The sequence below is a fragment of the Triticum aestivum genome, chromosome 2A (genome assembly GCF_018294505.1).
Source record: "Triticum aestivum cultivar Chinese Spring chromosome 2A, IWGSC CS RefSeq v2.1, whole genome shotgun sequence".
In the NCBI taxonomy this organism is placed as follows: Eukaryota; Viridiplantae; Streptophyta; class Magnoliopsida; order Poales; family Poaceae; genus Triticum; species Triticum aestivum.
Genome location: NC_057797.1, coordinates 756594874 through 756739052, shown reverse-complemented (window position 1 = coordinate 756739052; position 144179 = coordinate 756594874). Strand labels below are relative to the sequence as shown.

Genomic DNA, 144179 nt, shown 5'->3' with positions numbered 1-144179 from the left:
CGGCTAGGTGCGTTGGAAAGCTAGCTCGATGGCGCGTCAGGCGGTGGCCGTGGCTGGGCCTGGGGTGGCCGGAGTCGACGGCGGCGAGCTCGGCTGCGGCCGCCGGGGTTCGGTCATGCACGGAAACGTGGCTGGAGCTCGAAGGCGAGCGAGGCAAGGCGCTAGGAATGCTCTACGGGGCCTTACGAACTTGTTGGACTCGCCGGGGTGACCAAATGGTCACCGGAGCTGCGTCGACGGCGAGCTCGGCGATGGCGGAGGTTCGGCCGTGGTGGGAACGGAGTTACGGCGCGGGAACGAGGGGGAGAAGAGAGGGAAACGGTGGCGGAGCTCACCGCGGTTGCAGCGGGCGTCGAAGAGGGCTCGGGGACGCACTGGAGACGGCGAATCAACGGCGATGGTGGTCGGAGCCCGAGGAGGAAGACGATGGCGACGGCAGCTCCACGGGGCGTCCGGCGTCTTGTGGCTTGACGGAGAGCTTCACGGCGAGGGGGCGGAGCTCCTGCGCGAGTCGGGAAGGCGAGGGGAGGCCGGTGGCGGCGGCTATGGCGAACGGCGGCGATGGGTGCGTTCGGACACGGGAGAGAGAGAGCGAGGGAGAGGAGAGGAAGAACCGAGGGAGAGTGAGAGAGTACGGGGGGGGCGTGGCGTCGTTCCAGGGCATCCAGACGAGGAGGGGAGAGGCAGGCAGGCAAGCGAGCTGGTGGCGTGGCGCGGTGGCGCGCGCGCGCGCCGGGCACACTCCCCTCCCTCTGTCGAGGACGAAGACGACAGAGGAGGAGGCGGGCTGGGCCGCCTGCTGGCTGGGCCGGCCAGCTACTGCTGGGCTGCACAGGGAGGAGCCCCAGGTAAGCTTCTCCCTCTTTATTTATTTTTGTTTTCTAATTTCTGTCATTTGTTTTGATTTAAATAAAATATTAAATCATTTTATTACCTTATGCCAATTTTTGCAGGAGCTAGATATATTATTCCAGAGCTCCCCAACAGGTGGCATAATTTTTGGACATATATTAATATATATAACTAATATATTTCCAATGCAAATATTTATGCATTAATTCCAAATGCCCAAAATAAATACCTATGAGCTCTTAAAAATATTGGTTTGATTTTTATCTCTCTCCAATATATTCAGAGAGCAACATGAGCATTTTCTTGGACCCTTTTGGAGGAATTTTTATTTGGGTCATTTTCAAAATGATTCTGAGGGTTTCACAAATCCCCATTTCAAGTTTCTGATGAAAGAGTAAACATGATGCAACACTCTAATGCATGACTAGCTAGGGTGTGACAATAATGCTTCTGGTAACATGAAGCATCGCTGACGTTTTAAAATTTCTATTGTCCTTGCGTGATTGCCATGAACATAATTAAGATGCTTCTTTTCATTTTGTATATGTTTCATATATTCTTATTGACCAGCAATTGTTTACTTTCTATCTTTTTGTGCAGATAGGGATATCCATTTCACCTTGTTGCTATTGTGACCTTTTGGTGAACTGCAGAAAACACTTTTTTGGAATGAGTGTATTGTGAAGTTCAACTAAAATGTCACGTGGGCAACATCTCTCAATTTTGGTGGAACTACACAAAATGGTGATTGAAGTTTCCAAAATCTCCGTCAAGTTCTGCTGGTAATCTCGTGCAACATTTTATTAGCCTTTGCAAGATGGAGCCGTCACTGTCACCACAATGGCACTTTATTTTAGTAGAACTGCACAAAAGGATAAGAAAATTATAGTTGCACCTTACATAAGCCGGACAACCAACCTTAATGTTCCTCAATTTTAGTGCAACTACTAAAGAAGAACCTGCCAGCTGACAAGAGCAAGTACTTCTTGCTAGCTGAATGATGCAATCTTTACTTCATTTCAGGTGAACTGTAGAAAAAGGTGCATGAATTGAATCACGAAACTCCAGGCAGACCTCATCCAAGTAGAGCTGGAGGTTGAGTTCAAGGAGGCCGCTATTAGAGCAAAATCATGCTCTCCTGTCTCCTTGTTTGTGCTGTGCAAACATGTTGTGCAAACAGGAATACTCAACTACAGATGTTGTGACGGTCAAGAGCATTCACCAAGTTCTTCGATTGTATGACATGGCTAGCCAAGATGGATGTAATCCCGATATTCACTTTATAAAAAGGCTCTAATGGGTTGGTTCTGAATCTTGCAATCTGGGAATCAGTGAGATGTGTAGGCATCTTTGTTGTACTTATTATTTAGATCTTATTTGTTGGTTCCAAATCTTGCAAGCTGGGAATCAATGAGATGTGTAGGCATCTTTGTTATACTTATTATTTGGACCTTATTTGTTGGTTCTGAATCTTGCAAGCTGGGAAACACGGCATGATGATGCAGAGGACAACAACCATAACAAACAGTTCAAACTCGGTAGTATTATCTTTTGTGAAAGTGCGACAAATGTGATGATCGTGTGCGTCCTGAGAATAATATTTCTAATTGTTGTGCATGTTGATCCTGTGGCACTGATAGAACGAGTAAATGCATTGCTTATTTTAAGTACAAATTTCTATTAAATCTAATTAAATTTAAGTAAAGTGACCACTAACTCCTGTTATTACAGTACCAATACAGACCCGCTCGTGAACCGACGTGTGGCCGAGGGTGCATCTTCTGCCGGGCGTGCAGCGGACGAGGGAGGGGTAGTAACTATTGTCGCCTGTACACACTCAGCTTACTGTTGAATCCAGTTTGCCAAGAGCTGAAAAACGAACTGCTGTCGCCGCCTACACACTCGTTCACTCGAAGAGACTCCAACGGCGATCCGAGGGATGAACCTGCTGGATATGGACTTCAGCAAGGAGTTCCCCTTTGAGTTCGCCGTTCAGTCCTATGGCTGCACCAAGTTGAATGTGATGTACACCAATGATACGGACTCGGTGAAGCTCTGCCTCGCCTCAGTCCTATGGCTGCACCAGGTTCTGGAGCATTCGCCCGTTTCATCGGCAGCGCCGACTGCACCTTCGCTACGGTGGAGAGAAGGAAGAATGCGACGATTGGGCCATTTGGTGCAACAAGCTTGTCGACATCCAGAAGCAATACAAGATCATCAACAACGGGCAGGAGAAGGACTCCGTGGTTGACCTCGCTGAGACCATCATCGACCCCTGATACGCCAACATGAAAGAAGACGACCTGAACACGTGGGAGGTACCTCTGAATCTAGCCTACATAACCTACACAGCCAAGGGCGCATACGCATGCTACGACATGTACATGCAAATCTTGGACATGAGGGCATGTCTGCTTCCCGTAATCGACGAGTACACGGACAGCCGCAGCATCATGATCAAGCGTGCCAGGAAGGTCTAGATGTTGTACTTTATCTGTTTATAAGCACCTTTATCATGTGAGTGTTTCATGCATTAGCCTATGTGTCGTAATTATCTGTTTTGTCCGAAATATTTCTTTTAAGAACCCATTAACCTGATTGCTTTTTTAGTGGCAATTTGCTTATGTATGTAAACTAGTTCACTTGTCCGTAAAAAAAACTAGTTCACTCGGCTGTCGTGCTTTGAATCTCCTTCCTCCCAACATATTCCCCTCCTCAAGTGGACCCAACGGGTCTCTGAATTTTCTCCCACTTTCTTTTTCAATGTAAACTAAGTTTTCTCCCAGTACTTTCCCCTAGAACCAACTCAAATGTCCCACGTCTAGCCTAAAAAATAATAATACCCCACGTACTATTAACTCATCAAATTAAAATGATATTTTATTTCATAAGTTGAAAGTTCTTGCAAAATAATAATAATAATTGTTTATATATAACTTGGCAAGTTAACTCCTAGTGATTGCGTACATAAACTTGCAAAGATTTTACTGACGTGCAATCATGTGTTTATGTTTTTATAACATTTCTCCGTCTAGCCCAACATGATATTTTCACCTAGCCCAGCAAGTCCGCGGCTTTCGAGAAAAATGCAAATGGGATTTAAATGGGCTGCATATATCCTACATCATTGTTTCACCCAGCCCACCAAATGGACTAAAAAAACAAATGGACTGACAGCTGGGTCCACGGCCACAGCCCAGTTTTTTTGTGATTTGCCAAGTAAGTCACTTTGTCAGGCCTGTTGGGCTGCAAATCTTTCAAGACGAGGAGAGCTTTCATTCGGCTGGCCGAGAAAATGGCCCATCAGTAAGGAGAAATCGGGTGTACATTTTTAAAACAAATCAAACCGGCAATTAGTTTCAAATATCTTTCTTTTTTCATTTCGAGATTTTAAATTACATTAATTTTTATGCGTGGAGAATTTGTTGGATTTTATATTGATATACATTTATTTTTAAACTCAGTTTGAATGTGAGTTGAAATTTCGGGATTAAAAATAGTTCAGACCGCACCGAAATATGCAAAATTTCGTATAATTTTTTAACCGTGGCCACAATATGAGCTGTAATGCTAACAAAAAGAATACGGGCTCCAAAAAAACCTTAAGAATTAGCAAATGGGTTGTATGCTGTTTTCCACAGATTTGAGGCTTTCCTAAAAAAAGGTTGACGCACAAGCAGTGATTGTTGGATGGCCATCCAACGGCCGTCGTGCTTCTTCAATCTCTGCTCTTCCTGCTCCAGCCGCTCAAACACGCGCCGGCGGGACTGCCTGCTCCCTCCTCCCCGCGGCTGGCTCTGCTGCCGCGCAGGCCTCACCGCCCCACCGTACTCCCATCGCTGGCGTAGCCATCCATCTACTCACCCACACCTGCTGTTATTCTCCGGCGACGGCAGACGAACCAGTAAACCCTCGTACAGTCGTACTCCCCTCCGCGTGGGAAACAACTGTCGAGTCTTCCCTGCCTCCGTGTTGTTCCCTTCCTAGGCCTCGCCGTCGTCCACCGCCCTGGTGCTCTCGGCGCGGCCTGGTCAACGTGGTCAACGACCGACATGCATCTGAAGTGGACTTTACGTGGAGAGGCCGACAGCTGGGTCCACGGCCGCACACAAGGAAATGCCTCCTTATTACGCACAAAATAATGATTCCTCCACCTGACATCAGGGACCCACCGAAAGGGCCTCTGTATTTCACGAAAAAAATGTTACCGCCGCTGACAGCTCGGACCCACCAGCGATATCTTCGCACGCAAGGAAGTGCCTCCTTATGACGCACAAAAAAAATGAATACTCCCCCTGTTACCTGGGACCCAGTATAGTGGCAGGCTGACTTGTGGGCCTACTAAGTTGACGGGGACGGAGGGCTTTGTCAACTTAGTCAATATGCACGATTCTAGCTCCAGTGACCGTACGATGTCCATCCAACGGCCGTAGTGCTTCTTCAACCTCTGGTCTTCTTGCTCCAGCCGCACAAACCGGCGCCGGTCGTGCCTCGTGCTCCTACCTCCCGTGGCTGGCTGCGATGCGGCGGAGGCCTCACCGCCCCTACTACTCCCACCGCTGGCCAGGCCATCCCTCTACTCACCCACACCCCCCTGTTATTCTGCGGCGACGGCAGCCTCACACCGCAGCGAACCAGTGAACCCTCGTACTCCTCTACGCGTGGGCATCCACTACCGTGTCTTCCTCGGCTCCGCGTCTTCCCCTTCCTAGGCCTCGCCGTTGTCCACCGCCCTGGTGCTCTCGGCGCGGCGTGGTCAACATGGTCAAGGAACGGCTTCCATCGGACGTGGACTGTACGTGGAGAGGCTGACAGCTGGGTCCACGGCCGCAGCAAGGAAGTGCCTCCTTATTACGTGTAAAATAATTATTCCTCCACCTGACAGCGGGACCCACCGGACGGGCCACCGTATTTCATGAAAAAAACGTCCCCCCCTGACTGCTGGGACCCACCAGCTACATCTTCGCACGCAAGGAAGTGCGTCCGGGCAAAAAAACGATTCGCCCCCTGACTGCTGGGACCCACCAGCTACATCTTCGCAGGCAAGGAAGTGCCTGACAGTCGGGACCCACCTGGTCGAAGCGTACGTAGCGTTGTCATTCTGGTCGCGAACGTGTACGTACATACTGGTCGATGTAGAGGCGCACACGTGTCGTAGTAGAGGCGCGCACGTGTCGTAGTAGAGGGGCGCACGTAGCATTTATACGTACGTACAGCGGCCAGGGTGCAAGAAAGAAAATACGGCCACGTATGTGTACATACGGGCGGGGTCTCGAACGCCTAATTGAGCATACGTACGGCGAGGGCTCGTGTACATGGCTGGGTCAGAACGGAGAAACAGCATCGTCGTTGTGTTCATGGGGAGGCAACGGAATGCGTCGTGTTCATGGGGAGGCAACGGAATGCGTCGTGTTCATCGGGAGGGCTAGGACGATACAGGCGATGGAAACGAGGCCTAGCGTACCGCAGAACGGAGGAAATGGCCTTGTGTTCGACCGGCCACATTCGAAACGGGGTCCTGTTCATCGGGAGGGGTCTGGCATACCGCAAAACGGAGGAAACGGACCTCCGCTACAACAAGACAGAGCTTTGTAACACTGAGTTGTGTTACTACAGGCCCAAAAGAGTGTTACTAGGCCATATAGTAACACAGTTTCATATGTATTCCAGTAGATCGTGTTACTAAGTGGTGTCAATTGTCACACATAGTAAATGTTACCATATGTTAAAAAATCTGTTACTATTATATTATAGTAACATGCATATTATGTGTTACCAAGCATGCCGGTAACACATTTTTGTAATTATAGTAACACTCTTAGTAACATATATTTGTAGACATAGAACATTGCTTGTAACATGTTTTTGTAACAATAGTAACACAACTGGTAACATATATTTTTATCGTTGGAACACAACTGGTAACATAATATCCAAAATTCGTAACACTATAATTTATAGTTGTCAACTTCCACAGTAACAAATTTTGTAACTATTGTAACACTACTATATCAATATGGCAACATAATTAATGTTTTATTTTTTAGTTATTAACCAAAAAATTCAACAACCATTTTATGTAATATACATTTATTTAATAAAAAACACTGTAATTGCGAAATAGTTAATTATTTTTATATTTTTCTTGCCATGATTAGATTGGTAGAGAAATTGAAGCATGACACATACACAAATTCAAAATATCAAGATATGTACTATGAACATACAAGAGTGTATTATACATAATGCATTACAATAAATAAATACAAATATTCTTAGGTGCAACAGCATATCATTCATATCAACTTAACTATAGAAAACACAAGTATGGAGAATATTACACCATAGCATTTGCATAAATTCGACCAAAGAAAAAGATCTTTTGAATAATATTACATTTTTCAATCTATCAATGTAAACTACAACTATGAGAAGTAAAATCTTCAAATTTTATTTGCTTCCTGTTCCAACCGAAGTATTTAGCTGCAACTCAATTATCCTTCTTTCGAATCTGTAAAAGAAAATTGGATCCTATAGTTATGTAATTAAACATACAGAAATATGATCTCGGAATATGGAAGAAAAGACTTCAACTTACAAAAGTTGAAGGCCAAGCAATTAAGTATCCTGAAGAGAAAGCTTCACCAATTGTCCTGCAACCTGAAACTTCCCTTACTAACTCCTCATTATCAAGAATAGCTTCATCTATGCGCACATGGAAAAATTTAGCGCCTAACTCAATACCACCAGCCTTAGTAGCTGGATCAATAGTCAGAAAAGTACCATACAACGTTTTGCTTGTTGGGATATGATGAAGTCTTTAAAACTACTTTAAAAGCTATGATCATTATTAGCATTCAACAGCAATAATAATATAATTTGCATGAACAATATGATCTCTATTTTAATGGCATCCTAAAATACATGACCCCATAAAAACTAAATAAACTGGACTAGCCATCAAAGTCTAATGCCCAAGGACAACTCACTTGCTCACGCTTGGTTGAAGTTATCCTTTACTTGTAGATTTGTAACAGAAGTCAGTTTTCAAGGAGGCATGTTAGATTGGTTTGGGTCGGGAATTTGAGTACAGTAAACCCATGCCCCTTGCCGGATCTTTACCTTGATTGAAGAAGTACGCCTTTTTTTAGCGAACTGGATGTGGGCGTTCAGTTCTAGTCCCCTGCTTGTCTAGTCTTGAAAAATATTGAACTGCGCGATCCCTCATTTCCCTTGCCTACAAAGAGACAAATAGTAGATGCAATGATATTCATATCCTAGAGCTACAAAAAGCTGCAACTTCAAAACTCAAAAACACACAAACCTTACCTTTTGCACATAATCAATAACAAGGTCTTGTGGTGACGATGATTTTTTGTTGAATTTGTAACTGACCGACATCATCATGCTCGCCATCCTGGTTCCATGACACAACAATGGTAAGCAATTAATATTTTTATATTCTATCTTTGTGACATGAGTGAGAGTAAGTCTAGACATAATTTTTTTTGCGTCAACGCGACAGAATATTAGCCTCAGAAATGTCATGTTTCATAGACAAGCGTGCCTCAACAGGCCCATTGCATTGGATTCTCTACAAACTAAAATATTAATACGAAGGTTTCAAGTGAAAAGCAATGATATAGCCATGTATTGACATTACCTTTGTTTTACCATGTAGTGTTTGTAACTGAGAAATGCCAGTATGATTTGATTGGAGATTTTCCTACAGAACTAACAAGTATGAGTAAAATATTGATATAAATGCATACAAAAGGAAGGGACAAAGAAGTCATTTACCTCTTCTATTCCATTATTCCCTTTGGCATGTTCCAAACAATTGGCAAGCTTGTTCCAAAAGGCTAGCTTTCTTCATTCCATTTTACAACTATTCTTTGCCCCTTTGGCATGTTCCAAAAAAATTGACAAGCTTGTTCTCCTGTGCTTGCGTACTTCCTTATGTAATACAAGATTAAGAAAAGTACTAATTAAGTGTCAATAAAACCATTACAAGTAAAGGCAGATTAAATAATGACATCACAAGCACAATTTAAATTGCGAATAGACATGAATTCGTAGAAGATAAATGAGGGAAGGCGAAAGGAGAATCCAGCTAGGAGAAGATTTGAGTCTTGGACAGGAAAACCAAGCAGTACAAGTTGTGGACGTCTCCTCTGCAATTTGGATCGCAGAACCAAGCAATCCGACCAAAAGAAACATGTGAATGGAGAGGGCAAAGAGGTACACAGTAGCATGCCAATGCACTATCAGCTTATCATAAATCGAAATAGAGAGAGGAGATTCAAGACCATGATCCAGCCACCCACACTCAATGCCATTGGATATAAGATGCGCCTATGAACAAAATCTTATCTAGTTTGAAAACACAACGCTCAATCGACCGATATTCATTAAAAAATCTTCTGCTGGAACTTCGAGATAACAAGTTAAAAATCGGACTAAGAATCCGGGACATTTGCGCATGCTACTTATTTTAATTTCTACCAGTTTTTGCTGGATTCATGTGTGGCACTAGGATGAGAAGGTGGTGAATTTTGTGAAGTGCACACAATGTCGTGCTCCTCGAGTTGTTGACTGACTGTGTGCCGATGAACATGCAGCAATTCCAACAGGACATATTGTCCTGCTCTCATGGGTGAGTACTCATGCGTGTAACATTCCTCATCTGATTTGTTTTACCCTGGTATCTTTGCTTTATTTATTAGACCAAAATTGTCCATGGTCTGCTACTGATCCTAAACTGGTGACCCATCTGTTTAGTGTTGTGGCCGTTTTGTTTAATACCCTCTCATGGTTTGCTACATGCTAATGCCTTTTTTTATGAAATCTCCAAACGCAGCAGCATGTTGCCTCATGTGCCATTCCAATAACTCAGTGAAGCAGCAGCAGCAAGGTGGCTACGGGGTGAGAAATCAGAGAAACGTACGAGTGAAAGGTTCAGAGGTTAAAGAATCAGATGGATGAAAGTACTAGTACAGAGGTGAAACACTTAGATGGATGAACAAGTACAAGTACTGAGATTACAGCTTGCTCCCGACCCAAATAAGGAATTCATAGCAGGCAGATCCGAGAAGGGGTGGGCGTTCAGATCCATACCAAACACGAGATTGTACTCCTTCAGGATGTAGGTGCCGAAGCTGAGGATCGACGAGGCCGTCGCCGCAGCAATCCAATTGGCACCGAGGTAGGTCGAGGAAGCGGTAGATCGATCTGGGGGTTGAGGTGGGTGGGGGCGGGGGTGCTGGGATGGGCTACAGGTGGCGGCGTGCTGGGCGTTGGAGGGCGGCGACGTAGCCGCCGAACAGGGGGCGTGCTGGGCGTTGGAGGGCGGAGAGATGGCGGCTGGGCTGGATGTAGATGAGATTTGGGACCCAGTTTATTTAGCCTTTTGTTGGTTTGAAGGGAAAAGTAAGCGGGAATATTAGAGATTTAGCGCCAGGAGAAAAAACAAGGCAAATTTGGATCTAGGAGTACTTTTTTTGTCCATGCAGAATTGGAGGATAATTGGTTTGGCATGGAAATTATCTTAAATGTTTTTCTTTTCATAAAAAATGGAGCATATTTTAGTATTTATTTATTATTGAGAGGGAAATTAAATATAGTTAAATAGTAATGACTTTTTTTAAGGAAACCACGTGTCTATGATATAATGTTGGAAGTTACAACACACGTAGTTCACGCTAGACAATTCCAGAGAGGACAACCGTCAGGGCGCATAAGCAAAAAAACACCCCCACATAAAAGAAATTTACAAATAAATCATTGAGGGGGTGATTGCATAACCAAATCTTTGCCTGTCACCATCCACCAGTAACACCGTCGCCGGAGGAGTAGGAGACAAACACCACGCGCCGAACAGCCCTCGGAGCACCATCGCATCACTGCTTTGTGAGCCGAAGAAAGCACCACCGCAAAACAACATATTACATATCGCTGTGGAGCCTCGGCCGGGGTTCTACCCCGTGCACCTTGGGCCTCAAATTCGATGTCTTCAGCCAACAAAATTGATGAAGAACACCGAATTTGCCTGCCTGCATCCCCCAAACCAGTGCCGAAACAAGCAATTTTTGGAAATTGTCACCACCACGCTAATCAGCAGTAGACGGCACAAAACTATACAAGACGCTCCCCACTTGCTTCTCAACGCTTGCTGGAGAAGAAGCATTGGCGACGATAGACCAGCATAAAGTTATGATTTGCATTCTCATGTGTATTTACATAACATGTGCAAGATAACATATAACAGAGTCTCATGGGAGTGCAGGGGAGGGTCTGCCATGGGCACTAGCGCTGTTGTGACCGGGATATCCTGATGTGGAACGATGGGCACGCCGGTGTTGTCATGACAATCGTCGGTCAGTTGCCGGAGCGGCGATGATGGGCGATGTTGTTGTCGTGACCAACGCGCGGCGTTGCCGCGTCCTTGGGAGCGATGTCGCTGTTGCAATGGGAGCGACACTGTTCCCGGAGGGCGGCTGTGATTCAGAATCAACATTTGCTTTTATATTCACTGAGTCGTGTTGTGATAAAATTGGCGAGGCGGAATTAAGACATTTAGTTTAATTTGGGCGAAAAGAGGACGTGCATTGTGTACCCTTGCTTACAAGAGATCAAACTATAAGTTTAATTGTGATGTTGTCTGGTCAAGGTACTTTAAGCATGAGGTTACGATCCAGTTCATATTAAAAACATTGAGGTTGACGACAACTCATGATATTCATTTGTGTCCTTGATCTGTTATCCCACCGGCCAAATGGAGCATATGCTTCTCTACCTCGCGAGAGCTAGCGGCACCCAGAACCTCGGCCATGATGGTTGTACTAACCACAGATGATGGTGAACATTGGTAGCAGTGATCGGAATAGACCTCGACGAAACTATCATAGATGGACTCCTTGTTGTGGTGTCATCATAGCTCTCGCTAGAGTTGGACAATATGGAACCACACCTACTCCCAACAAAAGAAACTAATCTATTGCTCATGAAGAATGACGTAGCAACGCACATGGTTGAACAATGGACATCCGAAGCAACCTTCAAAAACCTTGGAACGATGGATCTGAGAGGCTGGCACATTGATCCAGTCTCCTCCTTCCTTCCCCTCCATGGCAACAGGCCGACAGAGAATATGGGGAGATCTTGCTCCTGATCGATTGCCACGACCAAGATCATGTCACTCCCATGTGAGTGCCCATGAGAGCTACGATCGGCATGGGATAAAGTTGTGACCATCGTGGTGGGCGACTTTGGATGGGTGCTGAGAACACATGTGGTGGTGCTACAAAGTGGTGTCGACGGGATGCTTGAGATGTGACCGACCGCCGACGATGTTGCAATGACAGTGATGCGAGAGGGTGACAGCCGGTTGCCACAACAATGACGATGGGCACGATGATGTTGCAATGACCAGTGAGTAGTGTCGCTACGTGATCCTATGACCCAGGAGGTAACAGATTGATTTTACACCGGCCAGTCGAGTCAACTAACAAAAGAAGACAGACAACCGTCGGGAGTATGGGACATCGCAGCCGCCCCACTATTACCTTGGATTATAGTTTGAAAAAAGGACAGGACCGAGAAAAACCGGAACCGGTGACATTGGCAATTGGCTAATCTTCATGGACCGGTCCGTGCATGATTTTTTTTGGTAAAAAAGCGAGCGAACCGGTCCAAAAGCACAAAAACGAGTGAACCGGTCCAAAAGCCCATCGTCTGATTTACTTTCGTGTGGATAATCTAGGGGTTTTCCCCCGAATCGGTGGACACTTTCGCCCCCTTCCGCCGCCGCCCCTTCCACTATAGGGCGCCACCGCCCCTTCCGCCGCCGCCCTTGCACGGCACGGCGATGCCGCCCCGCGCCGCCAGGAGCCCAGGACGGACACTCCGATGCCTCCTCGTGCGGTCGCGCCACCGCTGTGCTGCCTGCTGGTCAAGCGGACCCCAGCCGTCCAGGGGAGGCCATCTTGTGTTTCTGTCTAGTTTGTGCAATTAAGCGTATGTGTGCTGGATCATACATGTTATATGTACTTGACAAATATGAACTTACCACCAACTAAGAAATCTCATGTTCTATCATAAAGCACTAAGTTGACAATATATTATAATTACAGTCCATATATGTATTGAAAATAACCTGACTCTTCGGATTTGTAATAAACTTTTGCTCATGCGCTTCAGTGAATCTTATTTTGCAGGAAATTTTGCAAGTGGAGGTGAAGGATTGTTCTAAACTGGCAGATGAAGCTATGCGTTCTTTTAGTGGACTTTTATATGTTTGCATAGTTTTTGCTCTTCAAACATGAAGCTTAGAAAATTTCAGAAAATTGTTATTAAGTTAAGCTTCATGTATGACAGACTGTCATTGGAGATAGATACACTTTATGTTAGATTTACCGTCTTGTAAACTAAGCTTATGTTGTTCGAAATTGACGTTTTGATTAATTTGGGATTTTTGTTTCGTGTCAAAACCTGGACGTCTGATTCAATGGTTTCTTCTTTGTTGTTGTAAACCAGCCTTTGTGTGTGTGACTTCTGTGGCTTGCACTTGCAGCTAGGGGCTAGGCGTTGCGCGTGTGTGATTTTTGTGCTTGCACTTACAGCTGGCCCCTAGCCATCTTGCCACCCGGTCAACTAGGCGATGTACACTGCCTAACTACTGCTTGTTTGCTTACTGCTACGGACAATTCTTGTGTTGTGTTGGTTCTAGTGTGTGGGTGTTCTTCTGAAAAAAGGCTGTACTGGCTGGAGTGTGTCCATGTTCTTCTGAAATAAAATATTACTAGCACTGGAACAATGTTTTTCGTTCATGCTAGTGCAATACTGGTCTACTAGACTGTTGTTTAGTGGTTGATTGATGCTATAGTTGTACGGCTCTACAATTCTTAAGCCTACTTTAAAAAATCGGACTGACAGTTGAACCGTTGAGGCTACCGGTTTAGGTTTTTATCGGTCGGACTGCCGGTTCAACGCGTTCAATAGCGACAAAAAACTGGAATATTTAAGTTATTTAAAAATAATTGACCTCTAATCAAATGAATCATTTATTGGTTATAATCCACTATGGAATCACAAACCGTGGCTAGCCTAGTTGGTAGGGCTGTTGGACGTGCGGTGCTTGAAGGTCAATTGTTCAATTCCTAGTTTATACATGATTTTCTTGTTATTTTATTACTAGCTTTTTGCTAAAGACTGGCGCACCTAAAAAAATCATATGAGGCCTCGATTCCGGGTTTTAGTCGGACCAGCGATCCAGTATGGTTTTTAAAACCATGTTCAAAAGTGCAATCATTTGTTGTTGGTCTTCCACTCCTTCGTGAGTACCGATGTTAAATTGTTAATTTGACATGATCATTTTAAAGTGTACATTTGCATTTATGGTCATCAAGTCATCAAAAAAACTGCGTAAAAGTATGGTTAATATGATATTCACTTCAACCATATCGAAATAGTTCTGTACGAGTATTTAGTACCAAACTGTATTGTTTTTGTACCATATTGCCCAAAGAATGAAAACTTTATTTACCAATATAAAAATGTATTTATACAAAAAAAACACATTGGCACGTGGGCTCTATGTGTGAAGGTATTGATGATCTCTGTATATAGTTGATTTCAGTATTTCTATTTCCCCATATAATATAACTTGTAACACTATGATCAACTCATGATTATGTGTTACTAATCATAAAGTTCGTAACATATACCACCAACACATACATATATGTTACTATTTTAGAACATATGTAACACAATGATACTAACTCATATTTATATGTTATTGTTAAATATCTCTGTAACCCATTTTGGGACCTTATATAGTATGTGTTACTATCTGCCATCCAACACAAAATGAGATGTTACTGGAAATTACCTTGTCACACATTTTTGTATGCGTTACATGATTGTGTTACTTAAAGTCTGTTTTGTTGTAGCCTACAGTCGAAACGGGGTCCTGTTGATCGGGAGGGGTGTGGCGTGCCGCAAAATGGAGGAAACGGACTAGTGTTGGAGCGCTACGGTCAAAAAGGGGGTCCTGTTCATCGGGAGGGGTGTGGCATACCGCAAAACGGGACTCCACGGGATACTGTTCATCTCCACCGTCGACCTCCTCCAGCCTCCACGGGCTCCTGTTCATCCAGCCTCCACGGGCTCCTGTTCATCCAGCCCCCATCGCGCGCTACTCCACCGGCTACTGTTCAACCACCCCTCCACCGTCTACTGTTCATCCAGCCCTCCACACCACGGGGTCCTGTTCAACAACCCCTCCACCATCTACTATTCATCCAGCCCTCGACACCACAGGGTCCTGTTCATCCACCCCTCCACGGGCACCCCTCCATCATCTACTATTCATCCAGCCCTCCACCACACCACGGGGTCCTATTCATCCAGAGGCAACGCCACCGCTCACTATTCATCCAACCCCCCCCCTCCTGCAACGCTCACTATTCATCCCATCGATCGGCTTCAGTTAGCAGCAGTAGCGAAGGAATTGCTCGATTGGGTTCAGTTAACAGCCATCGATCGATCGCTCGGGTTCAGTAACGCGTAGCCTGCAGTGCAATCGCTCGGGTTCAGTTAGAGCCCAACGCCTCGCTTAGGTTCAGTTAGAGCCAACGCCTCACACACACGCGCGTACGTGTACGAGAGAAAAGCGCATCGCTCGGCCCCCGACCTCCCACCGTAACCGGGAACTCCCCGAAATTCCCCCCCCCCCTTGCTTCTACCATGGTTTTTTCTGTCATGGACGGCCCAAAGAATGTCATGCAGCTGCGTCTCCGGCCCGCCCAGGACGAAAAGCCCATTTTCTGTCATGATTTTTTGTCATAGAAGTAGGAGCCCACCACATCTATGATGATACCGGGTTTTGTCACAATTATCGTCATAGAAGTGTCATATGTATGACAGAAGAAAATTTCCTTCGGCCCAAAATGTCACGGATGTGTCTTTTTGTAGTGATATAAGTGTTATGATCAGCGCTACTAGTTGGAATAGCTTCTACCCACTTAGTAACATAATCAACAGCAACTAAAATATGTGTATATCCATTAGAGGCAGGAAAGGGTCCCATATAATCAAAGCCCCAAACATCAAATGGTTCAATAACACATGAATAATTCATAGGCATTTCTTGACGTCTACTAATATTACCAATTCTTTAACATTCATAACAAGATAGGACAAACTTACAGGCATCCTTGAAGAGAGTAGGCCAATAAAAACTGGATTGCAATACCTTATGTGCAGTTCTATCTCCCACGTGGTGTCCTCCATAAGTTTCGGAGTGGCACTTGATTAGGATTTGTTCCTGTTCATGCTCAGGTACACAACGTCTAATAACACCATCTACTCCTTCTTTATAAAGATGTGGGTCATCCCAAAAGTAATGTCTCAAATCATAGAATAACTTTTTCTTTTGTTGGTATGTGAAGCTAGGTGATATGAATTTAGCAACAATGTAATTAGCATAATCAACATACCAAGGAGTACTACGAGAAGTACTTATGACATTTAATTGTTCATCAGGAAAGCTATCATCAATAGGTAGTGGGTCATCAAGAACGTTCCCTAACCTAGATAAGTTGTCTGCAATGGGGTTCTCAGCTCCTTTTCTATCAACAATATGCAAGTCAAATTCTTATAACAAGAGAACCCATCTAATAAGTCTAGGTTTAGCATCATTCTTCTCCATAAGATATTTAATAGCAGCATGATCAGTGTGGATAGTTACTTTAGAATCAACAATATAAGATCTGAACTTATCACAAGCAAATACAACTGCTAAAAGTTCTTTTTCAGTAGTAGCATAATTTCGTTGAGCATTGTCTAGAGTCTTACTAGCATAATGGATAACGTTTAATTTCTTATCAACTCTTTTCCCTAGAACAGCACCTACAACATAATCGCTAGCATCACACATAATTTCAAAGGGTAAATTCCAATCAGGTGGCTGAACAACAGGTGCAGAGATTAATGCTTTCTTAAGTATTTCAAATTCTTCTACACAATCATCATCAAAGACAAATGGTATATCTTTTTGTAATAAATTAGTCAGAGGCCGAGAAATTTTTGAGAAGTCCTTAATGAACCTCCTATAAAATCTGGTTGACCAAGGAAACTTCTTATACCTTTGATGTCCTTGGGACATGGCATCTTTTCAATAGCATCAACCTTGGCTTTATCAACTTCAATACCTCTTTCAGAAACTTTATGCCCCAAGACAATCCCTTCATTAACCATAAAGTGGCACTTTTCCCAATTCAAGACAAGATTAGTTTCTTCACATCTCTGCAAAACTCGATCAAGATTGCTCAAGCAATCATCAAAAGAAGATCCATAGATGGAAAAGTCGTCCATGAAAACCTCACAAATCTTTTCACAAAAGTCAGAGAATATAGCCATCATGCATCTTTGAAAGGTAGCAGGTGCATTACATAAAACAAAAGGAATACGTCTATAAGCAAAAGTACCAAAAGGGCATGTAAAAGTAGTCTTTGATTGATTTTTAGCCGACACGGGTATTTGAGAGAAACCATAATAACCATCTAGAAAGCAATAATGTGTATGTTTGCATAATCTTTCTAGCATTTGATCGATAAAAGGTAAAGGGTAATGATCTTTCTTAGTAGCTTTATTTAATTTGCGAAAATCAATTACCATCCTATAACCTATAATGATTCTTTGTGGAATCAATTCATCTTTATCATTAGGAACAACAGCAATACCTCCCTTCTTAGGGACACAATGAACAGGACTTACCCACTGACTATCAGCAACGGGATAAATTATACCTGCCTCTAGAAGCTTTAGTATTTCTTTTCTTACCACTTCTTTCATTTTAGGATTCAGACATTGTTGAGGATCACGAACTGGTTTGGCATCTGCTTCCAAATTTATTTTATGTTGACATAGAGTGGGACTAATGCCCTTAAGATCATCAAGAGTATATCCAATAGCAGCACCGTGCTTCTTCAGAGTTTTCAATAATCTTTCTTCTTCATGCTCTGAAAGGTTAGCACTAATAATAACAGGATATATCTTCTTTTCATCAAGATAAGCATATTTAAGATTATCAGGCAACGGTTTAAGCTCAAACACGGGATCACCCTTAGGTGGAGGGGGATCCCCTAGGATTTCAATAGGCAAATTGTGTTTCAGAATAGGTTCCTGTTTAAAGAATACTTCATCTATTTCCCTTCTTTCATTCATAAACATATCATTCTCATGGTCTAGAAAATATTGTTCTAAAGGATCACTAGGAGGTACGACAATAGAAGCAAGACCAATAATTTCATCCTTACTAGGCAATTCTTCTTCACGGTGTTGTTTACTAAATTTAGAGAAATTAAATTCATGAGTCATATCATCTAAGCCAACAGTAACAACATCCCTTGTGCAATCTATGGTAGCATTAACAGTGTTCAAGAAGGGTCTACCAAATATAATGGGACAAAAGCTATCTTGTGGAGAAGTAAGAACAAGAAAATCAGCAGGATATTTAGTTTTCCCACACAAGACTTCAATATCTCTAACAATTCCCATTGGTGATATAGTATCTCTATTAGCAAGTTTAATAGTGACATCAATTTCTTCTAACTAAACAGGTGCAATGTCATGCATAATTTCTTTGTATAAGTCAATAGGTATTGCACTAGCACTAGCACCCATATCACATAAGCCATGATAACAATGATCTCCTATTTTAACAGAAATAGCAGGCATGCCTACCACGGGTCTAGGTTTATCTGTATCACGGGGTTTAGCAATTCTAGCAGTTTCATTACAGAAGTAAATAGCATGCCCATCTATATTATCAGACAAGAGGTCTTTAACAATAGCAATATTAGGTTCAACTTTAACTTGCTCAGGAGGTGTATATGTTTTAATATTGCTTTTACGAACCATAGTTGAAGCTTTGGCATGATCCTTTATTCTAACAGGAAAAGGTGGTTTCTCAACATAAGAAGTAGGAACAATAGGATCATTATAAGTGATAGTATTTTCTTCAACTTTAATAGGTGCAGCTACTTTTACTTCTATGGGAGGATGATATTTAAACCACTTCTCCTTGGGGAGATCAACATAAGTAGCAAAAGATTCACAGAAAAAAGCTACTATCTCAGAATCAAGTCCATATTTAGTGCTAAACTTACGGAAAATATCGGTATCCATAAAAGATTTAACACAATCAAAACTAGGTGTCATACCTGACTCCTTACCATTGTCGAGGTCCCAATCTTCAGAGTTGCGTTTAATTCTTTCCAATAAATCCCATTTGAATTCAACAGTCTTCATCATAAAGGAGCCAGTACAAGAAGTATCAAGCATGGTGCGATTGTTACCAGAAAGCCGAGCATACAAATTTTGAATAATCATTTCTCTTGAGAGCTCATGATTGGGGCATGAATATAACATTGACTTAAGCCTCCCCCAAGCTTGAGCGATGCTTTCTCCTTCGCGAGGCCAAAAATTATATATATAATTGCGATCACGATGAACAGGATGCATAGGATAAAACTTCTGATGAAATTCCAATTTCAATCGTTTGTAATTCCAAGACCTCATATCATCACATAACCTATACCATGTCGATGCATCTCCCCTCAAAGATAAGGGGAAGACCTTCTTCTTAACAACATCTCCAGGTACACCTACAAGCTTAAATAATCCACAAACTTCATCCACATATATTAGATGTTCATCAGGATGTTTTGTTCCATCTCCTAAAAAGGATTATCTAGCAGTTTTTCCATTATACCTGAAGGAACTTCAAAGCAAGCATTTTAATTTTCAGTAGGTTCAGTAGGTTGAGGAGCAACTCTTTGCTCTACTGGTCGGGGTGAAGATACCCCGAACAAGCCCCTCAGAGTATTACTTTCCATAGTAACAAGTGACAGTAAATTTCAGCACACTATATAAATTTTTCCTTACCAAATTCCACCTACCAAAGGCGCTTCACTCCCCGGCAACGGCGCCAGAAAAGAGTCTTGATGACCCACAAGTATAGGAGATCTATCGTAGTCCTTTCGATAAGTAAGAGTGTCCAACCCAACGAGGAGCAGAAGGAAATGACAAGCAGTTTTCAGCAAGGTATTCTCTGCAAGTACTGAAATAAGTGGTAACAAATAGTTTTTTGATAAGATAATTTGTAACGAGCAACAAGTAACAAAAGTAAATAAAGTGCAGCAAGGTGGACCAATCTTTTTTGTAGCAAAGGACAAGCCTGGACAAACTCTTATATAGGGAAAAGCGCTCCCGGGGACACATGGGAATATCATCAAGCTAGTTTTCATCACGTTCATATGATTCGCGTTTGGTACTTTTGATAATTTGATATGTGGGTGGACCGGTGCTTGGGTGCTGTTCTTACTTGAACAAGCATCCCACTTATGATTAACCTCTATTGCAAGCATCCGCAACTATAACAAAAGTATTAAGGTAAACCTAACCATAGCATGAAACATATGGATCCAAATCAGCCCCTTACGAAGCAACGCATAAACTAGGGTTTAAGCTTCTGTCACTCTAGCAACCCATCATCTACTTATTACTTCTCAATGCCTTCCTCTAGGCCCAAATAATGGTGAAGTGTTATGTAGTCGACGTTCACATAACACCACTAGAGGCTAGACAACATACATCTCATCAAAATATCGAACGAATACGAAATTCACATGACTACTAATAGCAAGACTTCTCCCTTGTCCTCAGGAACAAACGTAACTACTCACAAAGCATAAACATATTTCATAATCAGAGGGGTATTAATATGCATATAGGATCTGAACATATGATCTTCCACCAATTAAACCAACTAGCATCAACTACAAGGAGTAATTAACACTACTAGAAACCTACTAGCACCAATCCCGGACTTGGAGACAAGAATTGGATATAAGAGATGAACTAGGGTTTTGAGATGAGATGGTGCTAATGAAGATGTTGATGGAGATTGCCCTCTCCCGATGAGAGGAGCGTTCATGATGACGATGGCGATGATTTCCCCCTCCGGGAGGGAAGTTTCCCCGGCAGAACAGCTCTGCCGGAGCTCTAGATTGGATCCGCCAAGGTTCCGCCTCGTGGCGGTGGAGTTTCATCCCAAAAGGTTGCTTCTTATTTTTTTTCTCGACGAAAGACTTCATATAGCAGAAGATGGTCATTGGAGAGCCACCCGGGGGCCCACGAGGTAGGGGGCGCGCCCTAGGGGGGCGCCCCCACCCTCGTGAGAAGGGTGTGGGCCCCCTGGTCTTCATCTTTGGCAAGGATTTTTCGTTATTTATTATAAGGTGTTCCATGGAGTTTCAGGACTTTTGGAGTTGTGCAGAATAGGTCTCTAATATTTGCTCCTTTTCCAGCCTAGAATTCCAGCTGCCGGCATTCTCCCTCCTTATGTAAACCTTGTAAAATAAGAGAGAATAGCCATAAGTATTGTGACATAATGTGAAATAACAGCCCATAATGCAATAAGTATCGATATAAAAGCATGATGCAAAATGGACGTACCAACTATCAAAAACATACACTACTTCACGTACCTCAAAGCCTTTCAGCAGACTCATAAAGGCTTCATGCAATCTGTTTTCAGCGGATGAAATCTTTTCAATTACCGTGCCCATCAGCGCACGATGCGCTTCTAAGACGGCCGCTTGCCCCAAAAGACCCCTCAGTGCGTCCGAACGCACTCTGTACAGTTCCGGACTCTTGCCGTCGCTCTCCTTAGGAGCCGGATAGTGAGGATTTCGGGTAGCCAAAGAGTTATCCTCTAGCCTGGGCGGATCAGGAGATACCCGTCGCGACGACACTTCAGGGTCGCCTGCCTCCGGAGGCGGGGTGTCAGGAGGAGGCGTTTCGCTCTCCATCATCTCCGGAAGAAGCCCCCGAAGACAAACTCTGTCGAGAAGGGCTACGATCCGGACTACAATTTATAAGCATCGTTTATTGTCTTCGGAAGTAAGGTAGGATATTTTCATTATTAAGTACTTTTTGATTACTTACAGCTCAGTAGAGGGCTGATCCTCGCCCGGACAATGTGCGGCAAGAATACCTTCCGAGGCAGGACTCTTTGGCAAAGATTTCTTCTCTCGCTTGGAAACCTTAGTTTCCGGATCTTCAGAGGTAGTCCTCTTCCTTCCCCAGGGAGAGAGAATGTCAGATTCTTCCCCCCTGGTTATCCTCCCTCGCGAAGGCGCTAATCCTCTTTGTTCGGACGAGTAGCGAGTGAGGCCCGCTTTTGGCCTCTTTATTCCCCCCTTCATCTTTGACGGTGTCCTGGACTAGAGGGTACTCACCATGTCATCTCCCGATCTATTAGATTGGGCCGAGGACCCCCATGGCCATATACTCATGGGCCAGTTCGGACAGCTGCCGCATACAAGGAATATTCCACAAGACTTGGCGATCAAGACAAGGACTCCTCCCCACCGGCGTATTCGGCTAGGACTCTTGTTATCCTAGGTCTCTGGTGCATTATATAAACCGAGGCCAGGCTAGTCGATAGATCATATACAACAATCATACCATAAGCTAGCTTCTAGGGTTTAGCCTCCTTGATCTCGTGGTAGATCTACTCTTGTACTACCCATATCATCAATATTAATCAAGCAGGACGTAGGGTTTTACCTCCATCAAGAGGGCCCGAACCTGGGTAAAACATCATGTCCCCTGCCTCCTGTTACCATCCACCTTAGACGCACAGTTCGGGACCCCCTACCCGAGATCCGCCGGTTTTGACACCGACATTGGTGCTTTCATTGAGAGTTCCGCTGTGTGATCGACAAAAGGATCGATGGCTCGCCTGCAGATCAACTGCGACTTCGGCATCTTCGTCACCAGCTCGACTGGTCACCTTGGTTCGACCAAGAATTGCGCCCCGTGTTCGGATAACCATGTTCGGACGAGGGCATTCATCAAACATCAACTCCGATCTCTATCAAGATCACGGAGGAATCATCTATGGAGCTCAGGGGCTCAACGTCAACATTGCCCTCAAGCGACCGTGCTGTTTTTCCAAACAGCGAACGCGTATCCGCCGCCACCGCCTGCTAGAGCATCGCTTTAACGATTGCTTCGGTGGAATTGTGCGGAATCGAGTCTACAACAACCCTGGAAAATTTCGTCGAGTGACGATGGAGGAATCTCTGGCAATCTATGATATACCGGAGCCCTGTCAAATCTAGACGGGAATCTGGATGAGTTTAGGGCATGGTGTCCAGCTTCTAGATCGGACATCCTTTGAAAGATCCAACCGTTGATCGGATGCGGAATTCCTATATCTACCACCTCTCAAAATTTCAGCTCGATCCAACCGTCCAAACTCCGGGAACCTTCCGATTAGTGCATCACTTTTCAGATCTGTTTTCTGCGCAAAAACGAATCCGACCCGAGTTCGTCTTTTTTTATGAACAGGATTTCGGACATCCCTTTTGAAGGAAGTTTTGTATGGGGTATTGTGTTTCGTTCCCGAACACATCCCACTAACTTTAAGATCTTTTGAACATGATCTTCAACATCATGCTGGTCTCAAATCAGTCCGGCAATATTACTCCACGGCTGCCGACCTGCGCTAGACACGTCGTCACTTTAGCCGAGCTCAACTTCTTCGGATCATCATCTCAGCAAGTCGAACAAGAGTCCGGCATCGCGAAGGACAAATCATCATCAACATCGCCGCCCCATGGATTACACGGAGCGGTCATACCGGCATCGCCGCACGGTCGCTTCATCAAGCCGGCATCAACCACGTCACGACCTGCATCGACAGGGCCGCACTATTGCTTCTTCAAGCTGGTGTTCGTCACGCCGACCTGCTTCGACTCATCGGTTGACGTCGAGGCTTCGACATCTCGGCTGGACCGGGGGCTTCGCCATCCCTTCATCAACCTACTCCGGACACTTCGGCGTCACTAGCCGACCAGCTCCGTCACGTTAGCTGGGCCGAGGGCTTTGCCTCGGCGAGTCAACCTTTACCAACATTGCCATGTCGTCGTTTTATCGCCCATCAGGCAATGGGTGTGTGTGGAGCGAGTCCCAATTTTGGGAATCACCTTCCTTCGGATTGCTACAACAAATAAACCAGGTGCTATTAATTCCAGTATTTTTTGCTTGTTTGGGTTCATTTTTCTCAAGGAATTATTACTCTGGTTTGTCCATGATATGTACACAGGTCTATCAAATGGTGACCGCATTAATGACGGTCGTGTGGTGGTTCGATTAGTTTCCGTACATAGTCCGGGGAACGCCGCATCCGAAGCTCGGACCGACCTGCGAATTCAGGCTTTGCCACGCCTTTACTACATCACGCCGACGCCCTGCATCGACATTGACTTCGGCGCCAGGCCATATTTCTTCTATTCCTCACTTTGCATAAATTATTTATTACGCAACACATTTTTTTAATTATCATTATTAGTATTATCTCCGGTTTGCACTATTTTTTATGCACAGGAAAATGATCCGGGGACTTCGGCGTCACTCTACCGGTCTGCATTGACCGTGCTATGTCACCACTTCGGCGTGTCGAGCTGTCCGCTCCGCCACCTCAGGACCAGCTTGGGGGGTGAAACCTTGCACCGCATCAAGCTCGGACCGCGTCATCAATACCGAACACATTAACCAGCTAAGTCGCTTTCATGCTCAAAGCTATAATTTCTAACTTGTGTTCGGTTCGACCAAGCATTATACTTTTTTGGAAAAAAGTTGCTTGTAAAAAATTTCCTTGTCCAAACTTTGTTTGTGACACACAAATTCAAGGACCCAATTCACTTGGGGGCTTCATTTATGAAGCTTTTCCTCTTGCATATGATTATACTTGTACGGCTTCGTTCCTTGTTCGTGTATTATGCCACAATATGCACCATATTGACTTAAGCGATTTGCAAGCTGGGTTGCCTCGCTCCTGTGTTTACCCCTACGTTCCCGATTGTTCGGCTAGGGAGTAAAGGGAGCACCTCTGTGATTGTCACGATCGGGTCAACCGAGCCGGACCTCAGACTGGGTGAAGCCGAAAGCTAGCGCTCTTATAGTTTTCAATGATGGTCGGCACACAACGGAACTCATGAGTACAAAAAATCTATTGCACAAGTCTCATAATAAAAATGAGCACCGAAAAAAGGTATCGGTGGGGGTACTATTTTCTTCGAAGATGCTTCTTACACTTCACGGTAATATAGCATAAGTTCCCTGAGCGCGCTTTGTCTATTACAGCCTGATTGCCTGGTTATTGGAAACACCGTCGATATTCTCGACCGATGGAGTACATAACACTTTTCGGTCCTTGACCGAAGAGGGAGAAGCTGACGGTCGGTTAAGATGCGTTTAAAGTTCGGTTGAACATAGATATGATATCAGTACTTCGGTACATGCAATCATTCTTCTACCCAAGTCACTTGGGGGCTCTTAAGTTTATTTGAGCCATTTTATAATAAGTGTTCTTCTTCTTAGTCGTTACAAAGTTTTATTATTATTTATCACTCCTTTTTCGACACGAGTGTGCGGTCACTAACCGGGGAGACTAATTTCTCTCTCAAAGCCGCTAGAGTTTAGTTTGCTAAACTGACCTGATGAGAAGTACTCCGCCCTCGGGATAGGAGGTTGAAGCCGTAGACTGACCCGCTCGAAGTCTTGAGATAGGATGTATCATGTTAAAGCACGACATAAGCACTTCTTTTTTCTCAGACCAACTTTCGGATTGGCACCGAACACTTGATATTGTTCGGACGTCATGTTTTTACGTACGTTTCTTGGTTTTCCAAGCTTTTTGGCACTTTTAAAACTATTTGTGCTTCTCCAGCATTAGTCGCAGTGCAACGCCGGACACCTTTAGGGATTCGGCAAAAACATTCTCAGATATTGCTATATATGCATCGGTTTCGAATTGTGTCTTCGGTCAATAGTTGGGTTGCCCGGCTCCTGCACTTGCTTCCTACGTTCCATTTTGTTCGGCTAGGCATGCAAAGGGAGAACCACTGCGATTGTGCTTCTGGCTTACATGGTTAAGCACCTCAGTGGAGAAAGCCGAAAACTGACTTTCACAATAAGCGTAAACTGGTCAGCGATCCGATGACTATGTTAAATGATGGGCCATTCATAACATTGGCCGAAGTGTTTACGCCTTGACCCCGACTGTCGCCGAACACTACCGGGGGCTATTAACTGGCCTCCCAAACTAAATCCTCAATATTTTGCTCTTACATTAGAGCTAAGGTTTAATGATCATGCTTAGCATGACAACCCAAAGAAAGGAACCGATAGCGGGACTATTTTCTTTGGAAGACATTTCTTCTGTTAAACAGTGATATAACTCTCTGCGTACCTTTGTTTATAAAACCGTATGGCCAGATTGCCATGTTTGTTGTAAATCTTTGCCCTCATAAAGGCTTTATAAAGTAGGACAAAAACACTCCTCGGCTACTGGCCGAGGAGGTGGAAGCCGATGGTCGGTCAAACAAAGTTTTGTACAATGCGGATCCGAGCATTAATGACGTAAAGTACTTGGATACATAGAGTCATTACACATAATTTGTGATTTTACTATAGATATTGATCCTTAATTCGGCCACCCGTGCCCGCATTAAGGCTCGGGGGCTACTGGGCTTTGGGCTTATTATTTACAAATATTAAAGGGGCACATCGATCCCCTGATCTGGTGTTGCCACCCGACCAGTGTCTCGGGGGCTACTGCATTGCTTGTCCAGTGCAGAAAATTTTATGTGCAATATAGTTTCCGAGGAGATTTTGATCCTCAGGTTGGTCGGCCGCACCCAACCTGAGCCTCGAGGACTGAGCACACCGCTTTTAGTGTCCCGAAGTATTCTGCCGAGTTTGGACTTGATCCTCAGGCCGATTTTGCAAATCAACCTGAGTCTCAGCGGCTATTAGGATCAACAGTCTTACGTCATCCTTCAGGTGCATCTCGGGTTTTAGACCGATACACACCTTGAGGGCTACTGGCTATATATCTCGGCAGAGAATAAATTGCACCAATAAAAAATATTCACAAAAATCGGCCCACATTCGGGGTGGTGCACCACCTCGGAAGCAGTCCGGCATAAAGCTCGGGCGCTAGTGGCTGGCTCCATAGAGGGCATTTCCGGCATTAAGCTCGGCTAAACTCCTTCAAACTTTTTTGAACCAAGGTGATATGACACCTCGGATATAGTCCAGCGTTGGAGCTCGGATACATAGTCCGGCGTTGGAGCTCGGATACATTCCAGCGTTAGAGCTAGGAAGCGGTCCGGCGTTGGTGCTCGGCTGCAAAAGATACCTCGAATGCAGTCCGGCGTTGGAGCTCGGACGCAAGAGGACGCTGCCGCCCGGGAACAACTTCAAAACCGAGGTGTGGCATAAAAATGACAAGGCATTGATAAAGGCCAGAAACTTAAAGGGGCTCCTCGGATACCCGACGTGTAAACTCGCCGAATGCATTTCGGCGATCCTCAAGATCGAAGATGAGAAGATTTGTTGAACCTGTTTTCAAGACCGTCAACCGAAGATGAAGAACCGTTTAGAAGAATAGAGGAGCATCCCTAACTTGAAGACCGGTTCAGGGGGCTACTGACGGTGTCCTGGGCTAGGGGGTACTCACCACGTCATCTCCCGATCTATTAGATTGGGCCGAGGACCCCCATGGCCGTATACTCATGGGCCAGTTTGGACAGCTGCCGCATACAAGGAATATTCCACAAGACTTGGCGATCAAGACAAGGACTCCTCCCCACCGGCGTATTCGGCTAGGACTCTTGTTATCCTAGGCCTCTGGTGCATTATATAAACCGAGGCCAGGCTAGTCAATAGATCATATACAATAATCATACCATAGGCTAGCTTCTAGGGTTTAGCCTCCTTGATCTCGTGGTAGATCTACTCTTGTACTACCCATATCATCAATATTAATCAAGCAGGACGTAGGGTTTTACCTCCATCAAGAGGGCCCGAACCTGGGTAAAACATCGTGTCCCCTCCCTCCTGTTACCATCCACCTTAGACGCACAGTTCGGGACCCCCTACCCGAGATCCGCCGGTTTTGACACCGATAATCTTCCTTTGAGGGCACTTGATAAGACGTCGGCTCGAGCATTTTGTCAAGTACCGGATTGTCCAAGCCTTCAGGAAGGGGGGCCGGACACCTCATCATCTGCGCATTTGTTATCCAGTCCTGGTCAAAGAGTGATTTTTTAGAATGATGTCATGATGAATAATGTTGGAAAGATGCCCTAGAGGCAATAATAAATTGATTATTATTATATTTCCTTGTTCATGATAATCGTTTATTATCCATGCTAGAATTGTATTGATAGGAAACTCAGATACATGTGTGGATACATAGACAACATCATGTCCCTAGTAAGCCTCTAGTTGACTAGCTCGTTGATCAACAGATGGTTACAGTTTCCTGACCATGGACATTGGATGTCGTTGATAACGGGATCACATCATTAGGAGAATGATGTGATGGACAAGACCCAATCCTAAGCATAGCACTAGATCGTGTAGTTCGTATGCTAAAGCTTTTCTAATGTCAAGTATCATTTCCTTAGACCATGAGATTGTGCAACTCCCGGATACCGTAGGAGTGCTTTGGGTGTACCAAACGTCACAACGTAACTGGGTGACTATAAAGGTGCACTACGGGTATCTCTGAAAGTGTCTGTTGGGTTGGCACGAATCGAGACTGGGATTTGTCACTCCGTGTAAACGGAGAGGTATCTCTGGGCCCACTCGGTAGGACATCATCATAATGTGCACAATGGATCAAGGAGTTGATCACGGGATGATGTGTTACGAAACGAGTAAAAGAGACTTGCCGGTAACGAGATTGAACAAGGTATCGGGATACCGACGATCGAATCTCGGGCAAGTATCGTACCGCTAGACAAAGGGAATTGTATATGGGATTGATTAAGTCCTTGACATCATGGTTCATCCGATGCGATCATCATGGAACATGTGGGAACCAACATGGGTATCCAGATCCCGCTGTTGGTTATTGACCGGAGAACGTCTCGGTCATGTCTGCATGTCTCCCGAACCCGTAGGGTCTACACACTTAAGGTTCGGTGACCCTAGGGTTATAGAGATATTAGTATGCGGTAACCCGAAATTTGTTCAGAGTCCCGGATGAGATCCCGGACGTCACAAGGAGTTCCGGAATGGTCCGGAGGTAAAGAATTATATATAGGAAGTGCTATTTCAGCCATCGGGACAAGTTTCGGGGTCACCGTATTGTACCGGGACCACCGAAAGGGTCCCGGGGGTCCACCGGGTGGGGCCACCTGCCCCGGGGGGCCACATGGGCTGTAGGGGGTGCGCCTTGGCCTATATGGGCCAAGGGCACCAGCCCCAAGAGGCCCATGCGCCAAGAGAAGAGGAAAAGGGAGAGTCCTAAAGGGGGAAGGCACCTCCGAGGTGCCTTGGGGAGGATGGACTCCTCCCCCCCCCTTGGCCGCACCCTTCCTTGGAGGAAGGGGCAAGGCTGCGCCCTCCCCCTCTCCCTTGGCCCTATATATAGTGGGGGGAAGGGAGGGCAACCATACCCAAGCCCTGGCGCCTCCCTCTCCCTCCCATGACATACCTCCCTCCTCCCGCAGCGCTTGGCGAAGCCCTGTTGGAATCCCGCTACTTCCACCACCACGCCGTCGTGCTGCTGGATCTCCATTAACCTCTCCTTCCCCCTTGCTGGATCAAGAAGGAGGAGACGTCGCTGCTCCGTACGTATGTTGAACGCGTAGGTGCCGTCCGTTCGGCGCTAGGATCATCGGTGATTTGGATCACGACGAGTACGACTCCATCAACCCCGTTCTCTTGAACGCTTCCGCGCGTGATCTACAAGGGTATGTAGATCCACTCCTCCCTCATTGCTAGATGACTCCATAGATTGATCTTGGTGACACGTAGGAAAATTTTGAATTATTGCTACGTTCCCCAACAGTGGCTTCATGAGCTAGGTCTATTGCGTAGATTTTATGCACGAGTAGAACACAAAGTAGTTGTGGGCGTTGATATTGTTCAATATGCTTACCGTTACTAGTCCAATCTTGTTTTCGACGGCATCGTGGGATGAAGCGTCCCGGACCGACCTTACACGTACTCTTACGTGAGACTGGTTCCACCGACTGACATGCACTAGTTGCATAAGGTGGCTGGCGGGTGTCTGTCTCTCCCACTTTAGTCGGAATGGATTCGATGAAAAGGGTTCTTATGAAGGGTAAATAGCAATGGGCATATCACGTTGTGGTTTTGCGTAGGTAAGAAACGTTCTTGCTAGAAACCCATAGCAGCCACGTAAAACATGCAAACAACAATTAGAGGACGTCTAACTTGTTTTTGCAGGGTATGCTATGTGATGTGATATGGCCAAAAGGATGTGATGAATGATATATGTGATGTATGAGATTGATCATGTTCTTGTAATAGGAATCACGACTTGCATGTCGATGAGTATGACAACCGGCAGGAGCCATAGGAGTTGTCTTTATTTATTTATGACCTGCGTGTCAATATAAACGTCATGTAATTACTTTACTTTATTGATAAAGCGTTAGCCATAGTAGTAGAAGTAATAGATGACGTGACAACTTCATGAAGACACAATGATGGAGATCATGATGATGGAGATCATGGTGTCATGCCGGTGACGATGATGATCATGGAGCCCCGAAGATGGAGATCAAAAGGAGCAATATGATATTGGCCATATCATGTCACTATTTGATTGCATGTGATGTTTATCATGTTTATACATCTTATTTGCTTAGAACGACGGTAGTAAATAAGATGATCCCTCGTTAAAATTTCAAGAAAGTGTTCCCCCTAACTGTGCACCGTTGCGACAGTTCGTGTTTCGAAGCACCACGTGATGATCGGGTGTGATAGATTCTTACGTTCAATTCAACGGGTGTTGACGAGCCTAGCATGTACAGACATGGCCTCGGAACACACGCGAAACACTTAGGTTGACTTGACGAGCCTAGCATGTACAGACATGGCCTCGGAACACAAGAGACCGAAAGGTCGAGCATGAGTCGTATGGTAGATACGATCAACATGAAGATGTTCACCGATGATGACTAGTCCGTCTCACGTGATGATCGGACACGGCCTAGTTGACTTGGATCATGTAATCACTTAGATGACTAGAGGGATGTCTATCTGAGTGGGAGTTCACAAGATGAACTTAATTATCCTGAACATAGTCAAAAGGTCTTCGCAAATTATGTCGTAGCTCGAGCTTCAGTTCTACTGTTTAGATATGTTCCTAGAGAAAATTTAGTTGAAAGTTGATAGTAGTAATTATGCGGACTAGGTCCGTAAACTGAGGTTTGTCCTCATTGCTTCATAGAAGGCTTATGTCCTTAATGCACTGCTCAGTGTGCTGAACCTCGAACGTTGTCTATGGATGTTGCGAACATCTGACATACACATTTTGATAACTACGTGATAGTTCAGTTAAACGGCTTAGAGTTGAGGCACCGAAGACGTTTTGAAACGTCGCGAAACATATGAGATGTTTCGAGGGCTGAAATTGGGATTTCAGGCTCGTGCCCACGTCAAGAGGTATAAGACCTCCGACGATTTTCTTAGCCTGCAAACTAAGGGAGAAAAGCTCAATTGTTGAACTTGTGCTCAGATTGTCTGAGTACAACAATCATTTGAATCGAGTGGAAGTTGATCTTCCAGATGAGATAATGATGTTTCTCCGAAGTCATTACCACCAAGCTGCTAGAGCTTCGTGATGAACTATAATGTATCTGGGACATATATGATGATCCTTGAAATATTTGCGATGTTTGACACCGCGAAAGTAGAAATCCAGAAGGAGCATCAATTGTTGATGGTTGGTGAAACCACTAGTTTCAAGAAGGGCAAGGGCAAGAAGGGATACTTCATGAAACAGCAATTCAGCTGCTGCTCTAGTGAAGAAACCCAAGGTTGAACCCAAACCCGAGACTAAGTGCTTCTGTAATAAGGGGAACAGCCGCTGGAGCAGAATTACCCTAGATACTTGGTAGATTAGAAGGCTGGCAAGGTCGATAGAAGTATATTGGATATACATTGTGTTGATGTGTACTTTACTAGTACTCCTAGTAGCACCAGGGTATTAGATAACGGTTCGGTTGCTAAGTGTTAGTAACTCGAAATAAAAGCTACGGAATAAACAGAGACTAGCTAAAGGTGAGCTGACGACATGTGTTGGAAGTGTCTCCAATGTTGATATGATCAAGGATCGCACGCTCCCTCTACCATCGAGATTGGTGTTAAACCTGAATAATTGTTATTTGGTGTTTGCGTTGAGCATAGACATGATTGGATTATGACTATCGCAATACGGTTATTCATTTAAAGAGAATAATAGTTACTCTATTTATTTGAATAATACCTTCAATGGTCTTGCACCTAAAATGAATAGTTTATTGAATCTCGATCGTAGTGATACACATGTTCATGTCAAAAGATATAAGATAGTAATGATAGTACCACCTACTTGTGGCTCTGCCACTTAAGTCATATCGGTATAAAACGCATGAAGAAGCTCCATGTTGATGGATCTTTGGGCTCACTCGTTTTTTGAAAAGTTTGAGACATGCGAACCATGTCTATTGGTGTTTATGCATGAAGAAACTCCATGCAAATGGACCGTTTGGACTCACTTGATTTTTTGAATCACTTGAGACATGCAAATCATACCACATGGGTAAGATGACTGAAAGCCTCGGTTTCAGTAAAATGGAACTGGAAAGCAACTTGTTGGAAGTAATACATTTTGATGTGTGCAGTCCAATGAGTGCTGAGGCGTGTAGTGGATATCGTTATGTTCTTACTTCACAGATGATTTGAGTAGATGTTGAGTATATTTACTTGATGAATCACAAGTCTAAATTATTGAAAGGTTCAAGTAATTTTAGGGTGAAGTTAAAAGATCGTCGTGACAAGAGGATGAAGTATCTATGATATGATCATAGAGATGAATATCTGAATTACGAGTTTGGCACAGAATTAAGACATTGTGGAAATTGTTTCACAACTGATACAGCCTGGAACACCATAGTGTGATGGTGTGTCCGAACATCATAACTGCACCCTATTGGATATGATGCATACCATGATGTCTCTTATCGAATTACCATGATAGTTTATGGGTTAGGCATTAGAGACAACCACATTCACTTTAAATAGGGCACCACGTAATTCCGATGAGATGACACCGTATGAACTATGGTTTACAGAAACCTAAGCTGTCATTTCTTAAAAGTTTGGGGCTGCGACGCTTATGTGAAAAGGTTTCAGGATGATAAGATCGAACCCAAAGAGGATAAATGGATCTTCATAGGACACCCAAAACAGTTGGGTATACCTCCTGTCTCAGATTCGAAAGCAATAAGGGATTGTTTCTAGAATCGGGTCCTTTCTCGAGGAAAAGTTTCTCTCGAAAGAATTGAGTGGGAGGATGGTGGAGACTTGATGAGGTTATTGAACCGTCACTTCAACTAGTGTATAGCAGGGCACAAAGAGTTGTTCCTGTGGCACCTACACCAATTGAAGTAGAAGCTTATGATATTGATCATGAGACTTCGGATCAAGTCACTCCCAAACCTCGTGGGATGACCAGGATGCGTACTACTTCAGAGTGGTACGTAATCCTGTCTTGGAAGTCATGTTGCTAGACAACAATGAACCTACGAGCTATGGAGAAGTGATGGTGGGCCCGGATTCCGATAAATGGCTCGAGGCCATAAAATCCGATAGAGGATCCATGTATGGAAACAAAGTGTAGACTTTGACAGAACAGCTCGATGGTCGTGAGGCTGTTGAGTACAAATGGATTTTAAAAGGAAGACAGACAATGATGGTATGTATCACCATTGAGAAAGCTCGACTTGTTGTTAAGATGTTTTCCGACAAGTTCAAGGAGTTGACTATGATGAGACTTTCTCACTCGTAGCGATGCTAAGAGTCTGTTGGAATTATATTAACGATTATTGCTTTATTTATGAAATCTTGCAGATAGGATGTCAAAACATTGTTTCCTCGACGATTTTCTTGAGGAAAGGTTGTATGTGATACAACCGGAAGGTTTTGTCAATCCTGAAAGATGCTAATAAGTATGCAAAGCTCCAGCAATCCTTCTAAGGACTGGAGTAAGCATCTCGGAGTTGGAATGTATGCTTTGATGATGATCAAAGATTTTGGGTGTATACAAAGTTTATGAGAAACTTGTATTTCCAAAGAAGTGAGTGGGAGCACTATAGAATTTCTGATGAGTATATGTTGTTGACATATTGTTGATCAGAAATGACGTAGAATTTCTGGAAAGCATATAGGGTTATTTGGAAAGTGTTTTTCAATGGAAAGCCTGGATTAAGCTACTTGAGCATTGAGCATCAAGATCTATAAGGATAGATCAAAACGCTTAAATGGTACTTTCAAATGAGCACATTCCTTGACATGATCTTGAAGGTGTTCAAGATGAATCAGTCAAAGAAGGAGTTCTTGCCTGAGTTGTAAGGTATGAAGTTAAGACTTAAAGCTCGACCACGGCAGAATAGAGAGAAAGGACGAAGGTCGTCCCCTATGCTTAAGACATAGGCTCTACAGTATGCTATGCTGTGTACCGCACCTGAAGTGTGCCTTTCCATGAGTCAGTCAAGGGGTACAAGAGTGATCCAAGAATGGATCACAGGACAGTGGTCAAAGTTATCCTTAGTAACTAGTGGACTAAGGAATTTTCTCGATTATGGAGGTGGTAAAAGAGTTCATCGTAAAGGGTTACGTCGATGCAAGCTTAACACCTATCCGGATAGCTCTGAGTAGAGATACAGGATACGTATAATGGAGCAACAATTTAGAATAGCTCCAAGTAGAACAGTTATTTGGAATAGCTCCAAATAGAACATGGTAGCTGCATCTAGGAGATGCCATAGAGATTTGTAAAGCACACACGGATCTGAAAGGTTTAGACCCGTTGACTATAACCTCTCTCACAAGCATAACATGATCAAACCCAGAACTCATCGAGTGTTAATCACATGGTAAATGTGAACTAGATTATTGACTCTAGTAAACTCTTTGGGTGTTAGTCACATGGGGATGTGACCTTGAGTGTTAAGCACATATCGATGTGAACTAGATTATTGACTCTAGTGCAAGTGGGAGACTGTTGGAAATATGCCCTAGAGGCAATAATAAATTGATTATTATTATATTTCCTTGTTCATGATAATTGTTTATTATCCATGCTAGAATTGTATTGATAGGAAACTCAGATACATGTGTGGATACATAGACAACATCATGTCCCTAGTAAGCCTCTAGTTGACTAGCTCGTTGATCAACAGATGGTTACGGTTTCCTGACCATGGACATTGGATGTCGTTGATAACGGGATCACATCATTAGGAGAATGATGTGATGGACAAGACCCAATCCTAAGCATAGCACTAGATCGTGTAGTTCGTATACTAAAGCTTTTCTAATGTCAAGTATCATTTCCTTAGACCATGAGATTGTGCAACTCCCGGATACCGTAGGAGTGCTTTGGGTGTACCAAACGTCACAACGTAACTGGGTGACTATAAAGGTGCACTACGGGTATCTCCGAAAGTGTCTGTTGGGTTGGCACGAATCGAGACTGGGATTTGTCACTCCGTGTAAACGGAGAGGTATCTCTGGGCCCACTCGGTAGGACATCATCATAATGTGCACAATGTGATCAAGGAGTTGATCACGGGATGATGTGTTACGAAACGAGTAAAAGAGACTTGCCGGTAACGAGATTGAACAAGGTATCGGGATACAGACGATCGAATCTCGGGCAAGTATCGTACCGCTAGACAAAGGGAATTGTATACGGGATTGATTAAGTCCTTGACATCGTGGTTCATCCGATGAGATCATCGTGGAACATGTGGGAACCAACATGGGTATCCAGATCCCGCTGTTGGTTATTGACCGGAGAACGTCTCGGTCATGTCTGCATGTCTCCCGAACCCGTAGGATCTACACACTTAAGGTTCGGTGACACTAGGGTTATAGAGATATTAGTATGCGGTAACCCGAAAGTTGTTAGGAGTCCCGGATGAGATTCCGGACATCACGAGGAGTTCCGGAATGGTCCGGAGGTAAAGAATTATATATAGGAAGTGCTATTTCGGCCATCGGGACAAGTTTCGGGGTCACCGGTATTGTACCGGGACCACCGGAAGGGTCCCGGGGGTCCACCGGGTGGGGCCACCTGCCCCGGGGGGGCCACATGGGCTGTAGGGGGTGCGCCTTGGCCTATATGGGCCAAGGGCACCAGCCCCAAGAGGCCCATGCGCCAAGAGAAGAGGAAAAGGGAGAGTCCTAAAGGAGAAAGGCACCTCCGAGGTGCCTTGGGGAGGATGGACTCCTCCCCCCCCCATGCCGCACCCTTCCTTGGAGGAAGGGGCAAGGCTGCGCCCTCCCCCTCTCCCTTGGCCCTATATATAGTGGGGGGAAGGGAGGGCAACCATACCCAAGCCCTTGCGCCTCCCTCTCCCTCCCATGACACACCTCCCTCCTCCCGCAGCGCTTGGCGAAGCCCTGTTGGAATCCCGCTACTTCCACCACCACACCGTCATGCTGCTGGATCTCCATTAACCTCTCCTTCCCCCTTGCTGGATCAAGAAGGAGGAGACGTCGCTGCTCCGTATGTGTGTTGAACACGGAGGTGCCGTCCGTTCGGCGCTAGGATAATCGGTGATTTGGATCATGACGAGTACGACTCCATCAACCCCGTTCTCTTGAACGCTTCCGCGCGCGATCTACAAGGGTATGTAGATACACTCCTCCCTCGTTGCTAGATGACTCCATAGATTGATCTTGGTGACACGTAGGAAAATTTTGAATTATTGCTATGTCCCCCAACAAATAAAAGGACAGCGTGTTCGGCCATGGGATTACTTACTTGGGTAGCAGGGCAGTTGCATCTCAAACCCACATCCTCGGTGGTGTCCGGACACTCCACTACTAGGAAAAGGGCTATAGATAGGATTGATACTAATGGCGCACCAGGTAAGCAGTGCGCCACTACTATATACTAATGGCGCACCTGGTGGTGATGTGCCATTAGTGTGGAAGACACTAATGGCGCACCAGAAACAGGGTGCGCCACTAGTATTACATTTTTTTTTCATTTTTCCATACATACTAATGGCGCATCAGGTAGACAATGCGCCATTACTAGTTTTAACTAGTAATGGCGCACCTGGCAGTGAGTGCGCCATTACTATAATTTTTTTCTTATTCTTTTTTTTTGAAAAACTACTAATGGCGCACCGTCTAACAGTGCGCCATTACTAGTTTAAACTAGTAATGGCGCACTGTTAGACGGTGCGCCATTAGTATATATATTTATATTTTTTACTTTTTTGCAAAACTTCTAATGGCGCACCGCGTGCAGGTGCGCCATTAGTAACCAGGGTTACTAATGGCGCATTCCCTTGTGGTGCGCCATTAGTAACCTAGGACCCCAACCAGATATTTTGGACAGCCCCACACCTACCCACTCACTTTCCCCACTTCATTCCCTCCACCTCCTTCTCCAAGCTTTCGGCTGCCTCCTCCTCCTCACCTCATTTGCACCATAGATTCATCAAAATTAAGTGGTGAAATTACCTTTTTTTGATAGGTAAGTAAGGGGAAAGCTATCTTCATGATGTAGATCTACTTTTTTTCTCCCTAGCTCGCTCCAACAACGTGCACATGCACTTTTTGTGGCCTAGCTAGATCTATGTATGTTTGTGGTGTTGCATGTGTTTGTGGTGTTGCATATATGTTTGTGTTTGAAGGTACCGGTATTTGAAATGCGATAGTTGCCAATATTTTGCCGGAATGTTTTGATTCATTTCCGTTTCGGCGAGAATTTTGGCACTATGCATTCTTTTTGGTCCTATTTTTAGGGAAGGTCATGCCAAATTTTTTCTTGGTTCTAAAATATCGTTTTGCTCTACCCCGCAGGCGACCATGGTCCGCACGATGACTGAAGGCATCGTGAATAGGTTTTTGAGCTCCGCGAAGGCCGAGATGCTTCAAAAGAACGAGACGGAGATAAGATGTCCGTGTCGAAGATGCAAGCTGAAGAGCCTTATTGCGGACCCGGATTCCGGGCAGGTGCGGGACCACCTGCTCTTGCGTGGTTTCATGGATGGCTATCGGTGGCAAGGTGATGAAGATGACTATGAAGTCGTCCATGGCCGGGGCCGGGCAAGAAATGAGGAAGGGCAACAAGACAAGTACCACCGCGGCGAGGGCGGGCGAGAAGACGAAGAATCTCCAGGACATGATCACGACGGTGATGCTGTACACAGTCATCATGTAGAAGATGTCGTACATGATGATGAGGAAGATCAAGACGAAGGGCATGATCATGAAGATGAAGATGCCGGAGCAGACGACGATGGAGGCTGGGTGCAGGACCCTCATATTCAAGAGCTGCTTCTCAAGCAGACGGATAACGCAAGAGCTGCCGCCCGAGAGAAAGCCAAGCTGGATCAACTGGAGATAGACGCGGTTACTCCATTGTATGAAGGATGCAGGCCCGAGGATACCCGCCTGAAAGTAACGCTCATGGCTCTGGAGATGAAGGTAAAACACAAAATGACCGACGCATGCTTCGACGAGAACATGTCATTCTGGCACGAACGTCTTCCCAAGGGGAACAAGTGCCCGACCAGTTTCGAGGAGGCGAAGAAAATCGTGTGTCCTCTGGATTTACCGCACGTGAAATACCATGTGTGCATGAACAATTGTATCATTTATTGGGACGAGCACGCGGAGTCTACCATATGTCCGGTGTGCGGCGTCACTCGATACAAGAAGAGGAAGAAAGCTCCTCGAAAATCGGTGTGGTACTTTCCGATCACTCCTCGTCTGCAGCGGTATTTCGCGGACCCTAAGGTAGCAAAGCTCCTGCGTTGGCATGCGGATAGGGAGGAGAAGAAGCGGGAAGATGACGGAAATGATCCGGAGATAAATAAAAAAGACAAGATGCTGAGTCACCCTAAGGATGCGAGCCAGTGGCAAGCGTTGAACTTCGAATACCCAGAATTTGGGAAGGATCCAAGGAACATCGTGCTGGGCGCGAGCACCGATGGAGTCAATCCGTTTGGCAGCCAGAGAAGCACACATAGCACCTGGCCTGTGTTTGTGTGGATGTACAACCTTCCCCCCTGGTTGTGCATGAAGAGGAAGTACATTCACATGAGTATGCTAATTGAAGGGCCGAAACAACCAGGGAACGACATCAATCTGTATCTGGGGCTGCTGAAGGAGGAGCTAGACACGCTGTGGAAAACGCCAGCCAATACGTGGGACGCCGCAGAGAAAGAATATTTCCCTATGAGAGCCGCACTGCTCACGACGGTGCACGACTATCTCGGTTACGGATATCTCGCGGGGCAGGTAGTCCACGGATTTTCTGGATGCGTAAGGTGCATGGATGACACAACGTATCGCCAGCTAGATAGAGATCCCGGGTCTTCGAAAACCGTGTTCATGGGACATCGAAGGTGGCTTCGCGACGATGACCCATGGAGGAAACGCAAGGATCTGTTCGATGGTGAAACCGAACCCCGAAAACGCCCGTGTACGAGGAGCGGCGAGGAAATAGACGAGCTGTTGAAAAATTGGAAAGACTGCCCACTGCCGGGAAAGAAGCAAAAGGCGCCAGAGCCGGGAAAGAAGCGAAAGGCGCCAGAGCCGCTGCTGAAGGTATGGAAAACGAGGTCTGTTTTCTGGGACTTGCCGTACTGGAAGATCCACCGTGTGCCTCACAGCCTTGATGTCATGCATATCACGAAGAACGTGTGCGAGAGTCTGCTTGGTACCCTGCTCAACATGCCAGAGAGGACCAAAGATGGGCCGAAAGCAAGGGCAGACTTGAAATCAATGGGCATCAGGCAGGAGCTTCACGCTAATGATGATGATGATGATGATGATGATGATGATGATGATGAGGCGAAGCAAGACACAGAAAGTCGTCGCAAAGGCAAAAAGGCCAAGAAGACCGGAAATGACTACCCTCCCGCGTGCTTCACTCTAAGTCAGGAGGAGATCGAGCAGTTTTTCACCTGCCTCCTAGGAGTAAAACTTCCTTACGGTTACGCGGGGAAGATAAGCAGATACCTAGACCCAGCGAAGTAGAAGTTCAGCGGAATGAAGTCTCACGACTGTCACGTGCTGATGACGTAGATACTTCCAGTTGCAATCCGTGGGATCATGGACGCGCACGTCCGTGAAACGCTATTTGGCCTATGCAACTTTTTCGACGTCATCTCTCGGAAGTCGATTGGCGTGAGGCAACTCAGAAGGCTACAGGAAGAGATCGTGGTGATACTATGCGAGCTTGAGATGTACTTCCCGCCCGCATTCTTCGACGTTATGGTGCATCTGCTGGTCCATATCGTGGAGGATATCATCCAACTCGGGCCGACGTTCCTGCACAGCATGATGCCGTTCGAAAGGATGAATGGTGTCATTAAAGGATACGTTCGCAACATGTCACGTCCAGAGGGAAGTATAGCCAGGGGCTTTCTGACCGAAGAGTGCATCTCCTACTGCACGAATTATCTAGGCATCGAGAACCCCGTTGGTCTGCCCGTCAACAGGCACCTCGGCAGGCTCGCTGGATGGGGTCACCGTGAGGGTCGCCGCGAAATGCATGTCGACTTCGAGGGTCGACTCGCCGACTTTGAAAGAGCAAACCTAGTCGCGCTACAACACATAGACGTGGTCGATCCTTGGGTGGTAGAGCACAAAACCTTTATTGAGAAGACGTACAATGACCGAGGCCAACAGAGGACGGACGGAGATATACTCAAAGAGCACAACTCATGTTTCACGCGTTGGTTCAAGCAGAAGCTTCTGTCGTACCCTTTACATGAGGATTCTTCCGCGGAAGAACAACTCATATTCGCCTTGTCACAGGGCGCCGAGCACAACCTGATGACCTATGAGGCGTACGATATCAACGGCTACACATTCTACACCGAGGACAAGGACATGAAGAGCGATGGTTATCAGAACTCCGGGGTAACGATGGAATCCTACACCGGTAACGACAAGGACAGATACTACGGAAGGATCGAGAAGATCTGGGAGCTGAGCTACGCTGGAGAGAAGGTCCCGATGTTCCGTGTCAGATGGGCCAAGAGCGTCCTAAAAGAAGACCGGTATTTCACCACCATGGTTATACCCGAAGCCAAATCCAAGACCGCGGGCGCAAACGTCACCGTGAAAAATGAGCCATGGGTACTGGCTTCACAAGTGGACCAATGCTTCTTCATTACCGATCCGTCAAAGCCCAGTCGTGTTGTCGTGAGGAGAGGCAAAAGGAAGATCATCGGAATGGATGGAGTAGCCAATGAGAAAGACTTCGACAAGTACGGCAACCCGAAGATCGAACATGACGATGACGATGAAGTAGCAGCATACACCACAAGAAGAAGCAGGACCACCCTACCTAAAGGACGTCCGTTCCATAGAAGAACTCCATTTGTGAAAAAGAAGGGCAAGAAGATTGTGAACAGATAGCTAGCTAAGATCGATTGTATTTAAATTGTAGCCTTCATTTCTCGGGCACTTTTTGATATCATGAATATTTTTGTATTTTGAAAAAATATTTCTCGGGCCTACAGAAGATCGATTGTATTCAATATGAAAAATATTGAATATTCATGAGGACACTAGATCTCGATCCCCCTCCCTCTCGATAGCTATCCCCCTCGCCAGATCCCCCTCGCCGCCGAGCACCCCCCGCGCCCCCCCACTCCACCGCCGCCGAGCACCCCCCGCACCCCCCCCCCCTGCTCCACCGCGCTGACCCAACAAATTTGATGATATTTTGAAATAAGAAATTTGATGATGTCTTCAAATAACAAATTTGATGATATTTTCAATTAAAAATAAAAAAACAAATTTGATGATATTTTCAAAAAAAATTGATGATATCTTCTGTTCTAGTCCTCATGAAAATAACAAATTTGATAAAAACCAAATTATTAGATGCAACAAGAAATAATGAAAAAAAATGTTACTAATGGCGCACCAGAGGAGGGTGTGCCATTGCTGTCAGAAAAAAAAGTTACTAATGGCGCACCAGAGGAGGATGCGCCATTGCTATCAGAAAAAAAAACTTACTTATGGCACACCGCTAGGTGGTGCGCCATTGCTATACCTCCCCCGACTAAAATCTCGGCCCCAATCCCCGGCCGATCCCATCTCACATCTCACATCGCCAATCCTCGGTCGCTGCCCCGACGACCCACGACGCCGCCGCCCCTACGTGCGCCGCCGCCCCCACGCCCCCGCGCCCCCACCACTGCAGCTCCTCTGCCGCCCACCCTCCTCCGCCCGTAAGCCCCCTCCTCCGCCGCCCACCCTCCTCCGCCCGCAGGACGACGACCGCCGCCGCCCGTAAGCCCCCTCCTCCTCCGCCCGTCCTCCTCCGCCGTAAGCTCCCTCCCCCTAGACTCCCCTCTCTGCTCCTCCCTCCTTGCCCTCTCCCTCTCTGCTCGATCCCCTCTCTTCTTTGTCTCCACCTTCTATTCTTGACTGTGAGGTGTTTGATTGAATGCCAATTTAAACGATTGATGCAGCCGCGTCCACTGGAGCACCACGACCGTGTCTGTGACCTTGTCTCTGCTACGCCGCCGTCTACGACCTCGTCTGCGACCGCGTCCATCGAGGTGAGTTCTAGTCTGAAACTCTCAATGCTCAAGTCTGGAAGCATCATGGATTCAAGTGTTAGCTAGCTAGATGATAAGAGGGATGCATGAGAAGCTAGCTACACTGCCATGAACTTTGTTTTTCCTTTTGACAAACACTCTTGTTAACATCAGGAATTAAAAATGCAACATAGAACAAGATATATACAAAGCTGAAACAAAGAGGTGTGCTTTGAAAGAAAAAAATGTGCACCTACAAGTGTCCATGATGCATAGGCTATATTTGCCATGGGAGATGGCAATTTTGTTAGATCATGATCCAGAGATTAAAAAAATGCATAGACTATAATTTCCTGGCATGATCAATAGAATAAAAATGTAGAATAAAAAATGCCATGATCCATACACTATAATTTTCATGATGCATAGACTATATTTGCCATGGCCCGGTGCAAAAGAAATTTGCCATGGTGCATATAGTAAAAATAATGCCATGATCTGTAAAATACATTTGTCATTCTTTCTGTGTTTGTACAGACTTGCTAAACTATTGATGATTTTTTGTTGGGAGACATATTATATCTAGAATGGAAGCTCACATAAGTTGAGCTGATTTTTGTCCATATGAAAGCAGAGGACCATATGGTCTGTGGCTGGGTTTTGTCTCCGACCATTGTGTCGTGATGAATTTGCAGGTACCCCGAGAGGTCCTTGAGTTTGCTGGAATGTCGATTAACTTCCGTTCCGGCAAATTCGGGTACTCCATATGTCCTATTTTTAACAAAGGTCATGCTGAAATTTTCCGTGAATTTTAGCATGACTTTGCTAAAAATAGGACATATGGGGTACTTGCGACTAATGCATGGGCCGGGGTATCTTAGTACTTAGTTAAGTAGGATCAACTGCCCCGCCATTCTTGCTGCATTAAACCATAGGTGGCAATAGAGCCAAGTGATTAGTGCCAAGTGATTAGGCCCAACCTAGGGTGCCTCGGCATCGATAAACCCTAAATGATGAAAACTTAACTTGGCTGCCCCGGATGCCTCGGTGTCGATGAGAACCTAAATGATGTACGCTTAGTCTTTTAGGGTGCCTCGGCGTCGACAAACCCTAAATGATGAAAGCTTAGGCTTTTAGGGTGCCTCGGTGTCGACAAACCCTAAATGATGAGACCATGATCTTGTTCCTTGACAATAACCAACTTTTTGACCAAACTTTTTTCCTATTTAGAGCGAAACATGGCCCACAACGATGAGGCCGATGGTTCGGGCGGCAAGCAATTCTGGGAGCTGTCCCAGGATATGTCGTCATCATCATCGGACGACGAAAGTCTCCCGGCGGAGTGCGACTGGTGCCACGACAATCGAGGTCTGTGCGACATGCCTCACCTGGACGATGATGGGCACTTCAGCATTAAGCTCGAGGAGACCTTCGAAGTCGAAACGGTACACAACGACGACAAGTGTTATTTTCATAATTAAGCATTACTTCAACTATTTCAACGTGTAATTTTCATCTTTTACAATTCGAGTATAGCTTATGCCATGCCATGCAAGTCGCTATGTCTTGGAGAGGATGGATTTTGAAGACCATGAAATTTCTGAAACAAAGAAAATTCACCTAAGGACTCATCACGATGTGGACTTTGAAGTAAATCTATATAATTCTGAGAGCGTAGCCCATTTTGGTTGCAAAAATTGGGAAGCATTTTGCAAGATGTATGGTTTTGATGAGGGTATGCTTATCACCATGGATCTTGGTAATCCTGACATCAACCAAGACAATATGGACATTTGGGTCCTTGTTGATACGCCTCCAGTTCTACCGCTATGTGAGTTTCTCAAACATAGTTATTAGCTAATTTATATTGTTTATTTCAAAATAGTTGACAGCTTATTTCCATTGACAGCTTATTTTTATTGTTCAAAGAATGTGCGGGAGATGGTAGACAAAACCCACTACACCGATGGCTCCGAATTAACAACTTACAAGGAGAAAAATCATCTGGTCGGATTTTGTACTGACATTGAAAATTACATTATCCACAAACAAACTCCTCAACATTATGGTAAATACGTGCCACTAGTGCATGTGTTCAACTACGGTAACTACCATGGAGATACCCTGGTAAGATTTTTACTATTACGACATCCGTGCATCTTTTGCATACTTCTAAAACTAGTACATCATTGCTAACTATGAAGTCATTACTATGTTTTTCAACAGATAATCCCAGAGAATTGTGTGCCTCATATGATGTATCTGAAAGGTAGTGTTAATGTTTTGAACATACAGCCAGGTCATCCTACGAATCTCAACTGTCCATACGAGATTTCTAAAAGAAGTGGAGACATGAAAATCAAAGGATGGAAAAAATGTATGGACAGTCGTAAGGAGCTTCTTGGAAGCAAAAGGAAGCGAAGCGCAAGAATTGGAGACAGGATGTTCTCCATTCTCCATAATGGAGAGTCAGGGTCTATATTGTTTTATGCTATTTTAGCTTAAATAGGGTATTTAGGTCCTGCCTAATACTGATGATCATGTGCTGATGAACAATTAAGTAGGGTTGGTTCGAAGACTATCAAGATGATGATCGTATGACTTGTTATGAATAACGAGTAGAAGTTGTATGATGATGATTAGTAGGACTTGTTAGGATTAGTATTACTTCCGACAAACTCGATACTCGCGGTCTTGAGACTTGTAATGTTTTATCTTTGTTCGGTCTTTTGAATTCGGAGACTAATATGATGAATTGTATTCGGAGACTAATCTTCTATTGTATTCGATGAATCTGATGTTGCTGTCTATATTCTGTCTAATAATATATTTATATTGTCTAATAATATTTATAACCTGCGCAAAAATCAGAAAAGGAAAAAAAACAAATATTCATACTAATGGCGCATCACCACCAGGTGCGCCATTAGTATGCCAAAGGATACTAATGGCGCATCAACAGAGAATGCGCCATTAGTATGACAAAGCCATGCTTACGTATGCCCCCGGGAGGCACACTAATGGCGCATGCTGTTACATACTAATGGCGCACTAGCTGGTGCGCCATTAGTATACTAGATACTAATGGCGCACCAGTGGTGCGCCATTAGTAAAAATTACTAGTGGCGTGCTACTAATGGCGCACCGGTGATGCGCCATTAGTAGGCAAAACCGGTGCGCCATTAGTAGCCCTTTTCCTAGTAGTGCTCTATTTGGGGTCCGTAGAACGATTTGTACATCTCCTCGAGCGTCATGCCGAGGAAATCCTGAATATCTCGCGGTCCTTCCAGGTTGAATTCCCACATACAGAGGGGCCGACGTTTGCAAGGCTGGACTCGGCGAACTAGCATAACTTGCATTACCATAACCAGACTGAAATCTCTCTCGAAGAGTTCTCGGATACGGCTCCACAATATTGGCACATCCTTTGCTGGACCCCAGCTCAGCCCCCTGCAGATCCATAACATCAGCTGCGGTGGGGGGCCCGGGCGGAAGGTAGGGGCTGCTACCCACTTGGCACTTCGGGGAGCTGTGATGTAAAACCACCCCCGCTGCCACAAACTGGACACCTTTGAGAAGGAACCCTCTGCCCATGGAGCATCAACGATTTTGCTTATTAAGGCACCTCCGCACTCTACGTGCCGCCCCTCGACCATCTTCAGCTTCACATCGAAGGTCTTGAGCCACAGGCCGAAGTGAGGGGCAATGCGAAGGAAGGCCTCACATACGACAATAAATGACGTAATGTGAAGAAAGGAATCCGGGGCCAGATCATGGAAATCCAGCCCATAATAAAACATAAGCCCCCTCAAAAAGGGATCCAGAGCGAGGCCTAGTCCTCGGAGGAAGTGAGAGATGAACATGACACTCTCGGTGGGTTCGGGAGTAGGGATGACCTGCCCTCGGGCAGGCAGCCTATGCGAAATTTCGGCGGTCAGATATCTGGCCTCTCTCTGCTTTTTGATGTCCTCCTCTGTCACCGACCTTGAAGGTTGGATCCGGACATGGTTGAAGGTCCGAAGCACCTGACCTGAGCTTTGGGTGTTGGAACTCGAGGCGAGGGAAGGATTCGATTGAGCACAAGAGGGAAAAAGGAACAGGCCTCGTCCTCTTTATAAAGAGGGTGAATATCAAGCGTCCTCCCCGTGGCCATTTGGACTTGCCTAAGATCTAGGAGTCATGCCGACAGGCACGGTTGGGTTACCCACGTCTGTAATGATGAGAATCCTGTGATAAGGGGACACGATCTCTGCTTTGACAAGACGTGACAAAAAAAAACCGCCTTGTAATATGCGTAGTGCTGGTTGAGAAAAACAGTTCAGATAAAGACCGGGCCGTGACGTCATGTCATGCTATCAGAACGTGCTAGCAGATTAGATTTGTGGAAATACTATTCTCTCTGCGATAGTATATGGAACTTATTTTGCAGAGCCGGACACTATCCTTGTGCTCAAGATCTTCTATGGAGTATTCGGAGGAGGAACCCGCCTTGCAATGCCGAAGACAATACTGCGCGTTGGACTCAACGTCATTGAAGCCTGGTTCAGGGGCTACTGAGGGAGTCCTGGATTAGGGGGTCTCCAGAAAGACGGACTATATCCTTTGGCCGGACTGTTGGACTATGAAGATACAAGATTGAAGACTTCGTCCCGTGTCCGGATGGGACTCTCCTTGGCGTGGAAGGCAAGCTAGGCAATACGGATATGTAGATCTCCTCCCTTGTAACCGACCTTGTGTAAACCCTAGCCTCCTCCGGTGTCTATATAAACCGGAGGGTTTAGTCCGTAGGACAACATACAATCATACCATAGGCTAGCTTCTAGGGTTAGCCTCCACGATTTGTGGTAGATCAACTCTTGTAGTACTCATATCATCAAGAACAATCAAGCAGGAAGTAGGGTATTACCTCCATCAAGAGGGCCCGAACCTGGGTAAACATCTTGTCCCCCGCCTCCTGTTACCATCCGCCTTAGACACACAGTTCGGGACCCCCTACCCGAGATCCACCGGTTTTGACACCGACAAGATCAAAGGCACATGATGATGATGACCATATCATATCACTTATATTGATTGCATGTGATGTTTATCCTTTATGCATCTTATTCTGCTTTTTTTGACGGTAGCATTATAAGATGATCTCTCACTAAATTTCAAGGTAAAAGTGTTCTCCCTGAGTATGCACCGTTGCCAAAGTTCGTCGTGCCGAGACACCACGTGATGATCGGGTGTGATAAGCTCAACGTTCATCTGCAATGGGTGTAAGATAGTTTTGCACATGCAGAATACTCGGGTTAAACTTGACGAGCCTAGCATATGCAGATATGGCCTCGGAACACTGAGACCGAAAGGTCGAGTGTGAATCATGTAGTAGATATGGTCAACATAGTGATGTTCACCATTGAAAACTACTCCATCTCACGTGATGATCAGTTATGGTTTAGTTGATATGGATCACGTGATCACTTAGATGATTAGAGGGATGTCTATCTAAGTGGGAGTTCTTAAGTAATATGATTAATTGAACTTAAATTTATCATGAACTTAGTACCTGATAGTATTTTGCTTGTCTATGTTGTTGTAGATAGATGGCAGTGCTGTTGTTCCGTTGAATTTTAATGCGTTCCTTGAGAAAGCAAAGTTAAAAGATGATGGTACCAATTACACGGACTGGGTCCGTAACTTGAGGATTATCCTCATTGCTACACAGAAGAATTATGTCCTGGAAGCACCGTTGGGTGCCAGGCCTGCTGCAGATGCAACTGACGACGTTAAGAACGTCTGGCAGAGCAAAGCTGATGACTACTCAATAGTTCAGTGTGCCATGCTTTACGGCTTAGAACCGGGACTTCAACGACATTTTTAACGTCACGGAGCATATTAGATGTTCCAGGAGTTGAAGTTAATATTTCAAGCAAATTCCCGGATTGAGAGATATGAAGTCTTCAATAAGTTCTACAGCTGCAAGATGGAGGAGAATAGTTCTGTCAGTGAACATATACTCAAAATGTCTGGGTATAACAATCACTTGATTCAACGGGGAGTTAATCTTCCGGATGATAGTGTCATTGACAGAATTCTTCAATCACTGCCACCAAGCTACAAGAGCTTCATGATGAACTATAATATGCAAGGGATGGATAAGACAATTCCCGGGCTCTTCGCAATGCTAAAGGCTGCGGAGGTAGAAATCAAGAAGGAGCATCAACTGTTGATGGTCAACAAGGCCACTAGTTTCAAGAAAAAGGGTAAAGGGAAGAAAAAGGGGAACTTCAAGAAGAACGGCAAACAAGTTGCTGCTCAAAGGAAGAAACCCAAGTCTGGACCTAAGCCTGAGACTGAGTGCTTCTACTGCAAACAGACCAGTCACTGGAAGCGGAACTGCCCCAAGTATGTGGCGGATATATAAGAAGGATGGCAAGGTGAACAAAGGTATATGCGATATACATGTTATTGATGTGTACCTTACTAGAGCTCGCAGTAGCACATGGGTATTTGATAGTGGTTCTGTTGCTAATATTTGCAACTCGAAACAGGGACTACGGATTAAGTGAAGACTGGCTAAGGACGAGGTGATGATGCGCGTGGGAAATGGTTCCAAAGTCGATGTGATCGCCGACGGCACGCTACCTCTACATCTACCTTCGACATTAGTTTTAGACCTGAATAATTGTTATTTGGTGCCAGTGTTAAGCATGAACATTATATCTTGATCTTGTTTGATGCGAGACGGTTATTCATTTAAATCTGAGAATAATGTTTGTTCTATTTATATGAGTAATATCTTTTATGGTCATGCACCCTTGAAGAGTGGTCTATTTGTGTTGAATCTCGATAGTAGTGATACACATATTCATAATGTTGAAGCCAAAAGATGCAGAGTTGATAATGATAGTGCAACTTATCTGTGGCACTGCCGTTTGGGTCATATTGGTGTAAAGCGCATGAAGAAACTCCATACTGATGGACTTTTGGAATCACTTGATTATGAATCACTTGGTACTTGCGAACCATGCCTCATGGGCAAGATGACTAAAACATCGTTCTCCGGAACAATGGAGCGAGCAACAGATTTGTTGGAAATCATACATACTGATATATGTGGTCCGATGAATATTGAGGCTCGCGGAGGGTATCGTTATTTTCTCACCTTCACAGATGATTTGAGAAGATATGGGTATATCTACTTAATGAAACATAAGTCTGAAACATTTGAAAAGTTCAAAGAATTTCAGAGTGAAGTGGAAAATCATCGTAACAAGAATATAAAGTTTCTACGATCTGATCATCGAGGAGAATATTTGAGTTACGAGTTTGGTCTACATTTGCAACAATGCGGAATAGTTTCACAACTCACACCACCCGGAACACCACAACGTAATGGTGTGTCCGAATGTCGTAATCGTACTTACTAGATATGGTGCGACCTATGATGTCTCTTACTGATTTACCGCTATCGTTTTGGGGTTATGCTTTAGAGACGGTTGCATTCACGTTAAATAGTGCACCATTGAAATCCGTTGAGATGACGCCTTATGAACTGTGGTTTGGCAAGAAACCAAAGTTGTCGTTTCTTAAAGTTTGGGGCTGCGATGCTTATGTGAAAAAGCTTCAACCTGATAAGCTCGAACCCAAATCGGAGAAATGTGTCTTCATAGGATACCCAAAGGAAACTGTTGGGTACACCTTCTATCACAGATCCGAAGGCAAGACATTTGTTGCTAAAAATGGATCCTTCTAGAGAAGGAGTTTCTCTCGAAAGAAGTGAGTGGGAGGAAAGTAGAACTTGATGAGCTAACTGTACCTGCTCCCTTATTGGAAAGTAGTTCATCACAGAAACCGGTTCTTGTGACACCTACACCAATTAGTGAGGAAGCTAATGATGTTGATCATGAAACTTCAGATCAAGTTACTATCGAACCTCATAGGTCAACCAGAGTAAGATCCGCACCAGAGTGGTACGGTAATCCTATTTTGGAGGTCATGTTACTTGACCAAGGCGAACCAATGAACTATGAAGAAGGGATGGTGAGCCCAGATTCCGCAAAATGGCTTGAGGCCATGAAATCTGAGATAGGATCCATGTATGAGAACAAAGTGTGGACTTTGGTTGACTTTCCCGATGATCGGCAAGCCATAGTGAATAAATGGATCTTCAAGAAGAAGATTGACGCTGACGGTAATGTTATTGTCTACAAAGCTCGACTTGTTGCGAAAGGTTTTCGACAAGTTCAAGGAGTTGACTACGATGAGACTTTCTCACCCGTAGCGATGCTTAAGTTTATCTGAATCATGTTAGCAATTGCCGCATTTTATGATTATGAAATTTGGCAAATGGATATCAAAACTGCATTCCTGAATGGATTTCTGGAAGAAGAGTTGTATATGATGCAACCAAAAGGTTTTGTCGATCCAAAGAGAGCTAACAAAGTGTGCAACCTCCAGCGATCCATTTATGGACTGGTGCAAGCCTCTCGGAATTGGAATAAACGTTTTGATAGTGTGATCAAAGCATATGGATTTATACAGACTTTTGGAGAATCCTGTATTTACAAGAAAGTGAGTGGGAGCTCTGTAGCATTTGTAATATTATATGTGGATGACATATTGATGATTGGAAATGATATAGAATTTATGGATAGCATAAAAGGATACTTGAATAAGAGTTTTTCAATGAAAGACCTCAGTGAAGCTGCTTACATATTGGGCATCAAGATCTATAGAGATAGATCAAGACGCTTGATTGGACTTTCACAAAGCACATACCTTGACAAAGTTTTGAAAAAGTTCAAAATGGATCAAGCAATGAAAGGGTTCTTGCCTGTGTTACAAGGTGTGAAGTTGAGTCAAACTCAATGCCCGACCACTGCAGAAGATAGAGAGAAAATGAAAAGTGTTCCCTATGCTTCAGCCATAGGCTCTATCAAGTATGCAATGTTGTGTACCAGACCTGATGTGTGCCTTGCTATTAGCTTAGCAGGGAGGTACCAAAGTAATCCAGGAGTGGATCACTGGACAGCGGTCAAGAACATCCTAAAATACCTGAAAAGGACTAATGATATGTTTCTCGTTTATGGAGGTGACAAAGAGCTCGTCGTAAATGGTTACGTCGATGCAAGCTTTGACACTGATCCGGACGATTCTAAATCGCAAACCGGATATGTGTTTACATTAAATGGTGGAGTTGTCGGTTGATGCGGTTCTAAACAAAGCGTCGTGACGGGATCTATGTGTGAAGCGGAGTACATAGCTGCTTCGGAAGCAGCAAATGAAGGAGTCTGGATGAAGGAGTTCATATCCGATCTAGGTGTCATACCTAGTGCATCAGGTCCAATGAAAATCTTTTGTGACAATACTGGTGCAATTGCCTTGGCAAAGGATCCAAATTTCACAAAAGAACCAAGCACATCAAGAGACGCTTCAATTCCATCCGGGATCAAGTCCAGGTGGGAGACATAGAGATTTGCAAGATACATACGGATCTGAACGTTGCAGACCCGTTGACTAAGCCTCTTCCACGAGCAAAACATGACCAGCACCAAGACTCCATGGGTGTTAGAATCATTACTGTGTAATCTAGATTATTTACTCTAGTGCAAGTGGGAGACTGAAGGAAATATGCCCTAGAGGCAATAATAAAGTTATTATTTATTTCCTCATATCATGATAAATTTTTATTATTCATGCTAGAATTGTATTAACCGGAAACATAATACATGTGTGAATACATAGACAAACATAGTTTCACTAGTATGCATCTACTTCACTAGCTCGTTGATCAAAGATGGTTGAGTTTCCTAGCCATAGACATGAGTTGTCATTTGATTAATGGGATCACATCATTAGGAGAATGATGTGATTGACTTCACCCATTTCGTTAGCTTAGCACTTGATCGTTTAGTTTACTACTATTGCTTTCTCCATAACTTATACATGTTCCTATGACTATGAGATTATGCAACTCCCGAATACCGGAGGAACACTTTGTGTGCTACCAAACGTCACAACGTAACTGTGTGATTATAAAGGTGCTCTACAGGTGTCTCCGATGGTGTTCGTTGAGGCATAGATCAAGAATAGGATTTGTCACACCGATTGTCGGAGAGGTATCTCTGGGCCCTCCCGGTAATGCACATCACTATAAGCCTTGTAGGCAATGTGACTAATGAGTTAGTTACAGGATGATGCACTACAGAACGAGTAAAGAGACTTGCCGGTAACGAGATTGAGCTAGGTATTGAGATACCGACGATTGAATTTCGGGCAAGTAACATACCGATGACAAAGGGAACAATGTATGTTGTTATGCGGTTTGACCGATAAAGATCTTCATAGAATATGTGGGAACCAATATGAGCATCCAGGTTACGCTATTGGTTATTGACCGGAGACGTGTCTCTGTCATGTCTACATAGTTCTCGAACCCGTAGGTCCGCACGCTTAAAGTTCTGTGACGATCGGTATTATGAGTTTTTGTGTTTTGATGTATCGAAGGTAGTTTGGAGTCGCGCATGTGATCACGGACATGACGAGGAATCTCGAAATGGTCGAGACGTGAAGATTGATATATTGGACGACTATGTTTGGACACCAGAAGTGTTTCAGGTAGTTTCAGACATTTACCGGAGTACCGGGGGGGTTACCGGAACCCCCCGGGGAGTATATTGGGCCTAATGGGCCTTAGTGGAGAAGAGGAGGGGCGGCCAGGCCAGGCCGCGCGCCCCCTCCCCCTCTAGTCCGAATTGGACAAGGTGGGGGGGGGGGGGCGGCGCCCCCCTTTCCTTCCTCCTCTCTCCTTCCCTTCCCCCTTCTCCTACTCCTACTAGGAAAGGAGGAGTCCTACTCCCGGTGGGAGTAGGACTCCCCCCTTGGCGCGCCCTCCTCCTGGCCGGCCGCCTCCCCCCAAGCTCCTTTATATACGGGGGCACGGGGCACCCCATAGACACAACAATTGATCTGTTGACCTCTTAGCCGTGTGCGGTGCCCCCCTCCACCATAATCCACCTCGGTTATATCATAGCGGTGCTTAGGCGAAGCCCTGCGTCGGTAGCATCATCATCATAGTCACCATGCCGTCGTGCTGACGAAGCTCTTCCCGGAAGCTTTACTAAATCGTGAGTTCGTGGGACGTCACCGAGCTGAACGTGTGCTGAACGCGAAGGTGCCGTACGTTCGGTGCTGAGGATCAGTCGATCGTGAAGACGTACGACTACATCAACCGTGTTGTTATAATGCTTCCTCTTACGGTCTACGAGGGTACATAGAAGACACTCTCCCCTCTTGTTGCTATGCATCACCATGATCTTGCGTATGCGTATGAATATTTTTGAAATTACTATGTTTCCCAACAGGAAGGAACTTGAAGACGTCGCCATGGATGAGCTCGAGGATTGCTCTGATTACCATGAAAAAAAAAGAGGCTAGAAGCGTGTGTTGTTCGGCAGGGATGCATACATGTTATATAGTCACTAGACCATCGAAGGCGCGCGTTGTTGCGCCCGTCCCATGATCCCCATAAATGATAGGAATCTTTGCAAATGTATATATCATCAAGAAACATGCAAGTCAGATACGATAATTTAGAGGGCATACAGAGTGGATATATGTATAAATTTTTAAGAAATACAATTACATAAATAGTATGTTTCATAATAAATTGAGAACATGCAACTGATAACTTACATACAGATGTATAGTCATATTTTAGACTGTAGATTCACTCATTTTGCTTCGTATGTAGTTCATTTTGAAATCTCTAAAAAGACTTATATTTAGGAACGGAGGGAGTAGACGAGCAAAGAAAAACATTATACACCAACGCAAGTGCTTTCATTCTTCGTGGAGAGCATAGCATTTCTAGAAATCAAGGCATGGCAAGGAAGTTTGTGAAGTCTAAAGCTGCATGGTGTGGCAAGACACCTAGAATCCAAATGGTTTAGTGTTTTTATATGGTAGGAAAACATTGAAATCAATCAAGAGTATTATATCGTGTCTAGAGATCATAAACTCAATATTTCATTGGATCGCGTTTTCATTAGCGTCGACACATTTCCAACAGAGGTAACATTGAATAATTATGAAGTTACTAACTTGCAATCAAATGTAACAACTAAATAAACTCAAGGTACATCATTTGTGATCTATATATCCACCGCCTTATCTCCCTATATGTGATTCATCATTCTTGGAGGAACCCAATAAGACTGCCTATAGGGGACATAGGCGATTTTTTAAGGCAAAGGTAGCAATAACATCGCTCAATGCAGAGAATGATTTGTTCATGCATTATTGTCTGCTGCGTGGCTCGTACTTTAGCTTTACCTAGATGATAACTTCTAGCGGGGTAGATCAACATGTGGCTCTTACTCTTTTAGCTAATGGATAAATGCTCACTCCTAACACTAACAATGACCCTAACCAATCCCTCGAGTGCAACAGAAGTCCAGATACCTTCTACTGAAATAATCCCAATAACATGTCCAGTGCACTAACTCTAAATGATCAATCTTAGTAGATATTGAATTGTGGAAACCTATTCCAATAAATAAGTTAAATTAATTAGAAATGCATATAAGTATATTCAATCAAACAACAGTACCTATGGGATTCTTGCAAAAAAAGTACCTATGGGAGTGACTACTCTGTTCATCACTTGTTGAACCAACAGATCTATTTCCATCTCTAGCTTTCACACACACACAGACACAGACACACACACACACACCATCTTGTTGTATAAATTGGAACTTCAACCATTAAAGGCACCTCTTGCTCATCAGAACTTCCTTTGATGTTCAACCTTTAGTACAAATACCAGCAGTTATGCAATCAATTAAGGGAACCATCATCCTTAAGTAAGATATGCATTCTTTTCTGGATACTTAGGAACCAGAGGGCAGCTCAATGGTGTGATACTATACAGCAGAGGGGGTCGCAAGAGGCAACATGACTTCTAGAAAACATTATCAGAAAACACAAATACAAGAATTAGAGATAAATGGAAATAATGGATCAAATACAAGACAGAAACGTGGAAGATCCAAATAAGAAGATATACAAAATCTGTGGTATGTATGAGAGAGAACCCAAAGTTTCTCACCTCAAGAATTTGTGGAGACCAATGGCCAAAGCACCTGCGCGCATAAGCAGAGGAAGGAAGATGGGATGCCTCCACTGCTACATACCCATTGTCCCTGACTTGCAGCCCGTCGACATCTCCGCATGAGAGCCCCTTCACTCAAATCACCAGCTAACTGTCGCGCGTTGTCCTTGCCGCAGAGTTGCAGCAGACCGTCATCTCGGTGTTGCCTCAAGGGAGCCCCCTCAATCCAATCATCGGCGATCGCCTCAAGGTCAGCTCCGAATCAACATAGGGATGAAGCTGCAATATTGGCAGTGGTGTGAGCTGACACCAGTCATCTTTGTATTTTCTTCACTAAATTTATTTATACTAATAACTGCTTAATTGCATAGATGACATTATTAGTACATGGCTGACACCATAGAAAAGAATTTCTAGCTTCGTCCCTGATCAACATGGTGTGCCATGCCCCTGCAGCTTGGGCTATGGATGTGGACGATGTACTTGTTCAGCCCAAATCTTAACCAGGGGAAAGCAATCAACTTGGCCAAATCAAGCTACGGAGAATTAATGGACGGGGATCTCAGTGTAACCCATACTGGATCCGCGGCGGCAGGGCCGATCTGGCAAGCTCGACGCGCCTTTCAGCGAGATACCGGCGACGCAGCGGCGGAGGGGCACACAGAGAGAACCGGTGGCGCCGCCACTCGAGGTCGTGGTCAGGGATAGTGAAGGTGGAGGGACCCCACATCAGTCGACCATGGCGAGGCGCCGCAACGCGAGGGTGCGAGCGAAAGAGACCAGCGTCGCCAGCATCCAGTTTTAGGGTTTTTAACTTTTACATTGGACCGGATCCTAATACAGGCCCAGTAGGCCCAATTGAATCTCGGATGGCCGAAAAAACCACCGGAGCAGCGGCCCGGGGGGGGGGGATATCTGGTACTCCCACCCGTAGGGTACTTCCGGTGCTCCAAAACTCGGTAGCGCAGTTTAAAATGTTTGAAAAATTCTTTAAAAAATCCAGCACATTGGCACAACATCAATGTATGTTGTCAAAAAATATGAAATCAAAATTCAAAACATTGCTTGACATAAAAAATGACAAATTCGACACTAAATAGTACACAACATAAGTTGGGCTTTAGATTAGGCCCATTATCACATTGATGTACATTTTGTCATTTTTGTATCTCGAGCAATGTTTTGGATTTTGATTTGAATTTTTTTAACAACATACATTGATGTTCTGCCAATGTGCTGGATTTTTTTCCGAATTTTTCGAATATTTTAAAATGTGCTACCGAGTTTGGAGCACCGGGAGCACCCCAGTGATGGGAGTACCAGATATTTTCCCCAGCGGCCCGACAGGGTTAGCGCTCGTCATGAAGTCTGTAGGCGCGATTTGGGTGCCATTAGGAGCAAATCTGACGGCCAACGAAGCCTAAAAGTGATGATCCAACGGTTAAAAATACTAATGGCCTGGGAGGGCAGGAAAAATGCTCAGTTATAATGTATTTAATGACAGATTACAAGAAGGCGCAGGTTGTTGCTAAACTTGACCTCTACTCCAAGCTATACCAAGATAAGATCTATCTAGCTAACAACCTGCCGCACCAAATACATTGTATGCGTTACAACACATACGTGATATGTTGTCACGTATTTCTATCTATACATTCTCTACAAGCCTATCGTTTAACAGGCACTCCTTCAACAACTGAATTGACAACGTAATCCCTTATCTTGTGACCCTGTCTTTCTTACAAAAAAGTGATCAGCGTTGTGACTTTGCCGGTTGCCATTTGCTGTTCGTCGCCCAACCGAATCTATGAGATGCACCATTGGACTTCAACAGAGGTCTGAAAGCATCTGCGGCTTTTTAATTACTCATTTCTTTTCCTTCATGTTTTATTTTAGTGATGCTTGATCAGAAGCTCTGTGATGTTCGGGGTCTGCGCAAAGCTGATAACTACTTCCTCCGTTCCAAAGTACTCGTCGCTGAAATGAATGTATCTAAAACTAAAATACATCTAGATACATCCATCCGTGCGACAAGTAATTCGGAACGGAGGGAATACTATTACTGGTATTAGTGCATGCTGCTATCATAACCAACACTATATGTGGCACTTGATTTGTGCTCTGTTTTGCTATGGGCGTGCCAAACTTGTCCGCTAGTTCACGTGTTTCGCATTTAAATTCATTTGCATTAGCTATACACTTGTCGTGAGTTGATTAGCAGGCAGAATGAGATAGTTTTTTTTTTTTTTTTTGCCTGGAGAATGAGATAGTGTTTGACATAGAATCAGATATCAAATCACAAGATACCCACAGATTGTGGCCAGTTGATAGTATATGACGCTTCAGGTAGTACGAAATTCAGAATACAGCTTCACTTTACAAACAAAAAATACAACTACAATATAAAACATGAACTCTCTAAAACATGTTAGGTGGCTCTGTTTTATGCCTCAAGCTGTTTTTATCCTTCAAATAGCTCTCCCAGCATCTCCTTCAATTGGTTGGTACTGCTGCATCTATGGCTGACATGTTTCTCTAGCTCCGGATGATTCTTCAGGTAGGCGAGGTAGTCGCGGTAACGTGAAATGATTCTTTTGGTTATAGTCTCGCGAAGCACAGATCGAAGCCAAGGGTCTGGAACCTTCAAGAACTTCTGAGCCTGGTACGCTTTCCGAAATGCTGAATCAAATTTAGCCAGTGGAGAGGTGGTCTTCATCAGACGTTGGAACGGTGTATGTGAAAACGTTTTTGGAATGCAGAACATCACATGTCCCCGTGGAACGTCCTGATAGCCCTCCATGAAAGCCATCTGCGGTATATGAGACAAGACGGGTCTCCAAGAGACATCAAGATAGCCATCCATGTACTTCTCACATTGAGGTGTGAGTCCCCAGTGGTCTCCAGGGCGTAGCTCAAACAGTTGTGCCACTAAATAGGAATTATTGAGCAGGAAGAGGTACCTCAGTGTTGGATCAGAGCATAGCACTGACTTCCTCAATAGGAATTCCTTAAGATAATGGACGTTTTCATCTATTAGGCGACGAAGGTTTGTAGTGTCCTGGAACCATGCGTAGTTCCCTGCCCAGCCCAGTGCTTCAACTATGGACAGGATGCAATCCACCATCAACTGAGTGTTTGGGTGAACCTTACCTCCTCCTCGTCGAATCTCAAAAGCCCACGAGTCGTCGTTCTCCATGAGTGCCCACACCTCCTCCATCCTGCTATACATGGCTCTGTTTAACTTGTCTCCTTCTCTGGATAACGAGCAGGCTATCCCGCTGTAAATGTGCTGGACTCCCGGGGACAACGAGAGCGTTCCCGTAAGATTGTACGCTGCACTGGAGACACAGATATACATATCTAGCAGGTCCCGTAGTGACAGTGTTTTCTCCTCTTGAGGAGAGACGACGGCGTCGACGAAGACGAGCATCTTGTTGATGCTCGCTTTGCCAAATCTTGCGGACGGTGACGATGGCTGCTCCTCTACAATACAGGTGAGAATTACGATGAAAGCTCGAACCCACCGTTCGGCTAAGTCGTTGAGCTGGAGCTTCCGCCGTGAGCCACGGCCCTCGGGGATTTGGAGAACCCAGTCCACGTCGAGCTCAGAGAACAGGGTCTCCAGCGCACCATCAGAGCCACCGGAGTACTCCAAGGCCATACGCCGGGTGTAACCATCGCTGATCATTCGGCGACCGATCTTGGTGAGCTCGTGGGCACCAAGTTCTGCTGCGGCGGCGCACGACGAACCGGCCGAGGAAGCCGTGACTTTGGATGCGTAAGAATCCGAGGGGGCGGAACTGGAATCAACGGAGCAGCTGAGTCCGGAGTGGACGGCAATCGATACGATCCGCCCTCCTGACACAGCGACACACCGGATGGAGTCGAGGTAGAGGTTGCGCTGCGGGGAGGGAGCCATGGCGCCGGTGGTGCCCGCCTCCGGCAAGGCAGCAAGCCGCCCCGCCATGCTGCTGCTACTTTGTGAGTGGAGACACAGGAGAAATTAAAAGTGCGACAAGTGCAGGGCCGGGGCACAGAGAAGTTCGGGGCAGGAGTTGTTCAATGGCGCGCGATGTGATAAATCCTCAGTGGCTCCTTTCAGCCGAGTGGAAAATTCAACACGGTGCACTTCCTTTCAGCCGCACTAGCATTAAAGTGGAAAGTGAAAGAAGAACGTGAGTGGAAAGCTCAAGGGAGAAAGAACAGGTTGGTGGTAAGGACATCTCCAGCCGTTGGCCTCCCCAGGTGTAAGACAATAAGTTTTGGGAACCAGCACAACCCTCTAGGGGTGGCTTATCTCATTATATATAATGGTTGTGTTACAATACGTACATAGGTACAGAAGTTATACATAGTCTAACACCCTCCCTCAATCTTAGCCACTTTCTAAAGAACTGAGAAGGGTAAGATTGCGCCTACAAGCCTCAAACTGTGGCAGTGGTAAAGGCTTAGTGAAGATATCTGCAAGTTGATCCTTAGACGAGATAAACTTGATCTGAAGTTGCTTCTGTGATACACGTTCCCGTACAAAGTGATAGTCAACTTCAATGTGTTTCGTTCGGGCATGAAATACTGGATTTGCAGAAAGGTATGTAGCACCGATGTTATCACACCAAAGAATAGGAGGCTGTGGTTGAGACAAACCCAACTCCTGAAGCAAAGACTGCACCCAAATAATCTCTGCAGTAGCATTAGCCACAGCCTTGTACTCAGCTTCAGTACTGCTACGTGACACAGTAGCCTGTTTGCGAGCACTCCAGGCGATCAAATTAGAGCCAAAGAATACTGCATAACCCCCCGTGGATCGCTTGTCATCTGGGCTACCAGCCCAATCTGCATCAGAGAAGGCCGAAAGGACCCGAGAGGAAGTCGGCCGAATATGCATACCAAAAGTCAGGGTGAACTGAACATAACGAAGAATGCGTTTAACAGCAGCCCAATGAGTATCTCTGGGAGCCTGAAGATACTGACAAACCCTGTTAACAGCATAAGAGATATCTGGTCTCGTGATCGTCAAGTACTGAAGTCCACCAACAATGCTTCTGTACTCTGTGGCATCCGCAGGAGACAAAAGCTCACCATCAACAGCTGTTATCTTGTCGGTAGACGACATGGGTGTGGTGGTCGGTTTGCACTTCAGCATGCCGGCTTTTTGTAACAACTCCAAGGAGTACTTCTTCTACGTAAGGACAAGACCAGTAGCACGAGAAGTGACCTCAACTCCAAGAAAGTAGTGAAGCTTCCCAAGATCTTTGATCGCAAAATCAGCACCAAGAGAGCAGACAAGAGCATCAGCAGCATACTGAGAAGAGCTGACAAGGATAATATCATCGACATATACCAAAAGATACATAGTGACTTCTGGCTTCTGTAGAAGAAATAATGAAGTGTCAGCAGTGGACGGCATAAACCCATGAGCACGAAGGGCAGAGGCAAGGCGGGCATGCCAGGCACGAGGAGCTTGCTTCAAACCATATAGTGCTTTGGAAAGACGACAGATATAGTCAGGACGATCAGGATCAGAGAAACCAGGCGGCTGTTTCATATAAACCTCTTCCTCCAAAAATCCATGTAGAAAAGCATTCTGCACATCAAGTTGACGAAGGGACCAACCACGAGAAACAGCAATGGAGAGAAGAAGCCGAATAGTGGTAGGCTTGATGACAGGACTGAAGGTGTCCTCATAGTCAAGACCATGACGCTGCCAAAAACCGCGAGCAACAAGTCGCGCTTTGTAACGCTCAATAGATCCATCCGAATGCTTCTTCACTTTGAATACCCATTTTGAGTCAATAACATTTACCCGTGGTGGTGGAGGAACGAGAGTCCATGTCTTGTTACGAAGAAGAGCATGAAACTCCTGCTCCATAGCCTCTCGCCAATGTGGAATGCGCAGGGCAGCCTGATATGAGCGAGGCTCAGAAGATGGATCCGCAACAGCAGCAGCCAAACAAGCAGCCAACCAAGCAACCGTACCATCCGTACGTTCCTTAGGTTTGAAAATGCCACTGCGACTGCGTGTATGTGGTCGAGACACAGGAACCACCGAGGTCGACGGAGCAGCCTGCAACGGGCTGGAGGACGGCGACGTTGACGAGTCAGCCGGTGACGAGGAGCCAGGCACGGTAGCCTCGGACTCAGTCGGCGAAGAAGGCCGGCCCACCGGCGAAACCGGCAGAGCAGACGAAGCAGCTGGCGACTCCGGCATCCTAGACCGGGCCGATGGCGAGCTCGGCATAGTGGGCCGTGGCGCGGCAGGTGTCGCGGGCCGATCCGCTGATGAAGGCGACGTGAGGACCCGAGCCGCGGGCGAAGATGGCGTGACGGGCCGAGCCACGGGCGACTCAGCGACCGCTGGCGAAAAAGGCCGAGCCGCTGGAGACTCGGCGATCACTGGCGTAGCAGACCGAGCAGTGGAGATGCTCGGCGTGACGGGCTCGTCGGGTGACCATGCATGGGCACGCGAATCGATGCCATGCAACAGAGGGCGATCGACATGCCCACCAGAAGACGACGATGATGATGGTGAATCCTCCAACAGCTCCAAACGAGCTCCACGTCTGGTTCCTGCACCATGGTTAGGTAACAGCAAAGGAGAGTATGCAACATCATCAAATTGGTCAGAAGCAACAGAGGATGAATGCAGGGATGGTGGTTCGACAGTGGACACAGGAAGGTTGGCAAAGGGAAAAACATGCTCATCAAACACGACGTCCCGAGATATATAGACACGATTAGTGGGAACATGAAGACATTTGTAACCTTTATGAAGAGAGCTATAGCCAAGGAAAACACACTTCTTAGAACGAAACTCAAGCTTGCGCTTGTTATATGGACGAAGATGCGGCCAGCAAGCACACCCAAATACCTTGAGAAAGGTATAATCAGATTGTTCATTAAGGAGAACCTCAATGGGAGTCTTCATGTTTAAAACACGAGTAGGAGTACGATTGATGAGAAAGCATGCAGTGGTGAAAGCATCACTCCAAAACCGAAACGGAACAGATGCATGGGCCAAAAGAGTAAGACCAGCTTCAACAATATGACGATGCTTACGTTCGACTGAACCATTCTGCTGATGTGTATGTGGACATGCTAAACGATGAGCTATCCCAAGCGACTGAAAGAAGGAGTTGAGGTTGCGATACTCGCCCCCCCAGTCCGACTGGACATGAACAATTTTGTGCTTGAGAAGACGTTCAACATGTTTTTGAAACTGAACAAAAATATCAAACACATCAGATTTGCGTTTAATAAGGTAAAGCCAGGTAAAGCGACTATAAGCATCAACGAAACTGATATAGTAATTATGACCACTGACAGAAGTCTGAGCAGGACCCCATACATCTGAAAACACAAGTTCTAACGGATGTTTCACCTCACGACTGGACTCCGAAAAAGGAAGTTGATGACTCTTCCCCTGCTGACAAGCATCACACACTGCTACATCTTTATTACTAGACAAACTAGGAAGCTCATGACGACGCAAAATATGACGGACAATAGGTGTGGCCGGGTGACCAAGACGAGCATGCCACTGTGACGGAGAGACACGAACTCCACTGAAAACGCGAGCGACGCCAGGATGCTCCAGACGGTAGAGACCCTGGCACAACCGCCCACTAAGAAGAATGTCCCTCGTGCCCCGATCCTTAATAAAAAGATCAAAAGGGTGAAATTCACAAAGCACATTATTATCACGTGTGAGTTTAGGAACTGAAAGAAGATTGCGGGTCACAGATGGAACGCGAAGAACATTGCGAAGCTGAAGACTCCTATTGGCATGTCTAGTGAGAAGAGATGCTTGACCAATATGAGAGATGTGCATACCTGCTCCATTGGCGGTGTGGATCTTGTCGGAGCCATGATAGGGTTCACGAGTGTGAAGCTTCCCCATCTCGCTGGTCAGATGCTCTGTCGCCCCAGAGTCCATGTACTAGTGTGGATCGATGGAGTAGGACTGAGTGTGTCCCTGGTGCTTCTGCGGTGCGGGACGATCAGCCATGGTGACCTGACGGGCATTGTTGCGTGTATCTTTGCCGTCATTGCCAAGACCAAGGAAGCTTCGCTGGAAGCGCTTATGACACTTGGAGGCCCAGTGCCCATCGCGGCCACAAAGCTGACACACACGTGGACCGCCAGTCCCCGGTAAGGTCGCAGTAGGTGGGGGGCCGAGGCGGGCGACGGTGGCAGCCCCAAGGGAGACCGGGGTGATGAAGAAGAGCGGCCACCCTTGGTGGCGACGTTTGCCGAGAGAGAGCCAGTGCCCCTGGTGCGGCGAGTCTCGACCCGTTGCTCAGTGAGAAGAAGCCGAGAGAAAACCTCGTGTGCCAACATGGGTGTCGAGTTACCCCGCTCGTTGATGATCTCGACTAAGGCATCATACTCCTCATCAAGACCATTGACAATAAACGAGTTGAACTCGGAGTCGGTGAGGGGCTGTCCAATGGAGGCCAATGTGTCGGCAAGGCCCTTGACCTTGTTGTAGAACTCAGTGGCCGTGGAGTCAAGCTTCTGACACTCTCCAAGCTGACGACGGAGTGCAGAGACACGAGCCTGGGACTGCGCTGCAAAGGTGCGCTCAAGGATGGTCCAGGCCTCATGAGACGTCTTCGCGAAGACAACAAGGCCGGCAACTGCCGGCGAGAGCGACCCCTGGATGGAGGAGAGGTTCGCCTGGTCCTGCCCCGTCCAGACGCGATGGGCCGGATTGTAGACCGGACCGTGCATGCTGTCTACCAGCGCGGGTGGGCAGGGAAGCGATCCGTCGACGTAGCCTAGCAGGTAGTGACTCCCCAAGAGCGGGAGAACCTGCGCACGCCAGAAGATGTAGTTGTCTGCGAAGAGCTTGATGGTGATGAGATGACCGAAGTGAAACGGCGACGGCGAAGACGATCCCATCGAGGAGGCTGCCTGGGGTGCAAACACCATGGAGGCAGCCGGAGGCACCGAAGCCGATGCGGGAGGAGGCGGGACCGCAGCCAGGGCGGGCGCCGCAAAGCTCGCGGCCGGTGCGGACGCCGCAAGGCCCGCGGCCGGGGCGGACGCCGCCAACCCCACCAGCGGGGCGGTGTGATCCGCTCGCGGCAGGAGCGGCGGGACGACGCCTGCGGAATCCGCAGCGGACGGCGGCGCCGCGGTGTGGACCACGAGGTCACGCCCGAGCGAGGGCGCCGGCGGCGTGGAGAAGACGGAGCCGATGCTCCTTGTCCCGATCGGAGCCGGAACGGAGACGGCATCGAGCGGGAGGTTGAGCAGAGCCGCAAGAGAGGCCGGGAGGAAGCCCGCAGCAGTGGAACCGGTGGTGGCGGCGCTCGACATGGCGGCGGCGCGATCGGTGGCGCGGCGGCGGCGGTGAAGGCGGCGGCGGCTGCGGTGGCGGTGCGGGTATTAGGGTTTAGAAGCGGAAGCGGTCGTAACCTAGCGTGATACCATGTAAGACAATAAGTTTTGGGAACCAGCACAACCCTCTAGGGGTGGCTTATCTCATTATATATAATGGTTGTGTTACAATACGTACATAGGTACAGAAGTTATACATAGTCTAACACCAGGAGGCATTTTTCTCGCCTCTTCGGAGGCTGCCGGCGAAAATGTTGGCCTGGAGGCCTAAATTTTTCCACTCGTTACGCCCCCAGAAGCAGTGTTCAGACTCAAGTAGGCTGCGGCATTTCGTCAAGCAGGTCACAGACGACGTCGTGGCGGCCCTCGCGGCCGAGCACACGAGCTCACCTCACGAGTGCGAGCCGCATGGTGCGCAAGGCCACCGGCTCCGGGCACCAAGGGGCGAGCGTGATCACGCTGGCGGGGGAGAACAAGGGCGCGTCCATGAAGGTGGGCGGCGGCAAGGACAAGGACGGCTCGTGGAAGGAGCAGCACGGCGGGCAACGGCTGGACGGCGGCGCCACGGACGGGAAGCTGGCGGCCAGAAAAAGCTGGGGATGATGAAGGCGCTGATCAACAGGAACGTGCAAGTGATCAACAACTCGCTGCTGCTGCAGAGCTCATGCAGCGGTGGCGACCCCAGCATGCACCTCAAGCTCTCCGCCAAGTCCGCCAACAAAGACAAGCAGAGGCACGGCGTGGCCAGCTGCATCTTGGACGGCGAGGGCGGCGGGGAAGGAGGCCGTGGCCAGCTGCATCTTTGACGGCGAGGGCGGCGGGGCAAGGAGGCCGTGGCCAGCTGCATCTCCGACTACAGCACCGCCTCGGCTCCGCGGCTGCATCACCGTGGCCTCCGCACCCGGTGCCGAGGCCGCCCGTGGCCGGCGCGCCCGGTGCCGGGGCCGCCCGCGCCCTCCCACAGCGTCGCCGGCGGGTGGCTCTGCTCCTTCCCCGTGCGGCCATGCTTGCTTGAGGAAAAGAGGAGAGGGAGTCCTGGCCAGCGAGTGCACGTGGTGGGCCTGTGAGGAAAAAAGGAGAGGGGGTGAAGACAGAGGCCAACGTGTGGGGTTTCGCATGCAAAAAAGTAGTGCCGGCGCCCCCGGCCGACCCCAGGTTTTTGGGTTTCTCTCGCGAGCGCCGGCCGTGTTTTTTGCTAATACCGGCGCAAAACGAGCCCGTGGGGGTGTGGCTGAGAGCGTTGAAAAAAAGCTCCTGAGGGGCTTCCTGGGGGCCGGCTGGAGATGCCCTAAACTGCCCGCGTAGCTGTGTGTGTTGATGCTTCGTGGATTCTGCCCATTCTGCTTTTTTTATTAATATGAACACCTGTAGGCGACAATATATAGATGGAACACATACAAACAACAGAAAACAAGGATGATGCAAGCGGTTGTATTGCTGCATACCGTCCTCGCCCCAACTACCAAGCATCCACGACCTTCACCACCGCCAGAGAAAGAGAGCATCAGAATCTGGTCCACATCATAAAGCCGAAGGAACCCCTACCTAGAAGCCAGAGCGTTGGCTCTTAAATCAGTCGTCACATTGTATGGTGTGTTGTTTAAGGCTGCTTGTAATGGGTAGTATCATCAGTTAGTATCATGCATATGATACTAGTGTGTGATACTACCTCCCTAATACATAGTATCATGTACTAGTATCATAGATGACTTTATTTATTTCCATGCATGACACATAGTAGCATTGCATTTATTATGATACGGTATCATGATATGATACTCAACCATCTCTTTCTTCATTTAATTCTATGTCACATCATCAAAATTGCCTACTTGGCATGCATAATACTAACTATGATACTCCCATTACGACCAGCCTAAGTGTCAGAGCTAGCGGCTAGAATAGTGTGCAACCTCGGGGCTGACGTCTGTGTGGATGTCGCACATGTACTCCCTCCATTTTTATTTAGTTCGCGTATTAGCTTTGGTCAAAGTCAAGCTTTGTAAACTTTGACCAATTTTATAAACAAAAATATTAACATATAGATAACAAATCAACATCATTAGATTTATTATTGAATGTACTTTCACATAATATAAATTTATTATGGTAAATGTTTGTATTATTTTCTATAAACTTGGTTAAACTTTACGAAGTTTGACTTCAATCAACTCTAATATGCGAAGTAAATAAAAACGGAGGGAGTATTGGTTTTGCGACATTTTTTCTTATTACTAGGTCTATTCTCTTTCAACCTTTTATACTTAATATAAACGGTAGAGCTCTTGTAGATTGCTTGTTTAAACAACACTTAGATATCAAGATAAAGTTTCACTAGGAAGATGTCCAACATAGACCAGATGTACAAACAGATATAAATAAACAATATAATAATCATAAGATACGAAACTAGGTGGGGGTATTACTTTTGGCGCAAAAGATCCAACCATGCAAGATCCGTGAGTCCTTAAGCACCGGATGTACTCCTGGTTTCATGAAAATACCCAACGCACCTCGCTCAACGTCCACGTGCATGCGGATCCTCCCAAAACCTCCCTCGCCCCAACGGCCCAACCTGTCCCCCATGAGTTCTTGAAGTGCCAATACTCAACGCCAGTTGAATCTGTGCCATAACCAACAATCAGGACGGCATGCGTCCACCCGGTCCTGCCTTCAACAGCTCCGTAATCCATTATGCCTCCTCTATAATTTTCCAATTCATTGGAACCTTGCAAAGAGACAACTACGGGCTGCTTTGCTACAGCTTTCTCTAGCGCATCTTCCGTTGGGTCGACAAATCGAAACCCTGAATCCTTGAAGCCACTTCTTCTCCTAAAACCAAAGATGCCAAGCAAATAAAAAAATTCAGACCAATTTATCTGCAAAATGTTAGTTTTAAAATCAACACTAAAATGCTGATGAACAAGCTTAGTAAAATAGTCAATCCAATTATCTCTTGCTTTCATCAAACGGAGATATATTATGGAGTGTGCAGTGATTTTACATGAAGCTTTAAATACTATACACACTAAAAAACAGAATGCTCTTCTTTTTAAGGTGGACTTTGAAAAAGCATATGATAAGATCAAGTGGCTGTTTGTCTCAAAAATTTCCCTGATCAATGCTGTGACTGAATTATGCAAACCATGACGGGGAGACATGTGGGAGTTAAGGTCAATGACAAGATTGGACCTTACTTCAAAACTTACAAAGGGTTGAGACAAGGTGATTCCTTGTCTCCGCTCCTATTCGATCTAGCTGTAGATACTCTGGCTATTATCAGGGATAATGGTAGGGCTGGGCATAAAAACCGACCAACCGAAACCGAAACCAAATAAACTGAATTTTCAGTTTTTTACTGTGTACAAGAAAATTCGGTTACCTGGGCTACTAACCGAACTAAATTCGGTCGGTTCGGTATATTTCTCGGTTAACCGAGATGGCTGAATCCCAGCCCACTCCACTCGTCGCTCCTGGGCCCTGGCCTAGTACAAGCCCACCCCACCCACCAGCCCCGTAGCCCACGTCTCCCCACCAAGTCAACCAGCACCCCCCGTCCCCATGTCTCCATAGTCCCCACCCCGACTAGAAAACCTAAGTCTATTAACCCCCTCCCCCTGCGGCCCTGCCCTACCTACTCAGCCGCCGGCCGCCGGCGCTAGCCTGTTACTCATCTGAGCGGCTGAGACGTCGCCGAAGCCACCGCAACTTCTCCCCCGCCCGGCCACCCCCAACGCCATGGAGTCCACCGCATCTCGGCATCTGCAGGAAGGAAGGAGAGGAGAGGAGAGGAGAGGAGCAGGGTCAGGGAGACAAGGATCGGCCGTCGCGGCGTCGCCCATCCGTCGTTTCACCTCTGACCTCTCCAACTCCAACTCAGCGCCGACCGCCGGTCCACCTCGACAACATCTCGGGGGCGTCTTCTCCAGTTCATCACCATGTCTTCCACGGGAGAAACTGAACATTCAGTCAATGTAATATGCCCAGTGTCCCATCCTTTGTCTCCAATTTATGTTTCATTCTTTGTGAGTAGATGCCTAGATGGTAAACTTGGATGCACTTGTTGTTTAATTCTTTCAATCTTGTGAGCAAATGCCTAATTTTTCTTACATCTAATAGTCCAGTGTCTTTTAGTCTGTAAGATTCATGTGACTATGCGAGGTTCTGAATTCTAGTGTCTTCTTGTAATATTCAACATGGAAATGAACTTGTATAAATATTGTGTACTAGTAGTCTCTTACAGCTGCAATATTGTGTACTAGTAGTCTCTTACTGCTGCAGTTTTTGCAAGGAAGACATTGTTTTGCCATTAGTTTTCCTCCTGTCTTAGTGTGGGAACGAACTTATATAAATTGTTGCTGAACCTGCTATTTGTCAACTGGAAATTCTCAGCCATCTACAAGTACTCAGTGCACTCACACTGTACATACTGATTTTAGTAGATGCATTTTTGTAACTTGTATTTTGGACATCTTGTTTAATTCTTCTTTCAAGTAATTAGTATAGATGATTGATCACAAGAATTCTAATTATGTTATTGTTTTTAGATGGTTGAACCTGGTGGGCTTGGTGATGACATGACTGAAGAGGAGATGTGAGTTTATGAGGAAGAAGAAAGAAAGATTGAGGAGTAGGAAAAGAAAAAGAAGGAGATGGATGAACGACCTGCAAGAATGCAGATGAAAAAAAGATCACCAATGTGGGATCACTTTGCTGAGGTACTAGTTGATGGTCTTCTCGAGTTTGGAAAGTGCAAGTATTGCAATCGCGATATCAAGGACGTTCCAGGGGTTAACGGTACATCTGCCTTAAAAAGTCATTTTACTACTTGCAAGTTTAATCCTCATAATGATAAGAATAAGAATCAAGGTACTTTGCAAATAATCCAAGGGGAAAGTACTACAGTGCATAAATTTGATCCTGAAGCACTAAGGAGAGCTATTGCTAAGATGATTATAGTAAATGAGCTTCCCTTTGCATTTACTGAAAAAACTGGTTTTAGAGAAGTGATGTCAATTGCATGTCCACGTTTCAACATGCCTTCTAGAAGAACATGCACTCGGGATGCTGTCAAGCTTTATTTTGAAGAGAGAGCAAAGCTAAAACTTTTCTAAAAAAATCATGTCAAAGAGTGTGTCTCACTACTGATGGTTGGACTTCTCAAACACAAGATTGTTATATGACAGTCACGGCACATTTTATTGACCCTAAATGGAATTTGCACAAGAAGATCATTAGTTTTTTCTTAGTAAAAGGCCATAAGGGAGATGATATTGGAAAGGCCTTAGAGCAATGCTTGATGGAGTGGGGAATAAACAAAGTTATGACAATAACGGTTGATAATGCTAGCGCGAATGATGGTGGTGTAGGTTACATACAGAAGAAAATGATCAAAACTGAAAATAGCATAGCTGAAGGTAAATATTTGCATATGAGATGTGTTGCCCATATTATAAATCTGATTGTCACTGATGGTCTAAAAGAGTTGGATGAATTAGTTAAGTGTGTGCGAGCTGCGGTTAGATATATAAGACATGGGCCATCTAGAATTACAAGATTTAAAGAGCTTGCTGCATTAGAAAAGTTGGACAGCGAGGCATTATTGTGTTTGGATGTATGCACTAGATGGAATTCCACATACCTAATGTTAAAAACTGCAATCAACTTTGAGAAAGTGTTTGCGAGGTATGAGGAAGAAGATCCACTCTATACATTGGATTTAACGAGTGAGAAAGCTCCTGGTATTCCTGTTGATAGTGATTGGGAGAATGCCAGGAACATGGCTGAATTTCTTGGACATTTTTATGAGCTAACTCTTAGTGTTTCCGCCACACTCCATGTGACCGTGAATCAATTTGTCATGGATATTGCTGAAGTTAATGTTGTCTTGGAAGAGTGGGCTGATATTGATGATATTTTGCGCAAAATAATGGCCAAGAAAAGTATGATAAGTATTGGGGATGTTGGCATGGGGAGGTGGAGAAGGAGAATGAAAAGGGGAAGGGGAGAGGGAAAGGAAAGAAGAAGGAAGAGGAGAATGTGAACATGTTTGTATTTGCTGAGCTGTTCTTGATCCTAGATTCAAGCTATCAAATTTCACAAAACTAGCAATTGAAGAAATGTATGGTGAGTTAAATGGAGGCAAAGCTTGGGAAGCGGCGAAAACATTTATGCATGCTTTGTTTGAAGAGTACAAAGCTAAGTATGCACCAAGTGATGCAAGTAAGCATGTGGGTGCTCCACAATCTGAACCAACTCAAAAAAGGGAAGGAAGGAAATTGGTGTCTCGGATAAATAAAAAGTTGAGAATTGGTGATGGTGGTGAAACTAGCATGAGCAAATCTGAATTGGAGAAATACTTGCATGAAGAGAATGAAGTAAATAGGGATGATTTTGACACTCTAAAATGGTGGAAGAACAATGATGCTAGATTCCCAATATTGGCAAGAATGGCCCGTGATGTGTTAGCTGTTCCGGTATCAACGGTTGCATCCGAGTCGGCATTTAGCACAAGTGGACGCATCCTAAATGAGTTTAGAACCTCACTTACGCCATTCATGGTCCAAGCTCTTGTTTATACCCAAGATTGGCTAAGGGGTGCTATTACTATCGACATTGAAGAAGATGAAGAGGAATTGTTAATCTTGGAAAAGGTAACATATTGTGATTGTTTTCCATATATTTTTCTTTATTTCTGACTTCCTATGCTTATAATATGTTTTTTAATTCTTTTCCAGAATTAATTGAAGAGTTTGGTAGTATAAATTCATCCGTGTCGAAGGCAAGCACTAGCAAGTCTGTTTGCAAGCCATCTGGGGTTGGGTCATCTTGCCCGCCTCCATCCTCTAGTTAAATGTTGGTGAGTGAGTTGCAAGAGATGCTCTCAGGTTTACATGTTTCACTGTGTAGAAATCCTCTTCATCATGCACATGCTTCACTACATCTCCTTCATTTTACAAGAAGGATGCTCCTGTTCATGTTCTTATAGCTTTGTACCTATTTTGTATTATAAATACATATCCTGTTCATGTTGATATTTATATGTGTTAGAAGTTAAAGTACTCATGTTCATGTTTACATATGTTGCAAGCAAGATGCTCCTGTACATGTTGTTTTCCTGGTTGTTCATTTATAATTATAACTTGTAATTTTTCCTACTGTGGCTACAGAGACCTACATGTTGCTTGGTGCCTTGCTGGGTAGGAGTGGGAGTCCTACTATTGGCCTGTTGAGTGGGAGTCTTGCCGGCTGCTCTTGAAGACTCCAAGTTGAAACTGGAGCACATCTGCAGTGCACTTTTTGGTGGCACTTCAAAATTTGGCTGTTTGCCTATGTTTTAAAGTGTAATAAGTAGACTTTGATTTTGGTTGGTTGTGTGCTGCACTTCATTCTTGTTGAGAACTTATCAGTTTGTCTTGTCTTGGAATTTTAGTCCCTACTTATGAGATATGCTATCATGCACTTACTACTTTGTCCTACTATTATGCTATTATGCATGAACTTGTCCTATTGTTATGCTATTTTGCTGATTCCTTTCTCGCACTTATGAGATATGCTGGAACTTCGTTGGTTGTGTTGATATGCTGCCAATTTTTTTTGAATATGCATGCTATCAAAAAAAATTCTGAAACTGAAACTGGAATTTCTGAATATGGTACAGAATTCGGTTAACACCGAAAACCGAACCGAATTTTTGGTTAACTGAAAATTGGGTTAGTACAATTTTAGTATCAAATTCGGTCACCATATCTGCAAACCGAATTGATGAAAAAACCGAACAACAGAAACCGAAATTTCGGTTTCTACCGAATGCCCAGGCCTAGATAATGGCAGGAGAGAGGGCTTTGTGAATGGGGTGCTAAATGAGACTTATGAAACTGGGGTTAACATGCTGCAATATACTGATTTTTCCTTTTACAAGATGATGAGGAGAGGGCTAGGAATCTAAAATTTATTTTAACTGCCTTTGAAAAAATGTCAGGGTTAAGTATTAATTTCCATAAAAGTGAGATTTCTTTTTGTGGGGCCGTGGATAAAACTGACATGTATCAGGAAATACTCACGTGTGCCCTGTGGAAAATGCCACTAAAATACATGGGCCTACCTACTGGCAAGGGAGGGTGCTGAACATAGCAGGGAGAACTATCTTGGTTCAATCATGCTTGACTAATATTCCTATTTACATGATGTCGTTCTATCCACTTCCGGTTGGCGTGAGGGAAAAGATAGACTTCTTTAGAGCCAGATTAGTCTGGCAAGCTGATGAACATAAGAAAAATACGAAGCCATAACAATCCTGCATAAAAGAGTTCAGAAAAAACTAAAATAATAATCATGGATAATCTGATCATAAACTCACAATTAATCGGATCCCAACAAACACACCGCCAAAAGTCATTACATAGGATAGAACTCCAAGAACATCAAGGAGAACATTGTATTGAAGATCAAATAGAGAGAAGAATCCATCTAGTTACTAACTATGGACCCGTAGGTCTGTGGTAAACTACTCACGCATCATCAGAAGTGCAGGAATGTTGATGCAGAGCCCCTCCGTGATCGATTCCCCCTCCGGCAGAGTGCCACAAAAGATCCCCAGATGGGATCTCGCGAGAACAGAGGCTTGCGGCGACAAAAATATATATTTTGTGAACTCCTCTGTTGGTTTTCCGATTTTAGAGAATTTATAGAGGCGGAGTTAGGTCAAACGGAGCCATGTGGGCCCCATGAGCCACCAGGGTGCGCCCTGATGCCTCGTGGGCCACTGCTCCATCTTCTCGTCCCCTTCTGAAGCTTCCTGGGTCTCTTATGTCCAGAAAAAGATCACCAAAAAGTTTCGTGACATTTGGACTTCGTTTGATACCGATATTCCGCAAAGTCAAAAACAAGCAAAAGTAACAACAACTGGCACTGGGCCACTAAGTTAATAGGTTAGTCCCCAAAAATATATATAATTGCTTGTAAATGTATATAAAACATCCAAGATTGATACTATAATAGCACGAAACAATAAAAATTATAGATACTCCCTCCATTCCAAAATAGGTGACCCAACTTTGCACTAAAGTTAGTACAAAGTTGAGTCATCTATTTTGGAACGGAGGGAGTACGTTGGAGACGTATCACGCCCGTGCGTGCGTCGTCCATGTCGTCTTGAACTGGTCCCAGATCGCCAGCGTCTTCAGCCTCGGGTTGACTCGTGTAGCAGCCTCGGATCCCACTGATGGAGGCTTCGGGCGAGCAGCTTCCACAAAGGGACCCCCATATGCGCCCCCACCAGCCACCAGGTTCTCCTTGGTCACCACGGGCATCTTGCCAGAGTTTTGCGAGGCCGTCAACATGCTAGTAGGCGTGAGGTTCGAGGTAGACGCAGAGGTGCAGTCTGGCGGGTTGCGTTGTGCCCTTGGCTGACTTAGCGAAACCCTAGATGGGCTTTTGTAACTGGGCGCGGACAGTTCCTTGCATAAGGGACTAGGGCACCTGAAGTCCTGATCAGCGACGATGGGATCGCAGGGCCCATCTGACCATGACGATCGATTGGCAGACGAGGCCGCAGCGGTTCCGACTGCCTGCTTGGGAACGGGAGCGGAGGAGATGCCACACGCGGTGGCTGCGACGGCCAGCGGCGGGGCTTTTGCCTCCTGATCGCCCGGGGTGGAAAACCCTAGCATCGCGTAACTCACATAGTCAGTATCTATCTTGTGTCCTGATCGCCAGGGGTGGGAATATCATACACATGGTATATTTTCTGTATATACATCAGAAACATTATGTTTATAATCTCGCAAAAAAAACATTATGTTTATACACTTTAATTATTTTTCAAATACGTACATATTAATAGTTTTTAAAATACATGTTTTTAAACATTTATTTGAATATGTGTTAAACATTGTTTTGGGAGCTTGTCTTGGCTCCCAAGCAACTCGCGACGCCGTGTGCTTTGAACCATCCATCATCTCAGGGTGAAGACGAAGACGGCCGTGGGCGACGAACTGGGAAGAGCCCGAGAATAGCTGGAGCGGGTGGGGGCGAAGGGGATGCGCCAGGTGCCTGGTTGGGCACGAGGCCGCGGTCTGCTCGAGGCGAGCCACATCGCGCGCGCCTTCGGGGCTGTTTGGTTGGAGGCCTGAGGAGACTTGCCTGGCCTGACAACCTCCCTGAGTTGTGTTTAAAGTCTGTTTGGTTGGTGCCTGAAGTTCTGGACATGTGCCTGGCCTGGAGCTCACATGCAGCTTCATTAGCCTGGCAAGATCACAGGCAGCTTCATTAGCCTGTTTCGGACCGATGGAATCGGAGGCCTGAGCTCCAGGCACACATTGTTTTCAATTGTTTAGCACCCTATGCTGTACTTTCGGTCAACTCAGTCATCCAATCTACCCATTTTTAATATTTAAGCATTTGTCTCAGGCCAGGCCACCGGCAGGGTAGCAACCAAACGCCGCATGTGCGCAACTGCCTAGCAGGCAAGAATCCATCTTTTCCCATCGGCTTGTCAGGCACGAAATTTGGTCAGGCACGGAGCTCAGGGCATGAACCAAACAGCCCCTTCTTCCGGCTCCAGGTAGTGCGAGGTTGGCCAACGTCGACAGTTGGTGTTGACTCGGCACGGCAGCAATAGTTGTGAGTCGTCGGCACGCGGTTCCTTCCAGCATATGAGTCGACATCCGGCCCTCCACTTCTTCCGAGTCAATTACACTAATGGTGTTAGGGCATCTCCAGCCGTTGGCCCCTTAGGAGAGGCAAAAAATCGCTCCCTGGAGATGTACCGGCGCTAAACCGCGCACTGGGGTGTGATGCCCCTCAGTCGCGGCGCCCACATTTTTTTAAAAAAGTTAAACACGGCGCAAACACAATTCAAATTTAACGCAAACATCGGCGAGTTTGTTCAAATTTAAACATACTTTACAAAAAAAAGGAACAACTACCGCGGGCTACCCCCGCCGTCTCCCTCGCCGCTCGCCTCGCCGCCCGCCCACGTGGTTCTACATGCCGAGGAGGCGGTAGAACAGCGTGTAGTCACCGCCATCGTCATCGTCGTTGCCCCCGCCGACGCCTCCGCCGTCCCTGCTGCATCCCTCCCTCGGTTGGCGCGGCGGGTTGGACGGTCCGGGGGCGTCGTCGTCGTCGTCGCTGTCGAGGACCACGACGCCGTGCTCGTCCTCGCGCCACGCTTGCGGGCGGCGATCTCCTCCAGGGCCCGGCACTGCCGGACCATCTCGTCGTGGAGGTAGTCGTCCCACGCCCACCGCAGGGCGTCTCTGTCGGAGAAGCCACGCCGGGCTACCTCCTCGTACTCCGCTGGGAGGCCGGGCTCCGGCTTGGGCTCGACGAGGACGAAGCGGCCGGTGGGGGAGGCGTTGTCGCCGATGCGGACGCCGGAGCTGCGGGTGCGCGCGCTGACAGGCGCGCCCTGGGGCTCCGGCTTGACGAGGCGGAGGTGGAGGCAGGGGAGCCGCCGGACGAGGAGGAGGACCCCCCGGTCTCCATGCGCCTCGGGTGTAACGCCCCAAGACCGGAGCTTCAGATGCCTTCCAGGGTTTCCGGGTTTTTCGTCGTGTGTTTTGTTTGGTCCGCTGCATTTTATCTTTGCATCATATGCATTGCGCCATGTCATCATGCAACCCATTTTAAAACTCAACTAAACAAATGATATGGATCTTTGATCCATTTAAATCGAGGAATTTCACATGGTGATTCTCTTTACAACGTATCCTCTCGATATTTAGAGAGCTATAGTAATTATTCCAATTATGTGGAATTACCTTAACACACTTGCAAAAATCTCAATGCCTTTTATTATTTCAACTCTTGGCCTCTAACTTTGCCACTTGTCCTTTCATCATTTTCGGGAGCTCCACCTAATTTCTCAACATTTTTGGGCACTTTGAAAAACCTATCCTAGTTCAAACCTTTTGAATTAAATTCAAAGGAATTTGAATTTAATCTTTCAACTTGACCTTTTTCTATTTTCCCGGACCGTACACATTTTTCTGACTCCGTGAAAATTATCCCCGTGCCCAAATTCTTCCTCTAACCTTCTCTTCTCTCTTTTCCTTTCTCCTATTTTTTTGTCACTGTTTTTGTTAAGAGTAGATTCAAGAGAGGGAGAGAAGGGAGCCCAGCAGGCCATTTGGGCCCAGCTGCATCTAACCTAGCCGGCTCCAAGGCCCATTTGGCCCAAGGCCTCCCGCAGCCCACTCCCTAACCTAACCCTAGAGAGCCTTAGCCCAATCCCTCGCGCTCATCTCCCTCTCGATCCACTCCCTCGCGCCGCCAGGAGAGGGGCACCGCGCTCGACCCCTTCTCTGCCCGATCCCCATCTCCCCCGATCTCTCCCGCTCGCCCGATCCATCGCCTCGCCCTCTCCCTCGATGCCCATTCAGCGCCATCTCCCTCGCAGCCCGATCCTCGATCGCCTCTGCTCAGCCTCCCTCCTCCTTCGATCCAGGGATCCAGGCCGGAGCCCTGTCGGTCTCCTCGCCGCCGTCGCGCCCACGGTGGCCACCAGCTTGCCCTGCTCGGCCTCCCCCTCTGCTCCCTCAGCCATGATGCTCCGCCGCCCCTTGCCTCGTCCACGCCTGCGACCAGCAGCAGGTTGCTACTCCGCGCCGCCCCATCTTCCAGGAGCGCCGCCGCCTCTCTTCGTCGCCACCAACAGGAGCTCCATGCTCTCCCTGAGCGTCGTGGTCTTCCCGAGCCCCGCCACGCCGTTCATCGCTTTCACTGGCGGATCCAAGTCCCGCGCTGGCCTCGCCGTTCGGATCGCGCCAAGCTCCAACGGCCTCTGCACCCGGGCACTCATCCCTGTCTTCCCGGCCCCCTCTGCGTCCCCTGGATGCCTCTGTCTGCATCGAGCAGCAGCAACTCATCGCTCAGCGCCTCGGCGCCCCTGCAACCCAAGCCCATCGCCACCGCCCCGAGTCTTTTGCCTTGCTTCGTTTTGGATTGAGGACCGAGACGAGACCGCCAAGATGCATCCTGATGTCGCCGAAGACACCTGAACATCTACACGACGATCACCGAACCGGAAATAACGCCAAGTACTAGGTCAACGAGAACCGTCAAGTTCGTCTTCCGCCGTCTCCGAAATCGCCAAGTACCACGACGAACCGAGAACAACTACCGTCGATGTGCATTTTGCCAAGTACCACTACCGCCGTCGCAAGAACGGGACCGACAAGTTCGAAGACCCAAGTACCATGACGCCAAGCACCCCTTCGGATCGCCAAGGTGGATCGCGAACGTTGACGAGGTTCCGATAAGACCGTCGACGTGTACGACCTACTCCGTGAATGTGTATCACTACCGTCGCTCGAACGTTTACAGAACATGTACCGGCGACCCTCGAAGACTCGTGGACGGCAAGTTCCTTGTTGACCCCGAACACCTACGGAGTATGAACATCTACGAAGCGAGAACGACTACTTCCACTACCGTCGTCGCGATAACGCCTACTTCCCTCTACGAACGAGAATCGTCCCCTTTGCACGCTCCGAAGGTACAACCCTGAGACGATGTCCGTGAACGAATGCTTGCGATGTTTGAGATGCTCATGTTTGCACTGTGTCCAATTTGTCACTCGTTTCCTTGTCGCCAACTCGTGGGACACCCGGTATCCGGGAGCACCCCATCTTCTTGCATGACACGCTCCCGTTGCTTTTCCTTTTGCATCGGTATCTCAATCGAGTTACCGAGAACCGATATGTTGCCGTGGCACCATTTTCGGATTCGTTGCCGTGGCACCCTTTTCGTTTCCGCCACGATGACTAATGCTTCATAACATGCTCTTATCAACATTTTCATAAAAATTGCTAAAAACTTGCATATGTCATTCGCATCATGATAATAACATTTAAATGTTTAAAAATTGTTGTTGCACCAAATTGCTAAATGCATATGGGGATTTACCGGATTCGTTATTTGTTATATCCGGCCCCATTTAAATTGTTTAGATGGTGTAGTTTTGTTATGCCTCACCTCTTGCCATGTTTAACAACATTTAATATTGTTGGGTACATAAACGAGAGAGAGAACTAAATAAATCATGTGGTGTTTCGTCAATATGCAACTCGTTGCATATTGATCTACACTTAATTTGTAGGATTGTTTGTGCTCTTTGACATGCCATGCATATTTAAACCGGACATGCATCATACTTGATTGTGCATCATGCCATGTTTGTTGGGGAACGTAGTAATTTCAAAAAATTTCCTACGCACACGCAAGATCATGGTGATGCATAGCAACGAGGGGAGAGTATGATCTACGTACCCTTGTAGATCGCAACGGAAGCGTTGACACAACGTAGAGGAAGTAGTCGTACGTCTTCTTCCCGATCCGACCGATCCAAGCACCCTTACTCCGGCACCTCCGAGTTCTTAGCACACGTACAGCTCGATGACGATCCCCGGGCTCCGATCCAGCAAAGCTTCGGGGAGGAGTTCCGTCAGCACGACGGCGTGGTGACGATCTTGATGTTCTACCGACGCAGGGCTTTGCCTAAGCACTACAACGATATGATCGAGGTGGAATATGGTGGCAGGGGGCACCGCACACGGCTAAGGAACGATCTCAATGATCAACTTGTATGTCTAGAGGTGCCCCCTGCCCCTGTATATAAAGGATCCAAGGGGGAGGGGCTGGCCGGCCATAGGGGGCGTGCCAGGAGAGTCCTACTCCCTCTGGGAGTAGGATTCCCCCCCCCCCCAATCCTAGTTGGAATAGGATTCCTCAAGGGGGGGGGGGAAGAGAGAGGGGGGGGCCGGCCACCTCTCCTAGTCCTAATAGGACTAGGGCAGGGGGAGGCGCGCGGCCACCTTGGGCTGCCTCTTTCTCCTTTCCACTAAAGCCCACTAAGGCCCATTTAGCTCCCGGGGGGTTCCGGTAACCTCCCGGTACTCCGGTAAAATCCCGATTTCACCCGGAACATTTTCGATATCCAAACATAGGCTTCCAATATATCAATCTTTATGTCTCGACCATTTCGAGACTCCTCGTCATGTCCGTGATCACATCCGGGACTCCGAACAACCTTCGGTACATCAAAATGCATAAACTCATAATAACTGTCATCGTAACGTTAAGCGTGCGGACCCTACGGTTCGAGAACAATGTAGACATGACCGAGACACATCTCCGGTCAATAACCAATAGCGGGACCTGGATGCCCATATTGGCTCCTACATATTCTACGAAGATTTTTATCGGTCAGACCGCATAAGAACATGCGTTGTTCCCTTTGTCATCGGTATGTTACTTGCCCGAGATTCGATCGTCGGTATCCAATACCTAGTTCAATCTCGTTACCGGCAAGTCTCTTTACTCGTTCCGTAATACATCATCCCGCAACTAACTCATTAGTTGCAATGCTTGCAAGGCTTATGTGATGTGCATTACCGAGAGGGCCCAGAGATACCTCTCCGACAATCGGAGTGACAAATCCTAATCTCGAAATACGCCAACCCAACATCTACCTTTGGAGACACCTGTAGAGCTCCTTTATAATCACCCATTTACGTTGTGACGTTTGGTAGCACACAAAGTGTTCCTCCGGCAAACGGGAGTTGCATAATCTCATAGTCATAGGAACATGTATAAGTCATGAAGAAAGCAATAGCAACATACTAAACGATCGGGTGCTAAGCTAATGGAATGGGTCATGTCAATCAGATCATTCAACTAATGATGTGACCTCGTTAATCAAATAACAACTCTTTGTTCATGGTTAGGAAACATAACCATCTTTGATTAACGAGCTAGTCAAGTAGAGGCATACTAGTGACACTCTGTTTGTCTATGTATTCACACATGTATTATGTTTCCGGTTAATACAATTCTAGCATGAATAATAAACATTTATCATGATATAAGGAAATAAATAATAACTTTATTATTGCCTCTAGGGCATATTTCCTTCAGTCTCCCACTTGCACTAGAGTCAATAATCTAGTTCACATCGCCATGTGATTTAACAGCAATAGTTCACATCACCATGTGATTAACACCCATAGTTCACATCGTCATGTGACCAACACTCAAAGGGTTTACTAGAGTCAGTAATCTAGTTCACATATCTATGTGATTAACACCCAAAGAGTACTAAGGTGTGATCATGTTTTGCTTGTGAGATAATTTTAGTCAACGGGTCTGTCACATTCAGATCCGTAAGTATTTTGCAAGTTCTATGTCTACAATGCTCTACACGGAGCTACTCTAGCTAATTGCTCCCACTTTCAATATGTATCCAGATTGAGACTTAGAATCATCTGGATCAGTGTCAAAAACTTGCATCGACGTAACCCTTTACGACGAACCTTTTGTCACGTCCATAATCGAGAAACATATCCTTATTTCACTAAGGATAATTCTGACCGCTGTCCAGTGATCTACTCCTAGATCACTATTGTACTCCCTTGCCAAATCAATGCAGGGTATACAATAGATCTGGTACACAGCATGACATACTTTATAGAACCTATGGCCAAGGCATAGGGAATGACTTTCATTCTCTTTCTATCTTCTGTCGTGGTCGGGCTTTGAGTCTTACTCAACTTCATACCTTGTAATACAGGCAAGAACTCTTTCTTTGGCTGCTCCATTTTGAACTACTTCAAAATCTTGTCAAGGTATGTACTCATTGAAAAAACTTATCAAGCGTCTTGATCTATCTCTATAGATCTTGGAGCTCAATATGTAAGCAGCTTCACCGAAGTCTTTCTTTGAAAAACTCCTTTCAAACACTCCTTTATGCTTTACAGAATAATTCTACATTATTTCCGATCAACAATATGTCATTCACATATACTTATCAGAAATGTTGTAGTGCTCTCACTCACTTTCTTGTAAATACAGGCTTCACCGCAAGTCTGTATAAAACTATATGCTTTGATCAACTCATCAAAGCGTATATTCCAACTCCGAGATGCTTTCACCAGTCCACAGATGGATCGCTGGAGCTTGCACATTTTGTTAATACCTTTCGGATTGACAAAACCTTCTGGTTGCATCATATACAACTCTTCTTTAATAAATCCATTAAGGAATGTAGTTTTGTTTATCCATTTGCCAGATTTCATAAAATGCGGCAATTACTAACATGATTCGGACAGACTTAAGCATTGCTACGGGTGAGAAGGTCTCATCGTAGTCAACCCCTTGAACTTGTCGAAAACCTTTTGCGACAAGTCGAGCTTTGTAGACAGTAATATTACCGTCAGCGTTAGTCTTCTTCTTGAAGATCCATTTATTCTCAATTGCTTGCCGATCAACGAGCAAGTCAACCAAAGTCCATACTTTGTTCTCATACATGGATCCCATCTCAGATTTCATGGCTTCAAGCCATTTTGCGGAATCTGGGCTCACCATCGCTTCTTCATAGTTCGTAGGTTCATCATGATCTAGTAGCATGACTTCCAGAACAGGATTACCGTACCACTCTGGTGCGGATCTCGCTCTGGTTGATCTACGAGGTTCAGTAGTATCTTGTCCTGAAGTTTCATGATCATCATCATTAGCTTCCTCACTTATTGGTGTAGGTGTCGTAGAAACAGTTTTCTGTGATGTACTACCTTCCAACAAGGGAGCAGGTACAGTTACCTCGTCAAGTTCTACTTTCCTCCCACTCACTTCTTTCGAGAGAAACTCCTTCTCTAGAAAGGATCCATTCTTAGCAACGAATGTCTTGCCTTCGGATCTGTGATAGAAGGTGTACCCAACAGTTTCCTTTGGGTATCCTATGAAGACGCACTTCTCCGATTTGGGTTTGAGCTTATCAGGTTGAAACTTTTTCACATAAGCATTGCAACCTCAAACTTTTAAGAAACGACAGTTTAGGTTTCTTGCCAAAACAAAGTTCACACGGTGTCGTCTCAACGGATTTAGATGGTGCCCTATTTAACGTGAATGCAGCTGTCTCTAATGCATAACCCCAAAACGATAGTGGTAGATCGGTAAGAGACATCATAGATCGCACTATATCTAATAAAGTACGGTTATGACGTTCGGACACACCATTACACTATGGTGTTCCAGGTGGCGTGAGTAGTGAAACTATTTCACATTGTTTTAATTGAAGGCCAAACTCGTAACTCAAATATTTTACCTCTGCGATCATATCGTAGAAACTTTTATTTTCTTGTCACGATGATTTTCCACTTCACTCTGAAATTCTTTCAAATGTTTCAGACTTATGTTTCATCAAGTAGATAACCCCATATCTGCTCAAACCATCTGTGAAGGTCAGAAAATAATGATACCTGCTGCAAGCCTTAATATTCATCGGACCACATACATCAGTATGTATGATTTCCAACAAATCTGTTGCTTGCTTCATTGTTCCGGAGAACGGCGTTTTAGTCATCTTGCCCATAAGGCATGGTTCACAAGCATCAAGTGATTCATAATCAAGTGATTCCAAAAGCCCATCAGCACGGAGTTTCTTCATGCGCTTTACACCAATATGACTTAAACGGCAGTGCCACAAATAAGTTGCACTATCATTATTAACTTTGCATCTTTTGGTTTCAATATTATGAATATGTGTATCACTACGATCGAGATCCAACGAACTTGTTTCATTGGGTGTATGACCATCGAAGGTTTTATTCATGTAAACAGAACAACAATTATTCTCTGACTTTAATGAATAACCGTATTGCAATAAACATGATCAAATCATATTCATGCTCAACGCAAAAACCAAATAACACTTATTTAGGTTCAACACTAATCCCGAAAGTATAGGGAGTGTGCCATGATGATCATATCAATCTTGGAACTACTTCCAACACACATCGTCACTTCACCCTTAACTAGTCTCTGTTTATTCTGCAACTCCTGTTTCGAGTTACTACTCTTAGCAACTGATCCAGTATCAAATACTGAGGGGTTGCTATAAACACTAGTAAAGTACACATCAATAACATGTATATCAAATATACTTTTGTTCACTTTGCCATCCTTCTTATCCGCCAATCACTTGGGGTAGTTCCGCTTCCAGTGACCAGTCCCTTTGCAGTAGAAGCACTTAGTCTCAGGCTTAGGACCAGACTTGGGCTTCTTCACTGAGCAGCAACTTGCTTGCTGTTCTTCTTGAAGTTCCCCTTTTTCCCTTTGCCCTTTTCTTGAAACTAGTGATCTTGTCAACCATCAACACTTGATGTTTTTCTTGATTTCTACCTTCGTTGATTTCATCATCACGAAGAGCTTGGGAGTTGTTTCCGTTATCCCTTGCATATTATAGTTCATCACGAAGTTCTACTAACTTGGTGATGGTGATTAGAGAATTCTGTCAATCACTATCTTATCTGGAAGATTAACTCCCACTTGATTCAAGCGATTGTAGTACCCAGACAATCTGAGCACATGCTCACTAGTTGAGCGATTCTCCTCCATCTTTTAGCTATAGAACTTGTTGGAGACTTCATATCTCTCAACTCGGGTATTTGCTTGAAATATTAACTTCAACTCCTGGAACATCTCATATGGTCCATGACGTTCAAAACGTCTTTGAAGTCCCGACTCTAAGCCATTAAGCATGGTGCACTAAACTATCAAGTAGTCATCATATTGAGCTAGCCAACCGTTCATAACGTCTGCATCTGCTCCTGCAATAGGTCTGTCACCTAGCGGTGCATCAAGGACATAATTCTTCTGTGCAGCAATGAGGATAAACCTCAGATCACGGATCCAATCCGCATCATTGCTACTAACATCTTTCAACACAATTTTCTCTAGGAACATATCAAAATAAACACAGGGAAGCAACAACGCGAGCTATTGATCTACAACATAATTTGCAAAATACTACCAGGACTAAGTTCATGATAAATTTAAGTTCAATTAATCATATTACTTAAGTAGTCCCACTTAGATAGATATCCCTCTAATCCTCTAAGTGATCACGTGATCCAAATCAACTAAACCATAACCGATCATCACATGAGATGGAGTAGTTTTCAATGGTGAACATCGTTATGTTGATCATATCTACTATATGATTCACGCTCGACCTTTCGGTCTCCGTGTTCCGAGGCCATATCTGCATATGCTAGGCTCGTCAAGTTTAACCTGAGTATTCTGCGTGTGCAAAACTGGCTTGCACCCGTTGTAGATGGACGTAGAGCTTATCTCACCCGATCATCACGTGGTGTCTGGGCACGACGAACTTTGGCAACGGTGCATACTCAGGGGAGAACACTTCTTGATAATTTAGTGAGAGATCATCTTATAATGCTACCGTCAATCAAAGCAAGATAAGATGCATAAAAGATAAACATCATATGCAATCAATATAAGTGATATGATATGGCCATCATCATCTTGTGCTTGTGATCTCCATCTCCAAAGTATTGTCATGATCTATATCGTCACCGGCATGACACCATGATCTCCATCATCTTGATCTATATCAATGTGTCGTCACGTGGTCGTCTCGCCAACACTTGCTCTTGCAACTATTGCTATCGCATAGCGATAAAGTAAAGCAATTATTTGGCGCTTGCATCTTATGCAATAAAGAGACGACCATAAGGCTTTTGCCAGTTGCCGATAACTTCCACAAAACATGATCATCTCATACAACAACTTATATCTCATCACGTCTTGACCATATCACATCACAACATGCCCTGCAAAAACAATTTAGACGTCCTCTACTTTGTTGTTGCAAGTTTTACGTGGCTGCTACGGGCTTAAGCAAGAACCAATCTCACCTACGCATCAAAACCACAACGATAGTTTGTCAATTTGACTCCGTTTTAACCTTCGCAAGGACCGGGCGTAGCCACACTCGGTTCAACTAAAGTTGGAGAAACAGTCACCCGCAAGTCACCTATGTGCAAAGCACGTCGGGGAAACCGGTCCCGCGTAACCGTACGCGTAATGTCGGTCCGGGCCGCTTCATCCAACAATACCGCCGAACCAAAGTATGACATGCTGGTAGGCAGTATGACTTATATCGCCCACAACTCACTTGTGTTCTACTCGTGCATATAACATCAAACCATAAAACCTAGGCTCAGATGCCACTGTTGGGGAACGTAGTAATTTCAAAAAATTTCCTACGCACACGCAAGATCATGGTGATGCATAGCAACGAGGGGAGAGTATGATCTACGTACCCTTGTAGATCGCAACGGAAGCGTTGACACAACGTAGAGGAAGTAGTCGTACGTCTTCTTCCCGATCCGACCGATCCAAGCACCGTTAATCCAGCACCTCCGAGTTCTTAGCACACGTACAGCTCGATGACGATCCCCGGGCTCCGATCCAGCAAAGCTTCGGGGAGGAGTTCCGTCAGCACGACGGCGTGGCGATGATCTTGATGTTCTACCGACGCAGGGCTTCGCCTAAGCACTACAACGATATGATCGAGGTGGAATATGGTGGCAGGGGGCACCGCACACGGCTAAGGAACGATCTCAATGATCAACTTGTCTCTATGGGGTGCCCCCTGCCCCTGTATATAGAGGATGGAGGAGGAGGAGGCCGGCCAAGGCTAGGTGCGGCCAGGATGTGGAGTCCTACTAGGACTCCAAGTCCTAGTAGGAGTCCACCAAGAGGGGAGGAAGGGAGAAGGAAGTGGAGGAGAAGGAAAGGTGGCCGGCCCCCTTTTCCCTAGTCCAATTCGGACTAGAGGGGAGGGGGGCACAGGAGGCCCTTTTTCCTCTTCCCACTAAAGCCCATCAAGGCCCAATACTTCTCCCGGCGAATTCCCGTAACTCTCCGGTACTCCGAAAATACCCGAATCACTCGGAACCTTTCCGATGTCCGAATATAGTCGTCCAATATATCTATCTTTACGTCTCGACCATTTCGAGACTCCTCGTCATGTCCCCGATCTCATCCGGGACTCCAAACTCCTTCGGTACATCAAAACTCATAAAATAACTGTCATCGAAACCTTAAGCGTGCAGACCCTACGGTTCGAGAACAATGTAGACATGACCGAGACACGTCTCCGGTCAATAACCAATAGCGGGACCTGGATGCCCATATTGGCTCCTACATATTCTACGAAGATCTTTATCGGTCAGACCGCATAACAACATACGTTGTTCCTTTGTCATCGGTATGTTACTTGCCCGAGATTCGATCGTCGGTATCCAATACCTAGTTCAATCTCGTTACCGGCAAGTCTCTTTACTCGTTCCGTAATACATCATCCCGCAACTAACTCATTAGTTGCAATGCTTGCAAGGCTTAAGTGATGTGCATTACCGAGAGGGCCCAGAGATACCTCTCCGACAATCGGAGTGACAAATCCTATTCTCGAAATACGCCAACCCAACATCTACCATTGGAGACACCTCTAGAGCTCATTTATAATCACCCATTTACGTTGTGACATTTGGTAGCACACAAAGTGTTCCTCCGGCAAACGGGAGTTGCATAATCTCATAGTCATAGGAACATGTATAAGTCATGAAGAAAGCAATAGCAACATACTAAACGATCGGGTGCTAAGCTAATGGAATGAGTCATGTCAATCAGATCATTCAACTAATGATGTGACCTCGTTAATCAAATAACAACTCTTTGTTCATGGTTAGGAAACATAACCATCTTTGATTAACGAGCAAGTCAAGTAGAGGCATACTAGTGACACTCTGTTTGTCTATGTATTCACACATGTATTATGTTTCCAGTTAATACAATTCTAGCATGAATAATAAACATTTATCATGATATAAGGAAATAAATAATAACTTTATTATTGCCTCTAGGGCATATTTCCTTCAGTAACACAGGCAAGAACCCCTTCTTTGCTTGATCCATTTTGAACTTCTTCAAAATCTTGTCAAGGTATGTGCTTTGTGAAATTCCAATTGAGCGTCTTGATCTATCTCTATAGATCTTTATGCCTAATATGTAAGCAGCTTCACCGAGGTCTTTCATTGAAAAATTCTTATTCAGGTATCCCTTTATGCTATCCAGAAATTCTATATCATTTCCAATCACTAATATGTCATCCACATATAATATCAGAAATGCTATAGAGCTCCCACTCACTTTCTTGTAAATACAGGCTTCTCCGAAAGTCTGTATAAAACCAAATGCTTTGATCACACTATCAAAGCGTTTGTTCCAACTCCGAGAGGCTTGCACCAGTCCATGGATCGCTGGAGCTTGCACACTTTGTTAGCTCCCTTTGGATCGACAAAACCTTCCGGTTGCATCATATACAACTCTTCTTCCAGAAATCCATTCAGGAATGTAGTTTTGACATCCATCTGCCAAATTTCATAATCATAAAATGCGGCTATCGCTAACATGATTCGGACAGACTTAAGCATCGCTACGGGTGAGAAGGTCTTATCGTTGTCAACCCCTTGAACTTGTCGAAAATCTTTTGTGACAAGTCGAGCTTTGTAGACAGTAATATTACCGTCAGCGTCAGTCTTCTTCTTGAAGATCCATTTATTCTCAATTGCTTGCCGATCAATGGGCAAGTCAACCAAAGTCCATACTTTGTTCTCATACATGGATCCCATCTCAGATTTCATGGCTTCAAGCCATTTTGCGGAATCTGGGCTCACCATCGCTTCTCCATAGTTCGTAGGTTCATCATGATCTAGTAGCATGACTTCCAGAACAAGATTACCGTACCACTCTGGTGTGGATCTCGCTCTAGTTGATCTACGAGGTTCAGTAGTATCTTGTCCTGAAGTTTCATGATCATCATCATTAGCTTCCTCATTTATTGGTGTAGGTGTCGTAGAAACAGTTTTCTGTGATGTACTACCTTCCAACAAGGGAGCAGGTACAGTTACCTCGTCAAGTTCTACTTTCCTCCCACTCACTTCTTTCGAGAGAAACTCCTTCTCTAGAAAGGATCTATTCTTAGCAACGAATGTCTTGCCTTCGGATCTGTGATAGAAGTGTACCCAATAGTCTCCTTTGGGTATCCTATGAAGACACATTTCTCCGATTGGGTTCGAGCTTATCAGGTTGAAGCTTTTTCACATAAGCATCGCAGCCCCAAACTTTAAGAAACGACAACTTTGGTTTCTTGCCAAACCACAGTTCATAAGGCGTCGTCTCAACGGATTTTGATGGTGCCCTATTTAACGTGAATGCGGTCGTCTCTAAAGCATAACCCCAAAACGATAGCGGTAAATCAGTAAGAGACATCATAGATCGCACCATATCCAGTAAAGTACGATTACGACGTTCGGACACACCATTACGCTGTGGTGTTCTGGGTGGCGTGAGTTGCGAAACTATTCCACAATTTTTCAAATGTACACCAAACTCGTAACTCAAATATTCTCCCCCACGATCAGATCGTAGAAATTTTATTTTCTTGTTACGATGATTTTCAACTTCACTCTGAAATTCTTTGAACTTTTCAAATGTTTCAGACTTATGTTTCATTAAGTAGATATACCCATATCTCCTTAAGTCATCTGTGAAGGTGAGAAAATAACGATATCCGCCACGAGCCTCAATATTCATCGGACCACATACATCGGTATGTATGATTTCCAACAAATCTGTTGCTCTCTCCATAGTACCGGAGAACGGTGTTTTAGTCATCTTGCGCCCATGAGGCACGGTTCGCAAGTACCAAGTGATTCATAATCAAGTTGTTCCAAAAGTCCATCAGTATGGAGTTTCTTCATGCGCTTTATACCGATATGACCTAAACGACAGTGCCACAAATAAGTTGCACTTTCATTATCAGCTCTGCATCTTTTGGCTTCAACATTATGAATATGTGTATCACTACTATCGAGATTTATCAAAAATAAACCACTCTTCAAAGGTGCATGACCATAAAAGATATTACTCATATAAATAGAACAACCATTATTCTCTGATTTAAATGAATAACCGTCTCGCATTAAACAAGATCCAGATATAATGTTCATGCTCAACGCTGGCACCAAATAACAATTATTTAGGTCTAATATTAATCCCGAAGGTAGATGTAGAGGTAGCGTGCCGACCGCGATCACATCGACTTTGGAACCGTTTCCCACGCGCATCGTCACCTCGTCCTTTGCTAGTGTCCGCTTATTCCGTAGTCCCTGTTTCGAGTTGCAAATATTAGCAACAGAACCAGTATCAAATACCCAGGTGCTACTGCGAGCTCTAGTAAGGTACACATCAATAACATGTATATCACATATACCTTTGTTCACCTTGCCATCCTTCTTATCCGCCAAATACTTGGGGCAGTTCCGCTTCCAGTGACCAGTCTGCTTGCAGTAGAAGCACTCAGTTTCAGGCTTAGGTCCAGACTTGGGTTTCTTCTCTTGAGCAGCAACTTGCTTGCCGTTCTTCTTGAAGTTCCCCTTCTTCTTCCCTTTGCCCTTTTTCTTGAAACTAGTGGTCTTGTTGACCATCAACACTTGATGCTCCTTCTTGATTTCTACCTCCGCCGCTTTCAGCATTGCGAAGAACTCGGGAATAGTCTTATTCATCCCTTGCATATTATAGTTCATCACGAAGCTCTTGTAGCTTGGTGGCAGTGATTGGAGAATTCTGTCAATGACGCAATCATCTGGAAGATTAACTCCCAATTGAATCAAGTGATTATTATACCTAGACATCTTGAGTATATGCTCACTGACAGAACTGTTCTCCTCCATCTTGCAGCTATAGAACTTATTGGAGACTTCATATCTCTCAATCCGGGCATTTGCTTGAAATATTAACTTCAACTCCTGGAACATCTCATATGCTCCATGACGTTCAAAACGTCGTTGAAGTCCCGATTCTAAGCCGTAAAGCATGGCACACTGAACTATCGAGTAGTCATCAGCTTTGCTCTGCCAGACGTTCATAACATCTGGTGTTGCTCCAGCAGCAGGCCTGGCACCCAACGGTGCTTCCAGGACGTAATTCTTCTGAGCAGCAATGAGGATAATCCTCAAGTTACGGACCCAGTCCGTGTAATTGCTACCATCATCTTTCAACTTTGCTTTCTCAAGGAACGCATTAAAATTCAACGGAACAACAGCACGAGCCATCTATCTACAATCAACATAAACAAGCAAGATACTATCTGGTACTAAGTTCATGATAAGTTTAAGTTCAGTTAATCAAATTTACTTAAGAACTCCCACTTAGATAGACATCCCTCTAATCCTCTAAGTGATCACGTGATCCAAATCAACTAAACCATAACCGATCATCACGTGAGATGGAGTAGTTTTCAATGGTGAACATTGTTATGTTGATCATATCTACTATATGATTCACGCTCGACCTTTCGGTCTCCGTGTTCCGAGGCCATATCTGCATATGCTAGGCTCGTCAAGTTTAACCTGAGTATTCTGCGTGTGCAAAACTGCCTTGCACCCGTTGTAGATGGACGTAGAGCTTATCACACCCGATCATCACGTGGTGTCTGGGCACGACGAACTTTGGCAACGGTGCATACTCAGGGAGAACACTTCTTGATAATTTAGTGAGAGATCATCTTATAATGCTACCGTCAATCAAAGCAAGATAAGATGCACAAAAAGATAAACATCACATGCAATCAATATAAGTGATATGATATGGCCATCATCATCTTGTGCTTGTGATCTCCATCTCCGAAGCACCGTCATGATCACCATCGTCACCGGCGCGACACCTTGATCTCCATCATAGCATCGTTGTCGTCTCGCCAATCTTATGCTTCCACGACTATCGCTACCACTTAGTGATAAAGTAAAGCATTACATCGCGATTGCATTGCATACAATAAAGCGACAACCATATGGCTCCTGCCAGTTGCCGATAACTCGGTTACAAAACATGATCATCTCATACAATAATATCAGCATCATGCCTTGACCATATCACATCACAACATGCCCTGCAAAAACAAGTTAGACGTCCTCTACTTTGTTGTTGCAAGTTTTACGTGGCTGCTACGGGCTTGAGCAAGAACCAATCTCACCTACGCATCAAAACCACAACGATAGTTTGTCAAATAGACTCCGTTTTAACCTTCGCAAGGACCGGGCGTAGCCACACTCGGTTCAACTAAAGCTGGAGAGACAGTTGCCCGCAAGCCACCTGTGTGCAAAGCACGTCGGGGGAACCGGTCTCGCGTAAGCGTACGTGTAATGTTGGTCCGGGTCGTCTCGTCCAACAATGCCGCTGAACCAAAGTATGACATGCTGGTAGGTAGTATGACTTATATCGCCCACAACTCACTTGTGTTCTACTCGTGCAAATCACATCAAACCATAAAACCAGGCTCGGATGCCACTGTTGGGGAACGTAGTAATTTCAAAAAAATTCTACGCACACGCAAGATCATGGTGATGCATAGCAACGAGGGGAGAGTATGATCTACGTACCCTTGTAGATCGCAACGGAAGCGTTGACACAACGTAGAGGAAGTAGTCGTATGTCTTCTTCCCGATCCGACCGATCCAAGCACCATTACTCCGGCACCTCCGAGTTCTTAGCACATGTACAGCTCGATGACGATCCCCGGGCTCCGATAGCTTCGGGGAGGAGTTCTGTCAGCACGACGGCGTGGTGACGATCTTGATGTTCTACCGACGCAGGGCTTCGCCTAAGCACTACAACGATATGATCGAGGTGGAATATGGTGGCAGGGGGCACCACACACGGCTAAGGAACGATCTCAATGATCAACTTGTGTGTCTAGAGGTGCCCCCTGCCCCTGTATATAAAGGATCCAAGGGGGAGGGGCTGGCCGGCCATAGGGGGCGCGCCAGGAGAGTCCTACTCCCTCTGGGAGTAGGATTCCCCCCCCCCAAATCCTAGTTGGAATAGGATTCCTCAAGGGGGGGGGGAAGAGAGAGAGGGGGGCCGGCCACCTCTCCTAGTCCTACTAGGACTGGGGGAGGGGGGAGGCGCGCGGCCACCTTGGGCTGCCCCTTTCTCCTTTCCACTAAAGCCCACTAAGGCCCATTTAGCTCCCGGGGGGTTCCGGTAACCTCCCGGTACACCGGTAAAATCCCGATTTCACCCGGAGCACTTCCGATATCCAAACATAGGATTCCAATATATCAATCTTTATGTCTCGACCATTTCAAGACTCCTCGTCATGTCCGTGATCACATCCAGGACTCCGAACAACCTTCGGTACATCAAAATGCATAAACTCATAATAACTGTCATCGTAACGTTAAGCGTGCGGACCCTACGGTTCGAGAACAATGTAGACATGACCGAGACACATCTCCGGTCAATAACCAATAGCGGGACCTGGATGCCCATATTGGCTCCTACATATTCTACGAAGATTTTTATCGGTCAGACCGCATAACAACATACGTTGTTCCCTTTGTCATCGGTGTGTTACTTGCCCGAGATTCGATCGTCGGTATCCAATACCTAGTTCAATCTCGTTACTGCCAAGTCTCTTTACTCGTTCCGTAATACATCACCCCGCAACTAACTCATTAGTTGCAATGCTTGCAAGGCTTATGTGATGTGCATTACCGAGAGGGCCCAGAGATACCTCTCCGACAATCGGAGTGACAAATCCTATTCTCGAAATACGCCAACCCAACATCTACCATTGGAGACACCTGTAGAGCTCCTTTATAATCACCCAGTTACGTTGTTACGTTTGGTAGCACACAAAGTGTTCCTCCGGCAAACGGGAGTTGCATAATCTCATAGTCATAGGAACATGTATAAGTCATGAAGAAAGCAATAACAACATACTAAACGATCGGGTGCTAAGCTAATGGAATGGGTCATGTCAATCAGATCATTCAACTAATGATGTGACCTTGTTAATCAAATAACAACACCTTGTTCATGGTTAGGAAACATAACCATCTTTGATTAATGAGCTAGTCAAGTAGAGGCATACTAGTGATAGTAAGTTTGTCTATGTATTCACACATGTATTATGTTTCCGGTTAATACAATTCTAGCATGAATAATAAACATTTATCATGATATAAGGAAATAAATAATAACTTTATTATTGCCTCTAGGGCATATTTCCTTCAATGTTTTTGTGGTGGATGTTTTACTATGTGGTTTGCTTCTTTCCGGTGTTGCTTCTTCGGGTTGGTTCCGATAACGTCGTGTTTGTGAGGGCCCGTTCGTCTACGTCCGTTTGTCTTCCTCACGGACTCGTTCTTCTTCCTTGCGGGATTTCAGGCAAGATGATCATACCCTCAAAATCACTTCTATCTTTGCTTGCTAGATGCTCGCTCTTTTGCTATGCCTATGCTGCGATACCTACCACTTGCTTGTCATGCCTCCTATATTGTTGAACCAAGCCTCTAACCCACCTTGTCCTAGCAAACTGTTGTTTGGCTATGTTACCGCTTTGCTCAGCCCCTCTTATAGCGTTGTTAGTTGCAGGTGAAGATTGAAGTTTGTTCCTCGTTGGAACATGGAGATGTTGTTCCTTGTTGGAACATGTTTACTTGTTGGGATATCACAATATATCTTATTTAATTAATGCATCTATATACTTGGTAAAGGGTGGAAGGCTCGGCCTTATGCCTGGTGTTTTGTTCCACTCTTGCCGCCCTAGTTTCCATCATATCGGTGTTATGTTCCCGGATTTTGCGTTCCTTACGCGGTTGGGTTATAATGGGAACCCCTTGACAATTCGCTTTGAATAAAACTCATCCAGCAAGGCCCAACATTGGTTTTACCTTTTGCCACCTAGCCTTTTTTCCCTTGGGTTAGGCCAGCCCAAGGGCCATCTTTATTTTAAACCCCCCCGGGCCAGTGCTTGTCTAAGTGTTGGTCCGAAAAGAGCCACTTGCGGCGCCACCTCAGGGAAACTTGAGGGCTGGTTTTAGCTGTACGTAGTGTTCATCCGGTGTTGCCCTGAGAATGAGATATGTGCAGCTCCTATCAGGATGTCGGCGCATCGGGCGGTCTTGCTGGACTTGTTTTACCATTGTCGAGGATGTCTTGTAGAACCGGGATACCGAGTCTGATCGGAATGTCTCGGGAGGAGGTCTATTCCTTCGTTGACCATGAGAGCTTGTCATGGGCTAAGTTGGGACACCCCTGCAGGGATTTGAACTTTTGAAAGCCGTGCCCGCGGTTATCGGCAGATGAGAATTTGTTAATGTCCGATTGTAGAAAACCTGAAGTTAACCTTAATTAAAATACATCAACCGCGTGTGTTACCGTGATGGTCTCTTTCCGGCGGAGTCCGGGAAGTGAACACGGTGTTGGAGTTATGCTTGACGTAGGTTGTTCTAGGATCACTTTTTGATCATATTTTTATCGACCGTGCTTTGCCTTCTCTTCTCGCTCTCATTTGCATATGTTAGCCACCATATATGCTAGTCGCTTGCTGCAGCTCCACCTCATACCTTTACCTTACCCATAAGCTTAAATAGTCTTGATCGCGAGGGTGCGAGATTGCTGAGTCCCCGTGACTCACAGATAGTTCCAAAACCAGCTTGCAGGTGCCGATGAGTCCGTGCAGACGACGCAACCAAGCTCAGGAGGAGCTCGATGAAGATCTTGTCCTTTGTTTTGTTTCGTTCTAGTTGATCAGTAGTGGAGCCCAGTTGGGGTCGATCGGGGACCTTTGTCGCATTTGGGGTTCTTCTTTTATTTTGGTTCCGTAGTCAGACCTTGATTGTATTTGGATGATGTATTGCTTTATTCATGTAATTGTGTGAAGTGGCGATTGTAAGCCAACTATGTAACTCTTTCCCTTATGTATTACATGGGTTGTGTGAAGATTACCTCACTTGCGACATTGCTTTCAATGCGGTTATGCCTAAGTCGTGCTTCGACACGTGGGAGATATAGCCGCATCGAGGGCGTGACAAGTTGGTAATCAGAGCCTTCCCCGACCTTAGGAGCCCCCCTGCTTGATCGAATTAGCTGACGTTGTTGTGTCTAGAAAAATGTTTTGAGTCATTTAGGAATTATATATCGGAGAGTTTAGGAATTCTTTTTACTCCCAGTCCCTTCATCGCTCTGGTAAGGCATCCTGACGTAGAGTTTTGACTCTTCTCTTCTCAAATTTCACTAAAAAAATTTTTAGGATCACGCGGGTATCTTGGAATTGTTCCGATGGTTTTGTGACGAGAAAATTGTCTTGGTGCCTCCTGTTAGGGGTTTTGTGGCAGTTTCCCGGGGAGTTGATCTCCGAGGTGTTGTCGTCACAATTTTATCGTTGAAGTTCTGGAATACCTGAGTTTAGTACGCCGACATCAAAAATCTCCTTATGCAGTTCGTTGGTGAGATAACCTCGACGCCACCCAGTACTGGGGCGGGAGTTCGGGAGTATCGCCATAACTTGTATAACAGATGTTTTTCGAAGGTTGAGGTAGATGGTTTCCGAAGTTTTTCTCGGTTATGTGTTGAAGGATGGATACAACTAGATGTAGGATTTGCTAGATTTGGGTGAGATATTATGCTTCCCCTGTATCCCCAAAACCTGATTGCATAACCGGAAAATTCTGGGAGTTTATAAGTGGGAATTCAAGTAGCTCTTGGGATATCTTCCGACAGGTGTATGATATGAAATTGGGGTTCGACGTCTAGTGGTCCGCCTATTCACGGTTGGTTTTATAGTGGTATCGTTGTGTCTTAAAGAGTCCTTGGCTATGCCGACTCGGGGACGCTTCGTATGTCATGTGCACTGCGTTGTACATGATGGTGTTGTACGATCGAGCCCGTGTAGGCCCCACCACAAAAACTTCAGACGAAATCTCTATCATATGTTTGTTCTGGCTTATTCTGCAAGCCAATCCTTTGTCTTTGTTTTGAGTTGTGGTATTCGAGTTGCTTCGAAGTCAAATGTTGATTCCATACCTTCTCCTAAGCGGTATTCTCATACTCCTATGCGAATACTATCCTTCTTGATAATCGAGTTGCCATTTCAATTCTTCTCAACCGGTGAGCTTCCCTTCCAAGTGGATCCGATCATTTCAACTTCCGCAAGATCAATTATCACTTATTCTCAATGGTGTTCGTTTCATCCATCCCAATTGTCTTTGTTTTTCCCGCCCACCCACCCATTTTCTTCAAGGACTCGGTTTTTCTTAGTCAAGTATCCATCTTATTGGTTATGAAGTCTCTCCATTCTTCTCCATCAATATTCTTATCCGGTGATTTTTCATGAAGATTTAACGGAGCCTCAAGGTCATCACCCTTAATTCTTTTCTTCTCCGGTGGATTCAATTCAAGCTTTTGGGTGTTGATCATATCTTTTCCTTGTTTCAGAAGTTTTATCATACCGGTGCACCTCATAATCATCCCACTCTTCGCTATTCATTTGTTTCGGAGTGCTCAAGATATCTCGAAGATTTGTGTTTCCACTCTGCATTGTTCAAGATCTTTCGAGGTTGTTATCTCATTCAAGTCATTTAATTCAACCGATGCAACCTCTCTTTTAAATCATTTCAACGGTGTATCTTTTGAGTGGGCCCTAACCCCACAGGGTCTTTTTCCAGGATCTTACCTGACTCTTCTTATTTTCCCGGAGCTATCCTCAAATTCTTTTCGAAGTTTGACATAAGAATGATTTATCATCAGTCAAATGTCTTTCTCAAGATCTGTTCAAATCTTTCCATCGTTGGCTCAACCTTCTAATTCTCATTCGGGAAGTATCTCAACAATTCACGGGTGGTGTTTTCGTCGTAATTTCTCAGTTATGAAGACCGAAGAACATCTTCTTTCAACCTGCTCCATTCTCTTCATGATTCGGTCATTCGAGATTGGTTGCCATCCTCTCATAATCGTTTTCGTTTGTCAGAATTCTTTTCACCCATCCGGAGCAATGCAAGAGTCTTCTCAGTTTGTTATCCGGAGTCCATCAATTCAGGTTTATTTTATCTCAGCTGTCAGTTATCATTCTCTAATCTTACGGGCGGCATGATTCAAGTTTTCTCTTAATCAGCTCATGATCTCTTCGTTCTCGTGGATCTAAATTTCCTCAAGCACCTTCGTGCATTTGATAATTCTTCCCGGTGTTTCTTTATTTTTCTTCTTCATTCATTTTCAATTCTTACGGTGGTTCTTCCAAGATTTTTGTCTTCCTTCGTTTATCATATTAATTCTTTTGTTGTTTCATTCTACTGGTGGTTCTTTGAATACCTTCTCAAGTTTGACTTATATCTCTCTTAATCCTTTCTACGAGAATAAGTAATATGCCAAATCCATTGCTTGTCATCAATTTAATGGGTGAAGGATAAGCATAATGTAATTTTTATTCTTGTTTCATCGAGTATATTCAATTATTTATTACGGAGGCTCATCAAATTCTCGGTTTCATTTGTTTCATCTTTCTTTCCCGGAGTTCCAAGCTCTAATTGTCACGAAGATCCATCTAAATCATTACAAGGTTTCACCTTGTGTTTTCAACTTTTTTCTCTTTTCGTTATCTTTTGTTTACCGGAGTTCTTCACGGAGGTTCTACATGATGGTTCATCTATGATTTAATTCCTTCTCCAACTTTTTCATCGAGATTCTTTCCTAAGAAGCTCAAGCTTTCCTTCATATTGTAATCTGGAGTGCAATTCTTTCTTCCGTATCATTGGAGGTGGTATTATGTCATTCTTGATAATTTGAGCTCATGTTTCATGATTCGCATATTCTTAAGAATGAGGTATTTTAAATCCATCAATCTCTTCATTGGATCTATCTTGGGTTACATTTCACCTCAAGCCTTCCCTAAGGATTGTTGCTATCTATGGTGTTTATAAATGACCCAAGTTCTTCTTTTATCCTCTCGGTGAAATAAGCTTCTCCTATCCTTTTTCTTATCAATCCATTTCTTTTCCCATGAGTGGCAGGCTGTCACCTCATAATTTGAGATGTATTCCATAAGACCATACCAAACTTATTCTTTTCGTTGTTGATTTTTCAACAACTCCGTTCTAACATTTGTTGTAACCGTGCTCTCTCAAGATCTTGTTTCCCTTCATTCCGGAGGCATCGTGATGATGCTCTTTTAAACCCATCATCTTGTTTTGTCAAAGATTATGTTCTTCTCCTTGCTTATCCGTTTAACCGGAGTGTCGTGCCCCTTTTAAAGTTTTTCTACTTATCTTTTCTTGCATCTCTTTTCAATCGGAGTGTTGCCCAAAGCTGTTCTTCCTTGTCCCTCTTTTCTAACGGAGTGTTTTTTCAACTTCGTCATCTCCGTTGTATTCTTTTCTCGATATGGCTTTAACCTTTTCAAGGTTCGTGGTTTCACTCCTTTGTCGAAGAAGCAACTTAGTTTTACCTCTCCTCTTTTCTCTTCCGTGTTCCCTCCGGTGCCATTCTAGATCCGGGACGAGACCTCCCGTAGTGGTGGAGTGTTGTAACGCCCAAGACCGGAGCTTCAGATGCCTTCCAGGGTTTCCGGGTTTTTCGTCGTGTGTTTTGTTTGGTCCGCTGCATTTCATCTTTGCATCATGTGCATTGCATCATGTCCATCATGCAAATTCTTTTAAACTCAACTAAAAACGGTATGGATCTTTGATCCATTTAAATCGAGGGAATTCACATGGTGATTCTCTTTATAACTTATCTCTCAATATTTAGGGAGCTATATAAATTATTCCATTAGTGTGGAATTACCTCAACACACTTGCAATTAAATCCCATGCCTTTTATTTTCTCCACTTTGGCCTCTAATCTTTTGTTCCTTTCATCACTTTCGCGGCTCACACCAAATCTGAAATTTTTGGACTTCCAAACCTATGCCTAGTTCAAACCTTTTGAATTAATTCAAATGAATTTGAATTTATCTTTCAAACTTGCCACTTCTATTTTTTTGGACCATGCACATTTTTCTGAGTCCGGAAAATTATCCCATGCCAATTCATCCCTAACCTTCTCTTCTTTTTCTTCTCTTCTATTGTTTTTTTTTTTTGTAAAGAAAAGAGAGGAGAGAGAAGGGAGCCCAGCAGGCCATTTGGGCCCAGCTGCATCTAACCTAGCCGGCTCCAAGGCCCATTTGGCCCAAGGCCTCCCGCAGCCCACTCCCTAACCTAACCCTAGCAAGCCTTAGCCCAATCCCTCACGCTCATATCCCTCTCGATCCGCTCCCTCGTGCCGCCAGGAGAGGGGCACCGTGCTCGACCCCTTCTCTGCCCGATCCCCATCTCCCCCGATCTCTCCCGCTCGCCCGATCCATAGCCTCGCCCTCTCCCTCGATGCCCATTCAGCGCCATCTCCCTCGCAGGCCGATCCTCGATCGCCTCTGCTCAGCCTCCCTCCTCCTTCGATCCAGGGATCCAGGCCGGAGCCCTGTCGGCCTCCTCACCGCCGTCGCGCCCATGGTGGCCACCAGCTTGCCCTGCTCGGCCTCCCCCTCTGCTCCCTCAGCCATGATGCTCCGCCGCCCCTTGCCTCGTCCACGCCTCTGACCAGTAGCAGGTTGCTGCTCCGCGCCGCCCCATCTTCCAGGAGCGCCGCCGCCTCTCTTCGTCGCCACCAACAGGAGCTCCATGCTCTCCCTGAGCGCCGTGGTCTTCCCGAGCCCCGCCACGCCGTTCATCGCTTTCACTGGCGGATCCAAGTCCCGCGCTGGCCTCGCCGTTCGGATCGCGCCAAGCTCCAACGGCCTCTGCACCCGGGCACTCATCCCTGTCTTCCCGGCCCCCTCTGCGTCCCTTGGATGCCTCTGTCTGCATCGAGCAGCAGCAACTCATCGCTCAGCGCCTCGGCGCCCCTGCAACCCAAGCCCATCGCCACCGCCCCGAGTCTTTTGCCTTGCTTCGTTTTGGATTGAGGACCGAGACGAGACCGCCAAGATGCATCCTGATGTCGCCGAAGACACGTGAACATCTACACGACGATCACCGAACCGGAAATAACTCCAAGTACTAGGTCAACATGAACCGCCAAGTTCGTCTTCCGCCGTCTCCGAAATCGCCAAGTACCACGACGAACCGAGAACAACTACCGTCGATGTGCATTTTGCCAAGTACCACTACCGCCGTCGTAAGAACGGGACCGACAAGTCCGAAGACCCAAGTACCATGACGCCAAGTACCCCTTCGGATCGCCAAGGTGGACCGCGAACGTTGACGAGGTTCCGATAAGACCGTCGACGTGTACGACCTACTCCGTGAATGTGTACCACTACCGTCGCTCGAACGTTTACAGAACATGTACCGTCGACCCTCGAAGACCCGTGGACGGCAAGTTCCTTGTTGACCCCGAACACCTACGGAGTGTGAACATCTACGAAGCGAGAACGACTACTTCCACTACCGTCGTCGCGATAACGCCTACTTCCCTCTACGAACGAGAATCGTCCCCTTTGCACGCTCCGAAGGTACAACCCTGAGACGACGTCGGTGAACAATGCTTGCGATGTTTGAGATGCTCATGTTTGCACTGTGTTCAATTTGTCACTCGTTTCTTTGTCGCCAACTCGTGGGGCACCCGGTATCCGGGAGCACCCCATCTTCTTGCATGACACGCTCCCGTCGCTTTTCCTTTTGCATCGGTATCTCAATCGAGTTACCGAGAACCGATATGTTGCCGTGGCATCATTTTCGGATTCGTTGCCGTGGCACCCCTTTCGTTTCCGCCACGATGACTAATGCTTCATAACATGCTCTTATCAACATTTTCATAAAAATTGCTAAAAACTTGCATATGTCATTCGCATCATGATAATAACATTTAAATGTTTAAAAATTGTTGTTGCACCAAATTGCTAAATGCATATGGGGATTTACCAGATTCGTTATTTGTTATATCTGGCCCCATTTAAATTGTTTAGATGGTGTAGTTTTGTTATGCCTCACCTCTTGCCATGTTTAACAACATTTAATATTGTTGGGTACATAAACGAGAGAGAACTAAATAAGTCATGTGGTGTTTCGTCAATATGCAACTCGTTGCATATTGATCTCCACTTAATTTGTAGGATTGTTTGTGCTCTTTGCCATGCCATGCATATTTAAACCGGACATGCATCATACTTGATTGTGCATCATGCCATGTTTTTGTGGCGGATGTTTTACTATGTGGTTTGCTTCTTTCCGGTGTTGCTTCTTCGGGTTGGTTCCGATAACGTCGTGTTTGTGAGGGCCCGTTCGTCTACGTCCGTTTGTCTTCCTCATGGACTCGTTCTTCTTCCTTGCGGGATTTCAGGCAAGATGATCATACCCTCGAAATCAGTTCTATCTTTGCTTGCTAGATGCTCGCTCTTTTGCTATGCCTATGCTGTGATACCTACCACTTGCTTGTCATGCCTCCTATATTGTTGAACCAAGCCTCTAACCCACCTTGTCCTAGCAAACCGTTGTTTGGCTATGTTACCGCTTTGCTCAGCCCCTCTTATAGCGTTGTTAGTTGCAGGTGAAGATTGAAGTTTGTTCCTCGTTGGAACATGGAGATGTTGTTCCTTGTTGGAACATGTTTACTTGTTGGATATCACAATATATCCTATTTAATTAATGCATCTATATACTTGGTAAAGGGTGGAAGGCTCGGCCTTATGCCTGGTGTTTTGTTCCACTCTTGCCGCCCTAGTTTCCATCATATCGGTGTTATGTTCCCGGATTTTGCGTTCCTTACGCGGTTGGGTTATAATGGGAACCCCTTGACAGTTCGCTTTGAATAAAACTCCTCCAGCAAGGCCCAACATTGGTTTTACCTTTTGCCACCTAGCCTTTTTTCCCTTGGGTTAGGCCAGCCCAAGGGTCATCTTTATTTTAAACCCCCCCGGGCCAGTGCTTGTCTAAGTGTTGGTCCGAAACAGAGCCACTTGCGGCGCCACCTCGGGGAAACTTGAGGGCCGGTTTTAGCTGTACGTAGTGTTCATCCGGTGTTGCCCTGAGAACGAGATATGTGCAGCTCCTATCAGGATGTCGGCGCATCGGGCGGTCTTGCTGGACTTGTTTTACCATTGTCGAGGATGTCTTGTAGAACCGGGATACCGAGTCTGATCGGAATGTCTCGGGAGGAGGTCTATTCCTTCGTTGACCGTGAGAGCTTATCATGGGCTAAGTTGGGACACCCTTGCAGGGATTTGAACTTTCGAAAGCCGTGCCCGCGGTTATGGGCAGATGGGAATTTGTTAATGTCCGGTTGTAGAAAACCTGAAGTTGACCTTAATTAAAATGACATCAACCGCGTGTGTACCGTGATGGTCTCTTTCCGGCGGAGTCCGGGAAGTGAACACGGTGTTGGAGTTATGCTTGACGTAGGTTGTTCTAGGATCACTTCTTGATCATACTTTTATCGACCGTGCTTTGCCTTCTCTTCTCGCTCTCATTTGCGTATGTTAGCCACCATATATGCTAGTCGCTTGCTGCAGCTCCACCTCATACCTTTACCTTACCCATAAGCTTAAATAGTCTTGATCGCGAGGGTGCGAGATTGCTGAGTCCCCGTGGCTCACAGATACTTCCAAAACCAGCTTGCAGGTGCCGATGAGTCCGTGCAGATGACGCAACCAAGCTCAGGAGGAGCTCGATGAAGATCTTGTCCTTTGTGTTGTTTCGTTCTAGTTGATCAGTAGTGGAGCCCAGTTGGGGTCGATCGGGGACCTTGTCGCATTTGGGGTTCTTCTTTTATTTTGGTTCCGTAGTCGGACCTTGATTGTATTTGGATGATGTAATGCTTTATTCATGTAATTGTGTGAAGTGGCGATTGTAAGCCAACTATGTATCTCTTTCCCTTATGTATTACATGGGTTGTGTGAAGATTACCTCACTTGCGACATTGCTTTCAATGCGGTTATGCCTCTAAGTCGTGCTTCGACACGTGGGAGATATAGCCGCATCGAGGGCGTTACAAGTTGGTAATCAGAGCCTTCCCCGACCTTAGGAGCCCCACTGCTTGATCGTATTAGCAGCCGTTGTTGAGTCTAGAAAAATGTTTTGAGTCATTTAGGAATTATATATCGGAGAGTTTAGGAATTCTTTTTACTCCCAGTCCCTTCATCGCTCTGGTAAGGCATCCTGACGTAGAGTTTTGACTCTTCTCTTCTCAAATTTCACTAAAAAAAATTTAGGATCACGCGGGTATCTTGGAATCATTCCGATGGTTTTCTGACGAGAACATTGTCTTGGTGCCTCCTGTCAGGGGTTTTGTGGCAGTGTCCCGGGGAGTTGAGCTCCGAGGTGTTGTCGTCACAATTTTATCGTTGCAGTTCTGGAATACCTGAGTTTAGTACGCCGACATCGAAAATCTCCTTTATGCAGTTCGTTGGTGAGATAACCTCGATGCCACCCAGTACTGGGGCGGGAGTTCGGGAGTATCGCCATAACTTGTATAACGGATGCTTTTCGAAGGTTGAGGTAGACGATTTCCGAAGGTTTCTTGGTTATTGTTGAAGGATGGATACATCTAGATGTAGGATTTGCTAGATTTGGGTGAGATATTATGTTTCCCCTGTATCCCCAAAACCTGATTGCACAACCGGAAAATTTCGGGAGTTTATAAGTGGGAATTCAAGTAGCTCTTAGGATATCTTCCGACAGGTGTATGATATGAAATTGGGGTTCGACGTCTAGTGGTCCGCCTATTCACGGTTGGTTTTATAGTGGTCTCATTGTGTCTTAAAGAGTCCTTGGCTATGCCGACTCGGGGGCGCTTCGTATGCCATGTGCACTGCGTTGTACATGATGGTGCTGTACGATCGAGCCCGTGTAGGCCCCACCACAAAAACTTCAGACGAAATCTCTATCATATGTTTGTTCTGGCTTATTCTGCAAGCCAATCCTATGTCTTTGTTTTGAGTTGTGGTATTCGAGTTGCTTCGAAGTCAAATGTTGATTCCATACCTTCTCCTAAGCGGTATTCTCATACTCCTATGCGAATACTTATCCTTCTTGATAATCGAGTTTTCATTTCAATTTCTTCTCAACCGGTGAGCTTCCCTTCAAGTGGATCCGATCATTTCAACTTCCGCAAGATCAATTATCACTTATTCTCAACGGTGTTCGTTTCATCCATCCCAAATTGTCTTTGTTTTCCCGCCCACCCACCCATTTTTCTTCAAGGACTTGGTTTTTCTTAGTCAAGTATCCATCTTATTGGTTATGAAGTCTCTCCATTCTTCTCCATCAATATTCTTATCCGGTGATTTTCATGAAGATTTTAACGGAGCCTCAAGGTCATCACCCTTAATTCTTTTCTTCTCCGGTGGATTCAATTCAAGCTTTTGGTGTTGATCATATCTTTTCCTCGTTTCAGAAGTTTTATCATACCGGTGCACCTCATAATCATCCACTCTTCGCTATTCATTTGTTTCGGAGTGCTCAAGATATCTCGAAGATTTGTGTTTCCACTCTGCATTCGTTCAAGATCTTTCGAGGTTGTTATCTCATTCAAGTCATTTAATTCAACCGGTGCAACCTCTCTTTTAAATCATTTCAACGGTGTATCTTTTGAGTGGGCCCTAACCCACAGGTCTTTTTCCAGGATCTTACCTGACTCTTCTTATTTCCCGGAGCTATCCTCAAATTTCTTTTCGAAGTTTGACGTAAGAATGATTTATCATCAGTCAAATGTCTTTCTCCAAGATCTTTCAAATTCTTTCCATCGTTGGCTCAACCTTTCTAATTCTCATTCGGGAGTATCTCAACAATTCACGGTGGTGTTTCTCGTCGTAATTCTCAGTTTATGAAGACCGAAGAACATTCTTCTTTCAACCTTGCTCCATTCTCTTCATGATTCGTCATTCGAGATTGTTTCCATCCTCTCATAATCATTTTCGTTTGTCAGAATTCTTTCACCCATCCGGACCAATGCAAGAGTCTTCTCAGTTTGTTATCCGGAGTCCATCAATTCAGTTTTATTTATCCTCAGCTGTCAGTTATCATTCTCTAATCTTACCGGTGCATGATTCAAGTTTTCTCTAATCAGCTCGTGATCTCTTCGTTCTCGTGGATCTAAATTTCCTCAAGCACCTTCGTGCAGTTGATAATTCTTCCCGGTGTTTCTTTATTTTTCTTCTTCATTCATTTTCAATTCTTACGGTGGTTCTTCCAAGATTTTTGTCTTCCTTCGTTTATCATATTAATTCTTTTGTTGTTTCATTCTACCGGTGGTTCTTTGAATACCTTCTCAAGTTTGACTTATATCTCTCTTAATCCTTTCTACGAGAATAAGTAATATGCCAAATCCATTGCTTGTCATCAATTTAATGGGTGAAGGATAAGCATAATGTAATTTTTATTCTTGTTTCATCGAGTATATTCAATTATTTATTACGGAAGCTCATCAAATTCTCGGTTTCATTTGTTTCATCTTTCTTTCCCGGAGTTCCAAGCTCTAATTGTCACGGAGATCCATCTAAATCATTACAAGGTTTCACCTTGTGTTTTCAACTTCTCTCTCTTTTCGTTATCTTTTGTTTACCGGAGTTCTTCACGGAGGTTCTACATGATGGTTCATCTATGATTTAATTCGTTCTCCAACTTTTTCATCGAGATTCTTTCCTAAGAAGCTCAAGCTTTCCTTCATATTGTAATCCGGAGTGCAATTCTTTCTTCCGTATCATTGGAGGTGGTATTATGTCATTCTTGATAATTTGAGCTCATGTTTCATGATTCACATATTCTTAAGAATGAGGTATTTTAAATCCATCAATCTCTTCATTGGATCTATCTTGGGTTACATTTCACCTAAAGCCTTCCCTAAGGATTGTTGCTATCTATGGTGTTTATAAATGACCCAAGTTCTTCTTTTATCCTCTCGGTGAAATAAGCTTCTCCTATCCTTTTTCTTATCAATCCATTTCTTTTCCCATGAGTGGCAGGCTGTCACCTCATAATTTGAGATGTATTCCATAAGACCATACCAAACTTATTCTTTTCGTTGTTGATTTTTCAACAACTCCGTTCTAACATTTGTTGTTACCGTGCTCTCTCAAGATCTTGTTTCCCTTCGTTCCGGAGGCATCGTGATGATGCTCTTTTAAACCCATCATCTTGTTTTGTCAAAGATTATGTTCTTCTCCTTGCTTATACGTTTAACCGGAGTGTCGTGCCCCTTTTAAAGTTTTTCTACTTATCTTTTCTTGCATCTCTTTTCAATCGGAGTGTTGCCCAAAGCTGTTCTTCCTTGTCCCTCTTTTTCTAACGGAGTGTTTTTCAACTTCGTCATCTCCGTTGTATTCTTTTCTCGATATGGCTTAACCTTTTCAAGGTTCGTGGTTTCACTCGTTTGTCGAAGAAGCAACTTAGTTTTACCTCTCCTCTTTTCTCTTCCGTGTTCCCTCCGGTGCCATTCTAGATCTCGGGACGAGATCCTCCCGTAGTGGTGGAGTGTTGTAACGCCCCAAGACCGGAGCTTCAGATGCCTTCCAGGGTTTCCGGGTTTTTCGTCGTGTGTTTTGTTTGGTCCGCTGCATTTCATCTTTGCATCATGTACATTGCATCATGTCATCACGCAACCCGTTTTAAAACTCAACTAAACAAATGGTATGGATCTTTGATCCATTTAAATCGAGGGATTTCACATGGTGATTCTCTTTACAACTTATCCTCTCGATATTTAGAGAGCTATAGTAATTATTCCAATTATGTGGAATTACCTTAACACACTTGCTAAAATCCCAATGCCTTTTATTTTTTCAACTCTTGGCCTCTAACTTTGCCACTTGTCCTTTCATCATTTTCCGGAGCTCCACCTAATTTCTCAACATTTTTGGGCACTTCGAAAAACCTATCCTAGTTCAAACCTTTTGAATTAAATTCAAAGAAATTTGAATTTAATCTTTCAACTTGACCTTTTTCTATTTTCCCGGACCGTGCACATTTTTCTGACTCCGTGAAAATTATTCCCGTGCCCAAATTCTTACTCTAACCTTCTCTTCTCTCTTTTCCTTTCTCCTATTTTTTCTCTCTGTTTTTGTTAAGTGTAGATTCAAGAGAGGGAGAGAAGGGAGCCCAGCAGGACATTTGGGCCCAGCTGCATCTAACCTAGCCGGATCCAAGGCCCATTTGGCCCAAGGCCTCCCGCAGCCCACTCCCTAACCTAACCCTAGCAAGCCTTAGCCCAATCCCTCACGCTCATATCCCTCTCGTTCCGCTCCCTCGCGCCGCCAGGAGAGGGGCACCGTGCTTGACCCCTTCTCTGCCTGATCCCCATCTCCCCCGATCTCTCCCGCTCGCCCGATCCATAGCCTCGCCCTCTCCCTCGATGCCCATTCAGCGCCATCTCCCTCGCAGGCCGATCCTCGATCGCCTCTGCTCAGCCTCCCTCCTCCTTCGATCCAGGGATCCAGGACGGAGCCCTGTCGGCCTCCTCGCCGCCGTCGCGCCGACGGTGGCCACCAGCTTGCCCTGCTCGGCCTCCCCCTCTGCTCCCTCAGCCATGATGCTCCGCCGCCCCTTGACTCGTCCACGCCTGCGACCAGCAGCAGGTTGCTGCTCCGCGCCGCCCCATCTTCCAGGAGCGCCGCCTCTCTTCATCGCCACCAACAGGAGCTCCATGCTCTCCCTGAGCGCCTGGTCTTCCCGAGCCCCGCCACGCCGTTCATCGCTTTCACTGGCGGATCCAAGTCCCGCGCTGGGCTCGCCGTTCGGATCGCGCCAAACTCCAACGGCCTCTACACCCGGGCACTCATCCCTGTCTTCCCGGCCCCCTCTGCGTCCCCTGGATGCCTCTGTCTGCATCGAGCAGCAGCAACTCATCGCTCAGCGCCTCGGCGCCCCTGCAACCCAAGCCCATCGCCACCGGCCCGAGTCTTTTGCCTTGCTTCGTTTTGGATTGAGGACCGAGACGAGACCGCCAAGATGCATCCTGATGTCGCCGAAGACACGTGAACATCTACATGACGATCACCGAAACAGAAATAACGCCAAGTACTAGGTCAACGAGAACCGCCAAGTTCGTCTTCCGCCGTCTCCGAAATCGCCAAGTACCACGACGAACCGAGAACAACTACCGTCGACGTGCATTTTGCCAAGTACCACTTCACCGTCTCAAGAACGGGACCGGCAAGTCCGAAGACCCAAGTACCATGACGCCAAGTACCCCTTCGGATCGCCAAGGTGGATCGCGAATATGTTGACGAGGTTCTGAATAAGACCGTCGACGTGTAACCGGGACCTACTCCAGTGAATGTGTACCACTACCGTTTGCTTCGAAACATTCTACAGAACATGTCCGTCGACCCTCTGACAGGACCCGTTGGACGGCAAGTTCCTTGTTGACCCCGAAACCTACGGAGTGTGAACATCTACGAAGACCGAGAACGACTACTTCCACTACCGTCGTCGCGATTAACTGTCTACTTCCCTCTACGAACAAGAATCGCCCCTTTGCAACGCTCCGAAGGTACAACCCTGAGACGACGTTCCTGAACCAATGCTTATGATGTTTGAGATGCCTCATGTTGCACTGTGTCCAATTTGTCACTTGTTTCCTTGGGTCGCCAACTCGGGGACACCCGTATCCGGGAGCACCCCATCTTCTTGCATGACACGCTCCCCGTCGCTTTCCTTTGCATCGGTATCTCAATCGAGTTACCGAGAACCGATATGTTGCCGTGGCACCATTTTCGGATTCGTTGCCGTGGCACCCCTTTCGTTTCCGCCACGATGACTAATGCTTCATAACATGCTCTTATCAACATTTTCATAAAAATTGCTAAAAACTTGCATATGTCATTCACATCATGATAATAACATTTAAATGTTTAAAAATTGTTGTTGCACCAAATTGCTAAATGCATATGGGGATTTACCGGATTCGTTATTTGTTATATCCGGCCCCATTTAAATTGTTTAGATGGTGTAATTTTGTTATGCCTCACCTCTTGCCATGTTTAACAACATTTAATATTGTTGGGTACATAAACGAGAGAGAACTAAATAAGTCATGTGGTGTTTCGTCAATATGCAACTTGTTGCATATTGATCTCCACTTAATTTGTAGGATTGTTTGTGCTCTTTGCCATGCCATGCATATTTAAACCGGACATGCATCATACTCGATTGTGCATCATGCCATGTTTTTGTGGTGGATGTTTTACTATGTGGTTTGCTTCTTTCCGGTGTTGCTTCTTCGGGTTGGTTCCGATAACGTCGTGTTTGTGAGGACCCGTTCGACTACGTCCGTTTGTCTTCTTCATGGACTCGTTCTTCTTCCTTGCGGGATTCAGGCAAGATGACCATACCCTCGAAATCACTTCTATCTTTGCTTGCTAGTTGCTCGCTCTTTTGCTATGCCTATGCTGCGATACCTACCACTTGCTTATCATGCCTCCCATATTGTTGAACCAAGCCTCTAACCCACCTTGTCCTAGCAAACCGTTGTTTGGCTATGTTACCGCTTTGCTCAGCCCCTCTTATAGCGTTGTTAGTTGCAGGTGAAGATTGAAGTTTGTTCCTTGTTGGAACATGGAGATGTTGTTCCTTGTTGGAACATGTTTACTTGTTGGGACATCACAATATATCTTATTTAATTAATGCACCTATATACTTGGTAAAGGGTGGAAGGCTCGGCCTTATGCCTAGTGTTTTGTTCCACTCTTGCCGCCCTAGTTTCCGTCATATCGGTGTTATGTTCCTGGATTTTGCGTTCCTTACGCGGTTGGGTTATAATGGGAACCCCTTGGCAGTTCGCTTTGAATAAAACTCCTCCAGCAAGGCCCAACATTGGTTTTACCTTTTGCCACCTAGCCTTTTTTCCCTTGGGTTAGGCCAGCCCAAGGTTCATCTTTATTTAAAACCCCCCCGGGCCAGTGCTTGTCTAAGTGTTGGTCCGAAACAGAGCCACTTGCGGCGCCACCTCGGGGAAACTTGAGGGATAGTTTTAGCTATACGTAGTGTTCATCCAGTGTTGCCCTGAGAACGAGATATGTGCAGCTCCTATCAGGATGTCGGCGCATCGGGCGGTCTTGCTGGACTTGTTTTACCATTGTCGAGGATGTCTTGTAGAACCAGGATACCGAGTCTGATCGGAATTTCTCGGGAGGAGGTCTATTCCTTCGTTGACCGTGAGAGCTTGTCATGGGCTAAGTTGGGACACCCCTGCAGGGATTTGAACTTTCGAAAGCCGTGCCCGCGGTTATCGGCAGATGGGAATTTGTTAATGTCCGGTTGTAGAAAACCTGAAGTTGACCTTAATTAAAATGACATCAACCGCGTGTGTAACCGTGATGGTCTCTTTCCGGCGGAGTCCGGGAAGTGAACACGGTGTTGGAGTTATGCTTGACGTAGGTTGTTCTAGGATCACTTCTTGATCATATTTTATCGACCGTGCTTTGCCTTCTCTTCTCGCTCTCATTTCCGTATGTTAGCCACCATATATGCTAGTCGCTTGCTGCAGCTCCACCTCATACCTTTACCTTACCCATAAGCTTAAATAGGCTTGATCGCGAGGGTGCGAGATTGCTGAGTCCCCGTGACTCACAGATACTTCCAAAACCAGCTTGCAGGTGCCGATGAGTCCGTGCAGATGACGCAACCAAGCTCAGGAGGAGCTCGATGAAGATCTTGTCCTTTGTTTTGTTTCGTTCTAGTTGATCAGTAGTGGAGCCCAGTTGGGGTCGATCGGGGACCTTTGTCGCATTTGGGGTTCTTCTTTTATTTTGGTTCCGTAGTCGGACCTTGATTGTATTTGGATGATGTATTGCTTTATTCATGTAATTGTGTGAAGTGGGGATTGTAAGCCAACTATGTAACTCTTTCCCTTATGTATTACATGGGTTGTCTGAAGATTACCTCACTTGCGACATTGCTTTCAATGCGGTTATGCCTCTAAGTCGTGCTTCGACACGTGGGAGATATAGCCGCATCGAGGGCGTGACAAGTTGGTAATAAGAGCCTTCCCCGACCTTAGGAGCCCCCCTGCTTGATCGAATTAGCTGACGTTGTTGAGTCTAGAAAAATGTTTTGATTCATTTAGGAATTATATATCGGAGAGTTTAGGAATTCTTTTTACTCCCCAGTCCCTTCATCGCTCTGGTAAGGCATCCTGACATAGAGTTTTGACTCTTCTCTTCTCAAATTTCACTAAAAAATTTTTTAGGATCACGCGGGTATCTTGGAATTGTTCCGATGGTTTTGTGACTGAACATTGTCTTGGTGCCTCCTGTCAGGGGTTTTGTGGCAGTGTCCCGGGGAGTTGATCTCCGAGGTGTTGTCGTCACAATTTTATCGTTGCAGTTTTGGAATACCTGAGTTTAGTACGCCGACATCGAAAATCTCCTTTATGCAGTTCGTTGGTGAGATAACCTCGACGCCACCCAGTACTGGGGCGGGAGTTCGGGAGTATCGCCATAACTTGTATAACAGATGTTTTTTGAAGGTTGAGGTAGATGGTTTCCGAAGTTTTTCCCGGTTATGTGTTGAAGGATGGATACAGCTAGATGTAGGTTTTTTGCTAGATTTGGGTGAAATATTATGCTTCCCCTGTATTCCCAAAACCCGATTGCATAACCGGAAAATTTTGGGAGTTTATAAGTGGGAATTCAAGTAGCTCTTAGGATATCTTCCGACAGGTGTATGATATGAAATTGGGGTTCGACGTCTAGTGGTCCGCCTATTCACGGTAGGTTTTATAGTGGTCTCGTTGTGTCTTAAAGAGTCCTTGGCTATGCCGACTCGGGGACGCTTCGTATGTCATGTGCACTGCGTTGTACATGATGGTGCTGTACGATCGAGCCCGTGTAGGCCCCACCACGAAAACTTCAGACGAAATCTCTATCATATGTTTGTTCTGGCTTATTCCGCAAGCCAATCCTTTGTCTTTGTTTTGAGTTGTGGTATTCGAGTTGCTTCGAAGTCAAATGTTGATTCCATACCTTTTCCTAAGCGGTATTCTCATACTCCTATGCGAATACTTATCCTTCTTGATAATCGAGTTGTCATTTCAATTTCTTCTCAACCGGTGAGCTTCCCTTCAAGTGGATCCGATCATTTCAACTTCCGCAAGATCAATTATCACTTATTCTCAACGGTGTTCGTTTCATCCATCCCAAATTGTGTTTGTTTTCCCACCCACCCACCCATTTTTCTTCAAGGACTCGGTTTTTCTTAGTCAAGTATCCATCTTATTGGTTATGACGTCTCTCCATTCTTCTCCATCAATATTCTTATCTGGTGATTTTCATGAAGATTTTAACGGAGCCTCAAGGACATCACCCTTAATTCTTTTCTTCTCCGGTGGATTCAATTCAAGCTTTTGGTGTTGATCATATCTTTTCCTCGTTTCAGAAGTTTTATCATACCGGTGCACCTCATAATCATCCACTCTTCGCTATTCATTTGTTTCGGAGTGCTCAAGATATCTCGAAGATTTGTGTTTCCACTCTGCATTCGTTCAAGATCTTTCGAGGTTGTTATCTCATTCAAGTCATTTAATTCAACCGGTGCAACCTCTCTTTTAAATCATTTCAACGGTGTATCTTTTGAGTGGGCCCTAACCCACAGGTCTTTTTCCAGGATCTTACCTGACTCTTCTTATTTCCCGGAGCTATCCTCAAATTTCTTTTTGAAGTTTGACGTAAGAATGATTTATCATCAGTCAAATGTCTTTCTCCAAGATCTTTCAAATTCTTTCCATCGTTGGCTCAACCTTTCTAATTCTCATTCGGGAGTATCTCAACAATTCACGGTGGTGTTTCTCGTCGTAATTCTCAGTTTATGAAGACCGAAGAACATTCTTCTTTCAACCTTGCTCCATTCTCTTCATGATTCGTCATTCGAGATTGTTGCCATCCTCTCATAATCGTTTTCGTTTGTCAGAATTGTTTTCACCCATCCGGAGCAATGCAAGAGTCTTCTCAGTTTGTTATCCGGAGTCCATCAATTCAGGTTTATTTATCCTCAGCTGTCAGTTATCATTCTCTAATCTTACCGGTGCATGATTCAAGTTTTCTCTAATCAGCTCGTGATCTCTTCGTTCTCGTGGATCTAAATTTCCTCAAGCACCTTCGTGCATTTGATAATTCTTCCCGGTGTTTCTTTATTTTTCTTCTTCGTTCATTTTCAATTCTTACGGTGGTTCTTCCAAGATTTTTGTCTTCCTTTGTTTATCAATTTAATTCTTTTGTTGTTTCATTCTACCGGTGGTTCTTTGAATACCTTCTCAAGTTTGACTTATATCTCTCTTAATCCTTTCTACGAGAATAAGTAATATGCCAAATCCATTGCTTGTCATCAATTTAATGGGTGAAGGATAAGCATAATGTAATTTTTATTCTTGTTTCGTCGAGTATATTCAATTATTTATTACAGAGGCTCATCAAATTCTCGGTTTCATTTGTTTCATCTTTCTTTCCCGGAGTTCCAAGCTCTAATTGTCACGGAGATCCATCTAAATCATTACAAGGTTTCACCTTATGTTTTCAACTTCTCTCTCTTTTCGTTATCTTTTGTTTACCGGAGTTCTTCACGGAGGTTCCACATGATGGTTCATCTATGATTTAATTCCTTCTCCAACTTTTTCATCGAGATTCTTTCCTAAGAAGCTCCAGCTTTCCTTCATATTGTAATCCGGAGTGCAATTCTTTCTTCCGTATCATTGGAGGTGGTATTATGTCATTCTTGATAATTTGAGCTCATGTTTCACGATTCACATATTCTTAAGAATGAGGTATTTTAAATCCATCAATCTCTTCATTGGATCTATCTTGGGTTACATTTCACCTAAAGCCTTCCCTAAGGATTGTTGCTATCTATGGTGTTTATAAATGACCCAAGTTCTTCTTTTATCCTCTCGGTGAAATAAGCTTCTCCTATCCTTTTTCTTATCAATCCATTTCTTTTCCCATGAGTGGCAGGCTGTCACCTCATAATTTGAGATGTATTCCATAAGACCATACCAAACTTATTCTTTTCGTTGTTGATTTTTCAACAACTCCGTTCTAACATTTGTTGTAACCGTGCTCTCTCAAGATCTTGTTTCCCTTCATTCCGGAGGCATCGTGATGATGCTCTTTTAAACCCATCATCTTGTTTTGTCAAAGATTATGTTCTTCTCCTTGCTTATCCGTTTAACCGGAGTGTCGTGCCCCTTTTAAAGTTTTTCTACTTATCTTTTCTTGCATCTCTTTTCAATCAGAGTGCTGCCCAAAGCTGTTCTTCCTTGTCCCTCTTTTCTAACGGAGTGTTTTTCAACTTCGTCATCTCCGTTGTATTCTTTTCTCGATATGGTTTAACCTTTTCAAGGTTCGTGGTTTCACTCGTTTGTCGAAGAAGCAACTTAGTTTTACCTCTCCTCTTTTCTCTTCCGTGTTCCCTCCGGTGCCATTCTAGATCTCGGGACGAGATCCTCCCGTAGTGGTGGAGTGTTGTAACGCCCCAAGACCGGAGCTTCAGATGCCTTCCAGCGTTTCCGGGTTTTTCGTCATGTGTTTTGTTTGGTCCGCTGCATTTCATCTTTGCATCATGTGCATTGCATCATGTCATCATGCAACCCGTTTTAAAACTCAACTAAACAAATGGTATGGATCTTTGATCCATTTAAATCGAGGGATTTCACATGGTGATTCTCTTTACAACTTATCCTCTCGATATTTAGAGAGCTATAGTAATTATTCCAATTATGTGGAATTACCTTAACACACTTGCAAAAATCCCAATGCCTTTCATTTTTTCAACTCTTGGCCTCTAACTTTGCCACTTGTCCTTCCATCATTTTCCGGAGCTCCACCTAATTTCTCAACATTTTTGGGCTCTTCGAAAAACCTATCCTAGTTCAAACCTTTTGAATTAAATTCAAAGAAATTTGAATTTAATCTTTCAACTTGACCTTTTTCTATTTTCCCAGACCGTGCACATTTTTCTGACTCCGTGAAAATTATCCCCGTGCCCAAATTCTTCCTCTAGCCTTCTCTTCTCTCTTTTCCTTTCTCCTATTTTTTTGTCTCTGTTTTTGTTAAGAGTAGATTCAAGAGAGGGAAGAAGGGAGCCCAGCAGGCCATTTGGGCCCAGCTGCATCTAACCTAGCCGGCTCCAAGGCCCATTTGGCCCAAGGCCTCCCGCAACCCACTCCCTAACCTAACCCTAGCAAGCCTTAGCCCAATCCCTCACGCTCATATCCCTCTCGATCCGCTCCCTCGTGCCGCCAGGAGAGGGGCACCGTGCTCGACCCCTTCTCTGCCCGATCCCCATCTCCCCCGATCTCTCCCGCTCGCCCGATCCATAGCCTCGCCCTCTCCCTCGATGCCCATTCAGCGCCATCTCCCTCGCAGGCCGATCCTCGATCGCCTCTGCTCAGCCTCCCTCCTCCTTCGATCCAGGGATCCAGGCCGGAGCCCTGTCGGCCTCCTCACCGCCGTCGCGCCCATGGTGGCCACCAGCTTGCCCTGCTCGGCCTCCCCCTCTGCTCCCTCAGCCATGATGCTCCGTCGCCCCTTGACTCATCCAAGCCTGCGACCAGCAGCAGGTTGCTGCTCCGCGCCGCCCCATCTTCCAGGAGCGCCGCCGCCTCTCTTCGTCGCCACCAACAGGAGCTCCATGCTCTCCCTGAGCGCCTGGTCTTCCCGAGCCCCGCCACGCCGTTCATCGCTTTCACTGGAGGATCCAAGTCCCGCGCTGGGCTCACTGTTCGGATCGCGCCAAGCTCCAACGGCCTCTGCACCCGGGCACTCATCCCTGTCTTCCCGGCCCCCTCCGCGTCCCCTGGATGCCTCTGTCTGCATCGAGCAGCAGCAACTCATCGCTCAGCGCCTCGGCGCCCCTGCAACCCAAGCCCATCGCCACCGCCCCGAGTCTTTTGCCTTGCTTCGTTTTGGATTGAGGACCGAGACGAGACCGCCAAGATGCATCCTGATGTCGCCGAAGACACGTGAACATCTACACGACGATCATCGAACCAGAAATAACGCCAAGTACTAGGTCAACGAGAACCGCCAAGTTCGTCTTCCGCCGTCTCCGGAATCGCCAAGTACCACGACGAACCGAGAACAACTACCGTTGACGTGCATTTTGCCAAGTACCACTACCGCCGTCGCAAGAACGGGACCGACAAGTCCGAAGACCCAAGTACCATGACGCCAAGTACCCCTTCGGATCGCCAAGGTGGATCGCGAACGTTAACGAGGTTCCGATAAGACCGTCGACGTGTACGACCTACTCCGTGAATGTGTACCACTACCGTCGCTCGAACGTTTACAAAACATGTACCGTCGACCCTCGAAGACCCGTGGACGGCAAGTTCCTTGTTGACCCCGAACACCTACGGAGTGTGAACATCTACGAAGCGAGAACGACTACTTCCACTACCGTCGTCGCGATAACGCCTACTTCCCTTACGAACGAGAATCTTCCCCTTTGCACGCTCCGAAGGTACAACCCTGAGACGACGTCTGTGAACGAATGCTTGCGGTGTTTGAGATGCTCATGTTTGCACTGTGTCCAATTTTTCACTCGTTTCCTTGTCACCAACTCGTGGGACACCCGGTATCCGGGAGCACCCCATCTTCTTGCATGACATGCTCCCATCGCTTTTCCTTTTGCATCGGTATCTCAATCGAGTTACCGAGAACCGATATGTTGCCGTGGCACCATTTTCGGATTCGTTGCTGTGGCACCCCTTTCGTTTCCGCCATGATGACTAATGCTTCATAACATGCTCTTATCAACATTTTCATAAAAATTGCTAAAAACTTGCATATGTCATTCGCATCATGATAATAACATTTAAATGTTTAAAAATTGTTGTTGCACCAAATTGCTAAATGCATATGGGGATTTACGGGATTCGTTATTTGTTATATCCGGCCCCATTTAAATTGTTTAGATGGTGTAGTTTTGTTATGCCTCACCTCTTGCCATGTTTAACAACATTTAATATTGTTGGGTACATAAAGGAGAGAGAACTAAATAAGTCATGTGGTGTTTCGTCAATATGCAACTCGTTGCATATTGATCTCCACTTAATTTGTAGGATTGTTTGTGCTCTTTGCCATGCCATGCATATTTAAACCGGACATGCATCATACTTGATTGTGCATTTTGTGGTGGATGTTTTACTATGTGGTTTGCTTCTTTCCGGTGTTGCTTCGTCGGGTTGGTTCCGATAACGTTGTGTTTGTGAGGGCCCGTTCGTCTACGTCCGTTTGTCTTCCTCATGGACTCGTTCTTCTTCCTTGCGGGATTTCAGGCAAGATGATCATACCCTCGAAATCAGTTCTATCTTTGCTTGCTAGATGCTCGCTCTTTTTCTATGCCTATACTGTGATACCTACCACTTGCTTGTCATGCCTCCTATATTGTTGAACCAAGCCTCTAACCCACCTTGTCCTAGCAAACCGTTGTTTGGCTATGTTACCGCTTTGCTCAGCCCCTCTTATAGCGTTGTTAGTTGCGGGTGAAGATTGAAGTTTGTTCCTCGTTGGAACATGGAGATGTTGTTCCTTGTTGGAACATGTTTACTTGTTGGGACATCACAATATATCTTATTTAATTAATGCATCTATATACTTGGTAAAGGGTGGAAGGCTCGGCCTTATGCCTGGTGTTTTGTTCCACTCTTGCCGCCCTAGTTTCCGTCATATCGGTGTTATGTTCCTGGATTTTGCGTTCCTTACGCGGTTGGGTCATAATGGGAACCCCTTGACAGTTCGCTTTGAATAAAACTCCTCCAGCAAGGCCCAACATTGGTTTTACCTTTTGCCACCTAGCCTTTTTTCCCTTGGGTTAGGCCAGCCCAAGGGTCATCTTTATTTTAACCCCCCCCGGGCCAGTGCTTGTCTAAGTGTTGGTCCGAAACAGAGCCACTTGCGGCGCCACCTCGGGGAAACTTGAGGGCTGGTTTTAGCTGTACGTAGTGTTCATCCGGTGTAGCCCTGAGAACGAGATATGTGCAGCTCCTATCAGGATGTCGGCGCATCGGGTGGTCTTGCTGGACTTGTTTTATCATTGTCGAGGATGTCTTGTAGAACCGGGATACCGAGTCTGATCGGAATGTCTCGGGAGGAGGTCTATTCCTTCGTTGACCGTGAGAGCTTGTCATGGGCTAAGTTGGGACACCCCTGCAGGGATTTGAACTTTCGAAAGTCGTGCTCACGGTTATGGGCAGATGGAAATTTGTTAATGTCTGGTTGTAGAAAACCTGAAGTTGACCTTAATTAAAATACATCAACCGCGTGTGTTACCATGATGGTCTCTTTCCGGCGGAGTCCGGGAAGTGAACACGGTGTTGGAGTTATGCTTGACGTAGGTTGTTCTAGGATCACTTTTTTATCATATTTTTATCGACCATGCTTTGCCTTCTCTTCTCGCTCTCATTTGCTTATGTTAGCCACCATATATGCTAGTCGCTTGCTGCAGCTCCACCTCTTACCTTTACCTTACCCATAAGCTTAAATAGTCTTGATCGCGAGGGTGCAAGATTGCTGAGTCCCCGTGACTCACAGATACTTCCAAAACCAGCTTGCAGGTGCCGATGAGTCCGTGCAGACGACGCAACCAAGCTCAGGAGGAGCTCGATGAAGATCTTGTCCTTTGTTTTGTTTCGTTCTAGTTGATCAGTAGTGGAGCCCAGTTGGGGTCGATCGGGGACCTTTGTCGCATTTGGGGTTCTTCTTTTATTTTGGTTCCGTAGTCGGACCTTGATTGTATTTGGATGATGTATTGCTTTATTCATGTAATTGTGTGAAGTGGCGATTGTAAGCCAACTATGTAACTCTTTCCCTTATGTATTACATGGGTTGTGTGAAGATTACCTCACTTGCGACATTGCTTTCAATGCGGTTATGCCTCTAAGTCGTGCTTCGACACGTGGGAGATATAGCCACATCGAGGGCGTGACATCGGGGTCCAGGAGCTTCCTCGGCGGCGTGTGAAGGACGGGGGAGCGGGGTACTCGAGGCGCGGCGTGTTGCCGCCCTTGATGTACTCGAGGACGGCCTCCAACGTGCGCCCGGGCACGCCCCACCACCGATGCCGGCCGATGGTGTTGAGCCTGCCGGAGGGCTCGACGCCGTTGGTGGCCTCGAGCTGCTCAACGTGACGGCGGTGGAAATAGGGCTCCCAGAGCGGGCTGTCGGGGACGTACCGTGGCCCCTCCCTCGCCTCACGCGGCAGGGACGAGCGGATGCGTGCGATCTCCGCACGCCGCGCCGTGCCGGTGGGTATCGGGGGCACTGGCACGCCGCCGGCGCTGATCCTCCACGCCCCGGGCACCCGCATGTCCGGCGGGACCGGGTACTCGGCATCGATAAGGAGGCGAGCCTCCTCTCGTGAAGACGGCGGCGGCCGAAGCCGTTCGCCGCCGCGCCATCGCCTGGGAAGCGCTCGGCCATGGGTGCGCTGGGCCCGTCTTATATAGGCCGAGGCGCCGCCCTTGCGCGAGCCGCCGTGAGTACGCGTGGCGGGCGAGGGAGGGCGAGGGACGCGCGTCATCCGGTCTTCACTGCGCCGCCCGTGAGGCATCAATGGCGCAGGCTGACCGGCGCGGCAGCGCGGCAGCTTTGGCATTGATTCGCCGCGGGAAACGAGGCGATGAGGACGACGAAGGGGCGAGAAGAGGGTAAAGTCGCTGACGCGGCGGGCCCGCGGCTGTTTCGCGCCAAAACAGTTCGCCCCGGCGCCCCCGGGCGCCCCCCAGCGCGCCGGGTTCGGCCTGGGTCCGCCGGCGCTGTTTTTGGCCCAAGCCGGCGAAAACCGGCCTCCTGAGGCGCGACTGGGCCGATTTTTCGGCGCCGGCGCAAAAAAACGCCTGGGGAGGCCTTCCTGGGGGCGCGGCTGGAGATACCCTTAGAACTTAGGACAAATGGTCACTTTGGTGCTAGAAGTTGCGGTGTACATCGAAGTGATGCAAAAACTTGACCCGGCCGTGCAAATACAGTGATTATCCCGTTTGTATATGGAATCTCTGGTGACTAGGGACTGGTTTTGTGAAAACCCCCTCGAATATATATTTTTCACAAAAAAAAGTGACTGTGGATGTGGCATTTTGCACCTCTATACCCAGTGGGTACCGCTTACAAAATTAAGGGGAAAAATACTTTGTCCATGACTAGAACCCCCGACCAGAAGCTTGAAACCAAGCTCGTTAACCACTAAACCGTTCAAGTCATGCTGTTTAATATGGATAACAACGTAATATATATTTAGCAAGCACGCATGTGGAGATAATCCTGCAGATATTGCGGCCCATTTTACACGAGCTATTTTTTAAGATATTTCTGAAACGCAAGTAACAAAAATTATGTTAAACAATTATACATTATAAATATCATATAAACAGACACATTTAAATATAAAACTGTGTATTATATATAGTATGTAGTTAATACATATATTTAAAATTATGTAAATAAAAATAATAAAGAATACAAAAAATGTATACACTCACGGATTATATTTAAATTTTCAAATGATGAATACAAACCTTTACATAATATCTATGAATATTCAAATGTGTATAATTTTTACTCATGACTTATATTCAAAACAATTATATAACTTAAATATTAGACATGCTTGAATATTCATATCAACAGTTTAAATTTAATATTATGAATATTTATAATTATACAAGCATTGAACTATACAAATGTGCGTAATTTTTGCAATCTTTGTATAATTAAAATAATATTTTCAGCCGTAAATTAAAAAAGTTGTATTATTTTTAATTATACCAACATTTTTATAATTGATAAATATTATTTTGCAATACACGGATATTTTTGAAATAATACATGAACAAGTTCTAAAATTAAGTAATTTGTTTTGTATGTAAGTAGTTTAAAAAAATACGACAATACTTTTAAAATAATACGTGAATATTTTTATTTAATATACATTTTAAATGTCCATATTAACTAACTATTATATAAAATGCATGGCTGTATATTTAAATGTTTCTATTTACTAATCATGGTTTGTTTGTATAAAATTTATGACACATAAAATTTTGAACATAATTTTTATTACTAATTTTTTAGCACAACATAAGTTTCATTACTTACATTTATAAATATCTTATAAAAAATAGCTCGTGGAAAATGGGCTGCGATATCTGTACCCATTTAAGCTTCAGGTTTTGCTCAAAAAAAAATTAAGCTTCAAGTGCGTCCCTGCTACATATATATCGGTTTGCTATCGAAATATAAATTGTAGCGTGAACAGTGGAGTGGTTAGACTTATTTGTTCTTTAGCCAGTTGTTCCAGGTTTGAAACCTGGACGTTACCTTTTTCCTCTTAATTTTACAGGCAGGGCCCTCTGGTCATAGAGGTTAAGAATGCCATGTCGACAGGGCCTTTTTTGGGAAATATATATAGTCCGACGGGTTTTTTTGAAAACATCAGGCCACACGCCCCTTCTCCCTGGTCCCGTGACTGGCAGCGGGCCCCACACGTCTAGTCAGCGCAGATTTCGTATACAAAGGGGATAAACACTGTATTTGCACGTGCGAGCCAAGTTTTTTCACCATTTTAATGTACACTACAACTTGTAGCACCAAAGTGACCGTTTACGCCAAGTTCTAGCACCACGTGCGTAATTGACTCACTTCTTCCCATAGTAGTTTTCTGTTCTGCCGGTCTCATCGATCTGGACCAAGGGCATCCATCCACAAAAGTCCCAGCCACCATGGCGGAGCAGCTTGCCTCCGTGCCGGAGGAGAGCGCCGCCGGCTTCACGGCTCCCTTACGGCCATGCAGCAGCTACCGCGACCGGATTCGGACCGTCCCTGTGTCTGGAGCGCCAAAAAGATGGACTGGCTTCCCCTTTCCCGGTCCGGCCATAACAGATCCAGCTACTCAACCTCGGGTGCATCTAATTCCTGCCTGTCCAACAACTCTGCCGGCTCCGGCGGAACTGCTCCGGTGGTGTTCACCTCTTTACGGGACAACGATGAGCTCACGTGGATCGCTCGCCAAATGGTCAGCGACGGGTACACGGGGCAAATGGTCCAAGCATTCGATGAAGCATCATCGTCCGATTCCGCACCAGCACTCAAACACGGTGATGGTAGCTTGGACCATGCTCTGAAGAATTGGTTCTTGGAGCTCGATGTCGATTGGGTTCTCCAAATCCACGACAGGCTTGGCTTACAGCGACTGCTGCAAGAAAAGCCCGAGTCGACACCACAAGACTTGGTCGAGAGGTGGATCCGAGCTCTTTCCATAATTGTCACCAGTATCACTGAATTAAAATTCCCATTCCACGGAAGGCTGGTTGTCGCCCGGTTTGGCAAAGCAAGCATCGCCGAGATGCTCGTCTTCGTGGACGCCATCCTCCCTCTTCTCAAAGCGGAGAACCTACATGCCGTGCTTGACATGTTTACCTGTGTCTTAGGTGCATCATACATGTTTACTTCGGTCGTGATCTCTCCAGAAGTCCAAAGCATTTTCAGTGAGATAGGCGTCTCCTTACAGAGAGAAGTAAACAAGCTAAGCGAGGCCATATCAGGCATGATGGAGGAGGTGAGTGTGACGCCCTCGATGCGGCTATATCTCCCACGTGTCGAAGCACGACTTAGAGGCATAGCCGCATTGAAAGAAATGTCGCAAGTGAGGTAATCTTCACACAACCCATGTAATACATAAGGGAAAGAGATACATAGTTGGCTTACAATCGTCACTTCACACAATTACATGAATAAAGCATTACATCATCCAAATACAATCAAGGCCCGACTACGGAGCCAAAATAAAAAAAGAACCCCAAATGCGACACGGTCCCCGATCGACCCCAACTGGGCTCCACTACTGATCAACTAGAACAGAAACAACACAAAGGACAAGATCTTCAACGAGCTTCTCCTGAGCTTGGTTGCGTCATCGGCACGGTCTCATCGGCACCTGCAAGCTGGTTTTGGAAGTATCTGTGAGCCACGGGGACTCAGCAATCTCGCACCCTCGCGATCAAGACTATTTAAGCTTATGGGTAAGGTAAAAGGTATGAGGTGGAGCTGCAGCAAGCGACTAGCATATATGGTGGCTAACATACGCAAATGAGAGCGAGAAGAGAAGGCAAAGCACGATCGAGAAATCTATGATCAAGAAGTGATCCTATAGCAACATACGTCAAGCATAACTCCAACAACCGTGTTCACTTCCCGGACTCCGCCGGAAAGAGACAATCACGGTTATACACACGGTTGATTCATTTTAGTTAAGGTCAACTTCAGGTTTTCTACAACCGGACATTAACAAATTCCCATCTGCCCATAACCACGGGCACGGCTTTCGAAAGTTCAAATCCCTGCAGGGGTGTCCCAACTTAGCCCATGACAAGCTCTCACGGTCAACGAAGGAATAGACCTCCTCCCGAGACGTTCCGATCAGACTCGGTATCCCGGTACTCCAAGACATCCTCGACAATGGTAAAACAAGTCCAGCAAGACCACCCGATGCACCGACATCTCGATAGGAGCTGCACATATCTCGTTCTCAGGGCACACCAGATAAGCTAAGCGTACGGGAGCCAACGTAACTCAAGTTGCCAAGGGACGGCCCCGCACGGTGCTCTGGGTTGGACCAACACTTAGACAAGCACTGGCCCGGGGGGGGGGGGGGGGTTAAAATAATGATGACCCTTGGGGGCGCGACCCCCAAGGAAAAAGAAAAGGCTGGATGGCAATTGGTAAAACCAAGGTTGGGCCTTGCTGGAGGAGTTTTATTCAAGGCGAACTGTCAAGGGGTTCCCATTATAACCCAACCATGTAAGGAACGCAAAATCCGGGAACATAACACCGATATGACGGAAACTAGGGTGGCAAGAGTGGAACAAAACACCAGGCATAAGGCCGAGCCTTCCACCCTTTACCAAGTATATAGATGCATTTATTAAATAAGATATATTGTGATATCCCAACAAGTAAACATGTTCCAACAAGGAACAACATCTCCATGTTCCAACAAGGAACAACCTTCAATCTTCACCTGCAACTAACAACGCTATAAGAGGGGCCGAGCAAAGCGGTAACATAGCCAATCAACGGTTTGCTAGGACAAGGTGGGTTAGAGGCTTGGTTCAACAAAGTAGGAGGCATGATAAGCAAGTGGTAGGTATCGCAGCATAGGCATAGCAAAAGAGCGAGCAACTAGCAAGCAAAGATAGAAGTGATTTCGAGGGTATGGTCATCTTGTCTGAAATCCCGCAAGGAAGAAGAACGAGTCCATGAAGAAGACAAACGGACATAGTCGAACGGATCCTCACAAACGCAACATTATCGGAACCAACCCGAAGAATCAACACCGGAAAAGAGCAAACAACATAGTAACCAACCACCACATAATCATGGCATGATGCGCAATCAAGTATGATGCATGTCCGGTTTAATGAAGCATGACATGGCAAAGTGCACAAGCAATCCTACAAATTAAATGGAGCTCAATATGCAATGAGTTGCATATTGACGAAACACCACGATAAGTTATTTAGTTTGATCCCGTTTATGTACCCAACAATATTAAATGTTGTTAGCATGGCAAGAGGTGAAACATGATGAAACTATATAATCTAGGCAAGTTTAAATGAGGCCGGAAACAACGAACAACAATTCCGGAAACTCCTCATGTGCATATATTAGGTTAGGTCCTGATCTGTCTTAAACACAATTTTAGAGTTATTAAACATGATGCCACCATGTTAAACTAGGCAAAATTCTACCCCACTTACATATAAAGTTTGTTAGATTCGGAGCTACGGTTAATTAGTTATGAATTAAATCATTTTAACATGGCATAGGAGCAAATTTAACCAAACATCATTTCAAACATTTTAAACATGGATGAAAATGGCATAATATGAAACTAGATGAAATTCTAGTCATGTTTCATATATAGCTTGTTTTAATCCGATGCACGGTTCATGAGTTATCAAATGCATGAACTCTAGGGACTTTTCTGCAAATCTGCAGTCTCAAGATAAAAGGAAAAACGTTCAGGCAGAAAAACTATAGAGTTGGGCCGAATCTTCCTGGCCCAACAGGAACACGGGAGGTGCTGGGCGCGTTCTCACCCATGGGCTCGGCCCAGTAGGAAGCAGAGGACGCCGGATGGGGCAGTGGTTGGGCCGGCCTGTCTGGGGCCCAAGCAGCCCTAGATCTAGCCTTGAGTGCGAGGTCAACGCGCTCGGTCTCTTCGAGCACCCGCTCGAGCAGGAAGCAAGGACGGCGGCTACCGCGTCAAACGCGGGCGAGGGGCGGCGCGGTGAGGGTCGGCGAGGACCGGTATCCGGCCTGAATGGATGCGAGGCGGCGCGGGCTTCCCAGATCTGCCAGCAGGGAGGCCGGATCAGGCGACTGGCGGCATGTTCCGGCGACGGCGGCGCAGATACGAGGCCATGGAGGCTCTGCAGGAAGAGGCAGAGAGCGATGAGGCACAGAGGAAAAACGAGGAGGGAGGAAGGAGAGGGGCGGCCTGGGACGCGACCTGGTGCTCGTCGGCAGGAGCAAGTCCGGCGAGGCCCGCGGGGTGACGAGGCAGAGCGGCGGAGGAGTTCGGATCGGGATCCCCCTCTCCCGATCTGGAGCTCGGGGAGCAGGGGCGGCGCGGTGCGGGCCTCAGAGCCCAGATTGGGGCCCGTGCGGGCCTGACGCGGGCCTGGCGGCGCGGGGCGATAGGAGCGGGGCAGGGAGGCGACGTGGCCTCGCTCGATTGGCCACGAGCGGTGCGGGGTGGCGGCGCAGCCAATGAGACGCTGCCAAGTGGCGAGGTGGAGGTGGAGATCGTCGGAAAACGAGGAGGAGGTGGGTGGATCTGTCTGGTGATGCGGTTTTCGAGGGGGATGCGGCGGCTGAGGGTAGGGGAAGGCTAGGGGCACCCGAAAATGGCAAGGGGGGCTCGTTAAATAGGCAGGGGTCTAGGGTTAGGGTTTTTCATCCGTTTTCGAACCCTCGGATCACGATCGAACAGCTCCAGGTACGAGGAGGAGTAGTCTGGGCCTAGGTGGGCTGTGTAGATGGGATAGAGAGGAAAGAGAGGGAAAACCCGGCAATAGTTTTCAGAGACCGAAAACGTTCGATGTTAGACCGGCTATACTGCTGCTATAGTTATGTGTTGGGGCGTCAAACGAACTCCGAATGCGATGGAACTCGACAGGCGGTCTATCTACACTATAACAAGACCGCACGCCAACTCTTATCCCATTCCGAGAACATTTTCCAGCCACTTATAAAATACTATTTCGGACATGCCGCGGGCGCGTGCAAGTGTGGTTGGGCTCAGAACGGATAACGGAAGGAACGGGGAGAACCCGGACGGATGCAAGTTTTGAAAACATGATGATGCAATGCACATGATGACATGATAAGATGCAACACGCAAGCAAATGACACGACAACGACAACGAATAACTGAACGACACCTGGCAGATCGGTCTCGGGGCGTTACAACACTCCACCACTACGAGAGGATCTCGTCCCGAGATCTAGAATGGCACCGGAGGGAAAAACGGAAGAGAAAGAGAAGAGGTAAAACTAAGTTGCTTCTTTGACAAACGAGTGAGACCAAAGAACCTTGAAAAGGTTAAGCCATTTCGAGAAAAAGAATAAAGGAGATGACAAATTTGAAAACACTCCGTTAGAAAAGAGGGACAAAGAACATTGCAAAAAACCTTGAGGTTGAAGTGCAAGATGTATATCGAAACCACTCCGGTTAAAACAAGATAGAGAAGGATTAAGAATGATATAATTTGAGCAGCACTCCTTCTGAGAAGGGAGGCAAAACTTGGCAGAATGGGAAAAATTCGAAAAGCAGGCACGACACTCCGGTTAAAAGGATAAGGACGAAAAGAACACGATCCTGACAAAACAAGAAGATGGGTTGCAGAGAGCAACATCACAATGCCTCCGGAACGAAAGAATAGAATAAAGATAATTGAGACAAACGAATGTAGAAGACAATGCCAACTTCTACTACAAAAGAGCTTGAAAAGGCATCTTTAGGAGAAGGGTTGAACGGAGTTGTTGGAAAACCAACAACGAAAATAATAAGCTTGATATGGTCTTATGGAATACAACTCAAATTATGAGGTGACAACCCGCCACTCACGGGAAAGAATTAGATTGGAATAAACAAGGAGACGAGAAACTTATTTCACCGGGAGGAAAAGATGAAGAACTTGGGTCATTTATGAACACCATAAATAGCAACAATCCTTAGGGAAGGCTTTAGGTGAAATGTAACCCAAGATAATTCCAAAGACGAGATTGATGGATTTAGAATATCCCAATCTTGACAACATGTGAATCATGAAAACATGAACTCAAATTATCAAGAATGACATAATACCACCTCCAAAGATACAGTAGACAGAAATGCACTCCGGATTACAATATGAAGAAAGCTTGAGTTTCTTAGAAAAGAATCTCGGTGAACACTTCGAGAAGGAATTAATTCCTTGATGAAACACCATGTTGAGCCTCCCTGAAGAACTCCGGTGACAAAAGGATGATCAAACAGAAGGAAAAAGAAGTTGAAAACACAAGGTGTATCCTTGTAAAGATTTTTGATAGATCTCCGTGATTACATAATTGCGAGAGCTTGGAACTCCGGGAAATAAAGATGAGTACTTGAAACCAAGAATAAGTATGATGAACCACTCCGGAAAATAGTAATTGAATAAACTCGATGAAACAAGAATAAGAATTACATTATGTGTATCCTTCACCAATTAAAATTGATGACAAGCAATGTAATTGGCATACTACTTATCCTCGTAGAAAGGATTAAGATAGATATAGCGTCAATTTTGAAAGGTCTTCCATGAACCACCGGTCGGGTTGAAACAACGAATAAATTGATATGATGAAGAAGGAAGAGAACACTTGAGCGAACCACCGTAAGAATTAAAATGACCGAAGGAAGGATAAGGACAACACCGGGACGAATTAGCAAATGAAAGAAGATGCTTGAGAGAATCTAGATACATGAGAACGAAAAGATCACCAGCCGATTAGAGAATCCTTGATTTAGACACCGGTATGATTTAGAGTATGAGAGCTGAAAATTGGAATGAATAAATCTTAGATGATGGGCTCCGGATAATCAAACTGAACAGAATCTTGAATTGCTCTGGAAGGGTGAAAAGAATTCTCACAAACAAAAACAATTATGAGAGGATGGCAACAAGCTAGAATCACGAATCTTGAAAAGAATGAAGCAAGATTGAGAGAAAAATCTTCTTCGGTCTTCAAGATCCGAGAATGGCGACGAGAAACACCACCATGAATTATTTAGACACTCCGGAAGAATCAAAACGAAGAGGTTGAGCCAACGATGAAAAGAATTGTGAAAGATCTAGGGGATAGCATTTGACTGATGATAGCTCATTCTTACGTCAAACTTTAAAAAGAATTTAGGATAGCTCCGGGAAATATAAGAAGAGTCAGGTAAGATCCTGGAAAAAGACCTGTGGGTTAGGGCCCACTCAAAAGATACACCGTTGAACGATTACTTGAAAAGAGAGATTGCACCGGTTTAATAAAAGGCTTGAATGAGATAACATTCTCAAAAGAGCTTGAACGAATGTAGAGTGGAAAACACGAATCTTCGAGATGTCTTGAGCACTCCGGAACAAATGAATAACGAGAAGTGAATGAATATGAGGGGCACTAGTATGAGAAGGCATTGAAATGAGGAAAAGGGGTAAGATCAACAAAGCTTGACTTGAAACCACCGGAGAAGATAAAAAAAGAAGAATGATGAACTAGAAGCTCCGTTAGTATCTTCATGAGAATCACCGGATAAGAATATTGATAGAAAAAGAATGGAGAGGCTTCACATCAATAAGATGGATCGATTAAGAAATATGAGTCCTTCACGAAAAAGGGTGGGTGGGTGGGAAAACAAATGCAACTTGAGATGGATGAAACAAACACCGTAGAGAAAGCTGAGATTGAAACTTGGGGATGTTGTAATGATCGGATCCATTTGAAGAGAAGCAAGCCGGTTAAAAGGGATTGACGAAAACAATCTTGATGATCAAGAAGGATTGGTATCCACATAGGAATATGAGAACACTGTTTAGGAAAAGTATGGAATCAACATTTGACTTCGAAGCAACTCGAATACCACAACTCAAAACAAAACAAAAGATTGGCTTGCAGAATAAGCCGGAACAAACATATGATAGAGATTTCGTCCGAAGTTTTCGTGGTGGGGCCTACACGGGCTCGATCGTACAACACCATCATGTACAAGGTAGTGCACATGACATATGAAGCGTCCCCGAGTCGGCATAGCCAAGGACTCTTTAAGACACAACGAGACCACTGTAAAACCGACCGTGAATAGGCGGACCACTAGACGTCGAACCCCAATTTCATATCATACATCTATCGGAAGAAATCCTAAGAGCTACTTGAATTCCCACCTATGAAACTCCCGAAATTTTCCAGTTATGCAATCAGGTGTTGGGGATACAGGGAAAGCATAATATATCACCCAAACTAGCAAATCCTACATCCAGCTGTATCCATCCTTCAACACATAACCAAGAAACCTTCAGAAACCATCTACCTCAACCTTCGAAAAGCATCCGTTATACGAGTTATGGCGATACTCCCGAACTCCCGCCCCAGTACTGGGTGGCGTCGAGGTTATCTCACCAACGAACTGCATAAAAGAGATTTTCGATGTCGGCGAAAATATCTCAGGTATTCCAGAATTGCAACGATAAAATTATGATGTCGGCGAAAATATCTCAGGTATTCCTAAATTTTTTTAGTGAAATTTGAGAAGATAAGAGTCAAAACTCTACGTCAGGATGCCTTACCAGAGCGATGAGGAGACTGGGAAGTAAAAAAAATTCCTAAACTCTCCGATATATAATTCCTAGATGACTCAAAACATTTTTCTAGACACAACTCGGCCGCTAAAAACGATCAAGCAATGGGGCTCCTAAGGTCGGGGAAAGCTCTGATTACCAACTTGTAACGCCCTCGATGCGGCTATATCTCCCACGTGTCGAAGCACGACTTAGAGGCATAGCCGCATTGAAAGCAATGACGCAAGTGAGGTAATCTTCACACAACCCATGTAATACATAAGGGAAAGAGATACATAGTTGGCTTACAATCGCCACTTCACAAGATTACATGAATAAAGCATTACATCATCCAAATACAATCAAGACCCGACTACGGAGCCAAAATAAAAGAAGAACCCCAAATGCGACACGGTCCCCGATCGACCCCAACTGGGCTCCACTACTGACCAACTAGAACGGAAACAACACAAAGGACAAGATCTTCAACGAGCTCCTCCTGAGCTTGGTTGCATCATCGGCACAGTCTCATCGGCACCTGCAAGCTGGTTTTGGAAGTATCTGTGAGCCATGGGGACTCAGCAATCTTGCACCCTCGCGATCAAGACTATTTAAGCTTATGGGTAAGGTAAAAGGTATGAGGTGGAGCTGCAGCAAGCGACTAGCATATATGGTGGCTAACATACGCAAATGAGAGCGAGAAGAGAAGGCAAAGCACGATCGAGAAATCTATGATCAAGAAGTGATCCTATAGCAACCTACGTCAAGCATAACTCCAACAACCTTGTTCACTTCCCGGACTCCGCCGGAAAGAGACCATCACGGTTACACACACGGTTGATTCACTTTAATGAAGGTCAACTTCAGGTTTTCTACAACCGGACATTAACAAATTCCCATCTGCCCATAACCGCGGGCACGGCTTTCGAAAGTTCATATCCCTGCAGGGGTGTCCCAACTTAGCCCATGACAAGCTCTCACGGTCAACGAAGGAATAGACCTCCTCCCGAGACGTTCCGATCAGACTCGGTATCCCGGTACTCCAAGACATCCTCGACAATGATAAAACAAGTCCAGCAAGACCACCCGATGCGCCGACATCCTGATAGGAGCTGCACATATCTCATTCTCAGGGCACACCGGATAAGCTAAGCGTACGGGAGCCAACGTAACCCAAGTTGCCAAGGGACGGCCCCGCACGGTGCTCTGGGGGGGGGGGTTAAAATAATAATGACCCTTGGGCGCGCGACCCCCAAGGGAAAAGAAAAGGCTGGGTGGCAATTGGTAAAACCAAGGTTGGGCCTTGCTGGAGGAGTTTTATTCAAGGCGAACTCTCAAGGGGTTCCCATTATAACCCAACCGCGTAAGGAACACAAAATCAAGGAACATAACACCGATATGACGGAAACTAGGGCGGCAAGGAACAAAACACCAGGCATAAGGCCGAGCCTTCCACCCTTTACCAAGTATATAGATGCATTTATTAAATAAGATATATTGTGATATCCCAATAAGTAAACATGTTCCTGAAGGAAATATGCCCTAGAGGCAATAATAAAGTTATTATTTATTTCCTTATATCATGATAAATGTTTATTATTCATGCTAGAATTGTATTAACCGGAAACATAATACATGTCTGAATACATAGACAAACTTACTGTCACTAGTATGCCTCTACTTGACTAGCTCATTAATCAAAGATGGTTATGTTTCCTAACCATGAACAAGGTGTTGTTATTTGATTAACGAGGTCACATCATTAGTTGAATGATCTGATTGACATGACCCATTCCATTAGCTTAGCACCCGATCGTTTAGTATGTTGCTATTGCTTTCTTCATGACTTATACATGTTCCTATGACTATGAGATTATGCAACTCCCATTTGCCGGAGGAACACTTTGTGTGCTACCAAACGTCACAACGTAACTGGGTGATTACAAAGGAGCTCTACAGGTGTCTCCAATGGTAGATGTTGGTTTGGCGTATTTCGAGAATAGGATTTGTCACTCCGATTGTCGGAGACGTATCACTGGGCCCTCTCGGTAATGCACATCACATAAGCCTTGCAAGCATTGCAACTAATGAGTTAGTTGCGGGATGATGTATTACGGAACGAGTAAAGAGACTTGCCAGTAACGAGATTGAACTAGGTATTGGATACCGACGATCGAATCTCGGGCAAGTAACATACCGATGACAAAGGGAACAACGTATGTTGTTATGCGGTCTGACCGATAAAGATCTTCATAGAATATGTAGGAGCCAATATGGGCATCCAGGTCCCGCTATTGGTTATTGACCGGAGATGTGTCTCGGTCATGTCTACATTGTTCTCGAACCGTAGGGTCCGCACGCTTAACGTTATGATGACAGTTATTATGAGTTTATGCATTTTGATGTACCGAAGGTTGTTTGGAGTCCCAGATGTGACCACGGACATGACGAGGAGTCTCAAAATGGTCGAGACATAAAGATTGATATATTGGAAGCCTATGTTTGGATATCGGAAGTGTTCCGGGTGAAATCGGGATTTTACCGGAGTACCGGGAGATTACCGGAACCCCCTGGGAGCTAAATGGGCCTTAGTGGGCTTTAGTGGAAAGGAGAAAGGGGCAGCCCAAGGTGGCGGCGCGCCTCCCCCCTCCCCTAGTCCTATTAGGACTAGGAGAGGTGGCCGGCCCCCCTCTCTCTCTTCCCCCCCTTGAGGAATCCTATTCCAACTAGGATTGGGGGGGGGGAATCCTACTCCCAGAGGGAGTAGGACTCTCCTGGCGCGCCCCCTATGGCCGGCCAGCCCCTCCCCCTTGGATCCTTTATATACAGGGGCAGGGTGCACCTCTAGACACACAAGTTGATCATTGAGATCGTTCCTTAGCCGTGTGCGGTGCCCCCTGCCACCATATTCCACCTCGATCATATCGTTGTAGTGCTTAGGCGAAGCCCTACGTCGGTAGAACATCAAGATCGTCACCACGCCGTCGTGCTGATGGAACTCCTCCCCGAAGCTTTGCTGGATCGGAGCCCGGGGATCGTCATCGAGCTGTACATGTGCTGAGAACTCGGAGGTGCCGGAGTAACGGTGCTTGGATCGGTCGGATCGGGAAGAAGACGTACGACTACTTCCTCTATGTTGTGACAACGCTTCCGTTGCGATCTACAAGGGTACGTGGATCATACTCTCCCCTCGTTGCTATGCATCACCATGATCTTGCGTGTGCGTAGGAATTTTTTTGAAATTACTACGTTCCCCAACAGTGGCATCCGAGCCTGGTTTTATGGTTTGATGTGATTTGCACGAGTAGAACACAAGTGAGTTGTGGGCGATATAAGTCATACTGCCTACCAGCATGTCATACTTTGGTTCAGCGGCATTGTTGGACGAGATGACCCGGACCAACATTACGCGTACGCTTACGCGAGACCGGTCCCCCGACGTGCTTTGCACACAGGTGGCTTGCGGGCGACTGTCTCTCCAACTTTAGTTGAACCGAGTGTGGCTACGCCCGGTCCTTGCGAAGGTTAAAACGGAGTCTATTTGACAAACTATCGTTGTGGTTTTGATGCGTAGGTGATATTGGTTCTTGCTCAAGCCCGTAGCAGCCACGTAAAACTCGCAAGAACAAAGTAGAGGACGTCTAACTTGTTTTTGCAGGGCATGTTGTGATGTGATATGGTCAAGGCATGATGCTGATATTATTGTATGAGATGATCATGTTTTGTAACCGAGTTATCGGCAACTGGCAGGAGCCATATGGTTGTCACTTTATTGTATGCAATGCAATCGCGATGTAATGCTTTACTTTATCACTAAGCGGTAGCGATAGTCGTGGAAGCATAAGATTGGCGAGACGACAACGATGCTATGATGGAGATCAAGGTGTCGCGCCAGTGACGATGGTGATCATGACGGTGCTTCGGAGATGGAGATCACAAGCACAAGATGATGATGGCCATATCATATCACTTATATTGATTGCATGTGATGTTTATCTTTTTGTGCATATTATCTTGCTTTGATTGACGGTAGCATTATAAGATGATCTCTCACTAAATTATCAAGAAGTGTTCTCCCTGAGTATGCACCGTTGCCAAAGTTCGTCGTGCCCAGACACCACGTGATGATCGGGTGTGATAAGCTCTACGTCCATCTACAACGGGTGCAAGCCAGTTTTGCACACGCAGAATACTCAGGTTAAACTTGACGAGCCTAGCATATGCAGATATGGCCTCGGAACACTGAGACCGAAAGGTCGAGCGTGAATCATATAGTAGATATGATCAACATAACGATGTTCACCATTGAAAACTACTCCATCTCACGTGATGATCGGTTATGGTTTAGTTGATTTGGATCACGTGATCACTTAGAGGATTAGAGGGATGTCTATCTAAGTGGGAGTTCTTAAGTAAATTTGATTAACTGAACTTAAACTTATCATGAACTTAGTACCTGATAGTATCTTGCTTGTTTATGTTGATTGTAGATAGATGGCTCGTGCTGTTGTTCCGTTGAATTTTAATGCGTTCCTTGAGAAAGCAAAGTTGAAAGATGATGGTAGCAATTACACGGACTGGGTCCGTAACTTGAGGATTATCCTCATTGCTGCTCAGAAGAATTACATCCTGGAAGCACCGCTGGGTGCCAGGCCTGCTGCTGGAGCAACACCAGATGTTATGAACGTCTGGCAGAGCAAAGCTGATGACTACTCGATAGTTCAGTGTGCCATGCTTTACGGCTTAGAATCGGGACTTCAACGATGTTTTGAACGTCATGGAGCATATGAGATGTTCCAGGAGTTGAAGTTAATATTTCAAGCAAATGCCCAGATTGAGAGATATGAAGTCTCCAATAAGTTCTATAGCTGCAAGATGGAGGAGAACAGATCTGTTAGTGAGCATATACTCAAGATGTTTGGGTATAATAATCACTTGATTCAATTGGGAGTTAATCTTCCAGATGATTGCGTCATTGACAGAATTCTCCAATCACTGCCACCAAGCTACAAGAGCTTCGTGATGAACTATAATATGCAAGGGATGAAAAAGACTATTCCCGAGCTCTTCGCAATGCTGAAAGCAGCGGAGGTAGAAATCAAGAAGGAGCATCAAGTGTTGATGGTCAACAAGACCACTAGTTTCAACAAAAAGGGCAAAGGGAAGAAGAAGGGGAACTTCAAGAAGAATGGCAAGCAAGTTGCTGCTCAAGAGAAGAAACCCAAGTCTGGACCTAAGCCTAAAACTGAGTGCTTCTACTGCAAGCAGACTGGTCACTGGAAGCGGAACTGCCCCAAGTATTTGGCGGATAAGAAGGATGGCAAGGTGAACAAAGGTATATGTGATATACATGTTATTGGTGTGTACCTTACTAGAGCTCGCAGTAGCACCTGGGTATTTGATACTGGTTCTGTTGCTAATATTTGCAACTCGAAACAGGGACTACGGAATAAGCGGACACTAGCAAAGGACGAGGTGACGATGCGCATGGGAAACGGTTCCAAAGTCGATGTGATCGCGGTCGGCACGCTACCTCTACATCTACCTTCGGGATTAATATTAGACCTAAATAATTGTTATTTGGTGCCAGCGTTGAGCATGAACATTATATCTAGATCTTGTTTAATGCGAGACGGTTATTCATTTAAATCAGAGAATAATGGTTGTTCTATTTATATGAGTAATATCTTTTATGGTCATGCACCTTTGAGGAGTGGTCTATTTTTGATGAATCTCGATAGTAGTGATACACATATTCATAATGTTGAAGCCAAAATATGCAGAGTTGATAATGAAAGTGCAACTTATTTGTGGCACTATCGTTTAGGTCATATCGGTATAAAGCGCATGAAGAAACTCCATACTGATGGACTTTTGGAACCACTTGATTATGAATCACTTGGTACTTGCGAACCGTGCCTCATGGGCAAGATGACTAAAACACCGTTCTCCGGTACTATGGAGAGAGCAACAGATTTGTTGGAAATCATACATACCGATGTATGTGGTCCGATGAATATTGAGGCTCGTGGCGGATATCGTTATTTTCTCACCTTCACAGATGACTTAAGCAGATATGGGTATATCTACTTAATGAAACATAAGTCTGAAACATTTGAAAAGTTCAAAGAATTTCAGAGTGAAGTTGAAAATCATCATAACAAGAAAATAAAATTTCTACGATCTGATCGTGGAGGAGAATATTTGAGTTACGAGTTTGGTGTACATTTGAAAAATTATGGAATAGTTTCGCAACTCACGCCACCCGGAACACCACAGCGTAATGGTGTGTCCGAACATCGTAATCGTACTTTACTGGATATGGTGCGATCTATGATGTCTCTTACTGATTTACCGCTATCGTTTTGGGGTTATGCTTTAGAGACGGCCGCATTCACGTTAAATAGGGCACCATCAAAATCCGTTGAGACGACGCCTTATGAACTGTGGTTTGGCAAGAAACCAAAGTTGTCGTTTCTTAAAGTTTGGGGCTGCGATGCTTATGTGAAAAAGCTTCAACCTGATAAGCTCGAACCCAATCGGAGAAATGTGTCTTCATAGGATACCCAAAGGAGACTATTGGGTACACCTTCTATCACAGATCCGAAGGCAAGACATTCGTTGCTAAGAATGGATCCTTTCTAGAGAAGGAGTTTCTCTCGAAAGAAGTGAGTGGGAGGAAAGTAGAACTTGACGAGGTAACTGTACCTGCTCCCTTGTTGGAAGGTAGTACATCACAGAAAACTGTTTCTGCGACACCTACACCAATAAGTGAGGAAGCTAATGATGATGATCATGAAACTTTAGGACAAGATACTACTGAACCTCATAGATCAACCAGAGCGAGATCCGCACCAGAGTGGTACGGTAATCCTGTTCTGGAAGTCATGCTACTAGATCATGATGAACCTACGAACTATGAAGAAGCGATGGTGAGCCCAGATTCCGCAAAATGGCTTGAAGCCATGAAATCTGAGATGGGATCCATGTATGAGAACAAAGTATGTACTTTGGTTGACTTGCCCGTTGATCGGCAAGCAATTGAGAATAAATGGATCTTCAAGAAGAAGACTGACGCTGACGGTAATATTACTGTCTACAAAGCTCGACTTGTCGCAAAAGGTTTTCGACAAGTTCAAGGGGTTGACTATGATGAGACCTTCTCACCCGTAGCGATGCTTAAGTCTGTCCGAATCATGTTAGCGATAGCCGCATTTTATGATTATGAAATTTGGCAGATGGATGTCAAAACTGCATTCCTGAATGGATTTTTGGAAGAAGAGTTGTATATGATGCAACCGGAAGGTTTTGTCGATCGAAAGGGAGCTAACAAAGTGTGCAAGCTCCAGCGATCCATTTATGGACTGGTGCAAGCCGCTCGGAGTTGGAATAAATGCTTTGATAGTGTGATCAAAGCATTTGGTTTTATACAGACTTTCGGAGAAGCCTGTATTTACAAGAAAGTGAGTGGGAGCTCTGTAGCATTTCTGATATTATATGTGGATGACATATTACTGATTGGAAATGATATAGAATTTCTGGATAGCATAAAGGGATACTTGAATAAGAGTTTTTCAATGAAAGACCTCGGTGAAGCTGCTTACATATTAGGCATAAAGATCTATAGAGATAGATCAAGACGCTTAATTGGACTTTCACAAAGCACATACCTTGACAAGATTTTGAAGAAGTTCAAAATGGATCAAGCAAAGAAAGGGTTCTTGCCTGTGTTACAAGGTGTGAAGTTGAGTCAGACTCAATGCCCGACCACTGCAGAAGATAGAGAGAAAATGAAAGATGTTCCCTATGCTTCAGCCATAGGCTCTATCATGTATGCAATGCTGTGTACCAGACCTGATGTGTGCCTTGCTATAAGTTTAGCAGGGAGGTACCAAAGTAATCCAGGAGTGGATCACTGGGCAGCGGTCAAGAACATCCTGAAATACCTGAAAAGGACTAAGGATATGTTTCTCGTATATGGAGGTGACAAAGAGCTCACCGTAAGAGGTTACGTTGATGCAAGCTTTGACACTGATCCGGACGATTCTAAATCGCAAACCGGATACGTGTTTACTTTAAACGGTGGAGCTGTCAGTTGGTGCAGTTCTAAACAAAGCGTCGTAGCGGGATCTACATGTGAAGCGGAGTACATAGCTGCTTCGGAAGCAGCGAACGAAGGAGTCTGGATGAAGGAGTTCATATCCGATCTAGGTGTCATACCTAGTGCATCGGGTCCAATGAAAATCTTTTGTGACAATACTGGTGCAATTGCCTTGGCAAAGGAATCCAGATTTCACAAAAGGACCAAACACATCAAGAGACGCTTCAATTCCATCCAGGATCTAGTCCAGGTGGGAGACATAGAGATTTGCAAGATACATACGGATCTGAATGTTGCAGACCCGTTGACTAAGCCTCTTCCACGAGCAAAACATGATCAGCACCAAGGCTCCATGGGTGTTAGAATCATTACTGTGTAATCTAGATTATTGACTCTAGTGCAAGTGGGAGACTGAAGGAAATATGTCCTAGAGGCAATAATAAAGTTATTATTTATTTCCTTATATCATGATAAATGTTTATTATTCATGCTAGAATTGTATTAACCGGAAACATAATACATGTGTGAATACATAGACAAACTTACTGTCACTAGTATGCCTCTACTTGACTAGCTCATTAATCAAAGATGGTTATGTTTCCTAACCATGAACAAGGTGTTGTTATTTGATTAACGAGGTCACATCATTAGTTGAATGATCTGATTGACATGATCCATTCCATTAGCTTAGCACCCGATCGTTTAGTATGTTGCTATTGCTTTCTTCATGACTTATACATGTTCCTATGACTATGAGATTATGCGACTCCCGTTTGCCGGAGGAGCACTTTGTGTGCTACCAAACGTCACAACGTAACTGGGTGATTATAAAGGAGCTCTACAGGTGTCTCCAATGGTAGATGTTGGGTTGGCGTATTTCGAGAATAGGATTTGTCACTCCGATTGTCGGATAGGTATCTCCGGGCCCTCTCGGTAATGCACATCACATAAGCCTTGCAAGCATTGCAACTAATGAGTTAGTTGCGGGATGATGTATTACGGAACGAGTAAAGAGACTTGCCAGTAACGAGATTGAACTAGGTATTGGATATCGACGATCGAATCTCGGGCAAGTAACATACCGATGACAAAGGGAACAACGTATGTTGTTATGCGGTCTGACCGATAAAGATCTTCGTAGAATATGTAGGAGCCAATATGGGCATCCAGGTCCCGCTATTGGTTATTGACCGGAGATGTGTCTCGGTCATGTCTACATTGTTCTCGAACCGTAGGGTCCGCACGCTTAACGTTACGATGACAGTTATTATGAGTTTATGCATTTTGATGTACCGAAGGTTGTTCGGAGTCCCGGATGTGACCACGGACATGACGAGGAGTCTCGAAATGGTCGAGACATAAAGATTGATATATTGGAAGCCTATGTTTGGATATCGGAAGTGTTCCGGGTGAAATCAGGATTTTACCGGAGTACCGGGAGGTTACCGGAACCCCTCGGGAGCTAAATGGGCCTTAGTGGGCTTTAGTGGAAAGGAGAAAGGGGCAGCCCAAGGTGGCCGCGCGCCTCCCCCCTCCCCTAGTCCTATTAGGACTAGGAGAGGTGGCCGGCCCCCCTCTCTCCCCCCCCCTTGAGGAATCCTATTCCGACTAGGATTGGGGGGGGGGGGGAATCCTACTCCTAGAGGGAGTAGGACTCTCCTGGCGCGCCCCCTATGGCCGGCCAGCCCCTCCCCCTTGGATCCTTTATATACAGGGGCAGGGGGCACCTCTAGACACACAAGTTGATCATTGAGATCGTTCCTTAGCCGTGTGCGGTGCCCCCTGCCACCATATTCCACCTCGATCATATCGTTGTAGTGCTTAGGCGAAGCCCTGCATCGGTAGAACATCAAGATCGTCACCACGCCGTCGTGCTGACGGAACTCCTCCCCGAAGCTTTGCTGATCGGAGCCCGGGGATCGTCATCGAGCTGTACGTGTGCTAAGAACTCGGAGGTGCCGGAGTAACGGTGCTTGGATTGGTCGGATCGGGAAGAAGACGTACGACTACTTCCTCTACGTTGTGACAACGCTTCCGTTGCGATCTACAAGGGTACGTAGATCATACTCTCCCCTCGTTGCTATGCATCACCATGATCTTGCGTGTGCGTAGGAATTTTTTTGAAATTACTACGTTCCCCAATAGTTCCAACAAGGAACAACATCTCCATGTTTCAACAAGGAACAACCTTCAATCTTCACCTGCAACTAACAACGCTATAAGAGGGGCTGAGCAAAGCGGTAACATAGCCAATCAACGGTTTGCTAGGACAAGGTGGGTTAGAGGCTTGGTTCAACAAAGTAGGAGGCATGATAAGCAAGTGGTAGGTATCGCAGCATAGGCATAGCAAAAGAGCGAGCAACTAGCAAGCAAAGATAGAAGTGATTTCGAGGGTATGGTCATCTTGCCTGAAATCCCGCAAGGAAGAAGAGCGAGTCCATGAAGAAGACAAGCGGACATAGTCGAACGGATCCTCACAAACGCAACGTTATCGGAACCAACCCGAAGAAGCAACACCGGAAAAGAGCAAACAACATAGTAACCAACCACCACATAATCATGGCATGATGCGCAATCAAGTATGATGCATGTCCGGTTTAATGAAGCATGGCATGGCAAAGTGCACAAGCAATCCTACAAATTAAATGGAGCTCAATATGCAACGAGTTGCATATTGACGAAACACCACGATAAGTTATTTAGTTTGATCCCGTTTATGTACCCAACAATATTAAATGTTGTTAGCATGGCAAGAGGTGAAACATGATGAAACTATCTAATCTAGGCAAGTTTAAATGAGGCCGGAAACAACGAACAACAATTCCGGAAACTCCTCATGTGCATATATTAGGTTAGGTTCTGATCTGTCTTAAACACAATTTTAGAGTTATTAAACATGCAAGATGATGCCACCATGTTAAACTAGGCAAAATTCTACCCCATTTACATATAAAGTTTGTTAGATTCGGAGCTACGGTTAATTAGTTATGAATTAAATCATTTTAACATGGCATAGGAGCAAATTTAACCAAACATCATTTCAAACATTTTAAACATGGATGAAAATGGCATAATATGAAACTAGATGAAATTCTAGTCATGTTTCATATATAACTTGTTTTAATCCGATGCACGGTTCATGAGTTATTAAATGCATGAACTCTAGGGACTTTTCTGCAAATCTGCAGTCTCAGGATAAAAGGAAAAACGTTCAGGCAGAAAAAATATAGAGCTGGGCCGAATCTTCCTGGCCCAACAGGAACAGGGGAGGTGCTGGGCGCGTTCTCACCCATGGGCTCGGCCCAGTAGGAAGCAGAGGACGCCGGATGGGGCAATGGTTGGGCCGGCCTGTCTGGGGCCCAAGCAGCACTGGATCTAGCCTTGAGTGCGAGGTCAACGCGCTCGGTCTCTTCGAGCACCCGCTAGAGCAGGAAGCAAGGACGGCGGCTACTGCGTCAAACGCCCGCGAGGGGCGGCGCGGAGAGGGTCGGCGAGGACCGGGATCCGGCCTGAATGGATGCGAGCCGGCGCGGGCTTCCCAGATCTGCCAGCAGGGAGGCCGGATCGGGCGACTGGCGGCATGTTCCGGCGACGGCGGCGCAGATACGAGGCCATGGAGGCTCTGCAGGAAGAGGCAGAGAGCGATGAGGCACGAAGGAAAAACGAGGAGGGAGGAAGGAGAGGGGCGGCCTGGGACGCGACCTGGTGCTCGTCGGCAGGAGCAAGTCCGGCGAGGCCCGCAGGGTGACGGGGCAGAGCGGCGGAGGAGCTCGGATCGGGATCTCCCTCTCCCGATCTGGAGCTCGGGGAGCAGGGGCGGCGCGGTGCGGGCCTCAGAGCCCATATCGGGGCCCGGGCGGGCCTGACGCAGGCCTGGCGGCGCGGGGCGATAGGAGCGGGGCAGGGAGGCGACGTGGCCTCGCTCGATTGGCCACGAGCGGTGCGGGGTGGCGGCGCAGCCAATGGGACGCTGCCAAGTGGCGAGGTGGAGGTGGAGATCGCCGGAAAACGAGGAGGAGGTGGGTGGATCTGTCTGGTGATGCGGTTTTCGAGGGGGATGCGGCGGCTGAGGGTAGGGGAAGGCTAGGGGCACCCAAAAATGGCAAGGGGGGCTCCTTAAATAGGCAGTGGTCTAGGGTTAGGGTTTTTCATCCGTTTTCGGACCCTCGGATCACGATCGGACAGCTCCAGGCACGAGGAGGAGTAGTCTGGGCCTAGGTGGGCTGTGTAGATGGGCTAGAGAGGAAAGAGAGGGAAAAGCCGGAAATAGTTTTCGGAGACCGAAAACGTCCGATGTTAGACCGGCTATACTGCTGCTATAGTTATCCGTTGGGGCGTCAAACGAACTCCGAATGCGATGAAACTTGACAAGCGGTCTATCTACACTATAACAAGACCGCACACTAACTCTCATCCCATTCCAAGAATATTTTCCGGCCACTTATAAAATACTATTTCGGACATGCCGCGGGCGCGTGCAAGTGTGGTTGGGCTCAGAACGGATAACGGAAGGAACGGGGAGAACCCGGACGGATGCAAGTTTTGAAAACATGATGATGCAATGCACATGATGACATGATAAGATGCAACACGCAAGCAAATGACACGGCAACGACAACGAATAACTGAACGACACCTGGCACATCGGTCTCGGGGCGTTACAGTGAGAACACTCATGGAGGACAACGAGCCGTGGGCTATCAAGATACTGCGAGGAAGAGGCGAGGTTCACACGAGGACACAGTTCATGATGGATTGCATAGCGTCGATGACAAATGCACGTACTTCCATGGCAAACTCCACAGGGAACCACAACATTGAAAACCTTGGTAGCCTGATCGTGGCACAATCAACTCTCTGAAGGAACTTCTCTTGAGGGAATCAGAATCATGCTCGGATCCAAGCCTCAGGTACCTGTTCCTGCTCAACAGGTCCAATTTCCTGTCGCTAGCGTGGTCTGGAGTTGGACACCAGTCACACCACCAGGAACTTGAACTTACGCCTGAGTGTAAGATGTACATGGATAGATATCTAGATGTTTCTTGGAGAGGTGTCATGTCCTGCATATCGGAACCAGGTCTTTGTCTTGCACAGATTTATCATTGGAACATCTTTTCACGCTCTTCGCTGGATAAATTCCATTTAGCTTTTCATAAAACGTACAAGGCCCATAAATTCTGGAAGGTTTCGGACCCTCGGCTCCGGTCCTTACTTCGGGATACTATCACCAAGACAGTCATTACAGATTACTGCGACTACCTGAAGGACCATCCAAAGTTAGAGAAACATGTTAGGGGCGGAAGTAACAACCCTGACGTTTTGGAGGAGATGCTGAGAGAGCTATTTGAAGGATGAATACTACTTGGAACATGGAAAAGAGTCACTCGACAAATAAGTGGCTAGAGTTATGTTTCATTGTTGTTTTTTGCTTTCCTTGTCCCTTTGAAGTGAAGTTGTATTCTGAACTTTGTTGGTAGCTTAAGCGCTAGATGCTATATCAACTGGCCACAATTTGTGGGTGTGTTTTGGTTTGATTTCGTGATTCCATGTCAAGTTACTTTCACGTTCCGCTTTTGCA

General features: G+C 45.7%; 1 long non-coding RNA gene across 1 annotated transcript; it reads right to left on the bottom strand.

The window, feature by feature from the left end:
- Nucleotides 1-54965: 54965 nt before the first annotated feature.
- On the bottom strand, nucleotides 54966-56404 carry LOC123186487 (uncharacterized). Its single transcript, XR_006493646.1, has 3 exons — nucleotides 56229-56404; nucleotides 55648-55929; nucleotides 54966-55500 (listed from the first exon to the last, which is right to left on the bottom strand). It is a non-coding gene; the product is annotated as an uncharacterized lncRNA (long non-coding RNA).
- Nucleotides 56405-144179: the final 87775 nt, after the last annotated feature.